Source organism: Melitaea cinxia, chromosome 13 (genome assembly GCF_905220565.1).
Source record: "Melitaea cinxia chromosome 13, ilMelCinx1.1, whole genome shotgun sequence".
Classification (NCBI taxonomy): Eukaryota; Metazoa; Arthropoda; class Insecta; order Lepidoptera; family Nymphalidae; genus Melitaea; species Melitaea cinxia.
Genome location: NC_059406.1, coordinates 8,776,022 through 8,920,200, shown reverse-complemented (window position 1 = coordinate 8,920,200; position 144,179 = coordinate 8,776,022). Strand labels below are relative to the sequence as shown.

Sequence of the window (144,179 nt, the reverse complement as noted above, 5' to 3'; positions counted from 1 at the left end):
ATAATAGGACACATATTGGTCATTGAGATCTACGCCAATTTTATAATGGTTATAGTCGAGGATGCAGTCTGGTTTCACCTTTTTGGTTACGCCCACACCTTTGACTTTTGCATCCACCTCTGTCCAGGTAGCTCCATGTTTCGTCGTGAGTATAAGTACATCACGCTTATCTCTCCATTTACAGGCAGTTAGATTTCCGCGGTGACAAAAAGCCATTTCATCTTTTTCCAAAGATTGTTGTCGCCAATCCTGTGGCAGACCACGACGATTTGCCATCACTGTGCCGACAGTGCGAGTTTTCTTCAGCCAAAGTAAGTCTGCAATTGTCGGACTCGTAAAAAAACGATCCATATAAATGGTGTGCCATTTACCAAAATATGGTTCACTCAATTCCGTGATAATAGTCTCGACAGATTTCGAGTCGCCGACATAGGGAACCATGCGTAGTATGTAGCCCGTTTCCGCGTCACAAAGCATGTACACTTTCATACCGTATTTATCGGGCTTATCTTTATTGTAAACTCTGAAGTGCACTCGACCCCTAAATCCACAAGTGCCCTCATCGATCGTCAAGTTTTCGTTGGGATAAAAACTGTTCTCACACAGAAAACACAGTTCATTGAAATACGGTCGGAGTTTGAAAAAAGCATCGTATTCGGGATCATTACGTGGTTTATAATTTGAGTTGTCGTTCAAATGAAGACAGCTGTAAATAGCTCTGAATCGGTTCCTATTCATGTGCTTTCTGGCAAATGAAGTTTCTATTATTTCACGAGTTGACCAGTAAGAATCGAAACTTTCTTTTTGAACGAGTGTCATATGAATCACTATGGAAAAAAAAGTTTTTAGTTCCTGTTTCGTGACAGGTTTCCATATATAAAGCATAGTGCCAGGTTTCAGGATACCTTGTCGCGTTTGTTTAGCCTTCATTTGAGCTGCATAACGATTTGTTTCAGTCTTGAGCAAGTTCCAAAAAGAATCAGGAAAAAAAATTGAGAAACAATCGAACAGTGACGAATTTTCATCAATCGGAGCTAATACGCGAGATATTTCTTGAAATACTGGATTTTCTGGCGGCTGCTCCGCTGCTTGGTATGACCATCCATTACCTTCATCCATTTCCCTGATAGAAGTTGTTGCATGTCTGCCGCCGCGACAGCGGGTGGTCGAGCGCGCTCCTGACCGAACGCGTCCGCCGCGCGATCTCGTTCTGCCACGAAGTGTAGGTCTCGAGCGACCCCGGCTCCGTCCCTGGTCTGGTTCAGATACGTTTTCTGACATGTCAGCATCATCATTTACTTCATCTTGGACCGATACCACCTCTTGTAAGTCTTGAATTACCTCTGGAGAGAGAAAACACTAATAAAAATCTATACGTCGCAAAAAGGGTATATTTGAATAAAAATACAATAATAAAATACAATAATTTACCTTCAATTTGAATTTCCGGGTCTTCCTCAATGTCTGAGTCAACATCATTTACCAAAGCATCAAGAATTTCTTTAGAATCGAGCCGGTAACTGCGCCGAGCGGAAGCCATTTCGCGCCAAAATGCAAGGACGTACTCTCACGTTAGTGGCGTGGGCGCACTGGCGACGCGCCGTGAAAGATCGCTTGTCCTGTCTCCACCCCGCACCTCCCGTCGGTGAATCATACATGTGTGCGTAGATAAAGAGTCATTCTACACCGGGGTTACACGCCATTCACGCACCGGGCACGTGGTATTTAAACAGACGATAGGAAAGTCAAAGCCGTACGGAGTACGTGATCGGCGTACCGAGTTGATCGACACTGCCCGTACACAGTACGTGATCGGCTGTTAAAGTGGTAATAACTGTAGCATATATGTTAGATGAGATCATTATGTTATGCAAGCTGAAAAGGAAAGAGCCTATAAAGAAGTAGACAGGTAAGGGTGAATAGAACAGTAGAGTTATTTAAGCTATCTGCCTGTTTTAGGAATAAATATTGAAATAGAAATGGTAAAGAAATAGTTATTATATAGTCTGTATATGAAAATTAATAATATTTTTCTTAATAGATGTTAAAATTGTCAGTCAGTCAGTTCAGTCGCTATCAGTCGGCTTCAGTAGTTCCAAGGTGGTAGTGGAACTGTATTATCCCTTAGTCGCCTCTTACGACACCCACAGGATGAGAGGTGTTGGCTAAATTCTAGACTGCCGTAGCCACACGGCAGAATTAAGAGTTAAAATTGTAGGCTCTTGAAAACCTAGTTTTATTTACACTAACTTACTAGATAGATCTCATTACTCTTTGTAAATATTCCAGTCTAGTTTACTAGATCATGCTATTTCTGACAATAATCCTAATTATGAGGCCTATATTATTTATTATCGTATACGATACTACAAAATAATAATAATAATAATAAAGGTAATTAGAAAAACATAATTCGCTTAAAATTAACTACAATGTATGGTTTAGGATCCCGTGGCGTGTTGTTTCAACATCATAAATTGCCGAAACCGAAATAACTAAGTGGGGAAGTACGCAGAAACTCTGTAAGATAAAAATAAATATTTATGAAAAATTTAACGAAATTGAATATTATGTCTATTAAATCGTCTTAGTCCAATAAACAGTTTTTGTTTTTAATCACACGATATGATTATTTGAACTGAGATTAATTACAACGAGTACTGTTCAAATTTTTAAATAATATATTATATCTATTGAACACTTCTTCTTTAATTAACATCTCAAGTATTAAGTTCTCGTTAGATGCTAGTTTGTTTTTGATACATATTTCTCTTTCTCTTCTTGTGTTTCTTGTTGTAGATCCATTTAATAAAAAAAGTGTATTGTCAGATTGGTATTAGATGTTTTTACATCTATTTTGCAAATAAATTTCTTACCTTCTCTCTAGTAGATCAAATCTAAGCATCGTTGATAATTCGTGTCTCTATATGTACGGGCGATGTTTATAAAAATAAAAATGATATTCCGCTCTCGTTACTATCGCTGTATGCTCTGATGCGTGATTACCCACATGGGTATTTCTTTTTTCATTTGCTTTTTCAATATAACTCCTATTTTCATCAGAATTTTTATGCTCGCAATCATGTAAACCTAGCAATTTTCACTTTTTATTCTTTTCAATCGTGCTGTGTGGCTACGGCACTAAAGAATTTAGCCACCCCCTCTCTTCCCGTGGGTGTCGTAAGAGGCGACTAAGGGTTAACAAGGTTCCACAACCACCTTGGAACTTAAGAAGCCGACCGATGGCGGGATAACCATCCAACTGCTGGCTTTGAAATACACAGGCCGAAGGCGGGCAGCAGCGTCTTCGGTGCGACAAAGCCAGTACTGCGGTCACCAACCCGCCTGCCCAGCGTGGTGACTATGGGCAAAACACATGAGTTCACGTTATTTTTGGCGTAAACTTGTGGAGGCCTATGTCCAGCAGTGGACTGTATAGGCTGTAATGATAATGATGATTCTTTTCAATCTCTTTCCACCAATTTAGGTTACGTGGGATCGAAATTTACCTATCTGAGCGTATTCTCTTGTACCTTAAAAAATATTTTCAATGGTATACCGGTTTTGTGTTTAAATATTTATTTTTCGGATGAATAAATTTTACAGAATGTATCGATCGTAATCGTCTAGAAAGTTCTAGTTGTTAATTTCAAAATAAACGTTCACAAATCACCAGTATTTTGCAGCAGTTTCAAATTAAACTACAAATTGCATCGTCTGAAAACAAATTACAGTACTTGCAAAACCGAGCTCGGATATACATCTATCTAAGTTTCCCCATCCAACTCCCGCGTCCGTTCTAAGTTATTCGGATTCTGAGTTGATCTCTCCTTTGGTTAAGTTCACAGCGTCGCCGGTTTCGGTTATAACTGAGTTCAAACTGTCTGAAGCTCGTGATATAGCTTCATTAACTACTCACATATCTACGCTAATATAGTAAGGGAGAAATATCTGTTTATATGTCTTTTTTTGGTAAACTTTCAATTGTGCTAAATTTTATTCCCTTAGAAGATATCTTATTTAGAAGTTACACAGATATAACAGCGTTCTCTATTTCACTTATCACAATAATGATATTTATGCGACATATTGGCATTTTCTTACTTATTATACATTTATTGTTTTTAGTAATTAAAATTTTACATAAAACCATATTAAAACTTCCTTAAAGCCATTGCTCATTTTTTTGAAACATCAGTCACAAACTCCATTAAAACACCGTCACCGTCCCTGCATATATATTATTTTACCGCCAGCGAGACGACTTCAACAAGTGCATCAACGTCAAAATTTTTATTTTATTTTCAACAGCGTCTGCATTCTATTACAGCATTTTTATTATCACTGAAAATGCAACTTTGTAATTTATTTTTGAATCTAATATATTAGTATCACAAAATAGCTGATACAACTGTGTTTATCTCTATTTTTTTGAATATAATACTTTTTAACGCTGTTCCATCATTTTATTGGTATACAATGAGTTTATAACTTAGATGTGTGTTCCTTCTTCACCATTACCACTACATTTGTTTAACATTAGTTTATTTTCAACTTAATTTCCTACTCGAAATATGTTGCAGCTCGACTGGGGTAGTAGCTCAACCTTACAGAAGATCACAACTAAAAAGCACTGTTTTCAAGTAGTGTTGTGTTCCTGTTGGTGAGAAAGGTGACCAGAGCTCTTGGGGGAACTGAGTATGGGGTCGGAAACGCACTTGCGATGTTTCTGGTATTGCAGACGTCTATAAGCTATGATAATCGCTTACCATCATGTGAGCCGTACGCTTGTTTGCCGAACTAGTTCCATGAAAAAAATACTATTATAGAATTCTATTTTAATAGTGTATGACGCTATTCATCTTTAATTATGTTTTTGATTCAGGATCATAGATTTTTATTTAGGATTCGATATTTATTTTTAGAATAAATTATGTCATGTTGCATTTGAAATTTTGTTAAGAATATTTGATTACTTAAACTATCTAAGCTGGCATAGTAACGTACTGCTTAGAATTATAGATGTTATACATTGAGTTAGATAATTATAATTAATCTATGTAAATATATATATATATATATATTTATATATTTAATTTTGATATGCTTTTAATAATTGTTATTTTAATTTACAGGTAAGACGGCTTCAGAGTATAATCACATGAAAGGTAACAGAAACTCTTTGATATACAAAAGGTAAAACTTTGTTGCAATGAATTCTAAATACAAAAAAAAAAAAAAAAAAATCGAAATCGAATATGAAAATCACTCAAATATTATTCAAGGGTTGGTCAAAGCAACGGCTGTGTTGCGACAGCGTTAGCGGACTCGATCACCGCTCATGAAAAAACGCATGAGGCGTACAGACAGATGTTTAATATTGTCGCATTTGTATGTTTATGAAATAGAAACAAAATTTTATAGTACCTAAAGCCATTAAGTATGAAGAAATCAAGTTATGTTTTTTTATTTGTGAACATTCATTTTTTTTGTTTTGTAACCTTTAAAAACACTTTTTTATAATACTTTCATAAACCCCGAAGAGGGAGCCGTCCGCTCGAACTGATATATAATGAACATTTTCAGCGGTACTTTAATATAATTATTTTAGAAACCTACACTCCTGTAACGATGTGCCTATAAAATATTCAGCGGACGTAATTTAAAAGCATCCGGGTCACTTATACTCCACTGTCATCTCGCACCATGTATGCCAAACGTATTCCGTAATGGCACATATTTATGGTTTTTCATTGCGTAATTATACATATTGTCATGAATTTTATGGAAATATTTTTATGATATCGATATGAAATTGATATCTACCATTACGAACATCTATTATCTTACGATCGGTACGTAAATATGAATGAATGAAAAAATGAACTGAATTCACGACAAAAAGTAAATGCGAATAATTCAGTTAGATGTCAATTCATTGTTTTGTCAATTTGCCGAGTAAATATAGGTTGTTGACTCGGTTTAATACAATAGAACGTATTGTAATGTGGGTATCATTGTAATTTCAATAAATATCAACACTCATTTTAAATGAAATGATCGTTAATGGGCCCGTTGAAAATATAATAAATGATCGCTGTATTCATCGCTCGAAGTGCGCGGAGTTATTACAATTACGATGATGACCCGTCGTTTAACTAGAGATAATGTTATCAGTTATTAATTACTTGGAAACGCTGCCAGCACTCGGTGATATCGCTAGGGTTGTCGCGCTTAATATTTTACACAGCTCATTGTTGTATAACACATAGACCCAGTGTGCAATTCGCTTTGATTAAATGGTTGTGGGTTCCTTAAAAGTAACCGATCAGACGGTTCCTTCAAATGGGTAAGTAATTGTATTTAAACGAATTTTGTTTCTGATCTGAGTATGTGTCTTCTTGACTGTGACGGAGCGAGTGCGTAAAGACCCAGTTGTGTTCATAAACATCTGATAGCGTAATCGTTACTTTTAGTAAAGAAATTAACCACAAACTCTAAAGGTAAGGTGTTGCAGTGAAACATTTAAAGGTTGAGAAACAATATTTACCTAATTAAGGTTAATATTCAGGTAACAGTTTTCAGGTTTAGCTTAATTTTGTAGGTTTTTGAAACCGTACGTTTTGCATCAAAAACCTAAGGAAATAAGTATAAATGAAATTGTGAAAATGATTTATTTATGTAAAACTAGCTGACCCGGCGAACTTCGTATCGCCTAACAGTCGATTCTTTAATTTTATTATTTTTTTTTTTTTAGAATTTTTCTCTCCGTAAGAACCATCCTCGTACTTAAGGAATATTTTAAAAAAAGAATTAGCGAAATCGGTCCAACCGTTCTCGAGTTTTGCGCTTAGCAACACATTCAGCGACTCATTTTTATATTATAGATAATAATAATGTATTGCTAACAAAACAAATATATACATATATATGATATAGAATCTATGAACTTTTTCTTTAAAGGGGCAGTCCGTTTATTGTTTAAAATATCTAATAGTATAAGTTTTCGAATAATATACAATCCAATACTATAATAGCCGCTCGCTATTATTATTCTCGTATCAAGAGTAAATGCTACGCCATTGACAATGCGTTGGCACAGCGGTCAAAGCACTGGCTTTTGCGCTGATGATCGCGAGTTCGATCGCGCTCAAGACAGACATTTGTGTTGGCCATATAGATATTTGTCGTGGTCTAGGCGTTTGTGCTTGTGTATTATGTGTATTATATTGGGTACATAAAGTGTTAAAATTATAGTTTTCAAATTGAGAAATACCAGTAAATCAAGTTTTTAAGCAATTTTTTATTATTATATAAGAACACAATATATAAAGTTAAGGAATTAACAGTTCAGTGAGCATCCTTAGCTAATATTTTTAATAATATTATGTTCCAAGACTATCTTGATTGAACCATAATCTGTCGGCATTCTCAGTTTCATTAAAATTAGTTCAAGGTTCTTTAGTTGTATACATTGGTATAAGAGATTCAGAATTACTTATGCGTAAATAATGTAAAACTATACTAATATTATAAAAGCTAAAGAGATTGTTGTATTGAACGAGCTAATTTCAGAAACAAACGATTCGAATGGAAAATTCTTTTAGTCAGTCAGTGGTTAGTCAGTTCAGCTTATTGCAGTTCACTGCAGGACATAGGCCTCCCTAAGTTCGCGCCACATATCCTAGGTTTTCTTAATCGTCATCCAGCCTACACCAGCAATCTTACGTAGATCGTTGGTCCATCGGGCCGGAGCACGTCCCACACTGCGTTTGCTAAGACGCCGCTCCACTCCAGAACACGTCTGCACCAATGGCCATCGGTCCTGCGACACAGGTGACCAGCCCACTGCCACTTGAACTTGCTAATTCTGTGGGCTATGTCGGTTACTTTCGTTCTCTTGAGGATAGTCTCATTTCTAATCCTATCTTTAAGAGAAAAACTAAGCATAGCCCGTTACATTGTACGTTGAGCGACTTTAAGCTTGTGGACCAGTCCCTTCGTCAGTGTCCATGTCTCGTCTTCGTATGTTAACACAGCAGGACGCATTGCGCGAAGACTTTTGTTTTCAAGAATAGCGAAATCCTCGAAGTGAAGACTTGACGAAGCCTGCCGAACGCCTGTCGCCCAGCTCAACCAAATCCTCCTATCAGTCTCCTTCTTGAAGTTGTTGCGGCCCATTTAGATGCTATGGCATAGGTAAACATAAACAATAACAACCCTGCACAACTTCGAGATGGGTACCATCGATCTATACCGGTCTCGATATTACTTGGTTGTTAAACATAACTTTCGTGTATGAAGCTTAATATATCGAGAAAGACTTAGGCTTTATAACATTAAGCTACGATAAATAGGCGTATAATATCATTGAAATATGTAATGAAAGCAACGCCGGCCGGTAGCATTATAATGATACAAACTGCTTTCTCTTACGTGCGGACGAAACTACGGGTGGCAACTAGTGAATAATAAGTGTTTTTACTGTTTGATTTGTTAGACACATTTTTAGTGTCTTTACTTTATAGGTTCTTGTATAAGTTGAATATTATTGTACCAATCGTAAAGTAAAGAAAATATTATTATTATTATTATATAAATATTATTGTATTTTATGTACTAAATGTATGTGTGTGTTAAGCAATAGTTGAACTTTTGACACTTGAAAACACTATCGATGTTTTAACTTGAAAAAATATACGTAGTCATGCTTGTTTATGTATTATACTAGTAAATGTGTGATACTATAACTCATACCTTGTAAAAAGGGGATTTACAATTTTATGTTAATAAATATGCGTGGGAATCCTTCATTTAATTTTTTTTATGTTTAAACTTAAACTTAAATTTGTCGTATGTGTTTTATGTATATCTCAACCAAATATATCTGAAGTAAAAACTTCTGTAAAATTTAACAATTTCGGTGCAGTTGTTTGTTACTTAGTTTTATTGCAAGCCCCGTATAGTAAATATTATAAGTAAAATTACACTATCAATAGTTACTTAACTTAATAGTTATATTTGCACTTGAATTGATCTGTTACATCATTAATATGCAGTAACTATGTTCGGTAAAATAATATCCGCTATCCAACATATTAGAGCGCTCCAGATTATCCGACACGATGTTAATATCGGGCGCCGAATAATTATATAAGATTACTAGCTATGATACTGATATTGAGTTGATATGAGATTACGTGGTAGTTGAAATGAAAAATAAACTATGACGTAAAAAGTAAAAAAAAATATCGTTCGACGTTGAATCGATCGATGCCTTTACTTTTGGCCGTAAACAAAATATCGCGCGACCGCTTGAAGGTTAAGGAAATTACAACTAAAAGAAAAGAAAAAAAAAAGGATTAATTAAACACACTATTAAAAAATACTCACACGTGATATTTCAAAATAAAGGCTCACAGATAACTTCTTTCCTTTTCGTTTCGAAATCGCTTGTTTCGCTGTTCAAATCGAACAAACTCTGGCGGACGACACTGGGCTCTTATATATTCAGAGAGCTAGGCTCTAGGATATTCGAGAAAGATTGAGAATATTTTCATTTTCACACCTTTTAGAATGTTCTCGATATTATCGTTCGCCGTAACAATAGGTTCTGCAGCTGTAGCATACGTAGTAAAGGAGGTTGGAAAAGCCCTTATACCTTTAAAAACACGCCCTTTAGGTTGAAACGGGAACTTTCTTGTTCGAGGGGGGATAATGGGCTATGACACTATATAAGTCCCTTTATCGTGCCGGGACTCCTTTTTAAGTTTTATCAGCACGCACACTTTATCAACTTAGTTTTATTATATAATAATGATAATGATAATGATTTATCGGATAGCCGATTAATAAAATATTATAACCAAGATATATGACTCATATGGAACAAGCATTTCATATCAAAGTTTAACTTATAAATATATATTTGCAAACCTGTAGCGGAGCGGCTTGGTTGATTCAGATGTCCTATCTAGAAACTATTCATTTTTAGGGATCCGTACCCAAAAGCGTAAAAACGGAACCCTATTACTGAGACTTCGCTGTCTGTTCGTCCATCCGTCCGTCCGTGCGTCCGTCCGTCCTGTCTGTCACCAGGCTGTATTTCAGAACGGCAATAGCTAGACAGTTGAAATTTTCACAAATAATGTGTTTCTGTTGCCACTATTACAAAAAATAATAAAACCAAAACAAAATAAATATTTAACAGGAATACAACAAACGCGATTTTTTTGCTCTTTTTTGCTTGATATTAATAATGGTAACAGGTAGGGACTCGAAATATTTACAAAATACTGTTGTACTTTTTACTTTAATAATCAATAATAAAATTAAAAAAAAAAATGAATATTTAAGGGGGGCTCCTGTAAAAAAAAATACCTATTTTTGCTCGATATCAATGAATGGTACTGTTGTTTATCTAGTCAACGGCACGGAACACTTCGTGCGCGAGTCCAACTTGCACTTGGCCGATTTATTATATGTAGTAAGTAAGGCTTCTTCGCCCTAAATTAGGATGTTTACACGCTGATTCAGATTAGTTCGTAAATGTATATTTGCATATTTTACCTATACATTCAACGTAGGCGACATGATATGTAGAAGTCTAAAAATCATACAAAGTCATACAGAAACTAACGTCCGATAGTTCACATGGACCTCACATATTGGTAGATAAAGATAATTTTCAGACCTCTTATCTGACAAGGATGGAACGATGTGAAAGGAAGGTAAACATTTCACGAAATTTATTGGACGTTATCAATTCCTCGGTCGTAATGATCATCGTAATCGTGTCGTGTCTTGTAAAAACAGATATGTTATCAAAAACGATTTACCACTAACGTTTTACTCGCTACAAAATTAATATTATACAATACAAATTATACACAAGTTCACTGTTCATTCCTGTGTCTAATTACGTCGAGATAATATCTGCTGTATACGGCACAGCGGTCGATATGGACTTGGAAGCCAGCCAGCCCGAAGACCAGAGGAGCCAAATGAAAACCAGCCTGACATTTGTGTCAAGGTCCCTAAGTTGCTTAAATCGTCAATCAATTAATTATATTCCGACACTTAACCTAACACCTCTCTATATAAATAAAAATGAATCACTAAAATCTATGTACGCGCATAACTTCCGAGCGACTGCAGCAAAAATAACTTTTGTTGTTGTTATTGTCTGAACAAGGTTTGAAAAAAGAATATGGAGATATTCACGAAAAAGCTGGTGTTGCGAAGTTCGCCGGGCTTAGATTATTATATTGTACAGTATAGGACAGACTATTATTATTTATATTGTACAGTATAGACAGCTAATTTTTGAAACAAAAAATAAAAAAATATTTTTTATCAGAAATACTAAAATGTAATTACTATTAATTAAGGTATGATATATTCACCAACATAAAAGAAGCTTTAAATTAATAATTAGATCATTTAAGACACTGTACTAATCAAATTCTGTCTTTTCATCTGTTTTCATCACCTATTCCGTTCCAATTTTTTTATCTCTAAATAAATACGACAGTATCTATTGGCAACTCGTCGCATGCGGGCGATTGCTGCGGTAACGACCGTTAAGAGACAAATTCGAATAAATATCACCAGTACTTATTGTACAAGGAATTTACTTTTGTTGCTGAGAATAAAAGTCTTATCACTTTTCAAAGTACCCGAGGGAAGCTTACAGTTTAACCACTTATTTTTTTACCCTTTTAATTTTTTTGTGCCACATGGTACGAGTATTAAATTAATATGTACCTTTGTATCTAAAATTAAAAAGAATGTGTATTTATTATAATGAAACAACTGTTTCGGATTATATCGCGATAAAATCCGACAAAGTGTTTCATTATAATGAGTGAAATTAGCGTAAACATTAGAAAACAATGTATATTTATTTTAATGTGCTATAATGTTCACTAATCGACTTCAAAAAAGAAGGAGGTTGTTATTTTGACAGTATTTTTTGTGTTACTTCAAAACTTTATACAGATTGCATAACGTTTTTGATGATTCTGTCTTTATTTGAAAGCTGGTGCATGATTTATAGTTCCATTTATTTGAAGAAGGTCTGATGAATATTATTTGAATCATAATTAATAATGCGTATTTACTTGATTATTTTTCGACTACCTACGTTGTATTAATTGCCGTACAACGATATTAAAATTGTGATCCGTTTTTTTAAAACTATAGTTTATTAATAAAGTTCTGTCGAAATTAGTACTATTTGTATCCAAGAGGCAATAGGTTTTTTATAAAAAATACGTATATATTTAGAAATAATAACAACGTTGTTAAAGTTTTCGTTGAAGTAAGCACCACGTAGTTGCAAAGGTTCGTCGACGATCTGGAAAGCGGCCAGTACGAAACGCGCTGTATCTATTATAAGGTAAAAAGAATAAATTTCGTCTAATGGCGTAATTTTAATTTTAATGCCAGTTTTATGTTTGAACCTTCGCTTAATTTTCACGAAAATGTACATAACTAGATTGATAATAATCTTTACGTGGAAGTAATTACTTATCATAATAGATTTATCTCTAAATTTTGCTGATAACATTCAAACTTATATAGTAAAAGTATCATAAACGTTTTCATACTTCCGTATAATATAACTTAAGAAAGAATTAAAAATATATAGAAGTAATAGTAGAAGTACCTAAAAAATAATATTTTAATACTACAAGGATTGCCCTAGGTGCGCCTACTAGGAAGCGGATACCCGTGGCCTTTGGACACCTGTAATATCAGAAGCATTGCACGCGGGTTTCCGACCCTACCTCTCGAACCTGTTCAGAAGCTCTGGCTACATTACTCCCCACAGGAATACAACACTACTTGATAGTCGTACCTGTATACGACGCTCTTCGTTTTGCATATTTTACCCACGACGGATTGCATTGTTTATCTGGCATACGGTAGCTCCCTGTGAACTTTAAAGCAATTGCTATGTCGTAATAAAAATAACGTTTTTAAAGTATTATTTAACCTGCTGTATAAAGATATATACTGTAAATTAATTACACCGAATGAGTAAAACGACGGCCAGAAACATGGAAGATCATATTTCGTTTTATCGCTGGCGCATGTGCACTGGATGACCATAAGTAATGTGGCCAGAATTTAATCGGAAAAACTAGGGACGTAACTTCAATCGATTGTAACGAATAATAGTTTTTTATTTTATGTCACTAGGTCGGTAAACAAGCGTACGGCTCACCTGATGGTAAGCGATTACCGTAGCTTATGTGTAGACACCTGCAACACCAGAAGCATCGCAAGCGCGTTGCCGACCCAATCCCCAATCCCCCCAGGAGCTCTGGTCACCTTACTCACCAACAGGAACACAATACTGCTTGAAAACAGTATTATTTTGCTGTGATCTTCTGTAAGGTCGAGGTATTACCCCAGTCGGGCTGCTCCATAGTTTGAGCAGGAAATTCCTGCTGTGCCCTACCTCAGTGAGAGTTTAAAGTACAGAACGAAAGTTTTAAAATATATACAATTTTTGTATTTTACGATTTGTGTGAGTCAAAAAATAGTAGTAATAGTAGTAAAAATCATCAAAATCGGTACGCCCAGGGAAGGTTTATGCGGTAGAATACAACGTAAGTCGACGAAAAAATAGTCAAGTAAATACGCATTATTAGATATGACTCGAAAAGTACATGTCAGATCCCAATTAAATTTAAATGACACTACATGACAAACACTACTTTTCGATGTAAAAAAAACCATCGAAATCGGTCTACCGAGTTCTCTCAAGCTCTGAGGTAGTATACATAAAAATATAATTGAATTGAGAACCAAAAAAGGAGAACCTTTTTTGGAGTCGTTTAAAAAGTAAAAATGATGCACATCGGACACCCTCATAATCTATACACACATTAAATACAGGTGTAGATATTTCTATACGTTATTCATTTCTGTGAGTTAGTATTATAATAATATAATGCTAATAAATTAAGATAAAAACGACAGACTTTCGAAGATGTCAATAACTCTTTGATTCTTTTATTTGAGATTCTAATCCTGGAGCTCGCCAGGGATGAAGCATGGAACTTTATAGATGTTCCTCAATAGGAAAGTAGGTATTGAATATTACATTTATTCTTTACACGTGTTTCAGTGATACGATTTTTTGTTGAATGATGAGATTATATTTTTCTGTTGTAGTTAATAACACTATTAAGAGATGTTTTATTGAATGTACCTCGTATAGATAATGAACGTAATTCTTACCATTTTTCTGAGTTTTTTTTCTTAATAAAACTAGGACGGTAAACAAGCGTTCGCCTCACTTGATCGTAAGCGATTACTGTGGCTTATAGACGCCTATAACAACAGAAGCGTCGTAAGCGCGTAGTCGACCCTATCCACAATCCCAGCTCAAGGAGGAGGAGCTCTCTCAATTTACTACAGGAGCTTTGGAGCTCTGGTCAATTTACTACAGGAACACAACATTGCTTCAGAAAAGTATTATTTAGCTGTGATTTTCTGTAAGGCAGAGGTACTTTATCAGTCGAGCTGCTCCAGATTTTGAGCAGGATATTCCCTGCTGTGCCTTATCGAGTTTTCCTATATACAGTAAAAAAATACGAGTAAAATTATAGGACCAAAATTAATGTAAATCTATTCCCTACAAGTAAAATGTCGGGAAATTCCTATAATGTCCCGATCATTTGGCGACCCTATAACGAAAGCTTCCGAGTCATTAGCTAAACGTGTTGGTCACTTGTTATACGACTACCATTATCTGTCATGTACCAGCAGACTAATGCGGGAGTTCATTATGGACGAGATTTTTCCTTCAGCACATAAAAAATTGTTCAATAATACGCTTCATTTATAATAAAATACTCATTATCCAAAAGGCTTTGAGATAGTCATAAAATTACTAAAATTTCATTTAAAAAAATAAAACGTCGGTTACACGACTGTAGTCTTGAGATTAGTTAGTTGCTCGGTTTTTATAAAACTTTGTGTTCGAATCGAGCATTCCAACAGTCCATTAATTAAATATATTTTCTTATCAAATCGAACTAGATTAGATAACTCCTTAAACATCAGACATCAGACAAATTCCAATTTCAATGTTATGTTGGTAAAGAATAAATTTTCAATATTAACTTATATTTTAAAGGATATGTCCGACTTTCAGTGACCCTTCTAATTAAATTATGAAGGTATAAATTAGGTTCGTAATTCCAAGTGAATTATGCTTTTCAAAATATATAATTAATACAAAATGTAAATTTTACTAGTATACGAGTAATATTGACGATGTGGCTATAAAAAATAATTACGTAATTGAATCGTGAAGTTGTAAGGTGATAGTATTAAAGTAAATTAAAAATATATATATTTATGTTTTTCCATACAGTTAAATGAAAAAAAAAATATTAGGTAATTTACTTATTTTTCGTTTTGATTGACGCGAGTTACATACTTGAGACATTATAATAAAAACGCTCGAAATAAACGAGCTTATTTTACAACAATTGATTTCAATTTTTTTGTAAAAGTAGGTCATTCGTAATCGATCTAGACTTGGAGTTAATAGAGGGATCAGAGGGTATTAGTAAATAAACAGGAATCCACAATCAATGAATATTTATAGCAAGCGTCGAAGGAATCGATAGCCATTAGTAGGCGAGACAATATCTAAAGGCTTTGTAAGCTTAGTTGCTGTTAAAACACCACTGATGAGTTAATTAATATCAGCTCAGCATATAAAATATACATATATACATGTTAAGTTTACAAAACAACATTTATACAGGCTGTTATAGTTTTTTCAAGAAATATATCTTAAGTTTGTATTTAAAATTTGTTTGAGTTATATTATTTCTTAATTCTAGATCGAGATCCTTGACTAAAACGGGCATCAGGTAGGCGTTGGAACGTTCGTCGTATATATTTTTGATTTTAGGTATATTTAATTTTTTGTTTGTGACTTGACATGTGGTAATTTTGTGTTCCTTTAACTTTTGAATATCTAAATTGAAAAATTGTTTTTCTAGTAAATTGTATTTGACAAGGTCGTGAATGGGAAGTGTTTTACAGATTTTGAATAACAGATTAGGTATCATTATTAGCGCAGTCCAATTTAATTTTAGGTCTTACAGTATTTTTAATTATTCTTATTTGCAATCGATGAATACTATTTAGATAAGTGCGATCAGTACGTCCATAACTACTGAATCCGTAGGATAAGACAGAGGTTATAAGGGCATTATATATATATATATATATATATATAGTTTATGAACCGATTTTGATAATTCTTTTTCTGTTGGGAAGAAGGTATCCCCAGTGTGTACCATGATAAGGAAACCGGGATCTGATGAAGGGATCACAGAGACATCGAGGGGAAATCTCGAAAGTCTGCATAATTTTTTACTAGGTGTACTGATTTTACGCTTAGCTGCAGCTTATAATATCCCACTACTGGGCATAGGCCTCTTTCCCCGTGAAAGGATCAGAGCTTAATCCACCACGCTACTCCAATGCGTAATCTTTGATAATGCGTATTTACTTGACAATAATTGAAGTCGGTTTTTTTCGTGCAAACACAATTTTATGTAATATGAGGGATTAGATCAGATTTAAAGTGAACTCTAGTATGTAGTATTTTTTATTTATTTATTTATATACCTGAGCATTTAATACCATTTATAAAAACTAAAATAAAAACATAAATATTATCTGTTATATGTTTAGTATTTAAGTCAAACTGACAAGTATTCTTGAATATTTCTATTGACTAATTTTTGATGAATTCAATATACAGTATTTTTCTTAGAATTTAATCAAACGTTTTGTTCTAAATTCTTATTTCCGAAACTGGTTCACGTAATCTTCAAAGAATCTTATTACTAGCCCGTAGCGAAATATAAATTTAAAACGATTTACTTGTCAAAAAGTTTTACCATTTACGGTCGCTTGCGCAAAGCTAAGTTAAAAAATTAATCTCAACGTAAAATTGCGATATTTCAAATTCAAATTCTTAAAAAGAAAGTTCGGTAACAGACAATTGCGCTTCCGTTGCCTAAAACGGAATTGGTTTTGAAGTGGATGAAGTAAACAGGTTTTGGGAAAGTAATATTTTCTTCGTGTAATGGTCGAGATGAGATGTGATTATGGTGTTTCGTAAGATTACAATTTTTCAAACCAATTCGTTAAGATATTATAAGATGAAAATCTCAGGAGCTTTTTTTTCGATGAAATTTTGTATGAAATGATTCCAAATTTTCATAATGGAATGTTTTGCGTCTTATTTATGTTGTGATAACGTATTAATTTAATTTTTTTACTCAAACGACTGTTGTTAAAATAGGCAATTTAGTGTTTGTTTTAGATAATAGCCAACTAATATTCCTATATACCTCTATAATATACAAAATATCACACCAAGACATAGATTGAGAATCGCACACACAATCATAGAGCGCAAAACAGGATCGATTTTAAACTGCTTTAACGGTTCGGTTATATTCAATTTAACCTATATTGAGTGACCTCGTGAACCAGTCCTGTGTAATCAAGACTGCCTGCTGTCATTTATTCTCTTCAGGATTAAATAAATAGCCACTTCTTTTCGACAAATCTGCCGAGTGAGTCTCGAACAGATTTCTAAACGCAATTGACTTCATATTAAAACAATCGTTATTTTTATGTATTAAAAGAGTATAATCGAGTGAATTTTCTTTATAAACTACTTGCTTCAAATGGGATAATGAATTGCGCTTATTTTGTTAGAGCAGTGTCGCTGTTTAACTGGTAGTATTTGTAATTTTTTGCATTGTAAAATCAAAGTGACCGTTTTTTTTACTGCCAAACCATATAACTACACACGCCACATGAAATGAAAAAAGATTATTCATTCTCTCAAATCTTATATCGAGTACCTCACTTCTGGACGTTGATTGATTGGAGAACCCAAACATCCTCGACTGGCTATTCTAGTCGTTATTTCAGTGATCATGACAGGTGATGAGTCGACGTAATTTATGTTCGAAATAAACAGCGCAGAAAATTAAACAATGTTGTTATTCATAGAGTTTGGTTCAATCGCTCTCGATATCATAATCCAGAACTAATCTATCTTATTATATAAACCAGTTTACTGTTTGTTTTGTGCCTGTTTCGTAGTTATCCATTAGATGGCTGCTAGCGGTTTTGCCCTTGTTGTTTGTTAGTATATTACTCTTGTGAGTTGAACTCTTAGATCTGAATAGTTTAGCAGTAATTTAATATATAAACGTTTCTAAAAAAACATACACAATATCGCATTGAAGCTTTTTCAATAGTTGACTGGTTCGTTAACCAGTCCCCGGTACCAAGTCCAGTGATTAAGATTAATGTTAACTATGCCATGAACCTAGGGAGGAACTCATGGAAAGCACGTTTTTCTTCCACTCACAGAAAGCAGGTTTTTATTTGTTAAATGATGGTTCAAACCTGAACCAACTAGTCAAGTTTAATATGAATAGTCAGTGTACCTATTTTTATTTTGTAATATCTATATAATCTAGTAATTGTTAAATCGTCTTTTAAATAAAAAAAATCACAATAGAGAAAAGGTGTGGATAGGAAGAAATGCTTGTATTTTAGATGATTTTCAAGTTAATGTAATCAAAGCGTTAGGAGTGAACAAATTTATTTGTCTACCTGTTATTATTATCAAAATAATAAATTTCTTGGTGGTTTTATTTAAAAAAAAAATACTATTTCTAAAACCCTAACAAAAGATCATCTTGTACTTCCCGGTTTCTAAGATGATCCCTAGGGTATGGGAAAGACGATCGCCAGGATCAACTTGCCCCTAAGTTGTAAAAATTATACACTTCACCTTAAGGTGAAGTAAATAAAAACACCAATCTATTGGAGTTGACACTGTCTTTTTTACTATATAATCGTAATCTATATAGCTTAAAGAATTACGGCTGGGTAGTGGTAACTTTGTAAACTAAATGTAATTTTTAGATAGATATACATATATTTATTTGATCAAGTTGAACTTTCTTACATTGTAATGAAAAGAAAACATTATATCTCGTACCTCATATATTAATCAACGTGTATTGGAATCTATACAAATAAATGAAATTGGAGTGTCTGTTTGTAAAATTAAAATAACCGCTTTTTACTAAATGCATATGGATATTATATACGGTACATATAAATAACATTTTTTACAATTTTTGTCTGTCTGTCTCTCTGTCTGTCCGTGTGTTTGATCCGGCTAATTTCTGAAACGGCTGGACTCATTTTAACGGAACTTTCACTGGCAGATAGCTGATAGATGATAAAGAGTAACTAAGACTAATTTTATTTTAGAAATTTATTTATTTTATAACTCTGCGAACTTAAAAATAGCTTTTTTGTTAAATCCCACGCGGACGAAGTCGCGGACACAGCTAGTAATTAATAAATTTGATGATTTCATTAATTAATAGAAGCTGCAGATATGAAATGATAAACTTAGATGGTGCAATAGATTATATCTAATATAATTATATATAATAGATTATACCTGCCCAAATTGGAACTAATATGAAATCACAACATTTTGTACTGAAAATAAAACGACACATAACACCTTGTTTTATATGAAGAAAAAGATAAAACCCTTAAACGCTTTTAAACGATATAAAAATTCAAACTGCTAGAAGTTTGTTTCAGAATTTATTTTCCATCAAGTTGTTCTGTGTAATTTGTCTATTTTTTAATTTAAAAGATTGCCTACTAAAACAAAATCAACATTTTTGTTTACATTTTGACAATAACCAAGCATGGATGCTCGGTAAAACCTCTTCCTTCTTCGAAGACTAATAATGATAGCAATCGAAGATATGATTAAAAAAATATGTAAATATAATAAAGACTCAGTAACCCCTACGGTTATATCCCAGAGAGAATCAGACGCAAGTAACAATTAGTTTTAACTGTCGAAAGTGTCACATAAAGCGCCCTCTCGGTTATTCATTGGCATATAATTCTAGAATCTCTTGACTAAACTCGATTGCAAAACCGGATTTTTGTTTCAACGGTAGTTCAAAGGTTAAATACTAAATATTTGTTTATTAAATTGCGGTTTTCCTACATAAAGGATTTTAGCATTGAGGAAATAATAAAATAATTTTATTAGTATTAACAAATGACTTTCGACGCTTATCTTATATGCATTTGTTATTATATAATGAATTTATATAAATAACTATATATGCATTTGTTATAACACTAAATTTACTACCCGAAAGCTAATTGAATGAAAATAATTTGTATAAAATATTATATTTAGTTTACGCTAACGTTATAGCTTCAGTCTGAAAAAAAAAACACATAAATACACACACACACACACACACACACACACACACACATATATATATATATATATATATATATTATATGCATATTTATAACAAAAGAAATAGTATTTATTAAAAAACGATCGTGTGTGTATGTTAGACATAATATTTAATACGCTACTTGAACATTAATTCTACATAATTTTATCACAAAACTATCTTTACGGTGTCAATTTTACTGTCTCTTAATGACTTTTTAATGTAAGATTTGAACTTAGTAAGTGGTTCAGGTAAAATTGTTTGAACGACTTTATTATAGACGTAAAATGTCATGCATATGCATATGTATGTTAGTAAAATCTAAAAGATTTTACTGACTAAACGCTAACGCGTATCTTGAAACATGTAATACAAATATAAAACAACATTCAAATAATAGTTCTCATAATGTTTACAACTCCTGGAAATACCTCGCAATCAGAATTAGGAATTTATAGTATTTAAGGGAAAACTACTTAAAAAAATGAAATTAATATTATGTTTCTATTATTAATCTGAGCTTAAAAAATTGGTTGTCTGTAAAGTCGGTTTACGGACGATAGCTTAACGTGACAACGTTATAACAAAACATCTCTTCGGACGCATAGGTCAATCGAGTCGCAAGCGTACAATGAGCGTAACGGAACAATGAGTCATCCTTTTTCGTGCGTGCAGCCGGCGTTCATCGGTTTATTCACAGGTTTTTAGACGTTGTCACGTCAAAAACCTGTAATTTTATTAAAATTGTTTTAGTAATTTAGAATACTTCTATATATAACCAAGATAAATCGTAGATTAGTAGAGTATAGCGTTGGCGTATTCCTTAGATCGTGTACTAGACCGCAAAACCCGTAGATGGATTTAATTTATCTGAAAGAGCGTTTCAAAATGAATTTCAAATAACTGGGTATTCATATAATCTCGATGAAGCGGTACAAAGAAAATCCTGTGAAACTCAATATAATACTGAAATCGTGCTCAACAGTCACTTCTAAAATTTTGCGATTTTCATAGATTAATCTTAATCCGGTGATTTACAATTTTCTCCTATAGAAGAATACGTTTCTTTTCAGACGAAACGCTTTAGCCTAATGAGTTATAAATTCAAATTCTAAATATCATTAATGAATTTATTTTAGAACAAAAACGAATTGGTATAGTAAATTGACGGTATTTGACTTAGTTTTATAATATTAAACGGTTTTTATTAAAAGTTCAGGTATATTTCAAATTGTGAACAGTTTTAACAGTATAAAAATCGGGATAATATAGCGTTGTGTACTAAATAATTTATTTCATTCTGAATCATATTCTAATTATACTATACATAATAAATATACATAGAAATATAAAAATAAAGTAAAAATGCAGATTACATAATAATTATAATAAATAATTGACACAGTATCTGAATTAAACATCTCTATTAATATGATTATATAATCTGAAAATCTATTTTTAGAGTTTGGTTGTTTTCATTTTTAATTTTTGCAATTAAATAAATAAATATTTAAAAAATATGACGTAGTTATCCCAACAAAATCCTTGAAATTATTTTATTTCAATAATTTCATCTTTCAATAAGAGAATCACTTCAGCCTGATACAGTCCACTGCTGGACATAGACCTTCACAAGTTCGTACCAAAATGGGGCGTGAACTCATGTGTTTTGCCCATATTCACCACGCTGTGCAGGCGGGTTGGTGACAGCAGAGCTGGCTTTGGTGCACCGAAGACGCTGCTGTCCGTCTTCGGCCTGTGTATTTCAAAGCCAGCGGTTGGATGGTTATCCCGCCACCGGTCGGCTTTTCAAGTTCCAAGGTTGTAGTGAAACTGTGTTATCCCTTAGTCGCCTTTTACGACATTCACGGGAAAAGAGAGGGTGTGGCTATATTCTTACTGCCAGCACCAAACAGCATAACATCACAATAAGAGAATAAGAAGGTTAAATAGATAATACTAACCCTAGTTTCACAGTCACCATCAGATTGTTTCATATTTCATCGTATAAATCAACCGTTAAAATTTTTATTAGTATAACTTGATTTAAAAAAAAACACATACACCTAACTTAACCGGGACTAATGTGTCTAACAGAAGATTGAAGACCAGGAAATATTACCATAAAAGCATAAAGAAATATATTTGTCGCTTTCAGACCCACATAAACTTAAAACTCGCGAACTATAAACTGAACGAGGTCGAAGATCGTAAACGACTGACTTAGTTTTCCTAATTCCAAATTGCTACAACTTACTATGTTAAAATATAAACCTAATAATATAATTTAAGTACCGCGACGTCCGTGTTGCAATTATTGATTGTATTTTTTCTTATTTCTTGCGAAGGAATTATTTAATATTCTGAATACAGTTTATTCATCATTTCTTATATAATATAAAAGCAAGTGATTACCGTTTCGTTCTTAAATTCGTTTATTATAATACAATTATTTCGATATATGGATAGCTTTTGATAACAGGCTATGTTTTAGGATAGAGGGATACTAATAGGATAGGATAGTTTTGGTGACGGAACATTAAAAAACTTATATGTATCTTGTATCGTATCCACTTGAGTTTTTCTAGATTTTATGCAAGATGTTTCCTGCTGATTTCTATTAATAAAAGTAGGATAGAAGTTAGTCAGTTCAGACGTAGGATAGAAGTAGTCAAGAGAATTTAGGATGACGAAAATCATAATTTGTCCGAAGTGATTTTTTAATTTTGTAATAAAATTAAAGTCTATGTTTCGTTTCTTCGTAATTAACTACGAGAGTTAAGAAGTACTGCATACGTTTCATATAATTTTGACTTGCTATAAAGTACGACGCTAACTGAAGTTTATATGAAGAAAGAGGTGTGCGACAAAATATTCCACTTTCATTTTAAAAAAAGTTAACGTTATATTGTGTAACAGCGACTACGGTATAGAACCGTAACCGATAGCTTTCATAAAATGACAAGCTTTACTCCGTGGTCTCGTCTGTGTGGGCTGCACGATTTTGGTCGATCTATTTTTAGGACAAAATATAGTCTATGTAAATCGGTGATGGGTAAACATAGAATGCTCTTGGTAAATGATTTTTAAATTACACCAACTTACAACAGTAATTTTTAAGTTTATCCATTAAGCATATCCAAAAAAACCGAATGTACTTTAGTAGACCACACGACCGAAGTAAAACTTCTTTAGTAATAGGCCAGTACTATTTTGCCTCTATAGTGTTTTAGATATACGAAACGTAACTGGCTATGAGAGAGAGAAAGAAAATGTGTGCTCGCACCTCTCTTTCTTGCTCCATTCGCCTCGTCCGGTCACACTTTTCGTAACGCTCTCGTCACTCATTCACTAGCTTACTCCTCAATCAAGCGTAAAGAAGTGTTACTTCAAAAATTAATGCGTCCTCTTTATAACATTACTTTAGGCAAAAAAAAAAATATTTTGCATTAGAAATTATAGAAATATGTCTAATAAATGTTTATATATTTCACTGTATGAATAACTAAGTATTAAATTTTACGTTTTGTAACGAAAATCCTTTGATGTTTAATAGTCTATTTGCTTCTTGGTAATGCGTATTCAAACGCTGCTTCGCGGCTTGTTTTAAGCAATATCAGTGTAAGGTATAAGACGCTTCATGATTTAATATTTGTTACCTCGTTTTCACTATAAACGTTGTTGTTTTGTTTAAATATGAAAATAGTTTTATAAAATATATAGCATATAATACAATGATATATTAATTTACCAAAAAAAAGGTTAGATAATAGACTCTCACATTCCCATTGAAAGTAGTATCAATAGTATTAACCGCCTGCCCAGCGTGATTACTATGGGCAACACACATGACTTCGTGCCATTTTTGGCACGAACTTGTGGAGGCCTATGTCCAGCTGGCATATGGCTGAAATAATGACGATGATGACCCATAAAAAAGCATACTAAGTGTATATACATACATTGTAATTAACTATTAATATAGTTATTATGTAATCTACTATTGGTACTTACATTGAAAATTACAAGACTCTTGTCAGCTTAATATAAAATTTTTACCTAACTTAACTAAAACTTAGGACCCAGCCTAGAAATCGTAAGCACAACGAATTGTTTTTAGAATATAGAAACCAAAAAATAAACAGAAACACTGCTCGACGAGTAACTTCGGGATATTTTATAATATTCATCATCATCATTTCAGCCTATTCCAGTCCACTGCTGGACATAGGCCTCCACAAGTTCGCGCCAAAAATCTCGTGAACTCATGTGTGTTGCCAATAGTCACCACGCTAATTTTATAATCTATAATCTATAATATATATAAACGCGAAAGGTCATTCATCACGAAATCTCCGAAACTATAACACCTACAAACTTGAAATTTGGCAGGTAGGCTCCTTATAGGATGTAGACATCCGCTAAGAACGGATTTTACGAAACTCAACCCCTAAGGGGGTAAAATAGGGGTTGGAAGTTTGTATGAGAGCCATGTTTTTGAAGTAAGAAATTTGAAATTTAAAATGTATGCTCTATAGATGGTGAGGAGGCGTTCAAATAATGTATCGTTAGAAATCAACCCCCTTTTGGGGTTAAAACGGGGGATGGTAGGTTGACTTACTCATCACGAAATCTCCGAAACTATAACACCTACAAACTTAAAATTTGGCAGGTAGGTTCCTTATAGGACGTAGACATCCGCTAAGAACGGATGTTACGAAATTCGACCCCTAAGGGGATAAAACGGGGGTTGGAAGTTTGTATGAAAGTCCTATGTTTTTGAAGTAAGAGACTTGAAATTTAAAATGTATGCTCTATAGATGGTGAGAAGGTGTCTAAATTATGTGCCTTTAGAAACCAACCCCTTCTTGGGGTTAAAACGGGGGATGGTAGGTTGACTCACTAATCACGAAATCTTCGAAACTGAAACAGATACAAACTTGAAATTTGACAGATAGTTTCTTTATAGGGTGTAGACATCTGTAAAGAACGGATTTTACGAAACTCGACCCCTAAGGGGGTAAAACGGGGGTTGGTAGTTTGTATGAAAGTCCTATGTTTTTGAAGTAAGATACTTGAAATTTAAAATGTATGCTCTACAGATGGTGAGAAGGTGTCTAAATAATGTATCTTTAGAAATCAACTCCCTTTTGGGGTTAAAACGGGGGATGGTAAGTTAACCCACTCATCACGAAATCTCCGAAACTATAATAGCCACAAACTTGAAATCTGGCAGGTAGGTTCCTTATAGGACGTAGACATCCGCTAAGAACGGATGTTACGAAATTCGACCCCTAAGGGGATAAAACGGGGGTTGGAAGTTTGTATGAAAGTCCTATGTTTTTGAAGTAAGATACTTGAAATTTAAAATGTATGCTCTATAGATGGTGAGAAGGTGTCTAAATTATGTGCCTTTAGAAACCAACCCCTTCTTGGGGTTAAAACGGGGGATGGTAGGTTGACTCACTAATCACGAAATCTTCGAAACTGAAACAGATACAAACTTGAAATTTGACAGATAGTTTCTTTATAGGGTGTAGACATCTGTAAAGAACGGATTTTACGAAACTCGACCCCTAAGGGGGTAAAACGGGGGTTGGTAGTTTGTATGAAAGTCCTATGTTTTTGAAGTAAGATACTTGAAATTTAAAATGTATGCTCTACAGATGGTGAGAAGGTGTCTAAATAATGTATCTTTAGAAATCAACTCCCTTTTGGGGTTAAAACGGGGGATGGTAAGTTAACCCACTCATCACGAAATCTCCGAAACTATAACAGCCACAAACTTGAAATCTGGCAGGTAGGTTCCTTATAGGGCGTAGACATCCGTTAATACCGAGTTTTATGAAACTCGGCCCCTAAGGGGGTAAAACGGGAGTTGGAATTTTGTATCAAAATCCTATGTTTTGAAGTAAGAGACTTGAAATTTAAAATGTATGCTCTATAGATGGTGAGGAGGGGTCCAAATAATGCATCGTAATCTATATATATATAAAAAAGCAAGGTCACTGACTCACTCATCACAAGAACTCAAAAACCGCTGGATGGTCCATCCATCTAGGATGGACAAAGATTAAATTTGAAATTAGATTATAGTTAGTAGACGTCCGCTAAGAACGGATTTTGCGATATTCCACCGCTAAGGGGCTTTGATTGGGGTTGATAGTTTGTAAGAAACATATACAGCCGCTATAAGTTCGCCTGATTGGTTATTTAAAAAAATAATTTGCGTTAAAAATCTTAATAGTACATATCTTCATAACTATGCGAACGTAGTCGCGGGTAACAGTTGTAGTAACAGGTATTATAAAACAAAGTCCCCAAAAGTGTATGTGATCGATTCCCTCAAAATCTACTGAACGGATTTTTATGCGGTTTCACCAATGGAGAGAGGGCTTCAAGAGGAAGGGTTACGGAACGGCTAAGCCGATTTTGATGATAGTTTCACTGGAGGTTTACCGGGAAAACTTTGTGACACACTGATTTCAACGCGAGCGAAGCCGCGGGCACAGCTAGTATTGTTATAAGGGAATCAACTTTCATACGAACGGCGTCACGGTTAATCAATTTCTATTGTATGAAATAATTATATATTGGGTAGCTCAAAGAATATATTATTTTTAATATTGCACTTAAATTAGTTCTCTTTCTTACATATTATATTAAATTCTAAGCGTCTATTACGTAACTCTTTACTCGAACTGAGGCTTTAATTTACCTCATTACATAGGCTTTTCCATCATGAAAGCGTTAAAAATTCTATTAAGCGTCGTATCTCATACATAGTCACTTAAGTTGCTCGGATGCCGCTTGAATTAGAATTTCTCAAGAGTTGACTGCAAATACTGGGAGGTAATATAGATGAGGTTAAATATTAATATACATTCTCGATTTAATTAAAAAAGGTGCACTAATAACTACGCACACTATTCAACATATGAATTTTGGGTGATGTCGATATACAGTACACCTACATATGTAAATCACTTCGAACTAGCAAGGATCAAAGAGCCGAGAAAACTTTTTGAATTAGGTTTTCATTAACTTGTTTGAACCCTTTTATCTCATTAATTTATTATTGTTCTCGTAATATTAGAAACTGCCTTTAATAGGTTTTAATTAGTTCGAATTTAACTCCTGTCTATAAAACAGACGATTTTATTTATAATATCGTAAATATTACTAAAATTAATTTGTTTTATAATTAGAATTAGACACACACCTTCATTACACATACATTAAATATCTGACTTGTAATTAAAAGTTTTACTGATATGCGTAATGTGAAAAAATTAGCAACATGCTAATAATTACATTTTTTGAGTAAATAAGTTTTAAAATTTTACCAATAAATATGACTTTTTAACCGTCTTCCTAAAAAGAAGGAGGTTCTCAATTCGATTGTATTTTTTTTATTGATAGAGATCTGATGAACTACTTTTTGAGTAAACTTTGATAATGCGGATTTAAAGTCGGTTTTTTTCGTTTGCGAGCAAACACATTTCCATCTACCTATATTTTGTATTAACTAAAGAAGCTATAGGTAAAAGTTTTATTTTCGAAAAATAATATCTATTACTATACTTGAAGACTTTGTAGGCTTAACTTGTATTGTATTTAATAATCTCCGACGTGTAGCGGTGTATTATTTAACAGCCTTGTTAAACAGGTTTTTGAAATGAAAGTAATAAAAGCGAAAGATTCTTAGATTAGTGAGTCCAAATATAAAACAAAAACTTTAGCGCTAAATTATTCGCAAAGAGAGTACCGATTATTTTTCATACTACTTTACAGTTCCAGTAAAGTATTGCCTTTTTCTTGCCTTTTAACATTAAGTCCTGTGAATTTAACGATGGCTCCAAATGTCCATCTCGAAGGGCCTTAGCTGGGCCGTAAAAAGGCTATCACTTTTTATACCAGGCATTTTCTTTTGATAATCTACCTTCACAATTTCGCATCAGTATTAATGTTGATCCCATTTCCGAACTACGTTATATGTATTTTACTACGTGATGTTTTTCCAAGAAGTATGTTATTTTAAAACGTTTTACAAAAAAAAAAAATATTCTACGAAATAAATGATCGCGATTGGTTTTGCTAAAAAGTAGGGCTGGCAATTTAACCGCTAGAGCTAGTTAAAAAAGTTAGCTAAGTTAATTATTATTATTTTAGGTTATAACTTAACTTAGTTTTACTTTATTAGCTCAGCTAATTAGCCAACGGCTAACTGGTTAATTTGTACAGCCCCACTAAGAAGTAAAATGTTCAAAGTTCAGCATATTAAAAGTTATTTAAAACGAAAGTTATTTTTATAACTTCTTTCCTATGTGTGTCTCCGTCGCTCTAATGTTTGTTTCCACATCATGCAAAATCTGCTGCACGAAATAGAAGGCTTCACAGTAATGATCCCTGGACGTCTAGTCATTAATCTCATATACCTACTTGTATTTTTAACCGACTTCAAAAAAGGAGGAGGTTACTCAATTCGACCGTATATATTAATGTATGTTCAGGGATAACTCTAGTCGTTTATGTACCGATTTTGATCATTCTTTTTTTGTTGCAAAGGAGATATCCCTATTTTAGTACCATGATAAAGAAACTAGGAACTGATGATGGAATCCCACAAAAATCGAGGGAAACTCGAAAATCCGTATAACTTTTTACTGGATGTACCGATTTTGATAATTTTTAATTTAATCGAAAGCCGATGTTTATCATGTGGTCACATGTAAATTTCATCGAGTAATCTTTGATAATGCGTATTTACTTGAATATTTTTTCGTCTATTTACGTTGTATTACTTGTCGATATAATTGAAGTCGGTTTTTCTTCGTTTGCCTGCAAACACAATTATTCCGTATAAACTTAACATCATATTATTATGTGTAGTTTATCTTGAGCTGTGAAACCGCGGAGCACAACTAGTATTTTTACTTAAGTATAGAATGTTGTATGATAATGTATTATAAAAATACACTTTTTCAGAATATTTCACCTAGCCTATTGGCTTTTTAATAAACCGCCGCAGTTCAGCTAAAAATAAATTGACTTTAAAATACTGCGAAGTGCTTTTGTTTTAAATTAATTGATTAAATTTATATTGATATAAGCTATAAAGATACAAAGTGGTTATCGATAACATGGATTACATTTATTCACTCGTATTAAATGCTAGAATACACGTACCTTCATGTACCGTACCTAACTGTTATACCAACAACTTGTAACGATATATCTTGATTCTTTTATTATTAAGACTGATTAGTAATTAGGTAAAGCTGAAATGTGTAGTACCTCCTTCTATCTGTATAAATAAAAATGAATGTTGCTAAGCGCTAAACTCGAGAATGGCTCGACCAATTCGGGTAATTTATTTTTTGTATGTTCCTTAAGGCCCACGGAAGGTTTTAATTTAAAAAAATATTAAATTTTGACAGAACGAAGTCTATCCGGGCAGCTAGTATTCAATAAAAGTCAAGGCAAAGATTTCTTTAAATGGACCTTAGTTACTTTGATTGAAATATAAATGTCGCTGTTACGTAAAATTAAGTGACTGTTTAAATGAAACTTGTACCAAAATAATTAGTTTTAAAATAGTTTACTCTCTTTTGAAGTGATTTTGCGAGGATTTTAATCTAAAATAGGATTTACTGTCTAAGCAAATTAATACTTTAATATGCGAAATCAAATTTCATTGAACTAATCAATTGTTAGCGAATCAGTGATTCAGAAACAAATTCTAGATTTAATCAATGATTAAATTGTCGATTTATTCATTTTTACGTTCATCGGTTTTTAAGAATCCTACCGTAGATTTGATGATTATCTGCGATATTTGCATCTTAATCTATTTAATTGAAAAAAAATACATAAACGAATTTTTGATTAATGGTTATGATGACTGTTTTATCTAATGGTAAATATTTTTTCTAAAGTGTCAAATTAGCTAACCCAAATAATCCGTGCAGCTATTTTTTTATCAATGTAGGTAAGTAGTAGTTCCATCTTGATCACGTGGAATTGACGATAAAAGAGAAGAAGGTAGGTTCTTCTAATCATAAGTGTTCTTTTAGTTTTTAATGAAAGTTTTAAAGAGAAAAAAGTTTTAAAAGACAATTTGTTAGTAACGTTGGAATAATGGAAAGTAGTAAAACGAAATAACACATACATGGAATAAAATTGCAAAGTTATATACAACAGAAAGTAGACGTGAACATTTTATCGCTTAGTATACTTCCGCGACATCTGAATATGAAAGGGCAATTGCAGGCTTTCTGTCATCTCGCCCTTCTATTCAGAACCGGCTTGAACGAGCTAGTTTTACGCGATTTCAATGCGTACACGTTAAGCAGAGTCACACTTACACATTTTGTGCACCTGAACGCTATTTCCATAAAAGACCAATATAAAACCTTTTTTACATAAAAACCTTACAGTAGCAGTTTTAAAATAGTGTTAAAATAAAATCTTTATGGATTTTATTCGCCTTTCGTGAGAATTTCGCAGATTCGATCGTAATATTGTAAGTATTTTATGTTAAACGAACGCGTTCGAGTTTGAAATATTCTTCTATTTTAAGAACGACTTGGATAATTTCGTTGGAATTTCTTTATTTTTCAGATATGTAAGGATTGAGAGTATATTAAAGAAGCAAATTTTTAATGGAATCAAATGACGTTAGAACAGTTTGAGGTTTTGTTACAGATAAACTTTTCAATTTATTAAATGTTTTTAAGCTGGTGATTTTATATTTTCAATAAAGTGACGATAATAACTGCTTAATTTACTTACGTAAAGCCTCCTAAAACTTTAAAGGTAAATTCGTCTACTTAGCCTCGGCTTACGGCCGAACCCAATATTCAATCTATCTCTGGTTATGTCCTACTAGAGACAGAAATATCTATCTATCATTCATTTTACTGACCCAATAAACTTGTCGACGATAGGCAATCTTATCCTTCAAAGCTATCTATCGACGAGAGGGAGGATAGCTTACGAGAGATAACAGTTCTTATGAAAATGACAGTTTAAGCGTCCCAATAATAATAGAGTTCTATCTGTCGGTAACGTTGGTTATCTTTAGTAACAACAATATCCGATCTATAGTTTTCGGGGGATAACTAAGATTTATTAGTTGCAAAAGTATTTTCTTTGTTTAAAATAAAATTAATTTCGAGTGAAAAATAATGGCAGACTCAAGTTAAAGTAGCAGTTCAAGTGATATTGCTCTTTTGCAACAATTAATTGAATAAAAATAATAAGTTTCTTGTGAAATAATACTTACTTTACTCATCTTGTGAATAAAACAAACAATTTGGTGAATGATTGTATAATTTGCAATGATTTGTATAATTTGAATTTAGATTTGTAAAAAAATTATACAAATTCAAACGAAACAACGATTCAATAAAGCGTAATGGCGTCGTAGCGTCTTTTCGTGTCATGTTAAAACGTTCCGTTACTAGATTTACCATGGGTTCCATATTAAAATAATGTCATTTATTATAAATTAAAAAGTCTGTGTAAAAATTAATTTGTCCATATTTTTATAAAACGAGATTACTTTAATATGAATAAAATTTGTATGACAAATTTAAATACTACAAAACATCTGTGTAACATAACTGAGGCCGTCTGTGACGCTGCGTATACTGAAATGTAAGGAAGAGCTCAGGTAGCCGGTCTATCTACAGCTAACTGGAGATAGTAGTCCCCTATGCGAATTATTGGGACAACTACAAAGGATAGATAGTTAGTTATTAGCAGTCGATGATAACTACCTATCTCTATCTTTAGATTGAATATTGGATTCGGCCGTATGCGAATTATTGGGACAACTACAAAGGATAGATAGTTAGTTATTAGCAGTCGATGATAACTACCTATCTCTATCTTTAGATTGAATATTGGGTTCGGCCGTTAGTGTTCTTGAAAATGTTAATGGCCACTGACCGTCATGATTGGACCTTAACCAAAGTTTATTTCTCTAAGTATTTGTGGTGGCTTAACCCCTAAGAAAATTAATGGATCAAACCGCACGGGTTCTGTATCCGTTTATTAGTGCCTGTTAAGAAAGGCCAGCTTAAGCCGACTCATTAAATAGTCTATGGTCTTTCTATATGGTTAAACTGATTTGAATGTTGTTAATAAAAGCAAATTAATTCGGTATTAATTAAGTTTATGTAACTATTTTAGCTCTCAGTAAATATTTTTTTATCAGGAAACCGGTTTTCTTTATTTTGAACCTGCAGAGAAATACAGAAATACGTATGGTTAGTTAAAAATTCATCAATATCAATATATTTTTCAGATAATAAGTAAAATTGTAATATAATTTGTTTTTAAGCTTAATTAAAGTAAAAGTCATACTTTTAACTAGAATGAAGGTGCTGAAATACTTGATAATTTTTGTTTTTTGGAAAATAGTTTAAAAACATATAATTAATATTAAAGGCACTATTAATTTTGTTTTAAAAGTTATATGTAATTAACTAAATTACAACTAAAGTACTTGGGTGAAATGAACTAGATGTGTGTATAGCTTCTGATTAGATTTATGCGACCCTTTTAAATTTAAAAAGTGCTATCTCTTTTCACATTCATTTGTGTCTAAAAATTATGTATAATTTTTACTCAGAGTGGGAAGTGCGAGCTTGATATTTAGGATGCTTTTTAGTGTCTAGTTCTGGAATCATATTATTTTGGCTGGCGTTTTTTTAACGTGCTTTCAGATATGTATTGAAATAAAAGTGACTTTTAAATAAATCGTACTCTAACCCTCGGTTGTTTGTAGTTTAGTTTTATTGATATTTAATATAAACGCTACCATTCGAAATCATTGCAAAAAAACCGTGCTTCAATGTGACTCTCATTGTTTGTTAACTGTGTGCATTTATACTTTCTACTATGTGAACCATTTCCGTGAACAATAATCGTTATTCACTACTAACTTTTATGATAAATATCAAATGTACGTTGTAAACTTTTATAGCAAATAAAATTTAAAATCAATTGTTCACTCAATTCCCCTCAGTATATTCTGCAAATAGTAAAAAAAGTACTTCATCGAAAACCAACGCTTTGTAATTATCTTATCCTAAAAATACTTCTCTTTGAATACATTCAGATGCAGAGGCATCTACTTTATTTGAGCAACAAATATGAGCTTCGCTGGACTTGTATTTTTATCCAATTAAAAATGCAAAAAAAGACAAAAGGGGACCTTCAGTCACTTTTATTCAACTTTTATGTAAATTGATGCCCTTGCGTGCTATTTGTAATGGAAGGTAGTTTGTTTTTTATGCTGTATAACTTGAAAGCACAAGACATTATTGAATTATTTGTTTACTGCTGAAATAGCTTTTACGAGTTTGTTTCCCCAGATTTGTTTGAAATGATTTTAGTTTGTTTTTGAAGAAAATGTTGTGCAAAAATTAAATATAAAAGTTAAATTGAGATTGTTGTTTGAGTGTAAGAATGGTTTTTTCATAAAATTTTAAATTTGTCATTTTATTTAAGCAAATAGGTGAAATTGTAAGATAGCAGCTTAGGACATTTTAATCTAGAAAATAATGATACTTCTACGCAAGAAAATTGCAAAAGCTCAGAATTTTATGCTTAAACTTTAATTACCATCATTTAATACCATTCCTTATTTTTGTTCAATTTTGAATACCTATTTGTTGCTTATACAAATTATTAATAAGAAAATGATACAAAGAAAACTGCCTCTATTAAAATTTAAAATTCTGATTTTGAGATAAAACGTAATTAAGGTACGTATTAAGGGATATAATACTCGAATAAATAAATACGCGTTATCAAAATTACTCCTCAGATCGCGTTTATTTAAATGGGACGGAAGTCGGTTAAAAATATAATTTTTCTCAATGAGGAACATGCCTTTAGTCCACGTTGCAGAAATACAAAAAAAAAAGATGAAATCACATACATTTTTGCTTTAAAATTATTATTATTGTTATTATATTAAAAATGCAAACACAGACATATGATGTCTTTGAGCGAGTATATGCAGAGAAGTATACATACTCGTAGGTAGACTATAGAGAGGAATAGAAATATAGAGGTTTTAATGGAACTTTGTTCTCTGTCTCATTGTTCTGTGACATGCGAGGTGTAAATGCACGTACAAACGCTTGTGTATTTATATAAACGTAGACAACAGTTTGAGCTGAAAATGAAATTAATTACGGTAAATTTTATGCATGCAAATACATATTTTTTTGTTATGCTTATAGAAACGAGCCATTTCCCAAACGAGTATCTAAGCTAGTTAATGGGAAGACTCAACCACAATGTATTGTATAACATTTTGATATATTAAAAGTTTTTCATTTATTTATTTTTTATTTTTATAGAAAATGATTATTGCTAACTATTGCGCTCGGTAAACTATTTTTAGTTTTTGTTGTGTGTGTGTGTGTAGTGTGTGTATGTGTGTGTGTGTGTGTATTTGTTTGTTTTTAATTTTTACTGCTTTTAATGTCATCATTTTTCACGGGTTCATGTAGTACATTTTTATCACATTAGGTGCTAAAAAAAGTACATTAATTAAAGCGAAATTTCAACTACTATGAAGTCCTAAATACAAATTCACATTTCATTCAGTTCGAGACTTTGTTAGGGACTTTACTGAAACTAAATTGTACTGTGTTTGACGCTTTAAATCTATCTTACTCGTAAACTTTCGTAATTAACAGCGTCCTACGGCTACGTAGAATATTTCCAACTTTATTTATGTTAGGATATCGCGTGCTATGTTTGTTATTAATAAGTTGAAATAAATTTTTATCTAGGTATTTGAAATGCAAATATTTTTATTATATTTACATATCGTAGTTGTTTTTTTTTTCCTATGCAATAATTACGATATATGTTGTCTGAATATTAAATCCGTCAAAAATTATATAAATATAATTTTCTCTAAGTTTGCCAATGGAATCTTATTATTGTGAATCTTCTTTTAGTCTACTTGCTTGCTACACAGCGATATCTTTGCAAAACACTTGACACTTGAAATGTTCACAGAATCTTACACGGATAAAAATATAAATAATAGTAGTCCTCCCGTGACCATGGTTGCTGTAAAGTATCCGAAACGTCGGGCATTTAAAAAACTTAATAAACCGCCATAAAATCAGAAAAAATTGTTTCATTATAATAAGTGAAATCCACGTAAACATTTGAAAACAATATAAATAATAGTAGGTAAAAATTACATAATAAGCACCCTCTAATAAGTATTGTCTTAAATATTTTTGATCTCAAGAATCCCTTCATACGCGAACCGCACTCGGATTCTTACGGTACTTTTTACCAAGTTACTTCAGATCATATTAAAGATTTCTGCAGGACTGGAATGACGTAGATTTTACCAAGTCCTTTAATTTAAATTTCAAAGTAAGCTGGAATAAATTGTAAAACCAAGAATAAATCTGAAGGAGGCACCTTTCAGCTCGACGCATGTAGATTTATCTCATACGAGCCTGAAAGCCCCCATTACCATATGCTAACATACATCGGCCATTCACTAACACTTCGACAATTCAAACTGAACAAATCCATAGTTATTGAGAATCGTTATGTTAAGTATATTAAACATAATTGTGTTGACTTATACATACATATATCAGATATCCATAGCGGGTGGATGATGTGATTAACATAAGCAATTTAATTTAATATAATTTATATGACGAATTATCACGATTAATTAATGAAGTTAAACAAAGTATTGAATATTGCATCAGATATTATTTAGTGTGTACATCATTCAACGTGCCTCCATAATGTTTGATTGTATAAACCCGCTTAGTAGACAAAATTAAAACATACAAAACTTACATTTTACACACATTTTAGAAATAGGAGAATTTTCAATAATTGAAACAAATGTGCAATAACGGAAATTTTGTCTAAAAGCGATTTCGCCCAGGAAACAAAAGTAGAGTCTATTTTACGTGTATGAATACTCTAGAACGAATTTTAATAAAACTTGGCATCCAGATGAATACGGGTCAGCATGGAGGATACTTTTTGTTCCGGAAACGAAATGATTCTCTTGGGATAGCACAAGTATTTGCATAATAAACACCCGTGTAAACGAGGTCCGGGCACAGATTGAAGAAAATATATCGATTATTCGTTGAGCATAAATTTGGTTACCACGTGTACCTCGATCTCGTCGGGATTCCGAAATAAAAAATAGCCAGTGTTAATGTAGTTTTAACATGAAATACCTATGAGCATAGATCCATTTCTCCATTCGCACAAACTTTTTCGCTTATTACATTTAGACCAATATATTTTTAATATAATTGTCAAAACCCTAATAATCAAAAATTTTATATTTTGCGTGAATGTAGCCATTTAAACTAGAATTTTTAAATTATAGTTGAAAATAACATAAAACAAATGGAAATTATATATAAAATTTTAATATATTATATTTTATATATATATAATATAAAATATAATATATTAAAATTTTATAATCAATTTAAGTAAGACTTTTATGTTTAATTTGACAATAAATAATGTTCACACTTTATGCCAAATCTTCCACTTGAAATTATTTTATGTGCGTGTGAATAGTTCTCTACTTGCTTTAGACATTTCTCGGTACTCTGACAGTGAAAATTTATGAGAATCAGTTCTTAATTTACTGTCCACGTCGAGCTGAAGCGCTAAATATCATAACACCTACAAGAGTACAATAGGTGTTACACATATCCATGTTAAATGAAATCTTATTAACATAGTGAGTTACGTCCAACTTTAAATAGTAAATATACAAACACAGGTACATCCAGGTGACGTCGAGGTACTCTGATAGTGAATAAGCAATATTTGAAAAAAATCCAACAGTTGTGATACAAACCAGCCATATTGTAATATATTTTAATTAAAAAAAATATAGAAGTAACTTCACTATTTTTAGAAATCACAGATGACAAAAAGTATTCGTAAAATTATAAAATCAATTAATATGCAACGTGATACATATAATAATGATGTTCCGTAATTATTTCGAAAGCGGTACCGGTAAAATTTACCACATCGCACCTTTAGAATTGAAGTGGCTTAACTAAAAATTTTAAGAAAATGACTTTTATACATTAAATGACTTATAAAGATGTATTCTATCAGTTTATTAAATAAACACAGAGTGTTTTAGCCCAGAAAAGGACAAACGTATTATTTCGGTCTCTTTTAAATCACGCGTCTACAGCGCGTCCCTCGTTATTAAAGGACCCCGTTCAATGTTGCGTCGATAGTGCTAAACGATGGGTGCCGCGCGGTTGCTCCGTAAGCGACGTAAACTGTAATTCGCTGTTTTAATACTAAATGTAAGGTAAGTTATTCATTCGACATCTGTTTTTGTAATGACTCTTTTTGGTTTTGGGTGTTTCAATACTAAATAATAATAATATTGTGGTGTCGTATTTGTAGTGCCGTCATTTTATTACTAAATATTGCTTGTTGGATGGAGACATATTGTATACTATGGCTTTATTTTACTAACAGATTTTGTAACTACGAAGACACATACGTAAATATGTTTTTTCTTTACTGAATGCTGTGTGACTTAGAGAGCTTTATTGTAATTGAGCCGAATTATGTTTGTTTCAGTTGAAGTTTAAAATTAATATTGAAAAGAAAAGTAGATCTTATTTTATGATCTTCTATTATGCCGGAATGAAAATAAAATCGAAGAACAGTGTGTAGCGATGAGAACAGCAAGTTCCGAAGGTTATACTAGTGTTCAAAATAAATCCAAAGAGTGTGATAAGGAAAACTTTTCGAAACTACCTTTGGATAATGCGATAGATGGAAGTTCTAGTATGAATCCTAAAATTTTACCGCAAGTGGAAACTGAACAACGGATTCTAAAAAATGTTAACAATACGTCGAAAATCAGTTGTGGGTATAACGTTGTTTCAACTATCGAAGAACAATCATTACAAAACATAAGAGATAGGTCCAATAGTACATCATCATCCAGTTCTTCTACGTCATCATCTTCAAGTTCCAGCATATTGTCGTCATCATCAAAGTCTTCTTCATCAGCAGAAAAAAACGGAGGCGAAATGAACATTAACAGCTCACCTTCAACCATACCAGGCACTTCAACAGATTGCTCAAATATAATTTATGCCAGGCCTTTAATTCGCAAAAGACGTTCAAATAAAGACATTAACTACCGTCAATAGCAGTGCAATCAGAATGCATAGGTATACACGAGGAATCAGACGTTGATTTGTGTGACGCTGATTCGACTTATAACGATTCATCACTACGACGCTCTTTAAGTTGATCAACCACCACGTCTGACATTGAATTATTTTCACAGAATAAAAAATCTAGGAAGCGCGTGCGCAATTCATCTCAACGGAAACAAATCGCTTCGGAATTACGGAAAAGCTTACCAATCATTTTCAAAATCTAATAAGGAGGCACCTGCAAAAAAACTAAGAGGAAGTTGCGCTTGTAGTCTTCGTTGTTCTGATAATATAACCCCTGAGAAGAGATTCGAAATATTCAACTCTTATTGGCAGTTAAGTAATTTGGACTTGAAGCGATCGTTTATCAAGGCATGCATGATGGAGTTGAAACCAAAACATAAGTACACAAATGCTGCTAATCCTCTTATACCAAACACAGCCTTTTATTTTACAGCCGATTGCCAAAGAATTTGCGTATATAAAACCTTTTTTATTAATACATTAGATATAACAGAGAGATAAATAAGAACTATGAAAATGAAAACAAATTCCAATGGTTTCGTAGAAGAAGATCTTAGAGGGCGTTACAAGATATTAAAAACCATATTAATAGTATATACTGCGCATAGAGTCCCACTATCTAAGATCTTCTACTACAAGGGAATATATTGATAATAGCAAGAGTATACAAGAACTATGTAGGGATTTTAATAATAATCAAACCAAAGAAAAAACCTCACGCCCCACAGGGTTAGTGAAAAAAATGCAGGCAAAACATTAAATGTCATATTTTATTCAGATATTTTAATGGTCAAAACAAAAATAAATGGCAATAGCCTGTTTATACTCTTATGCAGTGACGCATTTTGAAAAAATTCAATCAATAATGATAAACATTTGATTAAGGGACATAAACAGAACGAGGGGGACAATGCTCATACTCGTAGTTTAATAGAAAAAGAAATAAAGAGAAACCTAAGATACCCTATATATATAACCTAAGAGTTGCTAGAAAAATTAGCACTCAATTTAGAGTAAAAGAGTTAGATTACAATTTTTATAGACTTCAAAGTGTTGCAGAATGAATAGGGGTATAACTTTAGACAAGATGTTGATAAAAATGCAGTGGGTTGGAGGGACTATGATAGCGAGATAAAAGTGTTAAAATTTGTTAAGAGCGATTTTTTTTTACTATAAAAATTCATACACTGAAAAAGATTTTAAGGAAGTAAATATGCGCAATAAAAGAAACAAAATGAAAGAAGTTACACTACCGAAGGCTTATAGTAACAAAGTAGAGATTGCAGAAAAAAAAATAAAGGTCTGAGTTATCTTATAAGAACTAAAGCAATCCCTAGTACATACGAATTGTTTTATGACACGGTTTTGTAATTATTGACTACGTTAGTCATAATTTTGATCTCGTTTTAGTTTTGAATCAATTTATGTTTTTTGCCACTGTTTTGATTTCATAAATGTGTTTTTATTTTGTTAATTCTTACTTAGATATGTTTATAAACATTTTATAGCTAGTTATTCAAATTTAACTAAATAACTTTTGGTTTATTAGTGTTTAATAAGTGTTTTAATTGTTTTATATTCTTTTATAAAAAGTTTACTATTTGCAGATTATTTAAAACTATTGATTGTTTTATAAATTGAAACTAATGTATAACAAATATTGCGTTAAACTATGTGTTGGGAAATAATACTCAGTTGGGTATACTCCACGTGTGATATGACTGATCCCAGTATTAAATATTATAAACATCTATTAAGGCATTTTCATGTCTTCTTTTCTTATAGGTATTCATAAAACCAATATATATTTTGCTAAGTGACCTGATAATGTAATGGTGGTAGCACTACCGAAGCGTTGATTAGTGTTTAAGGATGATTAGTTAGGCAAAATTTCAAAATAAACAATTATGAAAGCAGACTCTGTGTTTCATTTTCCTTTAATTTAGCGAGTCATTTATAATTAAACTAGCATATTCCAAAATTAGTCGCCAAACAAAAATATATCATCAGAAATTAATCGCCTCTTTTTTAAATAGTCACAATTATTTTTTATGTTGTAAAGTAAATAAAAGACACAAAGTCAAATAAGCCAATAATATTAAATTGTTTTTCGGAAAATAAGTAACTTCTTTTTTTCAATAATTAATTAATTAATGTTCTAATTAGTTATACCTATAGTTTTAGTATACAATCATTAAAATAATTCCTAGTCTACGGTTAATGACTAAAATTGTGACATAAACCACTTAACTTAAAGTATTATGATCAAAAAACTAAAAAATAGTCAATTCTTCAGGTACATTTTTGGCGTTTACCAAAAAACAAGAATTTTGGATTAAGCCACTTCAATTCTAAAGGTGCGACATAGTGCATAAATTTGAGAAAATTTAGGGTTTCTGCTTAATTTTGTGTCGCGCTGCTTTGAGTACCTTTAGAGAAAAGAAACAGCGTTCCACCAATTTAAATGGCTGATAACTGTTTGTGCAGTATTCCTGTTATTGTGCTGTAAACTATCAATATGTCTAATTTTCCTTTTGATTAAGAACAAATATAAGATTAACTGCTTTTAGAAAATAGAGACTAAAAATATTTCCAAAATTGAAAAAGAAATGCGAATATAGTTGGCATTAAAATAATACAGAGTAACAAGGAAGACATACCACTGTCTTCGTACATTTCGATACCTTATAAAGAGTATATATTATCTCAGCATAAATATACAACATTTGCAGTATGCAGGTTACTTGGCTTTACTTTACATAAGACCTGGGAAATTTACCTAAGGTGATAAAACTACTCATTGGAAAGTTATATTTTTTTTATATATTTAGATTCAAATTTATGTTTCATCAAAGTATTCATTTATAGGCTGTGATTTCATTACAAAAATAATACATTACATTAGCAATTAAATACATACATTATTTCAATAAATATATAATTAAATTTGATAACAAAAAAATGTTTTATCAAATACCTATTAGAAGCCTCAATTTTTACAATAAACCCACTGTGGTATTTTTGACCCGGTAGCGACAGTCCTTGTTACATTATAGGGCGCGTCGTCTGCCGAGTTAAATGACGCGACTTACTACTACAACTACTAATATTTTTCTTATGAACGAATACCGGAAAGTAATTAGGGCTCTATAATAATAATAATTTTTATTGTATACCATTAAAAGATACAAACAAAATTTGTACAATTAGAGGAACATGTACAAAGGCGGTCTTATCGCTAAAAGAGCGATTTCTTCCAGATAACCTTTGGGTAGTACAAGGCATACAAAAGCGTTTAGGTAGTAATCAAATAATCGTTATAAATCATAAAGCATTACATTTCAAATTAAGCGAAATGTTTTTGTAATATTGCTTAAGATCTTTAGTACATATTTTTATTTATTAATAAATTAAATAGATAAAAAAGGAAAGTAATAAAAATTATATTACCTATACAATTGAAGTATGATAATCGCTTTTGGTTAAAACCGTTTTTTATTTACATTCGTTTTGTATTTTTCTCTATCAAAATATTTAAAAAAAAAACTTTTCTTCATCATATAAACCCTCAACCTCTTGATGAATATAAAACGTTCCGCTTTTGCATAAAATATACTTATGTTATTGTGGCAGGAACGTTCGTGTAGTGAAAAAGAAGTACTTGTATGTATTTTCATATAATTTCCATTTCTAGGACGCATTATTTGTTCTCTCGAAAATAGGGGAAATGCGTATTGACATTTTCGAGGACTTGAATGTTATTTGTTTTTAAATATTTATTAAAGTTATTTCAAAAATTACCAGTTATAAAATAGTCAGTTGGGTTATTACAACTAAGATTACTCCAGAGTAATTGATTACTTAAAACGGAAATTGCTTTACATCAATCAATTTTAAAGTGAGCTTCATATGAGATGTATTTTAACGCTGAATCATGGAATTTTTTATTCAAGAACCGTGACTGTAAACTACTTCAAGCTTAAAACCAACTTATAAATATTTCATTTTATAAGTTTATTTAGATTTTATGTTTTGAAACTTTTCACATTAAATACATTAATTTTTAAAACAGATTGTCTGAAGCGATCTTTTTAGAATCATGATTCTATTATAAAATTTCTACTTATAAAATACAAGAAATATGTTTTTTATTAAATTTACAATTAAACTTAGTAGTTTGGTTGGATTGTTTTTATTAATAAATGAGTATTCGTTAGATATTGGTCTAACGCATACTAAACACACACACACACACACACACACACACACACACACACACACACACTACGAGTATACTTTAATATACGACTGGAACAGAGTCCCGCCAGTAGGTACAACCGCAGGTGCTTATATGTATGTCTAATACGAGTAGGAATGGCGCATTTACTTATGTACGTATTTTTTATCTTTGCTCAGAGGTTGGTAAGCGATTACCGTAAATAATACACAATTGCAACTCCAGAAGCATCGCAAGCGCGTTGCCGACCCTACCTCCAATCTTTGCCAGGAGCTCTGGTCACCTTAGTCACCACAGGATCACAACACTGCTTGAAAGCAGTATTATTTAGCTGTTGATCTTCTGTAAGGTCGAGGCACTTCTCCGGTCGGGCTGCTCAGATTTTGAGCACGATACTTGCTGCTGTGCACTTAGCACAGTAAGGTAATGAAATAAAGCTATAAAGTTCCATATTTCTGCTGATACAACTCATCTGACTTTCATTCAAACTTTTATTCGCCATTTTAGCTTTTTAAAGGTGATTGACTGATATACATGTATCATAATTTTTGCTGAACCGTGAATGTTTCACGATGTTTTTCTTTTACACAGAGATGAATTTTAAATAAACACACGAAAGCTCAGTACTAAACCTGATTTAAACCTTCTATATAGACGAATGTTAAACATACATACACTGTCAACTGTTCCTGAGATGGGTAACTAAATGCCTTTTTTAGTTACCAACCAATTGATATACTGGCGAACACCCGCATCGGAAAGGAATGTCACTGAAAAATGTGACAACAGGCTAGTTTAATCTAGAAGATATATAAATGTAATGTTCCAGTAAAACATTAAAATATGTTTTGATAAATTCGAAGAAACCGAAGAATTTCATTACCTTCATAATGAAAATCTGGCGCGCCTGCGACCGTTATGCGCTAACTTTGTTATCGCGCTGCCAAGTACTAACTACAATGTACACAAGTCGTCATTTTGCCGGTTCACTGATCTTTACATATCCTCGAATCCTGTGAGATAATATCGTAAAACTTTGTTTGCATTAGGTTTTTGGTTATATAATGAGTGTGTATGTGGGAAGAGTTAAAATTCCGGAAACCGTCTTGGTGCTTTAATATGTTTTTGTTTTTTTCATATTTCATATTTTTCATTTCATATATATTTTTTTTGTTTGTTTCATATGTTGTTGTAACTTAGTTATGATAACGATCATTTGGCGCAGTGATTAAGTTGTCTGTTTAAATAGTGGCCACAAAAATTGATGTTTGTTTATGATAAGCGTTTGGCGTGGTCAGTGTTGTGCGTTTGTGCTATGTCCCGACACAGGTTTATATCCTGCAGGCTAATTATGTATGTGCAAGCCATTAATTTATATACTTTTTCTGGTTAACAGGAAAGTTTTAGGTCGTTGGACTGATGGTATTTACGTTTGAGACTCAAGAATGACAATACATTTTATTTTACAAATATTACTAGCTATACGAATGTACTAAGGTTTTTTATATACTTATATTTTCCACTAAATAAGATCACAACACCCCAAATGTCTCGTTTAGTTTACGTGATCTATCTATGTACAAGAGCTGTTTTTCAACATTTTTGCGTGCGTAAAAAGATATTCCTTTGTGTATCGCTTTATAAATTCAAATAAATTTTTGTTGTAATACAATTCCTTAATTTCATACTTCAATAATAAATAAAACTAGCACATAGCTTAAGATCAGAACTCCAGAGCTAGTAAAACATCAATCTCTCACAGGTATATAGATTAATATGTCAGCACCATACGGCACGGCAGTGTTAACGATACGCCAGCATGGCGTCCGATATTTGACTAACCTGTTTGGCTTAGGGCCCGTTTTGAATACAGTTTATTCTGTAAATAAGTTACCAATAGGCTTTAACAGTAGGAGGTAGAATAGGAATTGCTTCTCCTCAATTAATCAGCTTCAACTTTTAGATTCACATTTGCGAACAGAAATATCTCATTAATATAGTGGGATTCGATTGTAAGAACGAATAATGTAACAAAAAGTTTTATTTGTTGGATACCGTTATCCGTCAAATAGCGTCTATCTCGCAACCTAACCTAACCTACCCGATGAAATAAGCCCTTAGTCTATCAATATGCACGGATATTGCAATCACATTCGCTTCTCCAATGTGTTGCTGTTCCTTCGTAGTAAACCGTTTATTAAGAACTAACGAACCTAAAGTGATAAACACCAGTTAGTTAACATTGTGGATGATAAATAAACAAAACGTCAACATTTTAGATAGTGATGTCGATTCCATCTTTTACGGTTGATAAAATAGTAAAATGTGTAAGAAAATTGATAAATATTTAAGTATTAAATAATATCAAAATATAGGAAGGAGCAAAAGACTTGTTGCTATTTAACATTGAATGCGGAACTGAGTTACCCTCATTAAACATAATAATTTAATACAAACATATTTCATAGTACCCGCACCAGTCGGTACTAACATATATATCAAAAAGTCTGAGTATTATAGCAAATTTATATTAAATAGTTTATAAATATTTATGCCCCATTCACTTACTTAAAATAACTTATTCATGATTAACGGACGAAAACATAAAAAAAAACTGAAATGAATATGTGTAACGATAGAAAAAATAAATAAATAGAAAATAAATTAATCGCTGTAGCATTCGTTGAATTATTTGAATTGCATTTCAGGTGAGTTTTCAGCACAAAACTAATGGAAAGATAATAGTCGAAGTCCCTTCCACCTCAATTATTTAGCGATGCGGAACCACTATTGAATATTGAAAATACATTAACGTTACATCCGTTGAAAAATGGAGCTCGTTTTAATTATAAACTACAACGGAATCAAGAACTATAATAAGCCTAAATGCAATGCGAATATTTGCTGTCTATTGTTAATATCTCTTGCACTCTGTTACAATTGTCTTTTCATTTCTATCTTTGTAATTAAAATACAGATGTTTTCGTGTATTCAGATTGAAGTAATGTAAAATTATTATTTTTTTGTTATTTGGTTTAATTGGTACAACGAAACGCTATATTCTTTGTTTACTTTCGTGAAACAATTTTGTTTTTCTTTTTTTTTTCGGATAAAATAACTGGGTATGTTATTAAGTTATTTATTATTATTATTGCATGGAGATATTCTTAAAAATATACTCATATCCTTAATATATATTAAATTCTGTAAGTACTTATACATATCATTAATCATACTTACAGAAATACTCGTATTATTGTTTTCGAAACAGTGAGATTATTTGCATTGATAAACTACAAAACTAATATATATGTTTTTGATAAGTATGAGATTAAATATGAACAAAACATTACCTAATATTGTAATCGATTCCATTTGGAGTTGAATATTAATTTGAATTTCGTCCTGAAATTTATGGGTAATTTTAGTTATAATCGAATGAAATTAAGGTATGAAACCTAAATTAATTTGAAAGAGAGGACTGTCTAAAAGCATTGAAACTTTTTCTGTGTAAAAAAGATGCAGCCGAAATAAAGTGTATCAAAGCGGCGCGGCGCCACGCTGTCTGCGGAATGGCCAGATGGGAGGAACGAGGGTTAGGGAGAGGAGTGGAAAAGGCATTGCCGTAAAAGCTTCGCCTTTTACAATAGTCCACGTTTTCACTACATTGCATTCGTTCCGATCTTATTTCCAATGAATTTCAGTTACCATAGAAATGATTTCAGCATCCATCTTCGAAGTCTGCGACGATAAGTTATCTCCTAGGAAACGTCGTCGAAATGAAACGCTATCTTTGACTTCCCGTTTTATTAAATGTCGATTTCGATCGAAGTAAATGCAGTACTGTAGTCTCGATCGTAAAAAAATGTTGAGATGAATCAATGGAAACGGTTTTCAAAGTAACTATTGTGCCGTAAAGAGTTTTATTTCGTTTTTCTAGTGCTTCGTTTTTTAAAGATTAACATTTTTATTCTTTATCAAAAAAATAAGACTGTTATAAAATACATCAAACTTAAATTCATTTCCTAATACTTTTTTTGTATAAGATAAAACACTATATTATTCAAACAAAAATGTCTAAAGTTATTAACTTAATTTAAAATACCTATACACTTTTAATAATTGCATGTGAAAAAGAAACTTTGTCAAAAAATTAAATACCATTGTTGCACCTTTTTATGCAAGCAGTGGCAAACTAAAAAATAAAAAGTAGTAATTTTCGGTAAAAAATAGAATGCCCCAGAAATTGCCTGAGGTTACGTACATAGACAGAGAGAGCAACATATTTCAGGCGAGTATTGTTTACAGGATGCCCTCATTGCTAAGTTCTACATTACACCATAGCTGTCAATTTTCTTTATGATGACCGCTTTAATGATATAACCACAATTTGATGAAAGGATAGTTAATTTATTGACGTTAAATAATTCAATAGTATGTTAGAATAGATACACACGACAAATGGAAGGGCACTTTTGTTTGGTTCTGTATCGTATACGTTGCTGATTGAGTGCGTTGTGCGACATTTTCAATGCAAAATAGAGTGAAAAAAAGTGTAAAAAGTTTACGTTTTTTTTTTTTCATATTTGTATTAGATAATTGGGTTTGCTTACAAACGAAAAAAACAACTTTAATTATATCGACAAGTAATACAACGGAGACGAAAAAATAGTCAAGTAAATATGCGTTATCAAAGATTAATCAAAAAGTATTCATTAGCTCTCAATCCAATTCAATTGGGACCACAAGACAAGTATTTGCTTTAGATTAAAACAAGAATGTGAGTGAAAAGTTATTTGATATAATACAACGTAAGTCAATAAAAAATAGTCAATAAATACGCATTATTAGATACAACTCGAAAAGGGATTGTCAGATCTCAATTTAATTCAAATGAGACCACATGACACGCACCACCTTTTGATAAAAAAATAAAAAATTAAAACATAGATAAAAAAAAATTCAATCGAATTGAGAACTCCTTTTTAGGAAGTCGGCTTAAAATAATGTAAGATGGAGTAAGCAACCATATAAATAATGAAAAATATATGTATTTTATTTCGAAATCAGATGTTCATTACAAAAATGGCGATCAATTCCATAGAAGAGGTCATCCTATGGTTGTCATAGCAACGCTCTACGTTCCCCTCGTACTATGAGGCGTGTAATGTTGAGATATTGTACTTTTCATGCAATTTTAACCCTTATCGTTATGAGAATTTATTGTAAATATACCTATGTGAATTTTATGCCTAAAACGGTTGTGGTGAACATTTCATGTTAGGAACGGAGTTTCAACCCGTGATCGAGGATAATTGTAATATATATGGCAAAGCGAATTGTGGTTAATGGAATTTATGGTTTGTGTAGTAATTTAGGATCAGAGTTTTCGAACAGATAACGTACTTTAGTCATGTTGCGGAATTTCAATAATGAGACAGGATCAACCTTCGCCTTAGGCAAGAAGTAAATGAAAAGGTCGTCGTTTAGAAACCTTACTCGAAATCAGAGGAACACGAAATTACGGGAAAAATAGGCTAAACAATACTCACATTCACAGAAAACTAAACTGAGAAATTGTGTAGTATTATTACTTCACTATCTAATACAATTATCGTAACAAATATTGATATTCAAATGCTGACGGTAATTCTATGTTGTTTTTTTTTAAATAAAAATATTTCCTATAATTTACATAAGAAAATTCTGTTTTTAAGAAATACAGTCTGGAATTTCGCTTTTCCCTTTTAAATTTTATAAAATTTTATCTTTTTAAAATTAAAATAAAACGACTTTTTGACGAAGTGATTTAATTACACCTTGCTACTGTGACAATCATTCATTTTCGTCGGAAATACTGCGTGTGACAGTTAACCTTTAATTATTCCGTCTTCTTTTATTCAAGTGAAAGTTTTAATGAAAAATGAAGACACTTTGAAATTATGTAAAAATATAAAAATTATTAATTGTTCTTTATGTACATCTTTATTTTCAATTTTAATCTAGAACATAGAGTTAGTGTGTAATTCAAAAAGTTGCAATTAAATTATTTTCGATAACTAAACAATAATTGTGTTAACAATGAAATTTTTGATAACTTCTAACTATATTACTAGTAAACTACAAAATCAATATTCAGGTCTAAATTAAACAAAGGCTAGTTTTGAAACAAGTTAGTACGAATATTTTTTCCGTGTAGGGATGTAATATGTGAATACCCAATATGGCGCGTATTCTGGGACGTGGCTAACTTAAATGCATGTGTAGCGTTCCAAAAAGCAATTTTGAAATAATAAGCTTGTTTAAACTTGTGCCTTGGCTTGCTTTATGCTATTTAGTTTATATTGGTGTTATTTTGTTTAATATATTTTGAAATGCCTTCTTGCACTCTTGTCAATGCTTTTCAGTCCGTTAAACGTCTGTATAGAGCGCCCTTTGTCGACTTCATAGTTTCTAAAGTAGAATGAATATTTTATTAATTATTATTATTATAAATAATATATATTAATTAATTGATTAAGTAAACTGCTTATTATAATTACCAAATCGTTAGTATATAGTATAACACAGCTTTTAACACGCTTTTTACTACTTATATTATTATTTTTTATCATACTTTTACTGTTTAGTAACCCAATTGTTAGTATTTAAATTTTTAATTCTGGCCATTATTAAAATATGTATTGGATTGTGTTGATATTACTCTTGTTATTTATTCGCTTAATACAGGAACAGTACAAAGATGGTAACGCCATCTACCGAATGGTTTTATACCTATTAATTTACGATTAGTCAGTCACTATCTTTGTTATCTGTTTTGCAGGGTAGTTAAACAATAAATACTGTTATCATTTAAATGTTCTTATTCTAATTTTTATTTGTTGAAGTACCGGAAGAGCATAAAGATGGAGACACCATCATCCGAATACTAAATTTCTGATTGATCAGTCGCCATCTGTGTCATGTATTGGCGGGATTGTTATCCTGTAAATTTGGATTATTTGTAAGTGAAGAAGCAGTTATTGTTTAATTATTGTGCGGTTATCGTTGCTGCTCGATAAGTGGCGTATAAGTGATTAGTGTGATAACGTATTCAATGTTACTAAAAGTGTGTATTTTGAATGAATAACTATAGATTTAAAGTGAGAAATATGTGTTTCGTTGAGTGTTTTCAGTCGTGTTCTACACAATATACACGAACTGTGTATTGGGTTATATTTACTTTATTTTTTATTTTTCCTAAAAGTAAATTTTAATTACAGTAAGGCGTCCGTAAATTGAAATAGTATGACAGTCCGCCATTTTCCACCGTTTAAAAATAAAAACATTCAGTTTGAAAAAGAACGACGACGCGCAAGGATTACCAGATCCTAAAAGCGAAACTCGGTACTTTTTAACGGTGAAAGAGTGTACTTAAGTCCTTATAATCTTTTATTCTGTCGCATTATCAACCTACCTCCTTTTTGACTTGGTTCTGTAAAAGCTACAAAATCCTTTATGTATACTGTCTACGTATAGTAGTAGCGGATAAATTTTGTTCATTAAAGTTTATGGTAAATATAGTCGAAGCAAAAATGGTGGAAAAGTATTTTCTACATATGTACGGCTTTTAAAATAGAATATTATTCTGATTATATGTTACAATAGATTATTCTGTATAGGTATAGAATGTGTCAAGTTTTAGCTATGAATTGTTGTAATAGCGATCAAAGTCACAGATGATAGAAACTTGAGTAATTAGCTCTTTTGTATGAATGTTCCATATGTCACCGAGCGTTGTTGAAAGGGAGTTCTTAGCGCTACGATTAGGGCCAGGTCACACCTTGCCCTCTGGCTTACTACCGCTGGTGCGAACTATCCTCTTAACATCTTTTCACGTTTCTTTCAAAACATTACGAGTCTAATGGCCCCCTACTTGGCTTCTAGTCTACGTGTTTGAGAATTGCAAAATGTTAGATCTTTTTCGTTCCTGCTGTTCTCTTTTACATGTGTTCTATTTTTCACTTTGTAACCGTGTTTCGTCTGAGAATAAGGCCAATTTTCCCGGTTACGTGTCTTCTTTTAAGTAATCGACAACGGTTACTGTAGCTGTAGTATGTAGCTGTTGCTCTGACAGTTGCGGGTTCGATCCCCGCACATGACATACATTTGTATTGGCCACACAGATGTTTGACGTGGTCTGGGTGTTTGCGCAGTCCTTGTGAGTCTTCCCACCGTGCGTTACGTCGGTCCCGGTTCTTATCATGCACACCTGATAGCTATCGTTACTCATAGTAGGGAATATATCTGCTAACCCGCATTGGAACAGCGTGGTGGATTGAGCTCTGATCCTTCTCCTACACGGGAAAAGAAGCCTATGCCTAGCATTATATATAGATATTCATCATTGACCTTAGTCCGTCTATTGCAGACGATTTAGACAGTGTCAGACAGACACTCTGTCGCCTAGGACAAACTTCAGGAATACGCAGAGTTGCCTAAGCTCTGTACCACCCTCTCGAGTTCACTGGCTAGGCCCACAGGAACGACCAGTCGATACGTGTGGAACCAGTTCGGCTGCTGGAGTTTTTCGCATTTTAGAGCTATCCCACAAATGCTTGACGGAGACCCCATTCCGGGTTTCAAATGAAGTTTTCCTTCTCCAGGACCCTGATGAGTTTGAGCCAGGTTTATCCCTTGGTCGCCCTTTACGACCCCACGGGAAGAAAGGGGGTGGTGCTATTCTACTCGGCCGACGTCACGCGGCAAATATAGAGAGTCCGTTTCTACACAGGAAGGCATTTCTACGGGTAGCTGCATTGTTATAGATATTACAGGCCCAGATATTATAGGCGGAAGCGTTATAACTAATCTATATGTGGTGTCAGTAAAAATATTTCATAAATCAGTTCTCCTATTTCTAGGTAGATAATATCACCATTAACCAAAGATAGTGTACAATTAATATAGAATGTCAAAATTCTATTTAACTGTTGCTCAACCTTGCTCTCAACAATATTCAAATGGATTAAATCCTAAGTGTTAAGTCCAGAAACATACACAATTCACAAGCATAAACGCCCAGACCACGGCAAACATGATTTGGGGATTGAACCCGAGACCGCTAACGCATCGTCGTGTCAGCTTAAATGTATCTACGAAGTACATACATGAACATTCATGTACATGGTACATACATGAACTAAAAGCTGAATCAATAATTCATTATCAAAGTAGTGTTAGCATTTAAATTTGTAATTCTAACAATTATTAAAATATTGGCTTTTGTATTGGATATTACCCTTATTGTTTATTCGTTTAAAACCGGAACAGTACAAAGACGTCGACACCGTCTTCCGAATGGTTAATATTTATTTATGAATAGTCGGTCGCTATTTTTGTTATCTGTTTTGCATCTTTGCCATGTATTGGCGGGATTGTAGTCCTATAAATATGATAATTTGTATATGAAGAAGCAGTTTTATTATCGTGCGACTTACGTTGCTACTCGATAAGTGGCGTATACGTGATTAGCGTGATAAATTATTCAATGTAGGTAAAAGTGGGTATTATGAAAGAATAACTATAGATTGTGAGAAATAAGAGTTGCATTGAGTAGTTTCATCATCGAAAATCTTTGAAAGTATAAATGAAACCGTGTAGTATTATAAAATATTAAACAGATTTTATATACTTTTTTTTAAGAATTTTAGTTTATAAAAATTCAAATATTTTTTAAATAAATTACACCAATTTAAATGAAAAATTATAAAAACTGATGCTCTTTCTCGATTACGTCCATAGCAATAATGAATATACGAGTATATTTCACGTGTCACATTTTTTATCACATTTTCATTCATTTTAACAGACTACAATAAAGCAGGTTTCTCAATTCGACCTACATATATATTTTTTTCGCGGATTTTCCTCGTTTATGAACCGATTTTGCTGATACCATGATAAAGAAACCAGGTTCTGATGATGGCATCCCAGAGAAATCGAGGGAAACTTCGAATTGGCCACTAGTGCGTTTGTTAATTTTTTTGTCTAATTACGTTGTATTTCTTGTCTATAGAATTGACGGTTTTTTTTCGTTTGATAGCAAGCAATTATTTAAAAAATAAATAACTTATAAATATACTGAATTTGATAAATGCCGTACACCAAATGTTAGAAAATGGACTTGGTATAGATATAAGTACTGCAAGTTTTTCTACATGTATAAAGGATCCCATTTGTAAACACGGGGATGCAAGGCTTTTGAGTTAAAAACAGGTCGCGGGGTCCCTTCGGGCTATAAAGAAAAGGGTAGGCTATATACATGTATACATATGTGACAGTTTTGTTTTTTTGACAGTTTTTTCTTCGTAGTAGTGCTACAAAGGAGACACACGTGTATAGGGTACATAATGAAATTGTATAAGAAACGTTTAATTTAATGAACACTCACATTTTTATATGAAACTTATTATGTGAGTACACTTTGGTGATTTTGCACGCATGAAATAAAAAATATTATTAGTATTTGCTTCATTACACAAATATGTATTTTCACGTATCAGTCGTAATCTGTAATTTGTTGATGTTTATACTGAATTAAATGATTTGAACACTTTTTAAACGTTTTTATAAAGAAATGATTTTGAAAAGATTAAATTAAAAATATTAACACACATCGTAATCAAATTTAACACAAATGTATTTATGAACTTCCAAACTACATGAAACCATAATATTAATAACATTCTTACAAAAATTGTCATAACGTTAGGTAGACGTAACTTTTACGTACAATATGCTTATTTCAGAAAATAAAAAAATCTAGATCTAAAACCTATATACACGACTACAGATAAGATCAAAGTCGCATCTTCATCTAGCTTATGTAGTGCGAGTCTCTGATACGGTATCTCAAACTTTGTACGTAAACCTTGTTATACTATTCAACTTCCGATATTCCTTGGGTAATAGAAGTGATCCCTAATAGTTTATATAAATATTTGATTTTATTATATAAAATATCTTGGTTCTTTCAGAAAATTCTTTTATAAAAATTAAGTATGAAAAAATTGCTATAGACACAATTTGGATATACAAGATCGCATATTAATAACCTAAAGGTAATTAATAAGTATTATAATTTATAATTAAATATAAATTTTTGTATTTTATTACATTACGATAGCAATTTACAGATTAAATAGATTCGGATATAATAATGACAATATTGTATTTATTAAATTCCGAAATGAATTTCCACCGACTGACAATAGAAGAATTTGATAAATTAATCTTCGAACTATTTTTAGAAAACCTTTTGTTCAACGACGGAATTTATTTCGGATGTTATATTTTATTATATTATTACAAAATTGTAATAGCTCTCGTTTTATTATTTTGACTAGCTTCCAACAATAAATATATTTACCACAATTCTATAAATGAAAGGAATTCTATAACAAAGCTTCCATATCTCATTCAACTGTCTCTAGGAATTAATTTTACGAGTGCTCTTCGAAATCAAATATTAGTAGCTGTATACTTCAATAAGACTTGATTATTTTTTGATTCTTCCAGGTTTATCGTTACTGTGGCAGAACGAAGCATGTAATTCACTACAGTTTGTGCTTGATGGCACCACATTGTTAGGCTAACCTATTAAGGATATCTACTGCTACATGCTTAATCATGCTACTATCCTACTGTACCTTTATCACTTTTTATGTTTACGAGTATAAGTGTCTATTAAAAATAGAAAAAGAAAAATAACCACAATAGGCGACTGATCTCCTGAACTAATACGAATTGTTTAGTTTAGGAATAATAATTGTAAATTACCTCTTTCATTTGTTACTATTTTTTATAGGTTTGAAAAAGGAAAAAGAGGATTTAATATAGTGAAATATCTCAAATGCTCCGTATTTTCTTTGAATTTATGTATCTCGAGAGAGAGGGGAGCTATACACTCACTGAAGCAGGAGGGTGTGCAGTTCAGAAGTGTCCGAAGTGAATAATAAATGAAAGGACAGGTAAAATCGGATAAGGGCTTTAGTGGAATGTATATAATTATATATTCACAATATTAAAATGTACGTAATACATTTATGTATAGATAAACGATTCCTATTTCTCTCGGTCCCGCCATAACTTGAGAACGACTGAACTGATTTAATTTATCTTTTTTTTTTATAAAGTTTTAACAGTTTTGAAAAGGTTCTGCTGAGTAAAAAAATAATACAACTGTGCCAAAATTGGTAAATTTCAGATAATTTAAAGACACACTTTTGATAGCTGGTGTGAAAAGACAATAACTTCTCATACCATCAATAGGTGGGTAATAAATCACGTGTTTAAGAAGTCAAATAAACTATCTACACTTATGAATTAGCAAGTTGAAGCGCAGTGGGCTGGTCACCTGTGTCGCAGGACCGATGACCGTTGGAGCAGACGTGTCCTGGAGTGGACACCGCGTGTTGGCAAACGTAGTGTGGGACGTACTCCGACCCGATAGACCGCAGATATATGCAAAATTGCCGGTGTAGGCTGGATGAGAATTGGGGAAAACCGGGATGGTGGCGCGAACATGGGGAGGCCTATGTCCAGCAGTGGATTGCTATAGGCTGAATTGACTCACTGACTACACCAATGTCTTTAGATTTATATTTTAGTGTTTTTGGGGAAAATAGCACGACGATTAGCACGTATATAGGTTTTTACGTCAGCGTACGAACTCACGTTATAACACATGTCATCATAATAATTTTTAGTTATATATCTGACCGTCTGTTTCTGAAAATTAAATTAAAACTTCTCTCTTGTGATGAATTCTAAAATTACATTTAATAAGCAAGCTGCCTCTGATAATGACATCCTTTTGGATTGTTGTTTCTACCCGCCTCGGTTATTAAGCTTCGAACTTGAGATTACTCGAAAATAAATGGGAACATGTTTGATTAAACACAATGTAATACAGATTAAAAATAAGTTCATTGATTTAAAAAGAAGTTAAAGAGATGTTTCACAGTAACAATTGTCGTATAGGGTATAGAATATACATAATATATAGGTATAGAATGAACATAGGGTAGACAAAGTTAATCTATGTCTATTTAACTTAATAAGCTATTTCATATTTACCAACTATACACAAAAAAAAAAATCATAATATTTGTTAATATTATAAAGAGATTGATTGTTTGTTTGTTTATATTGAATAGGCTCCGAAACTACTGAACTAGACTGAAGCTAGACTATCCCCAGGTGTGTCCATATATGTAGGTATTATATTTTCAAAAAAATTAATGATCTTTCCTAAAACTCCAACAAAGTAACCCAAAATGAAAAAAAAAAACATTAATATAATAATATTCAAACTTTCTTCTATTATTTCAAGGAACTTTTTAAATTTGACAAAGTCATTTAACAAAAACATGCGGCCTATGTTCAACTCTATTTCTATGGGGGAGTGCACTCATTGTTCCGATGGTACAGAATAACTTGCATTTCAATTCAGACAGCGCCATTCAATATCGCAAATCTTTAATTTATTTATTGTATAGCTTTAAACTAACGAGTGTGCATATAAATATTCATATGTTTATTTAGGGCTTGTTTTACTGGCTGTCGTTAAGCTATCTGTCGTATGACGCTGCCCAACCGATAAAAATTTATGGTATACATACTATAATTTTTCACCATCAAATACCATTTTACTTATGACATATTTCTATTCGCAATTGAGAATCTAAAAGTTGTTGGTTTTTTTGATTGAGGTAAAACAGGTCCTAGGGGTTAAACTATTTTACCTCCTGCTGTTAAAGTGTATTCGTAATTTATGTCCGGGATATACTTTATACAGACTGGTGAAGAGAATAGGGATGATATATGTATATATAATAAAAGCTCCGTCGTGTGGTTCCACCTGCGTGACTTCTGAACCTTCGGGGATATCGGGATAACATTAGTCTATTTGTTACTATGGATTTACAGTTATTTACGTACCAAGTTTCATTACGATCAGTTTAATAATTTTTGCGAAAAACAGTAACAAACATTAACCGAAGTAGGGCACAGCAGGAAATTTCCTGCTCAAAATATGGAGCAGCCCGACTGGGGTAGTACCTCGACCTTACAGAAGACCACAGCTAAATAATACCGTTTTCAAGTAGTGTTGTGTTCCTGTTGGTGAGTAAGGCGACCAGAGTTCTGGGGGGAATAGGGGAAAGGCTCGGCAACCTGATTGCGATGCTTCTCTAGTATTGCAGACGTTTATAAGCTACGATAATCGCTTACCATCAGGTGAGCCAGCCGTACGCTTGTTTGTTGACCTAGTTATATATTTAAAAAAAAAACATCCATGAAGCCATCATCTTCAATAAATTACTTTGCATTTAAGTAGTAGAATGTAAAAAATATCTCATTGGTAAATAAGAATAAAAAACACGCAAGCGACTAACTTCGACTTCGTAGTGCTCCGTAACTGTAAATTTAACAACTGTGTATCTGTCAAGAGCTGTTACAACTTACAACTACTGAGTTTTTGATGAGATTAAAGGTCAACATTGTGTTAAAAAGATCAAGTGTCTCAATTGTGGCTCTGTTATATTGTTGTATCACTACTATATGTCAATGCTGTGTGCTGTTTATTTTATCCTATTTTTAAATTATTTCTAAAGCATAAAAATTATTTAATTAAGTTCATTTGTTTTAGAGTAACTAGCTATAATTTTGTTTTAATTTAATTCGTGTTGACATTAAATGTTTTTATTCTGTTAATATATCTTGATATAACAACACCATGCACATACGGCCAGTGGCAAAATGTTGCACATCTATAACTCAAATGTTCGATGCTCTGTAAAACCGAATCTACCAGATCATTGTGGAAATGAGAGGCATAATTTAACAATATAATTAGATATCTAATTCTAATACATTTGTCAAACTTCTTTCTAAACGCGTTCGTAATAAATAATATATTGTTGACTTATTAAAACGTGAGAAAAGCCTTAATGAATTTTGGTACACTTGCTATTCAAGTAATTATGTTTTGTTGTATTTTTTTTTTATAAATGCTTATAATCGTTTAACGTATTTCAGTTAAAAACCAGAATAACAGACCAAAGTTTCTTTTATCAAAATAAACATTGTTGCTCACAACAATCCGTATTGTCTATTAAGTAAACCTTAAAGTTAGAATGTGCCAATTGTAAAATTGTTTCGCTAAGAGAAAATCGGAGATAGGAAGCTAAAAAATAGTACTGGGAATTTATTTAAGCGTTAAATCACATTTGTTTCGCGAGAGGGTAACCGCGTTCGAATTAAAGCGGTCACAATGCGGTAGTTTTGGGAGCTGCCACCGGCGAAGTTTAATATCGCGCTATACTTGAATTTCAGTACTAAATTAACTTCATTTACACTACATTTAGATATTTTGTTCGGCTAAACTTAAATTATTAAACAGAAGGTAAATTGTAGTTTGTTTCAAAATTAAACGTTTGCAAACGTTTTCACTCGTATTTTTTTTTACTAATTTCAAAATAGATCGAGGTTTTAATCATCTAAACTTAATAATGTATTTTAAAGTGTACCTAATATTCAATATAATTTTATTTTCGATTTTTTAATTCAATGTTGGGGAGTCAATAATTTTTAATAATAATCAGCATTTTAATATTCTCAATAGTAATTTTACACAAAATAATAATTAAGTTAAAATTGTTTTTTATACATATCGCCATTTTATTTTTTTTATAAGTGTAGATTATATGCTAAATTTGAATGATAAATATTATAGGTACAATACAACAAAAACTGTATCAATATTTGAATAAATTCAAAATATAAAGTGACATCCTACATGTTACGTTACTCGTTATAGGTTTTCACAATGACTAAGGCTGTATACGGTGCTCCATCATTAATTAGTTTGATCCGCTCCCTTTAAGGTAGGGCACAGAAGGAACTGAGATCGGGCACAGCAGGAAATTTCCTTCTCAAAATAAAAATCTTCGTTCGACCTTACAGAAGACCACAGCTAAATACTCGTAATACTGTTTTCAAGCAGTATTGTGTTCCTGTTGGTGAGTAAGGTGACCAGAGCTCCTGGGAGCATTGGAGATAGGGTCGGCAATGCGCTTGCGATGCTTCTCGTGCTGCAATCGTCTATAAGCTACGATAATCGTTTACCATCAGGTGAGCCGTACGCTTGTTTGCCAACCTAATTATATTTAAAAAGAAATGAGAGTAGTTTTGCTGCGTTCATAATATTTACAGCTTTTTTACTTTTGATTTTAAAATAAATTTTCTCTTTTGATCAATCAATGTTTCTGTATTTTTAGAGATAATCATAATTTTCGTGTCATTACTGTACGTATTTAAAGAACAATTGTAAAATGTACGAATATTATTATTATTAGTACCCATGAATAATTATTTATATTCATATACCCTGCGATATGAATTTGTATTTGAATGTTTTATTTTTGTTTGTATATTGTAACTCGAATAAGATATAAGACGGATTATATTTATAGATGTACATATGTTAATTAAAGCAACTTATCACTATTAATGAATTCATTTACAAAGTAAATGTTTTATATTGAAATATAATTTTATGTCAAGGAGTTCTTAATTAAGAGTGTCATTGGAAAATTAATTGCTCACTTGGGTCTCACTTTATTCACTTACATTCCTGTTTAATTTATCCTTATTAACATTCCTATCAATGTGGCGCGGCTGGAATAAAATTTTCGTCGAATTTCCCTCCACATACCTTATTTCATTTATCCTGGTTAGGTATTTTTTATTACACTTTTTATGGTCTAAGATCCAGACTAGTCTACTTTAGTATGTCAAAAATAAATCACGAAAGGGTTGGAGAGAGTAAAAATCGTCTCTAGTTCGGATTTCGTAAAGTTAAGATGATTTATAGATAAAATGTAGGTTTTTCTTTTATAAATTTAAAATTAACTTCCACAGGCACAGGCAATTTAAAATTAACATCACGCATTACGCTTATCCTACAGGCTATTTGTTACATAAGACTGCAGATCGACAGTCCTGTGACTGCCCGTAAAAGCTAGGACGTAGTCCGACGCTTACGGTATTTCCTATTAAAATATCTATAATTTATTTATTTATTTGTATGTTTTTTTTTTCGTATATGGTAAAACCGGGAGAGATGCCGCAGTGGGATAGATGCCTCATGTTCTAAAAACCTAACATCCCGAACTCACAAATAAAAATTAATCGCATAAGTAGGAGTCGAAGTCACCCCGTACCTCAGATATCCACAGATGATATCAGTGACAAGGACGCGTTTGGATCGTGTGTGTAATTTTCTCCGTGGCGAAATTTACAAACACGTCAAAGTTTTAAACGTTAGTATTTAAGGTTGTATAATTTTATAAATAGTAATTAATTCCGTTATATTTTTTATCACGTCTATATACTGGGTCATTGAGTCTTCATATAGTTGTAAATAGATGCTATTTTGTTTATAATTTATTTAAAAAATACGTGGGCATCTATCCCAATCACAAAGGATAGTTGCCCTGATTTTTTGAGGTATAGGTTAGGGGCATCTATCCCTTCATTCACCATATACAGAGTAAGTTTATATGTATAATTTTTTTGTGTCTGTTATATTTTTTATGTATTTACGTATATTTATGTTTGGATGTTTTACTGATTCTAGCAGAACTATGCCACGAAAATATAAAAAAAAAGGAAGAAATGCGAGCTCGAGTATGTTCTTGGACTATAGAAAACCTACAGTCAGCTTTCGATGAGAAAGTATGATTGTGCAATGTGCATGTTGACACTTGATATGAATATTTTAGACCAACAATTAAGAATTTATACTTTTGTTGAATAAATGCTTGTAAAATTTAATCAAATATATATATATATATATATATATATATATATATATATATATATATATATATACTTTAATATATATATATATATATATATCATGTTGAAACTTAAGATTTTATATTTTAGTTAAACAAAAGCTCTAAAAATTTAATTAGGTATAGTAATCTGTGTGATATAAAAATTATATTCTAATTATAACAATTAAAAGATATAAAAAAAACCCAAAAATTTTTCATTGCTATGGCCCATGTTTCTTGGAGACAATCGATGTTTTAGGAGTAGAACTAACCTAACCTAACCTAACATTTGGTTTGGGTTTTTCGTTTACACGGTTTAAAGGGCATCTATCCCACTGACTATTTTCATGGTGGGGCAACTATCCATATAGGTAGGCATCTATCCTCAAAAAAAAAGGGTTCACGAAAAGCTAATTTCTGCTTAATCTGCATTGGCTAGGTTGAAAAAAAAACAGTCATAATTCAACATAAAGGATTGAACTAGCTACATTAATAAAAATTATTCGTATAAAAATCATATTTTTAAAATTAGGTCGCTATTTCAAAAAGTGAGGCATCTATCCCGGTTTTACCCTATCTATAGCCTAAGAAATATGGGCATATACTGTATTTAGAGTTTTATTTTATTTTTTTGAAATATAGGTTTGTCATACTCTTTAAAAAAAGTATACGTTATAATCTCGTGCTTATTCCTTATTAAAGTTTATAGTTATTGGCGGTTAGTTGTAGACACAATAATAATAATAATAAATAACTTTATTGCACACAGTAACGTATAACAATTACATAAGTGTAAAGCTTAAAAGGAAAAAAAAAATAATTACGTCACATGCAACGGGCGGTCTTATCACTAGATAGTGATCTCTTCCAGACAACCCACACAAGTTGACTGATGATGATGATGATGAGGAGTGTGACATCTAGTGTCATAATTACTTATAGTTTTTTTTATTGAAGTGAATTCATATTTTTTTGCACACTAAAAGATTCTGTTAAAACAAACTTTAAATTTTTATATAATAATATAGTTTCCTGTTGTAGTCGTCGTAGTTCCACGGAATTTCAAACAGATTGGTCGCGTGTACGGTTCCAGTCATAGATTATACACTTATATGTTCCAGTTGTATCGACCACAATAGAGCTTTGTTAATTATTATTATCACAGAACACGACACGACACGCTCGGCGAATTCTCCGTAACTGTTTCGAAGCGCTAATTCATCGCTCCGTGATATCTACTACTGTACCACATTTGCAATATATTTTTACTGTTATTAAGTTGCTAAAGTTAACTAGTAAGAGGTTTAGTCATTGTATTGTCATAACTATAATTTGTAGTATAAATAATTAATGTTCACACTTTGAAGTAAAACTTTTTTACACGCATGCTTGACGTGGACAGCTTAACAGCTGGTGAATGCGAGAGGAGCACGTTACGAAACGTGTGATCGGGCGAAGCAAACGGAATTTGAGAGGTTGTGTATATTACTGAAGGGGCAAATCATGAAGTTTTACTTCAGTCGTTTGATCAAAACACACTCTTTTTTTATTTACCAACATTTTCCCTATTTTTGGAGGCATGTAAGAGATTACTTTAAGTGATAAGGTAGGCTGGCCTTTATAATTTTTTTAAAGTTGTACACTATTATTATTTTCTTTATTTAAATTCAAATGTGTTATAAAGTGTTAAATAAAATAGATCGGATAGACAACTATCCGACTTATTCAACTTACTCGACTTAGCAAGGATATAGGTATGCTTTGGTGTACACTTATTAGATTCTATTCAGATATTTTTGAAGACGTAAAATAACTACGATTTGACTTGTAATGTTATTCTCTATTTATTACTTAAAATTCTACTTCCTTACGGATTTTCATTCTTCTTAGACGTGTAACTAATTTTTCCATCGATTTCTCGGCATAGGCCTCTTTCTCCGTGTTAGAGAGTGTTGGAGATCCACCTACTACTATAAATAACGATAGCTATCAGGTGTATAATTATAATAACAACCGGGAGCTTAAAGTGCTCTCCGAGGCACGGTGGCGAGACCCAAATAACCAGACCAGAAACGAACATTTGTACAAATATAATACGGGATGGATATCCCGAGCGGGAGTCGAACCCGCTGTTGTCGGCTCATACACGGTGAATGCACCACCACACATGACCCAGAGCAATGTCTTTATCAATAGTCGTTACTAAAATACAAGATAATACTTTTTTGAAATTAACTTCAGTTTTGACGTTGTTGTTACATTTATAATTTTTTTAAATGGTAAAGTTTAATAAAATAACAATAAATGGCTGCAGTAAGGTATTGAAGTCAAAATGCTTTTCATATTAATAATACTGGTCCTAAAGAGTGTTCTGTATGGGTTTTACTCTACTGTTATCCACAGCCTGCACTGCACACGTACGAATTTAATAGATTCATAAATATTACGATTTTACCAGCGCCACTTCAAATTTTCAGAAACATGCTCTTTTATTGGTACGTTATTCGTGAACGCATTTGTTTATTGTACTTGTTAAATAATAATATAGATGAAGAGTTTGATCGTTCTTTTTTTGTTTTTTTTTTGTAATTTTTATCCTTCAGAACATAATTTTAAGTCTTAAGCTTACAGAAGTGTGATTGGAAAAGCGAAGTATGAACTGTAATACTTTACCTCGTTAAATACTATCAGCAATGTACTAACATTGTCTCTCAATATTAAAATCTATCTAATCTCTCTATTTAGCAATATTAAAAGTTTTACAGAAGAATCATTCGTTTTTTCGTTTTTTTTTTACGAAAATACACCATACTTAAGCGATGTTATTATCTACAAGTTCATTTGATTGTTATTTATCTAACTTATCTTAACAGTATTTCTTTTATTGTTTCAGATATTCGACAATCATTTCCACTTCCATCACAATTTGTTGGCGAAGCGTTCGTTGACGGCTGCGCATGCGCACCACAGCCGGCTAGAAGCGGACGAGCGGGTACAATGGGCGAAACAACAGAAGGTCCTATCACGGAAGAAAAGGGATTTTCAGCCCTTACCAGATAGCACAAGTACAGGCAAGTTTATTTTGATGTTAGTTATACCCTACAGTGAACTAAGTTAACTATCTATTATAGCTTATGAGAAATATTTATACCTATGCTCTGTTTAGTGAGTGATAACGTAGATAACTCTTACATTTTTGCATAAATAATCCATTATATGTAAGTCTGTTCTATCGCATATGAAGGTAGCTTGAGGTAACATTATTATATTCGTCATTCAAAAATAATATCCAATTAATTAAGTACAATTGTACTTGTACGTATGCTGTGTGGTTACGGCAGTAAAGAATATAGCCACCCCCTATCTTCCCGTGGGTGTCGTAAGAGGCGACTAAGGGATAACCATATAACTGCTGGCGTTGAAATACAAGGCCTAAGACGGGCAGCAGCGTCTTCGGTGCGACAAAGCCAGCCCTGAGGTCACCAACACGCCTGCCCAGTGTGGTGACTGTGGGTAAAACACATGAGTTCACGCCATTTTGTCTCGAACTTGTGGAGGCCTATGTCCAGTAGTGGACTGCGATAGGCTGATGTGATGATGATGTGATGTACTTGTACGCTTAGTAGCTGTAATGCATTTTGATTTGTCACCTTTATGCTACTATACTGATATAAATAGTAATATTAAGCGTATTGTGTACATTTTATATAAAAAAAAATCATGTACGTTATGATAAATAAGCCATGGATAATTTTTAATAATAAAGTGATATTGGTTAATATTACAAGTACGAGTGTAATACGAGTGTACTAATTCCTGTTTACTAATTTGTTTAATTTAAACAACAGTAAATATGTCACATGAATTGAATTAAAGCTTTAACATTCTTCATACAATTGAGTAAATTTATACCAAGATCGCCTATAAATGAATTTCCTTGACCTTTTCACCTGCTCTATAAAAGCTTTTAAACTTTTTTCAATGTCATTTTTCTAATTAAGTAACATAGCTTTTAATTTTCACTTTCAATAACTCATTCAGTTAAAAATATTACAAAAAATTTTAAACGAAGAAATTTTAGAAATTAGTATTTAAATACAGCTATTATTATGAATTTTTCAAATATTCGTCCTCAATTTAAATACAATGAAAATGAAAATTAAGAAAAAGTTTTTATTTAATAACCTTTTATAAACTAACCTATTTACTTATTTCAAAGTAGCGCAGGCACGCAAATTAACAATATAGAGCTTAAGTTCATTAGAGTACAATTTGTTATAGCTGAAACAAAAGCATCGGGGGCGCCGTCCCTGAAGAGAGAAGTCGGTACGAAACGTGAAATGCACTCGAGAGTGAAAGGGAGACCGCGCTCTGCCGATTCTAAATTCCAATTAAACGATCCCAAGTGGCCTCACATGTGGTACCTGGTATGTAGCTTTGTATAATTCAATTTTCACGTGTTTCCATTCATTAAAATATTTTATTTTCTTAATGTGTACCTATGGTTGTAATTTTGTTTCTATATTGTTTTATTTTCTGTTTACTTTCTATTTTAATTTACTTCTTGCGAATATTGTTAAAATATGTAGAGTATGTATTACTTAATTATTTTGGAATAATGTGTCTTGTCTTAGAATGGTTTTGGAAGTAAAATAATGGTCCTTATTATGAAGGTACCACTAGGTGTTTCACTCTCTTTTAATTATTACCGCATTGTCTATATTATTGCTAGCGACATTTTTTTTTGTACAATCTTCCTCAATAAAAAGGTTTTAAACATCAAAATAATTTTTGAAATCTGATCGATATGACCAAAGACCAATACGATCAAACAAACAGTTTAATTCCATAATATAAACTGAGGTAGGGCACAGCAGGAATTTCCTGCTCAAAATATGGAGCAGCCCGACTGGAGCAGCCCGACAGTACCTCGACCTTACAGAAGAGTAGAACACAGCAATATAATACTGTTTTCAAGCAGTATTGTGTTCCTGTTGGTGAGTAAGGTGACCAGAGCTCCCGGGGGGATTGGGGATTGGGTCGGCAACGCGCTTGCGATGCCTCTGGTGTTGCAGGTGTCTATAAGCTACGGTAATCGCTTACCATCAGGTGAGCCGTACGCTTGTTTGCCGACCTAGTGACATAAAAAAAACTTACGTTATTTTACGTAAACGATAGAAAACTAATATGTAACACTTTTACGCAACAACTGTAGTCAATTTTTTACTAGTTTCAATTTTGATAGAAGAATGGAATTTTTAAACTCATGCCAAATTCTAATTATTTCAAAAAGTCAAGCGCTGTACGTACGATTATTAAAACCTAAACGCAAAAATTTTCTACCGCTTTTTCTGTTTTAAATTGTGGCGAAAATAATTAATCCATTCGTACTGCTTGACTTCTTTAGTCAAGAGTAACAGAATTATGATTAACGAGTCATACTCTCAGTGTTCTTGCCACCACCTATCGTTTAAAATTATGTTTATTTTAAATTCTGTATTGTGTATCAATAAAATTATTATTAAATAATGAAACTGTATATATTTATCCTTTAAGTCCCACTTTCGTACAATTCAACAGTGTATTGTGCGATAAAGTATTGATAAGTGAATGAATAAAATATGATTCTGTATCTGTCGACTTCTACCTTAAATACAGACACCAATAATAAGTTACTTACCTTTATAACAGATGACTTAAACTTATTAATAAAAAAAAAAAAAAAAAAAAAAACATATCAAATAACTGTAAATTATTCTTCTAAAATTATTTTCATTTGAAAAAATATATGTTGACAATCATGCATAAGCAAACACCAGTGACTTGGTTGTAAAGATGTAGATTACAAACGAGGTATGATGCTATCTTTGCCATTGGAATAGATTCAAAAATATAAAAGCTATATCTTCTAGAGTCATAAATCATAATATATCCAGAGATAATCGACTTTCATATCATCCTATACCGTACGATCATTACATCTTAATTTTCCCTTTGCCTTGTCTCGGCTAATAGCTAATTTTCTGCCTTATTATCTTCTCTTGACGGGCGGGTCGTACTCTGCGCTCTAAGGCGTATTTGAGTATCGTTACAATGTTTAAAATTTCTGTTTAATAAATTGTTAATTAGATTTCATCGTCAGCTATGAGTAACGCCTTGAAACATCTGTTATATAAAATTCTCGTGTCGCGGTGTTTGTAGTTAAACTCCTCCGAAACGGCTTGACCGATTCTGATGAAATTTTGTGTGGATATTGGGTAGGTCTGAGAATCGAACAACATCTATTTTTCATCCCCCTAAATGTTAATGTTACTGTGTTTTATGTCCGGCCCTAATTTTTTTTTAATTTTTAGATAAATTATTTATTTTTTATTTTATTACGATTTGGCGTTGAAAAATACATACAACCCTAAATTTTCATCTTTTTACCACCAACCCTTATTTTTAAATAGCGTTTAGCGGCAAGACAACGTTTGCCGAGTCAGCTAGTCTTTATATAAAAATGTGTTAACTTGTGTAGACCTATAAACTTGTGTCTTGTTTTTTATGTAGATTTCAGGAAATAACTTTAAAGTATTTGGTTGTTTGGAAACATAAAAATAAATATTTGCTTAACTAAGAAACTCTATAAATAAACCAAAACTTTAAAAATTCATCAATTTTTTGGTGTTATCCAACTGTCTACCATAAGTGGCAAATGCTCAAAGCCCTCTTGTTGTATAAAACAATTTGATTTTTTATATGCTTTACCAATTTTAATACGACAGAAAATTAAAATTGGCTTCCTGTCCGCTTGAGTTCGACAATTCATTCTATGTATTTTTCTAATAAAAATGTAATAATTAAGAAGGACATCGTTCTTTTAGGAGTCACCGGATGTTACAAGTTTTTATTATTCTGTAAAACATGCGAATGTTATTGAATCACCAGTTCAGCATTTTTTTTGGTCGTAAAATATGACCGTCTTTTAGAAAATATGTAACTATCCTTAAAATATTCTGTTGCTGTTTGCTGTTGCTGTATATTCTGCGTACATTTGTCATGATTCGATATGTAAGTTGTATTATTTTTTATGGTAAAACGATAGAAAATTTTGGCCTGAATGCTAAGAAATAGATATAACCAAAAAATGAAAATCTTGATCGACCCTTGTAGAGTATAGGGGGATATAGTGATACTGCACACTTAAGACAATGTTATAATGATTTAAATTAAAATAAGAATTTAAACTGTTGGCTGGCTGGCTTCACATTATTATTAAAATTAAAAAATACTTCAAGGCTTGCTTAAATTTATTTAATACTTCAATTGAACTTTGTTTATGAGATGTTTATATTATGTTGTTTATGTCTGATAGAATCTTAAACAAATCTCTCTTCGCTAAACCGAAAAGTTATCATCATTAAATTTCATACTCAATAAAGCCTGATGTTCGCATATAAAAGTAATCGGTCGTTAAACTTTTTGTCCGCTGAATTATCGAAGATCTCCTACTCTTGTTGCAGTAAAAACTTGAGTATGACTTAAAAATACGTAACATGTATTAAAAAGATTATAAAGATAATTTTAAGTATTTTTTTTCATAAATTAATGTTTGTGTTAAAGTTCTGTATATAATTATCAATTAGGTATACCAAGCACTAGCAATTCATAAACACAACTTTATGCTCGTATCTACTAGACATTAAAAAATCACATTACATTACACACAATTGGAATCGTTAATTATAAAATAAAGATTAAAAAAATATAATAATTACAATCACAATAAAGACTATCACAATAAAGTGTGGCGCGAACTTGGGGAGGCCTATGTCCAGCAGTGGACTGCGATAGGCTGAAGTGATAAAGACTATTTTGAAATATAAATAAAATTGAGATCATTAAATTAAAATGGAAGAATTCTCGTGTTCTATCTTTAACATGACAATCTTTTATTTGTAAGACTGAAGATTTGTACTGCAATTTCTGTTCACGATATAATGTTCTTTTAGTTTATTGAGTTCTACGCTATTGCTTTAATATTTGGAGAAACAATATTTTTCAGTAAGTCTGAAAAGTTCTGAATGGTTTCTTTGAATTGAAGTATTTTGATCCGGTATTGAATGATATTTTGTGATTGCTTTCTCTTTCGTCTAAAAAACGACTACTTTGTGAGAAATTTTTTTCAGTCAAATCTAAAGTTTATATTTATAAAAAAACTGCAATAAAAAGCTAGTATCTGATTCGCAAATTTTATGATATATTACATATCTTCAGTTTTTATTAAATAGACTTCAAAAATACATCAACCTAATATAATTTTTTTAGTTGACTAAATAAAACATTTAATAAATCATTATGAATTACTAAAAGGATGAAATGGCGGTTACAAGTCATTAGTAAATTTTGTATTCGATACGAGAGATAGGTAAAGATAGGCTAGTGAGCCAAGTTGTGAGTAGAACTCGATTAACTGAAAAAAAAAAATACTGTATTTCTATCGTCAGTTTATGTTCTCATTTACATTTTTAATTCATCATTTCAATTAAAAATTAATCAACATCTTTGGCACCTACCTAGTCTGTGGAAGAAGCTTACGTATACAGCGCCACTATTTACAGACTTCGTTCAAGGTACAATATAGCGAAATGGCCCCTATTATTAAATATAATCTAAATAATCAGCTTTATTATTTATATTTGTGTAGTTGTACCTCATCTAGAAAGTGTGTTTATAATTACCAAAACAGTAATTTCGACAAAACTAATTATCAACAATTGGTATTTTTTCACAGAATCGAGGTGGTGGTTTAGACATGAACGTGATACCAGCGTGGCGGGAAGGTGTGACAGGACGAGGCGTGGTGGTCACCATTCTTGATGACGGATTGGAAACTGACCACCCGGACTTAGTTGCTAACTATGTAAGTACATATAAAGATTATGACGAAATATTCTTTTAAAGTGATCGAAAATGTAAGATAAAAGACGATGTAACAAAGAACTTCTTACATTTATTGAATTATGAACACAAAGCGTCACAGATTAAGTTTCAATCCTTCTTCTTGGAAGTTTCACGGTACAGTATTTCTATTGTAATGTGTCATTTAAATTATCTACAAACCAGTGGAGGAGCGTGGTGGATTAAGCTCCAATACATATCCTATATGGAGATAGAGGCCCTAGCCCAGCAACGGGACGTTAAAATATGCAATTATATTAATTAATACTGCTACATAAAATTGATGTGACAAATTAGCGTCTTACTTTATGTCATGCTAATGAATTATTAATGAAATTTAAAATATATTATCTTTAAATCAAATTCTAACTAAATGATCTCATTTCGCTTTAAGAACTCGGCTTTATGAATAATATTAGAATGTTATAAAGCCCTTAATATGTGTTAAAAAGTGTTAATCTATATTGAGGATGAGAAAGAAAAATAATAAATAATATAAATATAATAATATTATGTAATAATAATATAATATTAATTATAATAATGTGTTACTAAGGGCTATTTAATGTTATACAGATGTGAAATGTATATGTTCTAAAAAATCTACACTAAAAATTATTGCCAGCCGCGTTGGCGCAACAGTCACAGCGCTGGTTTGTGGCTGTTGCGCTGGCGGTTGCGGATTCGATGACACATGACAAATATTTGTATTGGCCATACAGATGTTTGCCATGGTGTGGGTGTTTGTGCAGTCTTTGTGGGTTTCTCCACCGTGCCTCGGAGAACACGTTAAGCCGTCGTTTCCGGTTGCTATTATGTACACCTGATAGCGATCGGGACTCATAGCAGGAAATATATCCGCCAACCGTTATTGGAGTAGCGTGGTGGATTAAGCTCTAATCCTTCTCCTACATGAAAAAAGAAGCCTTTGCCCAGAAGTGGGATGTTACAGACTGAAACGTAAAATTATTGAAGCTAATTCTAATTAAGTTATAATCATTAACCGCGCGGGTCTTCTTACTTGCAATAGCAATCATAATTTATTCGCAAATTAACGCTATATACTTTATTATAATTCAAAGGGATAAACAATGCAACGGTATTGCCTGATGGTAAACGGAAACCGTTGCTTTATGGACGCCTACAATAGGAGCTCTGACTACCTTACACAGACGTGACGTGATTTTACAGGAACACGACACTATTACACTTGAAAACAGTCTTATTTAGGCTCTGATCTTTTTTGACGTACTTTCCCAGTCAGGCGGTTTCAAATTAGAAAATTCCTGCTTAAAATTTAAAAACGCCTTTTATCTCAATAAAGAATTTACATTCATATAAAACTGTATTTCGTTTTTGAAATTATTTTTTCATTTAGGAACCAGGTATATAATAAAATGTTCAATATATATTAATCAATTCTCAATAGTTCAGCCGAATAGCATCGCATGTTTCTCATGCTCCGCGGTCGTGAATAGATTCCCCGCGCGCTTCAGTCGCTGGCATGCTTTCAAGCTATTATGCCGATAACTAATTGGAGCCTCACTCACGTTATTAGCAATAGCAATTTCTGATTGACCGCTGAGGGGTCATTTGGTAATGGTAATTAATTATTACTTCTTTGACTTTTGTTTTCGTCTCTTGTTACATTTAATAATAATTTCATAATTGTAAAATAATTTCGAACAGCACATTTGTATCTGTTGAAATAACTTATTGCTGTAGCAAGACAATTTTTTTATATTTCATCAAAAACATGAGTAGATATTAATATATTTTCATTACAAATTTCTGATCTCCCATGTTACACGCATCAACTTATATTTTCCTTGTAAGCTCCTACGTATTTTCCTGAAACTTTCTGCTACAATTGAACAGAACTAAAATAGCCAAAAATTTATTTATAATACTATATACTGTATAAGTAGTAAATGTCACGTCCCCAATTAGCAGAAAAATTCTTCTAAATTTATTCTACAATTTTTCTTCCTCATTTACAATTTTACGATGTCTTTGACGTTGTCTTTATACGAAAACCGACAAGAGCTGAGTGTATAAAGATTTGAAATAATTAATTGTGCTTTTGCCGTCGCAAGACTGCTGAGTACATTCGTGGCATGAAGTCAAAGGCGGTTGTTTGTATAAATCGTTCTTCGAGCAAGTACTAGTGTTAAATAAATAGGTTGGTGTTCTCACAAGTGACATTCATGAGCAAAGTAGCTGCAGTTTGAAATTGCAGTTTTCGTACTGTTAGTGTAGTTCACATTTACGCCCCGGGAAATTAAATGTCGGTATTTGTTTTGAAACGTATGTACTTCCAATACATTCGGACAGGATTCAAACCGAGTGGCTAAAAACAATTTACGTATTCTTTTCGATATTCTATTTAAATAATAATAACGACTATTTATAAAAAGAGATTCTTAAATATCGTATACGATACTCGTACTTGTATTCATGTTTCTAACTACAAAAAAAGATGGTCTTTCTGTACAAACTTTGAACTTCTAATTCACACTCTTAGAACAAACTCAACGAAGTACTTACTAAAACTCAAGTGCCTTACTTCAATAAATATACTACATAAAATTGTAAAAAATGTTATATTGGTATATGTACCGTGTATACACATCCATATACATCTAGTAAAAACCGGTTATTTTAATATTACAGACACTCCAATTTTGTTTATTTGTATATATATAGATATAAAATATTCTGATACACTAATATATTTCATCTAGATACAAAAATTGGACTCGTTAGAGAATTTTCTAGGCGAGCAGCCGTTCAGCTAAACTAACTACAACCGTTTTATTTAATGTAAAAACGACGTGTAATAAATAGTAATGAAATTTATTCATCTTTCTTATTATAGTAGCGTCTTTAAAGATTATTCTTTAAAAGTTGAAAGTTGAATAGAATCTATAGAAAACTCTAACGATCGTACAGTCGTTTCCTGATAATTGTGTTTGCAGGCAAACGAATATAAAAATTTCAATTTTTGATATGATATTCAAAAATGTTGTGAAGAAAAACTGACTTCAAGTAAATCGAAAAGAAATACAACGTAGGTAGACGAAAAAATAGTCAAGTAAATACGCATTATCAAAGATTCAGTAAAAAGTTATGCGGATTTTCGTGAGTTTCCTTCGATTTCTCTGGAATCCCATTATCAGATCATCTCTATCAGAACTATGAGATATCTCCTTTCCAACAAAAAAAGAATTATCAAAATTGGTTCATAAACGACGGAGTTATCCCCGAACATATATAAAAAAAATATATGTACAGTCGAATTGACTAACTTCCTCCTTTTTTTGAAGTCGGTTAAAAAATAAGGAATCGACAAAATAACCAATGATTAAAAAAAAAAAAACTTTCTAAAATATTGATACGATATCAATTGATTATTGAATTCAGTTTCGAAAAGTAGGATTAAAGTATACTAAAGCAAAAAAACTATAATTACTTCGTTAAAAACTTTGCGGTGAAACCTTCATACAGTATCTTTTTATCTATTATTTTGTCCCCGTTTATAAACAATTACTAATTGTTTCACGCTGATACTTTGACCTTATGAGACGTAGACGTGCGAAGTTATTGCAGTAATTAACTAACGACCGAAGTTATTCAACGATCTGTTTATCGCAAATGATTGTAGATTACCATAATTTAAAATTTGTGTCATCTGTATCCACGTTACATTAGCGAAATTAATTATTTATCCATGCTAATTTTACACCAAAGAAAGTCATTAAGGTTTAATAATAAAGAATGATTAAGATTTGTGAAATAATAACTGTTGGTCGATGATAGTGTCGTTAGATTTTCGACAATTTGATCGGCTTAGAAATCTGGTATATCTTTTTGCTTAGGCTTATTTCAGCTACCTACATGCAACGCTAACTTTCGCTGAACATTATTGCATACTATCCGCATCTTTTCAAGCGGGCCGGTAATAATGAGTTATTGTTGTGTTAGCTCGCGTTGCACGTGATTATAGCAAAAGCTATGAGGTATGTGTTTCACCGCTTTCAGCAAGACTCATGTACAAAGGCGGTTGAGTTTGAAATTACACGATTCATCTCGCGAAAGCTTTAATCTCAATGTTGGTTTGGAAAAACGGGTAATTAGGTCAGTGCTATTACCGCTTTATGTGCTGTGTTTCGAATCGGCGCATAAGCGTTTCATCTCTCGTATAACCAGCCGAAAATTATTCATTGATTATATGAATAATTTGTGATGAAATATGTTTTTGGTTTTATCGCGATGAGTTTACGATGTTTTCCTTTTAAAGCTTTAATGGTCGACAGAATTTCGCTTTTTACGCTACTTGGCTTTTATACTTCCCTTATTTTTTTTTTTCGTATTTCGATGTTTTGAAAGTGAATAAGAATTATTTATTAAATTTGATAAACGAGTAAAAAATAAGTTTACATTATTGTAATGTTTTGTTGTAACCTTTAATATTTCAGCAAGATTCCTTAATATGTTTTCATGATAGTTATATCATTAAACTGAGGTTATATCATTAACTGAGGTAAAATTAATCCTTGGATTTACATCTATTATAAATTTTTAAAACAAATAAAAACTATATTTTTTAATACGAATTATTTAAAAGGCCAAAAAAACTTTGATCGTTGTTTAATTATTTTTTTTAATATTTAAATATTTTGAAATAAAATTGAGTGTAATAAATAAGTTTTTTATAACTATTGCACTTTATTTTACTTAGATCTATTTGCTACTATTTAGACACTGAACTATTAAGATAATATAATGACATACCATTAAATTTTTATTACATTGAACAAATATGTAAATACCAAGTAGGTACTCAAAGTGTCTCATTCCACAGATGTAGGCACAATCTACTTATCTGATAATTTTCCGTAATCACTTTATAAATTACGGACCAATTACTTTAATATTTTGATAGTATACATATTATATGTATCGACATTGTTAACTTTGATCAGTATAATATCCTAGGCGAAGTTTCTAAGTGTATTAGGTGCAGTCTGCTGGACCCGTAGCTATACTTTAGGTTTTTTTTTTTTTTTTAATTTTAACATCCATAGGCTCTTGAGTGCCCATGCCTTTTTTATTTAAATTTTAATTTTCAAGCGTTGAGGCGTATTATTTTCAACATTGCATTCGAATTACGAACTAAAGCTTATTTTCTCTATTTCGATGGTGAGTCCAAAACTGACCGTGAGAGATATATATACCTATATATACATATATATTTATGTAGGTTAATAATTAGAACGGCCACCTTCGCTTGTAGAGCGCTCTCGGGCACCGAGAGCGCCCTATTGCCTCGAAAAGAGGACGCTACGGCGACATGGCCGCAGCTTCCTTAGCGCCTCGTTGGTTACTGGGGGCGTTTGTACTAAGCCCCATAATTTTCCCTATCTTTGGGGGACGGCAATCTCGCCCCCCCCATGATGTGCGCTGCCGGTTTTCCGGCGCTGGAACAGACTGCGCAGCACGGCGTAGCATTGCAGGTGCGGGCAATGTGTCCTTCCTTCCCGCACCGGAAGCACAGCCTGCTTCGGTCGACCGCGAATGGGCACGTCGGGCGGGTGTGGCCGACGCCCATACACTTAAAGCACCGTAGTGGGCGCTGTTCCAGAACTTTGACTCTGGCGGAGCTCCAGCCGACAAGAAGTTTGCCAGCCTCTGCCAGAGTCTTCGCAGCGGGGAACGGGCAACGCAGGACTACGGATCCCATCCCCCCCGAACCAACGAAAATCTCGCCTGTCTTCATGAACTCGGTGGCGCAACCAGTGGTCCTGGCCACCGCTTCTGCTACCATCTCCTTAGAGACGGAGTCATCCAGCCCAGAAAGTCGGAGACTCGCGAGCTTCATGGGCTGGACGACCCTCGCCGTGCCCTCAAGGACGCGGTCCAGCTCTTTTGCCAGACGCTGCGCTGCTTCTGGTGTTTGTCCCTTCGCCAATTCCAGTAACCTGGCCCCGGTTGCGGCACACCGGATACTGAGACCTTCCTCGATGCCAAGGTCAGCTAGGTTAATTGTGTCGGCAGCCCGCTTCATAATGTGGCTGTAGGTAACACCCTCCTCCTCTGCGAATGCCTCCAGTGTGACCATCACTGCGGGGGCTGCCAAACTAGGCTTTTTGGGCCTCTTCTTGCTTCGGCTCCGCTTTCGCTGCCCTGCGACTGGCGCAGCAGTGACGGCATCTGGGGCAGGGGTCCTCTTCTTTTTCGCTCTCTTTGGCTTCTTGGCGACGGTGACCCATTCGCCGTCGCCAGACTTCGGAGCCGTCGGAACGGCCTCCGCCGTGGTCTCAGACACCGCGGTAGGCTGAGTAATGCGCGCCTTATTCCGTTTGCCGCGTGAGAGAGCGGGGGGCGTCGGCCGCACCGTCTCATCCGTCCTGTCTACTGTCACCGGTGGACTGGGTTTCCCAGGTGGCGGCAGACGTTCCTCTATTTTTGTGAGGCGGGTGTCCATCATGCGCTCCACTCTCACCATGACGGCCGCCAACAAACGCTCCTCCGTGTCATCCCCACTGGGAGGAATCGGTACAGGCGCCGTGACCGCCCGCGCCAGGTTCTCCCTCTAGAGTTCCACCACTTGAAACTTCAAGTCGTCAACATCTCTCCTCAGACGAGTGTTCTCCGCTTGGAGTTTGCGGACCTCATCTGAAGAAGAGCGCTCTTTCAGTGCATCGAATGCCACCTTGATAGAAGCCGCCGCGTCCTTCAGGGCCTTCACGAAGGTGCCCTTTAGGTTTGAGGACTTAGTCGCCACGTGCAAGATTACATTAACGTCACTCGACACTTGCTGACATAGGGCGTCCACAGTGCGAGCGTCGCCGATGTTTATGCCCGATGCCCGGCGGCTCTCCTCCACCTCCAATACGCGGTTCTCCAGCGGCTTCTCTTTCTCACGCGAGGCCTCAGTTCTCCTTTCTTTGCGCTTTCGCGCTAAATCCGCTAGCGTCATACGGCCCTCGCCGTCCGAAGATGACGGGGCCGAATTCAGGCGCGGCCGCTTCGATTCACTCCTGTTTCTCGGAAGGCTGTCGTCCGAGTCTAAAAAGCTCTCCTCCTCCATCGTCGAATTGTGTTTGTGTAAGTCTTTGTCCGCCCGAGGTAGTGCCCCCTGTACCTGGGTAAGCCTGACGTGACCCGACTCGGGCCTCGGCCGGTGCTACCGAGCCGGGGATCGCAGTAGAGACTGAACTTCCCATCAGCCATGCATCCCCTCGCGCTGCGTCGCCGCTTGGGATTCGGGGTAATTTTTTATAGAGGTTTTCTTCCTCGCGGTCCGGCCGGTTAAGGCAAGACCGTCGGTCCCATACGTGGCCGCGAGACATGACCACGACACCACAAAACGGGAATACGAGAAAAGGACGGTGAGTGAACAGGACTCCTGCCCACTCTGTCCGACGGCGGGGTAAGCGCACGCCGAACCCATCCATCCCCCGTGGTGACACAGTGCGCGAGCGCTGAGCCATCGGAGAATTCCCCCCTGATGCGCTCACGGGACAACTCTGATATAGAGCGCCGGAATGCATTCCCCGCGAGGCGGTCGTTAGCCGCGACAAGCAGCAGTGCCACGAGTGTGATACTGCTGCCCGCCCCGTTGCCCAGGGTGCACCACGAGGAGGTCACCGACAAGCACCCCTACTCAATTGACTAACCTAAGCCAAATTGAGCTTACTTCATGTATGTACTTATGTAGTGCTTTTCAAATATACACTATGATATATGATTTCTACCATTATTATAACTTACAAATCTGTTTTTTTTTACAAATATTAGGTATATAATGTTTGTATACATAAGTTAACTATTTTACATAAAAATAAATAATCATTTCACATTCAATAACAGTCAGACAAATCAGACTTCTGTGACAATTTCCTGACCATGACAAAGATGATATGATGTTTAGCATAAGCAACTGGCTGAAGCGCTAGCTATCCTAGCGCATGAGCCAGTTGCTCCGACTAATGTGTCGAAACAACACGCCTCCTCAAAACATGTCTAAAATATGTCCCTGTGATTTAACTTGTTAAATTAAGACTCTTATATTTTGAAAGTTTATTGTTAATCTTTTAAATGTACTAAGCGTATTAAAAGTTATTTTCAGTTAATCCCTTTACAAGCTCAAAGTTGACGTTACATTTTCATTTTATTTTTTAATATTAACTCAAGTTTTCCTACGCTTCGGTTGCAAAAGCCATTAACAGTAAAAGTTTCAAAGACGTTTTATTGGATCGTATTATATCTCTTTGTAGTTAGAACTAGCGACCCGTCCCGGCTTGGTAGGAGTGTAATGCTGATACTAAATATAAAATATAAAATAAATATTTGGAATGTAAGCGCAAAACAATATGTTTATTTACGACATCACATTAGAACCCTCTCAAACTATCAGTGTTCCTCTACTATATTATGAATGTGTTATACATATTAACATTTCTCCGGAATCACTCTGTTTACTAAAGAAAACCGCATCAAAATCCGTTACGTAGTTTTAAATATCTAAGCATACAGACAGCGAGAAGTGACATTGTTTGATACTATGTAATGATGCTTTTCAAATATTTTAAGTTTAAATAAATTTTACGGCATCATAAATATTAAGTAAATTTACTAAAGTAAAGTTTTTAATTTTTTTTTTGTCGCAAATTATATAAACAAGATGTAACCGGCTTAACGGAAAAGTTTCCGTCGGGCGAATTAAGTCTGATATATTTACTCAGTTTTTCAACCGTCGCATTATCCGGGCGCTACTTCGAGTCGCGTATAAAAATGTGTCACTTGAAAACTTACTTAGTAAACACTTATTTCGGTACTCAAACGTTATTTTTTTTTTTTTTTGAATATTTATATTAAATTACTGTTGTTAATCAAATTCAAATCATTAAAACTACACACCTGATACACACCTGATAGCGATCGTTACTCATAGTAGGAATATATCCGCCAACCCGCATTGGAGCAGCGTGATGGATTAAGCTCTGATCCTTCTCCTACACGAGAAAAGAGGCCTATGCCCAGTAGTGGGATATTACAGGCTGAAGCGTAAGCGTAAATTAAAACTAGCTTCCCGTTCGCGTTTTCGCCCGGGTGGAATACAGGCTTTTTGCCAATTTTATTCATTTTTAAAATTGATTTTAATATAATTGTAGTTTATCCATTAAAAAGACGATGAACAAACTTGTAGCTTTATACTCGTAGTATTAGATAGATATATACATTATTGTGAATATTAAATTTCACTCAAAATATAGGCTATTGACTGATTGAGTTTTATGTAGGTTTATTTTCCGTAACTCTTAGAGAGAATAGTGGCTTCCCGGCTCGTTCAGCACCTGGAGGAGGGCTCGGGACCCGGACTGTCGGAATCCCAATTCGGGTTTCGAGCGCGCCGGTCGACCATCGACGCCCTCAAACGCCTGCGGGCGGTGACGGGTGAGGCGGAACAAGGGAGGGAGGTGGTGGTCGCGGTGTCGTTGGACATCGCGAACGCCTTCAACAGCCTCCCGCACGCAGTGATACGGGAGGCACTGAAATTCTTCGGAGTGCCCCCGTATCTAGGGAGGCTGTTGGAGGCGTACCTCTCCGATCGGAAAGTAGGCCTCGAGAATCGGTCGGGGTCCGTGGAGTGGCGGCGAGTCGGCTGTGGTGTCCCGCAAGGATCGGTGCTGGGCCCGATCTTGTGGGACATTGGTTACGACTGGGTCCTGCGAGGCCGTCTCCTCCCCGGGATGGGTGTCATCTGCTACGCGGATGACACCCTCGTTTACTCTCGGGGACGAGACTACAAGGAGGCGGCGCGGCTGGCCGAGGTCGGACTCGACCTCGTGATCAGCCGCATAAAGAGTTTGGGGCTTCGGGTCAGAATTGACAAGACCGAAGCCCTCCTCTTCCGCGGGACCGGACGTAAGGGACCCCCACCGGGGGCTACCCTACAGATCGGAGAGGGGAGGGTCAGGATGAGCTCCCAAATCAAATATCTGGGGCTCATCCTTGACGGAGGGTGGACCTTCGGCCCACACTTCGCTGTGGTGGGACCGAAGGTCGTGAAGGTGGCGAGTGCACTGGGCAGACTCCTCCCGAACCTCGGAGGACCCAGCGCCGCCTGCAGGCAGCTATATTCCGGAGTCTGCCGGAGTATGGCGACGTACGGTGCCCCGGTTTGGGCGGATCGCCTCACTGCGAGGAATAAGGCCGCGCTGCGGTCTGCGCAGAGGATCATCGCGGTGAGGGTGATCCGGGGGTACCGTACGGTATCGTGGGCTGCAGCTACTGCTCTAGCCGGCGATCCCCCGTGGGAACTCGTGGCGGAGGTCCTTGCCGAGACCTACTCATACGTCTCGGGTAGGAGGGCTCTCGGTGAGAACCCCACGTTGGACGGGATCCTACGGGTGCGCCAGGTGGGGCAAGAAGCACTAATGCGGAGGTGGGGGGAGGACCTGGCGGAGCAGCCGTATGGCACACGCGTAACGGCTGCCTTGCGCCCGGTCCTTGAGCGGTGGATGCGCCGCAAGCGCAAACCCCTCACCTTCCGTCTGACGCAGGTTCTCACCGGGCACGGTTGCTTTGGTGAATACTTGTGTCGGACGGCCCAAAGGGAGCCGACGACTGAATGTCACGATTGTGGCGCGGCGGTGGACTCTGCCCAGCACACCCTCGAGGTGTGCCCGAGATGGGCGGCGCTACGTCGCGATCTGACGACAGTCCTCGGAGGGGACTTGTCACTGCCGAGCGTTATCACCGCGATGCTCGGCGACGACGAGTCCTGGAAGGCGATGGTCTCCTTCTGCGAGACAGTAATGTCCCAGAAGGAGAACGACGAGCGGATGAGAGAGGGGGCCACCGACGAGGCCTCCGTCCGCAGGCGACGAACGGGGGTGCGTAGGAGGCGCTACTTAATGCGTTTCCAGTAACGCCCCTGTGCCCGTGTCGGGCCGGGATGGGAACCCGGTCCTGCTAGACATGGCGTCGTCGGGATTGTTCAGAGGTGAGCCGGACAGTCCCATGGAGGAGAAGTCTGGTCTTTTCGCCGAGGCCAGCCTGTCGCTGGAGGGATCCTGTTGCCTGCAGATCCGGGACCCTCCAATTAAAGCGGCTGAAGGCTCCCGCAGGGGTTTTGGTCGGTAGTGCACCCCCAAGTGCTAAGCCGACATACGGTCTAGGACTGCCTACCCGGGCATTCTGGATATCACCCGTAAATGGGTTACCCTGCGATATCAAAAAAAAAAAAAAAAAAAAAAAAAAAAAAAAAAAAAGGTTTATTTTCCGTGACTATAGACGTAATACTTTTATTATTCTCAGTAGAGCTTGTATGTTTCAGATTTTATAACTCTAACTAGCTTATACCTGCAACTTCATACACTTATCTTCATAGCAAAAAAAAAAAAAAAAACAGTGGTCGACATTAAAAAAAACCTTACACTACGATTTCACTAAAATTGTTTATAGAGTAATGATTTTACTTGTAGATGTACTAAAAATTAAACCTGGAAATTTTTCAAGGATCAGACGAGTGAAATCACATCTAATTTAATCATAAATTTGAAAAATAAAAATTTTGAAAATAATCGTTTTGGCTTCTATTGATACCCTAATTCGTATACCTAACTCGTTTTGAATAAATCTCGTATTATATAATAATATAAAATATATAAATTCCATCTTGTAAAAGCCACTGAGCAAAGCGCTCTTCTAAAATGGTTGAAGCTTAATTACTGCCGCACTGATATATGTATGCTTTCTTGTTAATCTTTGTTAATTTGTATCACAATTATATTTTTATATCACCAATTTACATATTTTAACAATAATAATTATACAATTTTCACGTTTTCCTTCAACACTAAGCACACGAAATGAATGTAAAGACACGTTTCAATATTCAATGGCGTAATGGAATAATCCGGAATAATTAAATTTCTGAAAAGTAATTGATTTAATTACTTTTGCATTTTTGAAATAGGAAATATAGTGACGTCACCGGTACACAGACGATGGAGAACATAGTAATTTCTGTCTGCTGTTACAAATCAGTTGCATTAAAATATTTTTTTTATTACGCAGGATCCGATGGCGTCATACGACGTTAACTCCCAAGATTCGGACCCGCAGCCCAGATATGACATGATCGACTCCAATCGCCATGGTACTCGCTGTGCGGGTGAGGTAGCAGCCACTGCTAATAATTCGCTGTGTGCTGTTGGAGTCGCATTTGAGGCTAGCGTAGGAGGTAAGCTTATTTGTTATGTTTTAATGCACAAATTTAAAGTTAATATAGTGTAAGGACGAGAAAGGCGATGTGAATTCATATCATAGCAGTTATAAGTTTAGCCACCACGCATCAATTTTGAAGTGTGGTATTAATTTATCAGTCATTGATTCAAATATTCATCATCATCATTTCAGCCTATTACAGTCCACTGTTAGACATAGGCCCCCACAAGTTCGCGTCAAAAATGGCGCAAAATCATGTGTGTTGCCCATAGTCACCGCGCTGGGCAGGCAGATTGGTGACCGCAGGGCTGGCTTGTAAGTCACTGCTGCCCGTCTTCCGCCCTTGTATTTTAAAGCCAGCAGTTGGATGGTTATCACGCCATCGGTAAGCTTTATAAGTTTCAAGGTGGTAGTGGAACTGTGTTATCCCCTAGTCGCCTCTTAGGACGCCCACGGGCAGAGAGGAAGTGGCTAAATTCTTTAAGCCGTAGCCACATAGCTAATTTAAATATGAGAATGAGCATTATGGGCTACGGACGGAGCACTGTGAAATATCAATATTAATCAGAATACATTTTTCCCGGGTCGAACGGTACCTGGAATATACCTACATAATCAAATATCAAGATTAGTGAATATACACTATTATAGTTTCGGGCCGACTTACCTAATAATACTTAAAAGTATTAAACTACCAATATATTTGATACACTTACTTATATAGAAAACAACAGACATATAATCTAACATACTGTATAATGTAATGGAAACGAACCAAAATTGTAATATATATCGTGTACCAGATTAAAAACAAAGCATTCGAACAAAGATATTCTAATCCAATACGAGGTTACGATTTGCTAAAGTATATACAGTACACAGTGTATAGACCTTCATCAACTGCTCTCTGTGAACCCGGCTAGCATATTCACATTACAGCCAGCTGGAGTCTCGTCCGAGGTGAGATGTAATATATGTTTTACACCATTATACTCGTATTAATAAAATGTAGAAGGCCTTAAATAAACTATCTGAAAAAATACTCAGAGATTATAAGACAATTTTGTGTATTACATAATTATCTATTGGTATGATTTCAGTTTTATTTGTTATTTTGCCGAATGAATTCACAACTTATATTTTAGTTTAATGTTTGTAAAATTAGGAATATAATGTAAATATTAAGCATTATTTAAAAATATTTTTCATATATTTCGTAATTGTTTTTGTGTAGCTATTGTGAAAAGCAAAAATACCTAATGAAATAGGCAAAGAAAACTAGAACAAAATCAATATAAAATGATTTTGATCCTTATAACTAGGTTATATTTATTGTTAATAAATTTGTAGTAATTTCCAGTTCTGCAATAACAATAATAGATTAATAAAAGCTAGTAATCACAATAACACCGTGTGTGGATTAAAAATTAAGTCTCTCTCAATCACCTCTACCTAGTGAAAGGTTAATTCAACAAATGCACAATGTACCTCATATCTCTCGTACCTCTCCTGTTTTTGGCCTGGGAATTGTTGTTACCGGTTATAACTCGTTCTATCTTGTCGAAGTGAGTATATGCCCGTCCATCCTATTGAGCGCGGGCTTAACTTTGAACTCTCTGATTGAGCTTTGTGGGACGCAATATAATTTTCGTAAATTGAAAAGCAAATATGCTTCTCTTATACGACATTCGTGGTTGAATTATTCGTCCTAGATAAAAACCTAACTACAGTCTATCAAAATTTTTATTTCAAGTAATTCATGACTCTTAGATATCTTTTATAGAACAATATTTATAGTTTACTAGCCGACCCCGTAAACGTTGTTTTGCCATATATTAAACACCTTTAACATCCCCCCCGCCCCCCCTTATAACTTAGGGCTATGAAAAATAGATGTTGGTCGATTCTCAGACCTACCCGATAAGCACACAAAATTTAATAAAAATCGGTTCAGCCGTTTCGGAGGAGTATTGTAACAACATTTTGACACGAGAATTTTATATATAGTTTATGGAATGTCACAATAAAAAATACATACGATTAAACTAGCTTTAAAATAGTTGCTTTACTTTCTATAAGTACGTGATTAATTAAATAACAAGTAAATGCTTGTTATATCTATTTATTTTTTAATGAATACAAGTTTTAATAATACCTATCAGATAGAGGATTATATCTGACAGAGTTGTAGAAGTCGATTCGATCTACACGATTGTCTGAAATAACGACTATGTCTACTGTTATCGATACTAATTAATCTTAATTGGTCCACTTCATTTAACTTTCTAGGAAATTCACTATAACAATTGTATTGTAGCAGTTTTACTTTACTGAGAGTTTAAGTAGCAATTACTGCATCTTACCAACTGATGATGACTGATGACTGTCTTAGACTTTATGTATCAAATAACTAATGTGACCTACGCGTTTGTTCCTGTACTAGGCGTGTTTTTGTAGTCTCGTGTTTTAATCTTAAATCTCAATAGCCAACCCTTATTAGATGAAAAAAAAAATTGATTAAGTTTAACTTGTCATACAATTGTGTCAGCTCTAATGTATAGATTGTAACAGAGTTTCCTAAAATAGTCCTGTATTAATTTATGTTACGATAATTCCTGTTACGATACTGACTTGAGATGATATATATATATACTTAATAATCACACGCGGTCGTCGTTCCTACGGTAAGCAACTTAACGTTTGTGTTAAAGGTAACAGTCGGCTAATATAGCTACATATTCTTTTTCGATAAATACATATATCACAGCCAGACTCGGTCGGGAATTATTCACACTACCACTGGAGCAGAAAGCAAGGTCACTGCAAACTGCGCCAACGAGCTAGTCATTTATACAAAAAATGATTATTGTTTATATTTTCGTGCTATTTTAAAATACATTTTAAATTTGAAAGCTACATTCAGTTACATATTTATCGCTACCACTATCTCAAATGTCAACGAATGAAAAGTTCCGAAATCGTGGACACAATTACAAAAGAAAAACACTGAACTATTGTAACATTTCAAATCATTTAATTAATTGTTTCGTTTAAAGTGGTATAAATTTTATTGTCAATTTTTTTTAAAGTTTGTTTTTACAAATGGAATAATGTTTTAGTTTATTGTATAACACACAAGCAATCAACTGATTTCACTCACAAAAAAAATTCAAAAAATTATAAAATTTTATTATTTACCGCGCGTCAACTTACTGATAACTATATTTTATTAGTGTTTTTTTTTAATTACGATAACAACAACTTAATGTATATGTAATATAAAATGAATGCACCCAAAAAGGTGAAAATAATTTAATTTTTAAGAACTCATCAAAATATATCACAGTAAGACCGAAAATAAAAACCTACAGTGAAATATCCCCTCGCAGTAAAATCTGTCCAACAATTTAGATACAAAAAACAACGTACATATATCTTCATATATCGTATCATATTACCCTATCCACGGAATTGGATACAAAAAGAGGAAAATCGAAAATACATAAACTTTTACCTGAACAGTATTATATTTAGAATACAGGATATGAGATAATAAGATTGTGTTGCGAAATACGCAGTGTATTATATTTATCCCAAACACGAAGTTCATGTCGAACATGGAATACAAAGTAAAATGAGTTGGGAATCTAAGCAAATATATTGAGTTTTTTATATGTGTTTTTAGTGTAGAAATCCTGCTGTTTTTTATCATATATTTTTTATTTAAATTTCATTTTTATTCTGAAACGCATTTGTATTAGTTTTTTTAGATAAATAACTATTGTTATAAAGAGGAAAGATTAGATTTAACGTTTTTTTTTTGCAATGTATAAACTCAAAAACTGCTTTAGCGATTGTAAACAAAAAACGAACAGCCAAAATCGTTTAATCCACGCGGGTGCGGCTACAAGTCGTAAGCTTGTCTAGACTACTTAATTTTATACTAGTATTTGTTTTGAATAAAATATTATAGTTTATAGTAAATACTTTTATATAGTTTATACACAAAGGTAAATACTTAAAAGTTCTGAAGTAATGTAATTAAAAACTATATAGGTATAAAAACGGGTTGACATGACAAATACCATTTAGAAAACATTTTTGCCACTCATTCAACTAAATAATTATAAAAGATATTGTCTTCCTTAATTAAACTTTTTTTTAAACTGAATCAGTTTCCTTAAAATATTTTCCTTAAATAAGAGAGCGTAGATTTTCGTAATAAGACGTTTTTAGGTCAAAATGGAGACAACGCTCATTGCCAACTTGCTTGCACATGTGAATAAGTAATTAGTACTGGAATTGCTACTCTCGCGTCGAATTATGAAATAATAAATGAAATATCTATTTTTCCCTTTATAAAATTCTTAAATAAATTTTTAAATGATGCACATGGAAACTGATATATACCGCGAAATATTATGAACTTGAAGTCACTCGAACGGTTCGATTTATTTTGACATTTCGCAAGATTTATTACATTCTTTTTTAACCGACTTCAAAAAAGGAGGAGGTTATTCAATGCGACCATTTTTTTACGTATGTTCGGGGATAACTTCTTCGTTTATGAACCGACTTTGATAATTCTTTTTTTGTTGAAAAGGATATCCCAAGGGTGGTACCATGATGAGGGAATCAGGATCTTATGATGGAATCCTAGAGAAATCGAGGGGAACCCTCGAAAATCGTAGTGAAGACTAGTGTATTTGTTAATTTTTTCGTCTACTTATGTTGTATTACTTTTTCAATGTAATTGAAGTCGGTTTTTTTTCGTTTGCTAGCAAAAATCAATATTTCTTTTTATTTTATTTTCTTATTTTTTACATTTACTTAAATTTCACAAGGCTTAATAGTTTCCTCGTTGAGCCTTCTAACACGGAAAATGGTTTTAGTCGGAATATTGGAATAAATTTAAATCATCATACGAAATAAAACTTCTGTACGCACGCTTCACTTGGGAAGTAAGCTGGTGAATGCGTGACGAGAGCGTTACGAAAAGTATGATCGGGCGAGGCGAACGGAGCAAGAGAGAAAGGCGCGAGCACACATTTTCTTTCTCTTTTTCTCTCATTGCCATTAACGTTTCGTATATGTGACACAGTGCAGGCTTATTGTGCAGACCTATTGCTAAAGAAGTATAACTTCAGTTGTGGGTAGTCTAAAGAATTCGTTTTTTTTATATTAAATCGAAATAAGGAGATACAAAATAAATTAAGTTACAAACTAAAACCCGAATACGACGAAAAAAATTGTACGTGACTTTATGTCCTTTAGATATAGCCAATATAATATGTCTAAATATGACAAGTAGTTTGGGGATATAAGGGAACAGATGAACACATACATAGTCTGTTAAAATTATAACCCACCTTTTGACATAGCCCTAGTCGGGTGATTAATATTTTAAATAAAAAAAAAATACAGTGTATTTAGCACATAAAAAGGCAAATTTCCACCAAATTTCGTGAATAAAATCTATTTTCTGTGGAAGAAAAAATAAAAAACCAACAAGTCAGCTTTTTTAATTTATCGCATAAATTTTGAGATTATGTGAAAAAGTGCCAATATAATAATCTCTTTATTACCTACAACTTAACTTCTTTTTGATAGAACTCGTAGTTTTGCCGGAAATGGTAATAAACTTATTCCACCTTAAAATCCACCACTTTAAATTGTCGATAAATATTTCTTTTTAATTATTTTATATTTGGTTACTTTTCCAATAGGTTTCATTCTATTCTATTTTCTTTCTCATTTTAAAAGTGATCGACCCTGGTTTATATCGGAAATCACGTTCCATTTCAACGTTCCGCTAAGATTCCAAAATAGCCATATTTCCGACTGTCGACGGTGACAAAATTTGTGGCCATCTTGACGATTTCCTTGGTTGTTACAAAATTGTCTGTTTCAAGTATAATTTAATGACTACTCGTCATTTCTTTTATCTAGCGATGTGAGCCATTTTCATAAAAAAAAAACTTAAGTTTTAAAAATTATCAGTCAGGTGCTGAAATATCGATTTAAATTTATAAATCGAATATTAATTATTACACTGGTATGATTAATTGACTACACTGATAACCAAACTAGCTTTTATCCCTGCCCTGCGTGAACGATAATCATTTACATCAAAGATTTTTACGATATATTTTAGTAAATAACTATAATCTAATATATAAAATTTTCGTGTCGCGGTATTTGTAGTTAAACTCCTCCGAAACGGCTTGACCGATTGTCATAAAATTTTGTTGCATATTGGGTAGGTCTGAGAATCGAACAACATCTATTTTTTATCCCCCTAAATGTTAAGGGTAGTCCACTCCTAATTTTTCTTAATTTTTAGATAAATTATTTATTTTTTATTTTATTATGATTTGGCATTGAAAAATACATAAAACCCTAAATTTTCACCCTTCTACCACAAATCCCTACTTAGCGGCAAGACAACGTTTGCCGAGTCAGCTAGTAATAATATGTTTTTAACATTTTTTATTTTTCTATAAAAAATAGGCTCTAATATTTGGTTTTAACAAGTTAAGTTAAAATTAACTATCAGTAAAATTTACATTCGCTGTGTGGCTACAGTAGTAAAGAATATAGCTACCTCCTCTCTTCCCGTGGGTGTCGTAACAAGGCGACTAAGGGATAACACAGTTCTACTACTTAAAAAGCCGACCGATGGCGGGATAATCATCCAACTGCTGGATTTGAAATACACAGGCCGAAGACGGACAGAAGCGTTTTCGGTGCAACAAAGCCCGCCCTGCGGTCACCAAACCTCCTGCCCTGTGTGGTGACAAAATCAAAATCAAAACCAAAAATAGCTTTATTCAATGACTATGGGTAAAACACACGAGTTCAAGCCATTTTTATGTGTACACTGTGATAGGCTGAAATGACGATGATGAAAATTTACTTATTTTAATCTATCCATATTACGAGTGTTTTATTTTTGTATATCTTTTCAATTATTCACGTACTGTATCGCAAACGACACATTAGTACATCGGCGCGAATTACGAGTACGTAAGTATATTTACGATAGCGTAGGTATCCCACACGGTGTACCCACGGATTGTTGACAGCCCTCTGAATTATTGGCCTCCAGAGTACCAGCGGTTGGTAGAGATCTATTGTACGCAAATACATCGAATAATAGAGACCCAATGTTACCTTGTGAAAATGATTACACAATGGCGAGTTACGAAGATGAAAGAAGGAGCATGATATAGATTTAAGGAAGGGGAAACGGTGATCAATCTGAGAGCGGGACTTACGACCTTTTGATTAGTGGATACTGTTGTTGACATGCAAATAAATATATGATTTAACACATAGATTAAAAGCGACGACTTTATATATGTTCGTTACAAGGGTAACAACCTCCCAACCCAGAATACCCACTAAAAGGGTAACCTCCCCAACTCCCACCATTTAGGAGTACCAAGATTCGTAACTGTTTGCATTTCGATCAAAGTTAATAGTCGTTACAATTAATAAAGAATACAATAGTACGATTGATGACTAACTAAGTAATCATTCAGAAATTGACGATTTGAATTTCATCCCGCTATAAAAATAAAAATAAAAACTCAAATGTTATGTCAAAGCCAAAAATATCGAAATCATATTTTTGTCCCATAATCGGAGTTGACAGTGATCCTGCTTATCGCATTTCTCTTGAGGGTTCGATTTTTATATATTACGATTATACAGTATATATTTTTAAAAGAAACATCTATAAATATATGTCAGCTATTATTTTAAAGCGTTAAGTTTCTTACCTTAGGAACAGTCGACCGTCTGTATTAAACGTTAAGTTTTTTTTTCGTGTAGGTGTGCGTATGCTGGATGGTGACGTTACCGATGCAGTCGAAGCGCGGTCTTTGAGCCTCAACCCTCAACACGTTGACATCTACAGTGCATCATGGGGTCCAGACGATGACGGGAAGACTGTGGATGGCCCTGGCGAGCTGGCTACTCGAGCATTTATTGAAGGCGTCACTAAGGTATTTTTTTTTGACCCCCATACCTTTAACAACATTGACACAATAAACATATATCACCCATCGATGTCCTATATAACTATAACACTAGGTATATTACCTTAGTTTGTAATGTATTTCATGTTTAGATGTAATTTATTTATTGATTGATTTTTGCTACCTTAAGTTTTTTATTTTTGTTGTTTTTTTTGTGAATGTAATTTTTTTTGACGTCCGTTAAGTGTTCGTAAATAGATCCAATGGCAAAATAAATATTTTCATTTCATTTTATTTCATATACCAAATAAGACTGAATAATTCCTGCTAATAGTACGTCGTTATGGTTAAGGATTATATTGTGAAGTTAAAGAAATGGTTATGTAAAGTAGTTCAATTTTCAAAAAAAAAAAAAATTAATGAAATGTACGTAGAAAATATATTATAATATTTCTGTTTATTTGCGGTTACTAGTAATTAGTTTAAAGGCAATATTTGTACCGCGAAAAAAATAAATAATTAATCATTTCAGCTATTTATATAGGGTCACTATAAAATAAAATTCCCAACTAAGTGAACGGAAGTGAGCAGCTTGGTGAAGTAATTTTGTAATGATGCAATTATTTTCTCTCCGCCATCCATGTCAAGTGTTTCTGGTATAAAATTAACATAATATGTTCCGTCCTCCCTACTAAGCACCGTTTCCTCTCAGTATGTTCTCAAGAAAAGGTAAGCGCTCGTCTCGTCTAAGCTTTTCATTAGTTTCAATTTTCTTATCCTGTGAATGTAACACATTTTGCGTGAAGTACTCTAATAAAATCTAGTTCTTTTATAAGAGACGGAATAAGGTGCCCATTAAACCGGAGTTTTATCGACAAAAAACATATTAACATGGCGATTACGTTACGCTGAACTTAAAGTGAAAGAAATCTGAACAGATTTTTCCCTATTTTTTACACGACAAAGGTGGAAAACAAGCACACGGGCAGCTTAATGTTAAACGATTACCGTAGCTTATAGACGCCCTCAATACTATGGCCAGAGCAAGCACGATTCGAACCTTTACCTTCACCCTCCCCAGGAGTGAGGGCTATATTACTCTACTTGAGATAGTATTATTTAGCTGTCTATCGTATGTATTTTTTGTAAGGTTTGTACTTTCACAGGCTACTCTAAACTTTAAACAAAGTACTTCCTGCTGCGCTCTGCCTCACCAAATCAATAGGATTCTAAATCACTCACTTGTAAACAAATATAAAACGAAACTCTTCTCTAAGAGGACTAATGTACATCTTAGCACAGTTTAGTTTGAGTTAGCAGTTATTCGATATTGATTGTGTATATTAAATTTTGTTGCCATTTTAAGTTTCAATTCTTAATTAACTCTCGGAATTCAGACACCATTCGGACACCATTCCGGCTTATACGTAAATAAATATTTATTTATCACTACAAACAATGGTGGTTATACCTTTATTTAATTACGTAGGCCAATTAATTAAAATATTTCATTACACCTTTTATACTTTTTTTTTTGTATTATTTAAAAACTTTTCAGTGAAGATATCAATATAACATTTTTATGCTTGTTTATTGGTACTTATCGTCAAAGTTGTAGATTTATTTTCTTTAACCTACATAAAGGTTTAACTGGATTATTTTTATTTTTACTAATTTTTTTAAAATCATATTTGTATCGAAAATTGATACAATAAATTTTAGTTGAATAAGTATTTTTAATAAATACAACATAATGAGGAATATAATATCGAGTCATGCAGGAATATTCAGGTTATGTGTGTATTCATTGAAATCATATTATCTACAGATTTTAGACAGTTATGTAATGCTTCCTATATATACATTATATTATTAGCAAATTTCTTGATAAAAATAAAAGTAAGATTTTGTACGCTTTGATTATTTCCCTTTGATCGTTCGTCTATATATACACATATAAAAGCAACTTCAAACGTTCATAAACGATAAGCTGGTTTTTGTGTACCACTCTAATAAGATTTTTAATAATTACATTCCTTTTTATACACTTAATACCCATATTGAATATTAAAATGATTTATGTACATTTACTTCTATAAATACATAATTATTATATATATACATAACTATTATTCAGTTTATTAATGTAGGTTTATAACTTGGAAGATTCTGGTATAAGCTAGAATTAATTTAATGACACAACTTTTTCGGATTTTATCACGGTTTATTAAGTTTTTTGAATACTTTACAGCAGCCATGGTCACGGGAAGTCCTTCCTTAAAAAATGTGTTATGCAGAAACAAACCTAAAACTTAAATACCAACTGTTTCTACGCTCTCTGATACACAAATTCATCTTTTTTTTTTAATACAATGATAGGCTTGCGTTTGACCACTATTTTACCTGATGATTAGTAAAAATGCGGTTTAAGATGGAGCACGCTTACCTAGAAGTAACCTGTTCACTCGCTACTTAAAGATCCTCAAGTTATAGTTTTCTGGAAACACAGACGCTGGTAGAGAGTTCCATTCTTTGGCCGTACGGATCAAGAATGTACTAGCGAATCGCTTAGTGCGTATAGGGGAAATGTCAACCATATAAGGGTGACGTAACGCAGAGTGTCTGGTTGTACGAAGATGGAAGTGGGAGGGGGGAATTAGGTCATGGAGTTCCTGCGCACTCTCCGAAGTGTATCCGATAAAAAACCGACAGGCTGGCCACCTTACGCCGATGACGCAATCTCAATCTATCAATCTGTAAATCTGTATATATGAATATTACTTTACCGTTCAGTATAATTCAAAAGCTTAATTCATTACAGGGTCGTAACGGAAAAGGATCAATTTTCGTATGGGCATCAGGAAATGGAGGCCGTGAACACGACAATTGTAACTGTGACGGCTACACCAACTCTATCTGGACTCTTTCTATTTCTTCCGCGACGGAAAGGGGAGAGGTGCCTTGGTACTCCGAAATGTGCAGTTCAACCCTCGCTGCTACTTACAGCTCGGGGGCTGTTAATGAGAAACAGGTATGCCATTAAATGGGTTTTAAATGTTACTCTAAACGTATTATGACTGGTAAGCATTATAGGTACCTCGTAGTGTACCAGGAAATGAAACTAACGGCGCACCAACAGTCACCCGATAGCCCTCCGGATGGGTGGTCAGCGGAAGATCCAGCAGTGAAGGAGTATGATCTTCTCTATCAGGGTTTCTGGTAATATATCAATACCTGATACCCTTTGAGAGAAACTATACGCGTGGGCAAAGTTGTATCTGGTTCTTCCTGCGCAGTCTGTGGTTCGTGAAACTAGCCAGTCAACGTGGTGGGCGTTAAAATTACCTAGGATCCTCCGCGCAGGGGTACTGATGAAATACATATTCTGCAGTTTTCTTGACGTGGCCGAAGAGACAATTGAGTTCAGCATCATCGCTATGAGACCTGTACAAGAACGCGTAGATACATGGACGCCATCAAAGTCTACGCCCATCCATAAAATAGTTTGGTCTCTAACCACATAAAGCAACATAGGGGATGATCCAACTTTCTTTTCGTAGAAGCAGCTTTTGTGGTAGTGACGTGTCCTTATAGTAAAGTATTTTAGTCGGAACTATTTTTTTACTTCAATTTTTTTTATTGTAAAACATGTACTCGTATAAGGTTAAGTTTTTCTTCAATAATATTATTTTAAATCAATATTTAGTTATTAATTCCGCTATTGTTTGTTTAATTAGGTTGTAACCACTGATCTCCATCACTCGTGTACAACGGGTCACACGGGGACGTCTGCATCTGCACCTCTAGCGGCCGGTATATGTGCACTCGCGTTACAAGCGAACAGAGACCTTACTTGGAGAGATATGCAGCATATCGGTAAGTTTTTAACTTTGTACCGCCATATTTTTTTGTGAATTTATCGATTTTTCATATCTTATACAAACTACATCAATACATGATCTCATACGATCATGAACACATATAAAATTTACAAGGAGTTTGGAAGTTTCTGCTATCATATATTTATACTAGCTGACCCCGCAAACGTTGTTTCGCCATATATGTTATAAACCTCCTTAATCCCCCTTTTAACTTAGGGGTATGAAAAATAGATGTTGTTCGATTCTCAGACCTACCCGATATGCACACAAAATTTCATGAGAATCGATCAAGCCGTTTCGGAGGAATTTAACTACAAACACCGCGACACGAGAATTTTATATATAAGAAAGATATGTACAAATTCCTTGTTGAGGTAATTGTATGATTATAATAATTAGTTATTTGAATGATGTTGAGTTGTAAAATATACTCCTATATTAATTACGTAACTAATTTACATAAATTTGTGAATTAGTAACTTCAATAGTTATCTGTCTCGGAAGACCAAATTATAGTCGTCCTAATTATAAGTTACTGTTAACAGTATATTCAGTAAAATAATTTTTGAGAGCTATAAAATACAATCAAACGATAATTTTATGAATTTTCTGAGTATTTAATTCAAAGAAAATTATTAATATAGGCGATATTCATAGACTTTTTACTTTATTAGGAATTTTACTCCTTTCTGGCTTATTCGCGGCCGTAATTGTATGAATCTATTAACGTCAGCTTTGAGTACATAAATAATATTAAAAATGGTTAATATATTTTTTAAATTAAAAATTGAAATTATTGAATGGGAAGGGCTTGTTATTTTTTTATTGTGAATTTATCTTTCATGTTACTAATTTACGCTCATAGTTTTTACTATTTACTGTACATAGCTACGTAGTACAAATTAACAATTATTTTTTTACAAATTTTGCTAGGAATAGTTAAATATAGCGTTCATTATTATTCATATACTTTGCAAAGTAAATTAAATAGGCACGAATATTTTCAGTTTTCAAACTATTGAATAAAATATGAGACCCATTAATCGCAAATCTAAAAGACGAAAACGTCCAGGGTTTGTTTTAATAAATTGACACTATCAAATGCTTCGTCGTGTCTCATTTATTTTAATAGGGAAAAATATATTTTCTTTTTATTATTTAAACAAGTATATTTTAATGATCCCTTCATAATAATACAAACAAGTTTATTTTATAACTTAACTATATTTATACTATTATTTTATTTTATCACTTATTAGTAGTAATCAACCTATTGCATATAACATTGAATTAATTTATCTGAGATATAAAGCACCATCATCGAAAGTTTTGTTTTAGTAAATAAACACTGAAGTTCTCGTGTTTTATTTATTCTCGCAAAATTTTCCATTGTATCGAAGTAATTTAGAAACGGAATTACAGGGGATTATTGATAATACCGAAGCCGTGATATATGGTGCCAATAATGTTAATGTATTGACCCGTTGTGGACAAGAGTAAACTGCGTACTAATGGGCTTGAAAAAAAGTATAACGTTAGGAATATAAAAGAATTTATTTACTGAATGATAGATGATAAAATACTATAGTTTCTTTTATTTGTTCAATTAATCTTTTCACGAAATTGTACTTAAATTTACATTGATTTACAGTACACTAGAAATGTATTAAATAATCCTATGCCAGTTTTAAGTTCATTATGAGTGAAAGTAAGTGTAAAAATGTAATCTCAATAGATTTTCTTTTTTTAAGCAACTCCTATAGGGTTGGCACTCCAGTTTATTTGGTAAACATAGTCGTAATGAGTGGAAATTAAAAAAGTAGGAATAGACATAATTTTGTTAATTAAGTGTAAGTGTGTATGTAATTATTTAGATTTAAAATTATTTTGCAGTTGTTCGAACTGCAAGACCAGAACGTTTAAGTATTGGAGGAGAATGGAGGGTCAATGGTGTGGGAAGAAACGTGTCTCATTCATTTGGTTACGGATTATTGGATGCTGCTGGAATGGTTCGTCTTGCAAGGACGTGGAAGTCAGTCCCAGCCCAACGACGATGTGAACTAGCAGCTCCGAGACCACAAAGGGCAGTTCCTCCTAGATCTTCGATTACTTTGCAGGTAATAATAATATATTCTTTATTTAAGTAACCAGTGACTCATTTTGGTAAGTAAACAATATTTCTTTCATACTATGTTAGTAAAATTATTACATTTTTTTTAAATAAATTAATGTTTTTGTATTTTAAACAACTTTTTTATCCACTATTTCATGCCGCTGTTTAAAAAATTGAAGTTTCATGAGAAGTAATTATGTTTAAAAAAATTATTTAGGTCATCGTTACTTATTTTTTCTCAAAATATTTTGTTAGTCTTCCAAGTTTAAATAGTAATCGTGTATTTATTTTTGATATAAATATTTAGAAGGGTTCATTTTACGTCATAAAAATAAGTTTAAGCTTAAACTTATGAGTTTTCTTATCAAAGGGTTATTCAAATATAAATCCAATAAAGGTTGAAACTAGCGAGTTTGTAATAACTGCCGTAGTTTTGTCTGCATATTGAGGCTTGAAATTTTCAGCGAGGTTTTTCGATTTTTTCTATTATTATTTTTTGCATATCTTTTTGATGTTATTGGCGTGGTGAAAATGTATAATAGGTTAGGTTTTGTTTTCAATTATATTCTTCTCAGGCCTTTTACAAGTCTCTGTAATTGCATATATGGGTAAACACTTCCTGAAACCCATTCTAAAAACACTATGCCAAGCAAATTTCTACTGCCCAAAATTATATGTAATTTTCTCTGCATCTACAAAATATCTCGTTTTTTTTGGAAATTATATAAATTGCATCGTATATGATTAAATATTAATGCAATAAAGATTAAAAAATAATATTTATTGCTATAAAAGAATTCTCACAAGCTCACATATGAACGGAATTGTATCAGTGGCTCATAATTGAACCCGCGGTAATTATTGTTCATTCTGGAATCTAGTGAAATCGAATTGTAATCTGGAAAACATATCAGTGCATATCGTCTATAAAGTTTACGAGTGTAATTTAGTTTAAATTGTTTATTTCAAACTCTATATCAAACAAAACTTGATTACTTTAAACTTTAGACTATTATACCTGGTTAAGGTCAAAAAAAAAACTAAGGTAATCAAACTAAGGTAATCAAACCTGATCACTAAAAATATCACATATGTGCAGACCAGGTCTGTGATTATTTTCTAGTGTTACCGATTTTCTTTTCCTTCTTAAAAATATATATTATATACATTTTTGTCTTAAAAATATATATTATATACATTTTTGTCTTAAAAATGCTAACGTCTGCCGCAAACTGCCTAAGAGTAAAGTTATGTAATTGTATGTAATCTGAAACATTACTGACTAAATTGATAAGCCCTAATGAAATTTGGGAAAAAAGAAGATTATAGAAAATTTTACAGCATCTCATAGAAACTTGTATTCCCTAGCTGGACGTAGGTGCATGTCCCGGTGTGAACTATTTGGAGCACGTGCAGGCACGCGTGTCGCTGTCAGCGGCGAGACGCGGTGACCTGCGCATCGCGCTCACCTCGCCCGCCGGCACCCGAGTCACGTTACTGGCGCCCAGGTAATTACCCTTTTCATATTACCTATCGGGTCAAAAAACTGGCGAGAGCCTGGCACATGGCTTACACATGTCTAATATACGTGTAACGAATAACAGGTTCATCTATCATGAATTCAGGGAAATTGATATTGATTTATTATTGACTAGCGATCCGCCCCGGCTTCGCACGGGCAATGCTGATACTAAATATACTACAGAATGTCTTTACGTTCACTCGTAACTTATTGACATATTATTATTAGATGTTAACTCAATTATCGTACCAGATAAAAACGGAAAACTCACGTTAAGAAAATAAAAAAATATATATTTAATTTATATTTTTCTAAGGACGCTAGTAAGCCTTAGTAACCTTTTGAACTTACGAATGCGTTCCTTTTATAGAACAGGAAAAAGGTTTATTTGTGTTATTCTGTTCATATTTTTATTGCGTAGGTATCATGTAGTACCAACATTAGAAGTAGAAAAAAAAAGTTATACTATATACACATGGTATCTCTAAATATAACAGAATCTACTATTACACTCCACATAGGCCCTTATGATATAACTGTTATGACTATGATCACATAAAACACATTTATGATTTTACACAGCTAAGATTTTACGACACTGCGTAACACTGAGGCGTGATATCGCAACGATACATCTTACTCAATACCATTCAACTAACTTACAGCGCAATTGCTGAACTTCGAGGCAGTCAGTGGCGCACTTTATCACTCTGAAACAGCATACGTAGCAATAAAACCTCATTCCATTCGGTCTCTGCACAATGTTCTTTACTATGTTAAATTATACGATTTTAGCTCTTATTGCTATCGACATACATGTTACAATCACGTAACGATAATATAAAAAGAACATCAATGTAGATCTCCAACGGATGTACATTAGACATTTATTTTACTTTTGAGCTGTAATTGTGATATTCTTGCGGTGTGGGCGCGTTTGTGGGGATGGCAAAATTTTATATGAATTAGGTTAGTGATTTCGTAATTCGAAATTAATAATTGAACAATATTCTTATTGCAAAGGTATTCTATGATGAATATATTTATAAAAGAACATTGTGATACCTATAATACCAATTAATATATATTTTTTTAATCAGTAGTATAATTACAAAATGTCACTTTATAACACATTCGACATTCTACACAGATAAAACCGCATTAACTTTTATAGATAGTACTTGCCACATATAAAAAACCCTATAGAAACATGCTTCTAACGCAGAAAGGTTTTTATAAACATATTTTTTATACAATATAATATATTATAGAGGCTGGAATTAAATTTATGACATTTTATTCATTTTATTTATAAAATTATACTAACTAATAACTAACTACTAACTAATTTTAAACTTAAATGTCAGAGTCAAACAGCCAAAAGTGCACTAACAAATGGCACTATTTCAGAGTTATGTGGCTAATTAGGGAAGTACTTTAACGTAGCATTTAACGTTCGCTCCTCAGGGGGTAATGTAATTAGTCGGTTAATTTTCTGACAGACCGCATGACTCTTCGAGAGCGGGGTTCAACTCCTGGCCGTTCATGTCGGTGCACATGTGGGGGGAGTCACCCCTCGGTGTCTGGCAGCTTGAGGTTTCGAACGAAGGACGATATTTGGGTAAGTTGAATGTTTTATACTTAAACATACAGACTACTGTTTCTCTAACAACACTTATGAACTAAAGAACAACAGTCAATTTAATTTAGATTGACTAATATTCATACTTTTTCAGTAATCGGAAAAGAATTGCATTGTATAGAATGCTAAGTTAGTAACTGTGATGTAACTTGCCATACTAAAGCTATGGTAGTTATAAGATATGCTGGAAGCGATCCTCTTGAATTTGAAGACGCAAATATGGTTCTAATATGTTAAATAGTGGAGATTGTTGTATTAGTACTGTAATAATAATTATAATAACAATCATACATGCCACTGAGATCATCATGGCACTGCATAGTTACTATCTGTACCGTTAGTATAATTTTTATTATGACTTACGTAAACCTCTGTGAGTGACGTAAAATTTACAATGGAGTTCTCAAAACATATAAACATTCAAAAGAATTTCCTAAAGCGAACAATATTTCTCTCTACGTGATATTTTATTCATTGCGTTATTCAGTGCATGTGATAGCATACGACGCCTTTGACGTTCGCCATACTTTCTCATGAAAGTTTACATACTCATACATAGAGTGGCGACCGTCATTGAGTGCACTCTACGAGCGGTTTCTGATGTCAGTGATAGAATGTGCAATTTGTCTTTAGATTCAAAAAATTATTCAGATTAAATAAAAAAAAATCTTGATTTAACTTATAATATAAATTTCAAAAATTACTTTGGTTTAATCGTGAAATTGGCAACATCTCAAAAGTCTTCTGTTGTATTTTTATACTTATTCTAAATGAAAAATAGAATTGATAAAAATTATTTTATTAAAAGTAAAAGTACTTATCATAAATCGCAATAACATTTGTTTTTAACAAGAAAAGTTTTACTTTGGTCACGAGAGATTCTCAACTTTACTAATATCAAAGACTAGAAAGAGAGCCATAAATCAGAACCGACTGAAAACTAAATGTTTGCTCTCTCCAGAGAAGTTTGTAAAAGTTTTCATTTAATATTTGTCGAAACCTAAAGGACTTTAAAGAATTTACACTTTCGATACCTTAGGTCGAGCTACATTACAAGACTGGTCATTAACCTTATACGGAACAAGCACGCCGGCCGCAAAAAACGATCCTATACCATTTAGAAGTCCAATAATAAGAAATAGAAGCAACGCTACTCGTCCCGTGGTAGTGCAGGCTGGACGAAAAAACAACAGAGGAAAAGCCGTCCATATCGTACCTACGCAGTACACGGTGGGCTTAGTAAAAAGAAAAAAGAATAAAAATTCAAAGAACCCGAACAGAAATTCGCAGAAAAAACAGAGTCGGCCAGCGACGCGTTCGCCCATAGAAAGCACGACCGCACGGATTACGACATCCACCACGCCAGATTTGAGCCTTAATTTGCGAGGAGATCTAGCTGATCCTCTATCTGACGTCCGAGGCCGTAAGATGACCAATCTGTTCGACAAGTACCCGAAAATTCAACGCATTTATCCGGCTCCGCTGCAAGCCAACGGTACCTTGCATGTTGTCCGTTGATTCGTTTTGCGCGTGTTTTATTTGGTCGCCGCCTAGTTTGAGCTTGCACGTCAATTACCTTTGTTCCAGACCTGCTATTTGCATGTCGTGTGTTTGAGTTGTTTATATTTTATTTTGTAGCAAATGGCAATATAATAGAAATGTTGCGCTGGAATTAAATTTTTCACTTGCGATTTATGACAGATCTGACAGTGACTTTAAGTTGTTTCATTTTTATTATTACTTTGTTTTCTTGTATGTATTTCTATATATATTTTTTTCTATACTGGGCTTACTATTAAAATAACACAATAATTTTCGAACCCACAATAACAAAATAACTGCTTGTAATGAAAAGCTTAATTTTTTTAATATAATATTTTAATAGTAATACCAACAGTAGGCAGATGTCACACCGACCGATTTTAAAAAGTGTCTTAACTCCAGTAGAGCATTTAGAGTGTTTTATTTCAAATTATATGCTGCATTGTTATTTAAGAAAAATTAAAAACTTTAGGTGGTTCTATATTTTTTTACGCAGTTGATAAAAAGCTTTGAAAATATACAGCCACCATTCATCCTTTATAATTATGGAAGTATAAAGATATACCTTCAGAATTTGTACACGTACACGCTTTTTATTAAAAATCGCTATAACATTTATACAGCGTGCGACACAAAAAGAGAATTCGAGAATATCAACAACAGATCTCATTAGAGCATTAACAAACTAGTCGTTTGTTTGTGTAGCGGGGCCGCTGACGCAGTGGGAGTTGATATTCTACGGCACGGAGACACCGGCTCAGGAGTACGACGCGTCGCCGGAGAGCAACTCAGCGGGGACGAGTGTGACGTCATGGAATGCCAACGTGCCTGAAATACCCGAAGAGAGGCAGAACACGATCGACGATGATCTCGCACTGGTCTGGCACGATTCGCATGCGGTGAGCAATATTCTTTTTTCTTTTCAAAGTTATCCAATCTTCAAATAGGACCAACCTTCTTTGTTATTTTGTCCTAAATTAATTTCTTGTGCAACAAAGGTACTGATACTCAATCATACCCTCGTTTCTAGTAATAATCATTTATCATCTTAGTATTATATTTAAATTATTATACAATCTATCAGAATATCTTTAGCTTATCTTGACCAAGACTCTATAGTGTAGACCATTGTTCCAACTGCTAAGTTCTCGCATGCTAAAGATTGAAATTTAGGCAAGCTTGTGCTGATTTGCTAATAAACGTAACTAAAGAAGCGATTTAAATTGACTTGGAATGTTATTGAATAAAACGAGCTTGAAAAAAAAGACAAACGAAATCGCCATATCTTCTAAGAAAAAAAAAAATCATAAAAAATATACAGAATCTGAAACAATCTTACCATAAAGATAATTGTGTCGTACTATTGACGATTTATGTTTTACCGATGTCAGACACACGGCCCGTTGAAGTCACCAATCACGAGTTAAGTACTGTGTGATTTTCTGATCGTATGGATGAGACACCTAACACTGAACGGTGTGGCCAATTGACAACTATAATGGAAAAGTTAATTATCTTTCCGGCCCCGTAAAATTGTATAGAAATAATGCATCCGAGTTATATTTCCTGGTTCGTCTTGTATAAATTATTTTTTTTTTTTACGATTGTTATTAATTCAGTTTGTCAGATTCATATGTTAATATTAATCCATTTTGACTTAGATATTTCGATTGTGCTGAAACAAAATTGCAGATTTGTGAATGCGGTATGATGTTCAGAGTTCTTAAAATTAATTAATGTGGTAACACATAATAATATTCTATTTAATTTAGTAGTGATGTGTATAATTTTAACACTACTTTTTGACAATGTTATATTTGAATAGTATCTTGAAAAATTTTGTAATTTTAATCATATTTTCCTTGAAACTAACATTACGGAAGGTCCGAAGTAGTCTGACGATAAATAAAATTTGTGAAAGTAAAAAATAATATAATGCAGAAACGCGAGTCTTGGTAAAAACATCGGTAAGGATAATAATGTTTGTAGCAATTTTTTTTTGCGATAATCACTTAATTCTTATGTCTTACCTCTTTGGCGTATGAGTGGGTACTTTCCATTATACTACAAACTAAGGGACTACAACGGATCTTTTGTGATTATTAAATATTCATCAGTTTTTGTTTTGAATTTGGTTTAATTTGCCGTGTCTTAGATTCGAGAAGAAGGTCCAGCAGTGGAGCCCGGGTACTCGACGAGCGGGTGCGCGACGCACGCAGCGCAACCGCCGCACCGTTGTTTAGGTTTGTGTCTCTTACTCCTCCTACTCTCGTGTCGTGCTATCTCGCTCACACTGCCGAGCAGACACCCACGTAGAAGTAAGACAACACTATATGCTATCGTTAATTCGAAACTACCCGACGGGACGTCTGATAGGCCGCCGCGAGCACCTTGCTTATATTCAGCAGAAAGCTCTATGGAGGTACTGGTGACCTAGTACTTGAGGCTCGTGATTTTAGTTGAATTCATAAGAATAAGTACAAAGGTACAAGTTTATTATTTATATATAATAAGTCTAAACACACGAAAGCAGAATCTGAAAAAGCACTAAAAGTATTGTAAAATTACTTAGTGCAATAAAAAATAAAATAAAAGTTAAGAAAAATCTTAGTATGCTATAATCTTAATCACTGTTACAACCACAGTAGTGTAATCTCAAATTGACACTTAAAACATTATCATGTTACACCCATTTGTTCAATGTCTAATATATTTTTTTCTTTTTGAAAACTGGTAATTTTAAATAAAACCGTTAATATCATCGGACTAACAATGTATCTTTTAAAAACTGATACGATCAGCTATCAAAATTGTTGTTATATATTATTATATAAGACATATAACATTATAGTAGCGACGGTTAGTGGTGTTAGTTTCATACTTAATGAGCGTAGTAGTACCTATATTTGTGGTTTAATTACATTTGTAAAACTATTTTAATGTTTGACATTAAACTTATGTAAGTAACTCAGATTCAGTTTACGTGTGTAATACAATAATAATATTATTTAAGTTTTTTTTTAAATATTTAATAATGTCCGATCACAGTTTTATAATGAAATAATTTTATTAATTGTTCTTACTTCGTTATACTGCCATAATGCAACCTATATTTCCATCGTACTTAATCGAGTACTTGTATACATTAGTTAAAGCATAGGTATAGTTTATTTGCAACAGTTTGCCGCATAATAGTCTAATTCTAATATGGTTTATGTATCTAGTATGTTAACTAAAATATTGAATACGTAAAATAATGGTACCTGTTTTTATATCGCAGCGGTTTAAAATATAAACTAGAGGTAATCAAACTTCGACCGTGTTCAATACTATTACAAACTAATAATATCCTTTAACAATACTTTTATAAATGGCTGCGATGTAAAACTTGATATTGTAACAATAATGTGATGTCCAATAAAATCTTAGGTATTTTTAATATCAACCTATAATTCGGCAAAATTAAAGAGCTAGAAAACAAGTGCAATTACATAAATTAATATTATGTATTCAAAATCGAAGACGTCCATTTTGCTCGGGTAATTGCATTGAGAATTTGAGAAATGATTTCAAATTAAAGTGGACAATTAGAGTTTTAAAATTTCTATAGGGGTATAAAAATGTAGCTAGAAAATGCTGGTGGTACTTAAAACTAACGTTGCAAGTTGCTTTGGTTTGTCGAATCAAACTATCAGGTACGATTTCTTCATAAAATAATGTCTTGGTTAAACATAATGTCTATTTACTGACGTCAAAGCGTTTTCGCGTTGCGAATTTACGCTGCGTTAAACTTCGGTACAACGTTATCAAACAGAGACGTGCAAAGCGTTTGGTGTTTAAACGCAATGATTATTGAGTACGCATTATGTTTGACAAAGACATAGACGCTTTAATACACCACGTAGTTAACGAGGAGTTGATAAAATATAATAATGTTTTTAAAGTTTATGTTTTCCTAATACTTTTTTTAATCTACACAGGTTTTCACGTATTAAAAATATATAAATATATTATTTTACAAAACAATTTCATCAGATTAGTGTGAAATTTATTTAACAAAGTTTTTAAAATGTCTCCGACATACAGCTTTTAAAAATAAAATAATAGTTTTTAAATTGTTTTATCAATATTTAGTTTAATAGAGTCGTAATTGGCGGCCTTTGGTTAATTTTATAATGTAATAATAAAAGTAATATTGAAGTAGTATCCTTTAATTGGAACACTTTTCAACATCCAATGATGCAATAGAAGTATATTTTACAATTGTTACTCTGTTAATAGCAATAAATATTTATTTGTTGTCATAAACCAAATATGCTCATATTTGGTTTACACACTTATTTTAACACGATACCAAATGTTATGCATTTAATTTCTCGTGTTTCATATAATAATAATTTTATTTATTCAAAAGAGTTAGATATATTATAATTGTTTAGCTTATAATTGAATTTTGTTAAATGGAGTGTTCTGGCGATATTTTTCCTATAAAATATAAAAATTTGCATAATGTAAACCATGTAGTGGGTAAATGTGAAAAATTCGCCATAACCTGTGTTGAAAACGAACATATCCTGTACAATAAGTTTGGAAAACAATAAATAACGCCTTCTAACATCTTTAAGTGTATTTATAGTGGTATTATCTCTGTGACAGGTCTAAAGCTTTGAAATCGTGCGGACTTCAAGATTGAACGATTTAAAGTAAACCTCGGTACTTAGTGGGACTTCGGTACATATATCTTGTTTAGGACTCTTATTTGCACAAGTCGTTAGTTGTTATCTTAGTTAGGTATAAAGTATTTAAAAGATAAAATGATTTTTAAAATAATTTTATAATTATTTCTTAATATCTTTATGCATCAAAAAACTTGGTAAAATTTTTGTATATTAACCAATCTTTTAAATAAATAAAAAAATGCTCCTGCTTAAAATATAATTGAACCCAAATCCTTTGTATACAACACACATTTGTATACAACACACATTTGTATACAATAAATGTATGTTACGTAAAACTGTGGCGATTATCGACAAAATTCGTGAATGTTTTTATCCGTTTAAAAATGACTAGAGAAATACATTATAATGTATATGCAAATTGTAGGAAATCGCTGACCGTTACAAATAAATTTTTATATTGGTTGGAGTCATGAGAAATACGGAAATCAAATAGCGTCGCTACGACAGAATGCTTTAGATTAAATTACGGTCTGGCTTTATTTCACACTAGCGACGAAATACGAGAACAATGTAAAGTTATTAGATTAACGTATTCTGTTAAAATGGAATGAATATAAATGTCTAGCTAAAAATTAAAGAAAACCAACAAATCGTTGATTTCCAATTTTATATCGATCAATAAGCATAAATAATTTATTTATACAGTTTGCAGGCTTCTTTATATTTATGACATTTAAAAACAAATAAAAATCTCGTCATAAATAAATACATAATTATATGGCTTTGCTTTGTAAAATATCTAAATATCTATATATCTACTATACTTTGTTACCGTGAAATCAGCCTTACTGTATTGACTTTAGTACATGAATTCCTACCAAGTTAAAAATTCTTTTGTTAAATTAAATTTTTCTTTCGAAATTCAAGCTGCAAAATACAATGAAAGTTGTTTTATTCGTTTCACGTGCCGTCTTTTTTTTATTTAGATCTACGAGCACATTTTTAATAATAATATAGCTGTCGCAAAGATAATGCCTTAAATATAAAACAGTACGTAGTCCCTTGTGAATACAACATAATAATTAGATTAAAATCGAATAGCGTATTGTGGTTGTGATCATAGAAGTGATTGCCAATCCATATAATATAGATCATATAACGTTTGTAAATAAGTAGTTATATTCGTATAATGAATTTGGAGACTTGTACAAATTGCTCACATACGTGTAAATTTTAAAACGACTGAAACAATCAAGATTTCTCATCGACTGTTAGCTAGAAATAATTATGTAAAGTTACTTCCTAAATTAAACTTTAGTCGTATTAAATTTAAGATTCATTTTCGATCGATAAGAAGTAAAAACAGCTGTCGTAAACTATAATATCGATGTTCGAAATCGATAAAAAGCTCATTTTTATAACAGTTTTGGTGTATACATGTAAAATTCATAGATCGGCATTAAGTAGGAAACCGATAACTGTATTTATAAATAAATGTAAATGCTGAATAATTTGTATATATGGAATCCGATGTGAATGAAACGTAATAATAAATAATCTTTTATTACAAAATTTTAATAGATTTTTATTTGATATTGTAATGACGAGTCTTGTCTCTGATCATTATTGTTTACAATTGTACGAGGCGGCAGTTTTCTTTACCGTTATATCATAAACTGTGATAAATCAAACTGACGTTAAATAATAGGCATAAGCATAGTTCTTTAGGCTTTTTTTGTTTGTTAAGTTCTGTGAACTGCATGTATCGCTTTGCTTTATATGTGCCAATAACAATTTATTAACACTCGCTCCAAGATTTAACATGTCTCCTAAAAAGTGTTTAACTGTTCTAATTTATTACTAACTTCTTTTAAGTTTTGTTTAACCTTAATGAATAAATTATTTCTCCTGATTTCATTTAATTTTGAATGTGTCTTATGTGCATGCATCGAGCACCAAAGTTAACGTCTGTTTGTTTTATGTAATTATATCGAAATTGGTCGACAAAATTATTTGAGATCAGTGACGAGATTCTACTTACTATCCCCTATACCCTATTTTCATAATCTTCTCGAACTTCGAGCTTCGTGCGAATGGATCTTCTGCATCATTTGGTCCGCTGGCAAGAAGCGCTGCATGGACGCTGGTACGGTGCTGGGTGGTGTTGGTCGGTCCTTTTTTGACAATATATTCACAATATCTTTGTCTCTTTCTCACTAGAATGCGCGAAGGGTATGCACTTATACGACGGTCGATGCTATCGACGTTGTCCGGTCGGGACTTATGCCAGCGAAATTTTAACGGAACGCAGCTCAAGAAGACGTAACCTCACTTACTTGGAGTCCGGTGACTCATCGGCCGTGATAAAACGACAGGGTGTTCTCAAACCTACTGCCACTGAGGCTCTCGATATGGAACCAACATCGAATTACTCCAAATCTCCTTTAATTTGTCTCCCATGCCATTACACGTGTGCAACTTGTACAGGACCCCACAACAGCCAGTGCTCTTCTTGCTTAGATGATGCACAGCTTTTCAACATGACAGACGTTGAGCCGAAACTTTACTGCTATCCTAATACAGTTTTACCGCAAATAGATAAAGCTAATTGGCACTCCAAAGTCAATCTGATACTCACTATATTATTAATTTTAGTTAGTTGCATCTGTTTCTATATCTTGGTAGTTTGTTCACTCAAACGAATGGGCTACTGTTGGGGTAATAATTACGACTCTAATATAAAGATAGCATATAACAAGTTGGCCGTGGATGATAAACAACAGAGTGCTATAGAGATCGAGGAAGAGATTACTAAGGCTCTAAATAAGTATTCAAGCGAAAGCGAGTCTGAGGATGATATAAATTTATAGCGCCTCCTTGCTTTTCGCCAAGAGTATTACGCATTAATGCATTAAATTAGTATTAAGTTTACAACATATGCAGGGCTTTTATTGTGATAACACGATTTACTGTCACAATTTTTTACGCTACCTAGTATAGTGCACTTATGGATTACTCCAATCAAATTTATAAAAAATATTTGGTACAAAGATTTTTCGTAGATTGTATTAATTAGTCCAAAGACTTCACCGAATTTCATGTTTCAGCTCTCGTTTCTTGGAACTACTTTGTCTCTTAAATTTATCTTTATTGACTGCACCTAACATTATATTGAATTTAAAATGCTAATTTATTAAAATACATCACATTTTATGTTTGATAACTTTATAGGATTTTGTATACAATTGTAATGTGCTAAATAACTGTAAGGGAATATATGAGCTAAGAACAAATAGGTACTCTCAAGATTATATCGAATGTTGCAAAGCGCAAATATTTGACGTAATTGAATCGATATACCTTAGGAGCTCGTGGAGCCGCAGTATCTTATACTCTAACAATAACTGTCTTAAAATTATTATAAATATAGACCAAAATCGCTTAATGGAAAGTAAGTATCGCTTGTTTTTTTTCTGGACAATCTATTATAAACGCTTAGGTTTGAACAATACAGTATCTTTTTGTTTTCTTTGATTCAATCATGTGCTCATTTATAATTTAGGCTATTTTTTTTACTTTAATATAATTATGCTTTCAATTTTACTGCTTGCTGTTGGAAACGTTTGTAGGAAGGATCTATCCACTTTAAATAATAATAAAAATTAATGTAATTAAGTTTACGTTAACGCCTAACTCTCCTTTCTAGAATCTTATACAAAATATGTACTTTGCTTGTGAGTTTTTTACTGCTTCTTTTGTTGACATTAAATATAATAAAAGATAATTTCCATTGTTTCTATACTTGAATTTTTCTTTCTGTCTTTTCTCTCGTTTTAATAATTTCATTTATTATCATGTTTTCAAACTATGAACGTTTTCAGCGGCAACTATTGTTTCGAAGGAACCGAAATATTTTTATTTTTCGTACTTTTCTAATATTCTTAATTTTAAAATTATATTTGAATAAAATACGTGATGCATAAATATTTGACTTAAGTATACTTTTGCTCAAGTTGCCATTTCGTTAGGTAAGTAAAGAGCTTCAATGTAAATATAATATGAATGTATGTAAATAAATGAGTTCCTATTTTTCATTTGGTGTTTCATTCAATATAAAATATTTTGTATATTTTTACTTCATTCATAGCAAGTTCGGAGTTGAACTGCACGCATTTTTTATATTTGAATACATCTGGTGGAAGAGTACTTTTTAAATGAATAAAGAAATGTATTATTAAAACGATCATATTTCAAGCAAATATGTATTTACAAATAACACATCTCATTTTGTAAAACGCTAGTGTATGTGTGATACTAAAGTTGTATCAAAGCTACATTTTCTTGTAGCTTTGACACAAAAGTCTTCGCCCGAGAGAAGTGTGATTTCAACGAATGGTTCTGGAAATACAGTTAAGAAAAATGTTATTTACATTTATAGATGTCTCATAAAAAATACATATAGAACTACTACTTTCTAGAACGAAATGCAATTGACTTACGCTTACACTTCAGCCTGCAATATCCCACTGCTGGGAATAGGCATTTTTCCCCGTGTGAGAAGGATCAGAGCTTTATCCACCACGCTGCTCCAATGCGGGTTGGCGGATATATTTCCTACTATGACTAACGATCTCTATCAGGTATACATGATAACAATCGGAGCGACGGCTTGACACGACGGCAATCTAGGAATATCAAGAAGATGAAGCACTATAGTAAGTAACTAAATCTAGAGCCGAGGTCAACATATCCTAATAAAATAAATCAAGTAATATTTAGGATGCTTACTGTAAGTAATTTAGGTTGAAATCATTTTTAACATTTTCATTATGAAGTAAAGAATAAGAAATAATAATGACAAAACTGCAACGAAACCACATTCAATAGATCGGTACCGTCGTCGAAAGCAGAAAAGCAGCGTAATTTTTATATAAAACAACGTTTTAATACTATAATTCACGAACTTACAGTATAAAGTACTTATACAAAAAAGACCAAGAAGCGTAAGATTATTTATACATGCCTTACATCAAAATATCCATATTTGTATGATAAATGTTCAATAAACTCCAAAAGAAACCTACGAGGAAATTGTCTTGCAGTCAGCAACCTTCGCCTTAAGCAAGGTAATGTAATGTTTATATGTTGTTAAAATAGAGAGTGCCCATTTATAAACGTGAAAGATTTACTAAAACATTTTAAATTATGTTAAGATTAACTATTTGTGTAATTCTAAAAAGATTCGTTCACCATTTTGTATCTACAGCATCAAAATTATTAATTCAAACTGATGTATAAAGAACCTAGTACCTATATGTACATTAATTCCAAACATATACAGTAGAGCAATTACATTCTAGACAAGCTCAGAATGTTGCCATAGAAAACTGCTAATGTGTATTCATAATGATTTATTTTTTCATTTAGATAATGTGATACCACTTCCTGATTTCACAATTCTAAGGGCCTATTATTCATAAAAAGAGAATAAAACTATTCAGTATTCTATACTCAAAACAGAAAATCACTAAGTTCAAAATTGGACAAACAACAATATGTAGTATTACAAACACTCATAGAGGAAATTTCCTCTAGACAATTTGATAAACCTGAGCAAAGACGCGATGTACCGAAACTCAAGGTACCGTGGCATTCAGTAGCTGCAACTAATGAAATTTTATTGCACTTTGAAAATGCACTGTACTTCATATATATGATATTTAATATTAACCGTAGCATGAACATAATTGTAATTGTAAAATGTCTATTTCATCATTACAGCCTATACAGTCCACTGCTGGACATAGGCCTCCACAAGTTTACGCCAAAAATAGCGTGAACTCATGCTGGGCAGGCGGGTTGGTGACCGCAGTACTGGCTTTGTCGCACCGAAGACGCTGCTGCCCGTCTTCGGTCTGTGTGTTTCAAAGCCAGCAGTTGGATGGTTATCCCGCCATCGGTCGGCTTCTTAAGTTCCAAGATGGTTGTGGAACCTTGTTATCCCTTAGTCGCCTCTTACGACACCCACGGGAAGAGAGGGTGTGGCTAAATTCTTTAGTGCCGTAGCCACACAGCACAAGCAAAATGTCTATTTAGTTCCCTGTAATTTTGTTCCCTGATTGTTTACATACCGATAGCAGCGCCACCTATCGGGTCCAATTATGATAAAAAACTACCCTATATATCTCCCATTACAGATAAAATAAAAATTCGTTCAGTACTTTCGGAGTTTATCGCCCACATACATCGTTACACGAAATTTTTATCTATAAGAGAGAGTTCTTTTGGTTGATATTTATCTATACATATAATAAAATGGTAGGAAAGTCAAAACTGTACATTGAATATTTTTTTAAAAGAACATTTGGGGTGGGTCTATAATCGATACCGAAGCCAAAAATATAGTTTTTAGAATTTTTGTCTGTTTGTCTGTATGTATGTCCGGGACAGTTTTGACTTTCTTACCATTTTATTATATGTAATAGGTAATAGGTACCTGTCAAACGACCACAAGTCGAATACAGAAATAAAATAAACATATTTTACCTCATAACCGCATTTGCGATCCCAGCGGGTTCGGTAATTATCGGTCGAAGCCAAGCTAGTGAATTAATATTTGTACAATAATAATAGATACATATAATGATAGAATAATGTAAATTAGTTTTATGGGGATTAATTTGTCCTTTATTGAGTTGATTACAATCACTGAGGCAATATCTGGCGAGCTTTGAGCTGTGATAATCGTATTACTCTGATTAAATTCGTTTATTATATTTCGTGTACACGTATTATTAATATGAGAGCTGTGTATTTCAGCTCATTGTTTACTGTGGGTTTACAACGTATAAAAACAAACTTATTTCAGCATTTCGTAAATACTTAACGCAATAATCTAATCGTTAAAATGTTGGGTATATCTATCCCTCGTGATATTCAATCGATATTTATAGCCATTTTGATTTTCTTGTTTGAGCTTGCTGTAATTTATAATAAAGACAAGTATGTGATTATTTTACTTTTAGTTGTGTCGTGGGCACACATCACGTGCAAATCATTACTTAACGAATACAAATGAAGCTTAACAAGGATTTAAGTTCATACTGCTATCCATAATACTGGTAACATTTTATCTCAAAATTCAACGCTGTATCATCTGGCATATGTTATATTTGAAAAAAGATGATACTAATTATATTTTTTTCGCGTAAAGAAAATGTATTTAATGTGTAAGCGAAACAGCATTTACAAAAGTCCTACGTATTCTTTCTTCTGCCAGCGGGACTTGAATGAAAAATACTTACTACAGGAACACAATACTATTAAGAAGCATATTAGAAAGCAGTATTATTTAGCTGTGATCTTCTGTAAGCTCGAGGTACTTCTCCAGTTGGGCTGCCGATTTTGAGCAGGTTTAGTTAAGCCAAGTGATACTTACCTAGATAAATAAAAACAAAAGTTTGTTTCTACACACTTATCAAAAAATGGAATAGGGAATTTAATTACCATAATCACCGCACAACAAACAAATTTATTTGTGATTGAAATCACAAATAAATCTGTTTGTATATTGTAAAAAGTCCATAGAGATACCAATTATTTTCGTGAGTCGTTCCGGCTTAACGTATCCTTAACTCTCTAGTGATATTTTCTTCTCTTTTTACTTATGGTATCAATATTTTTAGCAATTAGGAAAAGCGGAGGTTTTTCTATTGAAAGTTCCTGAACTACTTTAATATGTGTACTTAGGAATTTATTGTCAAATATCGGCTTGAGACTGTAGATCCAACTGAGAGGTAATGAGGCAAGGGACTGAAACGGTCTAAGTTTCGTAAAGTAAAACCGTAAAGCTTGTAATATCCTCCCAGCCGATCTGTTTTTGCCTAAACTGTTTGCCTTTACTGGATACATTTTGGAAACTGCGTAATGCACAGTATAATATTCACATTTTCTTTCCAGTACCCATCGAGGCAACTGCCTGTTTTATAAAATCGTTTTTAAAGGCGAAATTTCAAACGGACGCACAAAACACTGTCGTTGCATGATCCGCGAATGAGCTTTCTATCCGATTATCTTTCAAGAAATATAAAATATTTAAGTAAATAACTCTTTTATTGATAACGATTCTCTATAGATCATTGCTTTACTTGATGTAAACTGGCGTTAAATTCAAATAACTGAATTGCGAAAATTGCACATAGCTTACACTGAATAATATTCTCCAATTTGTACTAATATTATTAACGTAAAATTTTAATCGAATTGTGTGTTTGATGCGTGTGTCTGCGAAGCGAAAACTAATAAGCGATTTTTGTAGTTTATACTACATAGGCTATGTTTTATTAAAATCATATCATGAACGTATCATTAATAAACAACGAAAAAAAAAAAACTACTAGCTAACAACTACTACTCTAAACTACTCTTGAGAAGTTTTACACCTTCCGCGCTCTCTCCATCGCCCATTTTTTTATATTTATATATCTAAACCTCCAATATAGTGGTCGGAGCACGTTTTCTGCTATTTACTCTTTAATTCCAGTTCTCGCTTTCATGCCTCTCGTACTTTCATGCCGCATACTTGTTCTTTCTTTCACTCATCTCTTTCCTACTCCTATTCGGGATGGGTTCCCAACTACCTTTTTTTTGGCCTACTTTTGCTTGGCTACTTACTATTTTATTTCTTTAAACACGGGTAAAATAATTGTACGCAATTTGTTTTAAAAAATGATTTTGGTTTTACAGGCCTATTATTTTATGTTGTTGTTTTTGTACAATGTAAATTTTATCTTGGTGATGTTTATCATTCCCATTTCAAATTATTTTAATTTTGGCTAGTTTTAATTTATAAATTTTTTATTCTATCTTATACACTATAGGGTCTTAAACTATGCTTAATCTAAGTTAACAAGTTTTATTACTTATTATATACGTATACTTATTTACTAACAGATTATTTATTTGTATAAATCTTTTAAACTAACTAATTTTTATTACTATGTTTAAACTCTATACTAAATACTAAGACTGATTTACAAAATCTGACGGCTTATTCTAATCCTTATATACTTATTATATAATAATAGCATAATTGCCTGCCTCATTAATGTAGAGTGACTAATTTACAAGCCGCCGTGTTTTCCTAAGATCAGGACTCGCCACCAAATTCGCAGACCCCTGCGATTTAAGGCTGCGCTGTCTAACCAGATGCAGAAGTCCCGTTCGGTTGTCAGTGGCCGCATGCTCCCCTCTTGCTCTGCGCGGGTCTTGTTCCGCAACAAACGTATATGTTTCCTCCGAAGCCAGGACCCACGCAGACCGTCCCGCGCGTATCTCGCCAGGGGTCTTGAGACTTCTCTCCATCGGCCATTGAGAAATCCTGAGCCTTTTTATGTAGCCCATAGTTAGCGACCATATCTCTGCTCCATATGTCATCACTGGCAAAACGCACTGGGCAAAAATCTTGGTCTTCAGGCACTGAAGAAGACTGGACGAAGATCCCGGAGTTTTCCGAACGCTCAACGAGCCAGTTGGATTCGGCGGCTAATCTCTTTATCGAAATTAGAACTACGTGTATAGTGTGTACTAGGTAAAGATACTCGTCTACAATTTCGGGCGCGGGGTGCTAATAATTACTACTCATTATTTATTTTGTAAATCATGATTAGTGATGATTAGTGATGATATGTTAGATTAATCATTTGAAATTAGTTGTCTAAAACACCGACGGTTTGCGGGTTCGATTCCCGCTCGGGATGGATATTTGTACAAATATTTCTTACCAGTTTCGATGTCTGTCCTTGTGGGTCTCCCCACCGTGCCTCTTAGAACACGCTAAGCCGACAGTCCCGGTTGTTATCATAAATACCCAATAGCGATTGTTACTCATATTAGGGAACATGCGCCAACCCGCATTGGACCGGAGTGGTGGATTAAGTTCCAATCCTTCTCCTACATGGAAAAAGAGGCCTGTTACGGGGTTGAATGCGTTGCTTATCATATTAGCGATAAATTTTGTAACACAATTTAGAAGAAATTTGTATATTTTTTAACTGTATAGATGAAATATTTGATAAATATAGTTTTTCGACAGTTGGAAGTAGTTTTGTAAATAATTTTATCTAATACGCCAGTTCAAGTTCGTAAAGACGCCTTTGAGCCGTCCCTACTTATCGACACCCCTCACCTACACCAACATGTACGACATTCACAACTTTCGATCAATATAATATATCGAGTAATACTAAGCGTTATTATAAAAAGACTGGAAGTGAAATCGTTGCTATGATATGAAATGATAAAGAGGTTAGCGTGAAAACATTTTTACTAAAGTATTATACTCATTCTCTCTCGGCAATAGTTGTGTATGTATAAGAAGCCCTTTTACATGTTTTGAAATCGACGAACTCAATATCTACATTCTATAAACTATTAAAAAAATATATAATAATACATGAGTCATATAATTGTGTTGGCTCGCAAACGAAAAAAACCGACTTTAATGACACTGATAAGTAAAACAATGTCACAAAAAAAATTAACAAACAGTCGTCACTAGAATTTTCGAGGGTTTTCCTCGATTTCTCTGGAATCCCATCACCAGATCTTGGTTTTCTTATCATGTTACCACACTTGGGATATCTCCTTTCCAACATCGGTTCATAAACGACGAAGTTATCCCCGAACATACATAATATATATATATATATATATATATATATATATATATATATATATATATATATATATACACAGTCGAATTGAGTAACATCCTCCTTTCTTAAAGTCGGTTAAATAAAATAATAATACACGAGTGCCAAATTCTCAAACGTAGCCTTGAATTTTACGTATACAAATTAAAATTCGAAGTTATCGAAAATATGAAACCACTAAACAAAGAGAATAATGACCAGAGTTAAAAACTTCAGATGAGTTTCATTCCTATTATTATTTTTCTTTTATTTCTAACAATGCTAGTACTTCATACTGCATACATAATGCTTTCAATGCCGTGTCCTATCTAGTAAAGTAAATAGTGTGTTATTTTTCTTTATCCCCTATCTCAATTTTACCTTAGAAACACGAGATTCTTCCTAAAAATGCCAATAATTACGTAGGGGAGAAGAAATGTTGCGCTCACCCCCTAATTTGATCCTATCCCTTTGCGTCATCACATCGCACATGTGTTCTGATATTACCCTTAAATTTTACATAAAAGACCAATATAGGCGTTAAAATATTTTTGATATTATTGGTTTATTTTGTTTTCGATTTTGTAATTCTATTTCATGTCTTCATGTCTCATTCATAGGGATTAATATTTAAAAAAAAATCTACTCATAAAAATATATTATACTACAGTATGCAGCATTCATGAATAAACATCATATTCACACCGTTATCACCTTTTTGGGATTCATTTCGATATAACACTGTAACATATATAATGTTACTAATTTGTTATGGTTGGGTATTGCTCTTTTTTTCTGCTAGGCGGTTGTCGTTTATTAGCGCGGTCCGCTTGACGTGGTTTGCCTCTTGCGTATGTAGTTGCATAGATGGGGATCTCGTGAGTAGGGTTTTGTTCGCCACTATATAAGGTAGTAAGAGAAAAAGTTTCCGAATCCCAAGGGTGTGCGGAGCCACGTGGTGCATCGGTGACCCAAACCAGCTAAGTGTTTGATTTAACCCCCAACCATGTGCCAGGAATAGTACGAATCCACGTTCCCGCTAGGACATATATTATATATTTTTTTCCTTATTATTTCCTTATAGTTATGTATGTTCATATTTTTTTTTAATTTATATCAATTATATTGTATCTTTTAATTTAATTTAACAAAGTGATTCTTAAGATTTTCGGTTATAAATTAATTTAAATCTGTTATTTTTATTTAAACATCCTTCAATTTGAATTTTATAGTTTCTTTTAGTTTGCCGTTTTAAAAGATTACTCTCTCTAAAATTATTATTTTAATGCGTGACAACACTTTTAGACAGAAAAAAATCGCAAATTTGCTCAAAGCATTAAATAATTCAATGTGTGTGTACAAATACGTAAATCACGTTCGCATTATTTTATTCCAACCATATCTGTTTTTCAATATATATAAATTTATATTTCGAATAAGTGTATCGACCAATATATGCTCCGCAGTCTTTTTTTTAAATCTCTCAATAATAATAGTAAATTAGATGCAAATTTTGAAGTTCTTATTTCAGAGGTTTATATGATATATAGATATAGTAATATAATCTGAAGCGATAAGAGAAGAATATTGATTCTATTACATATGAAACTACTACTTGAAAAGGTTAATCAAACCATTTTTTGAAAATATGCATTAGTTCCATAGAATAATAAAACTATGTCGAGTCCCAGAGGTAATTTATTAGAATACGTTTCGTTCAGCGGGACAATCCATTATAGTACGTTTCATGTTTCATTTAAAATTCAGTGTAGTGTTTCTGTGGGTATACTTTTTGACTTTGAATGCTCAAGGCCATATTTTATATTTTAGTTTGTGTAACTTTTAGCGAATAAATCTTTTAAGATATAATAATACTTTGAGTACACTCATACACTTCCAATATAAATATCTTAGTATTTTTGAGGGAAACTTTGAAAATGGAACTAGAATTTTTAAATTACTTAAATTTTCATTAATAAAAACAGAATATTTGGTTTCAGTATAAGTGCCGAGACTACAGATGATTGTAGTATAAGTAATTGGCTAAAGTAACATGCAATCTCACTTTAACATGATGATGAAAGCGAGAGTTTAGACTTTGTGTTAATTAAGTTTGTTTTACTATATTTTTGTATTCATGCAACAAATATCTATCACTATTTAGTAAATTAATAATTTAGTAAATTATTGTTTTTATTTTAATCTTTCATGTTTATATAATAATGTTGAATTTGCGATTGTGTTCTAGTTTTCAAATTATTTTTCAAAGAGAGCCAAAATACTGTTTTCATGTCGTTGGGTATTCTAAGTATGTGAGTGTAGTGAGTAATGTAGCTAGAATTTCTGGAAATTCGCTGTGGTGCCAGCGGGGCTATTGTCGATAACGCGCTTATGATGCTGCAAGCGACCATGGGCTACGGTAACAGCTTACAAGTAACTGAGAGTGGCATACCACGCTTTTCTTTGTATTTTGTGTCTTTCTAAAGTTTTTACACCTTAATTACTTAGCTAGTAAATTTTAATGGTACTAGATTTAATTAAAAGCTACTTAACACTTACAAAGTAACTTATTTCTACTTACAATACTTAATTTAAAATAATTGATCCTATTTTAAACTTTCTACTTTAATGCAAATTAATAAACAATATAATTTGAGTGTTAGAAATGCTGTTACATATTTTAACCGATTTCCAAAAAAGGTAGGTTAGGTTTTTTTAATGTATCATACCTAAGAAATTTTTGACTGGGGAAGATTTCAGTGATTTTTATTTTAATCGAAAGGCGGTGCCATGTGGTCCCATTTAAATTTAATTGAGATCTACAAGTACTTTTTAATACAGTTGCTCAAAAAGTGGCGTATTGCAGGGACGTATAGCGTTCGGGATGTGGGCTAGATTGTAAAATATATAGTTGTTTGTTACAGACTGTACTCTTATTATCTGTACTTATTTCCTACAGGAATAAGGTACAACAATAAGTTCAATTTTGATACTTCGGTATAGCCATTAATCTCACACAATGTAATCCAGTTTCTGACCGAATTCTGATAAAGGTTTTGAATGTCAGATGGCAATCGATCTGTGTACAGAAATAGAATTCATCAAAATGAATATTTATGTATTACTGTGACTTGTTTGGTACCTATGTTATATTGGTTATTAGACATTTTAAGCTTGTATATCTGATATAAAATGTAGTAAATCTTAATAGACGATAAAATCAATTCTCAATAGTTTACTAGTTCTTCTTTTCTAATACTTTTGTAACTCAAACACAAAAGTAACTTTTTACTCTATACTATTTTGCTGATGATGTTGTATAGTTAACATTCTATCGCTAGCAAAAAAACCTTAAACAGCATATTTATAGCCTAAGAGCTCTTAAAAATTTTGAGTGCATAAAACGGACATCCTTAATGACGTAGATAGGCAAAGTCTAAAGAATAAAAACAATGATCTCACAATTACCCCTTTTTAACACAGACGCTAATAGTTAAAAAGATAAAAATAAAAAATGACTCATTTTTTTAATTTCAATAAGTAACATGGTTCAGTTATTAAAAATAATTGGCGTAAAGAATACGCCAATAGTAATAACAATAGGTTTCGATACATCAAAGACGCGAAGTTAAATAATGTGATACACATGTATATGAGAAGTAATGAGTGCTTATTAATGTATCTATATGAAATTACGCGAGTCGATCTACGGCCGAACCCAATATTCAATCTAAAGATTTGTATATCATCGACTGCTAATAACTAGCTATCTATCCTTTGTAGTTGTCCCAATAATTCGCATAGGGGACTACTATCTCCAGTTAGCTGTAGATAGACCGGCTACCTGAGCTCTTCCTTACATTCCAGTATACGCAGCGTCACAGACGGCCTCAGTTATGTTACACAGATGTTTTGTAGTATTTAAATTTGTCATACAAATTTTATTCATGTTAAAGTAATCTTGTTTTATAAAAATATGGACAAATTAATTTTTACACAGACTTTTTAATTTATAATAAATGATATTATTTTAATATGGAATGCATGGTAAATCTAGTAACGGAACGTTTTAACACGACACGAAAAGACGCTACGACGCCATTACGCTTTATTGAATCGTTGTTTCGTTTGAATTTGTATAATTTTTTTACAAATCAAAATTCAAATTATACAAATCATTGCAAATTATAGGTACAATCATTCACCAAATTGTTTGTTTTATTCACAAGATGAGTAAAGTAAGTATTATTTCACAAGAAACATATTATTTTTATTCAATTAATTGTTGCAAAAGAGCAATATCACTTGAACTGCTACTTGAACTTGAGTCTGCCATTATTTTTCACTCGAAATTAATTTTATTTTAAACAAAGAAAATACTTTTTCAATTAATAAATCTTAGTTATTTCCCGAAAACTATAGATCGGATATTGTTGTTACTAAAGATAACCAACGTTACTGACAGATAGAACTCTATTATTATTGGGACGCTTACACTGTCATTTTCATACGAACTGTTATCTCTAGTAAGCTATCCTCCCTCTCGTCATAAGATTGCCTATCGTCGACAAGTTTATTGGGTCAGTAAAATGAATGATAGATAGATATTTATGTCTCTAGTAGGACATAACCAGAGATAGATTGAATATTGGGTTCGGCCGCTAGAGATCTAGTTTATGATAAAAAAAAAATATTTTACTTGAAAAAGGGGGTAATTGGTTTTACATACACATTACATAAATAAATAATCAAATAAATAAATACCCTTAACATACACTAAGATAGGCAACTTATTGCCTGTGTTATCGATAAAAAACGATCGATACAGTAACATATAGTTTTTTTTTTGCACAAATATAATTGAGGAAGGAATCGAACGCACAACCCCCGGAGTAGAAATCTGACTCGTTGAAATCTGTGCCAACGGGCTAAAACAGTAAAATTTTAGAAAATTATTATATATATTATATATTCCACCTATATATTGACTCATCACTATATCTCTGGTACCATAAGGCGTAGCGACTTGAAATTTGGTAGGAATATTCCTTTCGCCGAGTAGAGGTCAGCTAAGAACGGATTTTAAGAAATTCCACCCACAAGAGGGGATTCCGGAGTCGTTAACAATGGAAAATTCCAGTTTTTAAAATATTGCTCTTATCGACTCCAAATTTGGTAGGCATATCCTATAGTGATGTAAAAATGATCAATGAGCGGAATTTATGATAACTCATCCCCAATAAGGATTACCGGGGTGGGCGTTAACAATGAAAATTTTAAATGTATGTAGCTCCAAAACTTCTGTACCAATTTTTATCAAATTTGAAATTACAGATAATTTGGTCTAACTTTGGAGATAAGGTAGTTTTTATCTGAATTGAACGCGTAGGTGGCGCTGCTATCGGTATACATATAACTCCGAAACTACTGAACAAATTTTTATAAATTTTTTTAAGCATCAGTAATTTGGTCCAACTTGGGAGATAGGGTAGTTTTATCTCAATTGGACCCGGTAGGTGGCGCTGCTATCTGTATGTACTTCCGAAACTATTGAACCAATTTTTATCAAATTTTGTGAGCATCTATAATTTGGTCCAACTTGGAAGATAGGGTAGTTTTTATCTCAATCAGACTCAGTAAGTAGCACTGCTATCGGTATGTTACTCCGAAACTACTTATAGAACTAATTTTTATCAAGTTTTTAAGCATGTGTAATTTGTCTATACCAATATTATAAAGAGGTAACGTTTAACTTTTTTTTTAGGGGGTAATCTTCGGAAGTACTGATCCGATCATAAAAATTCTTTCACTAACAGAAAGCTACAATATTCAGGAGTAATATCAGCTATATTTGATTGTTATTGAATAAAAAATTCAGCGATAAATAATAGTATATTTAAATCAAGTCGGATATATGCGAGCGAGATGAATACTATACTATATATTTGCACCACAAAAACAATTAACGTCCAACGAAGTGGGCACAGGTCGGCTAGTATATAATAAAATTTTCGTTACAATTTTGCATTATTCACAATGGGCGTCTAACACATAAATTTGTGCCTTTCTTCAAGCAAAAGGCAGTAAATAAGTGCATATACCGTTGCACTTTGATGTCGCAATAAACAAGATCTATTGTACATTCTATTATTACCATTAACTGCATCTATTGCCTTGAATACACTGACGCTAAACCGAGTTGACACTTTTACTGGAGTGCTTTTAGAATATACGGTTTACGCTTCAGGCCTAATGTGGAGTAACCGTTCTCGCTATTTGGAACAACAATAATATAACGTCCAATATTTTAAAGAAAATTTGTAGTAAAGTACCACAGACGAAAATTACAACGTTAGACAAACGGACGAAGTTACACCGTTAAAATATTTTATTTTTAAATTAAAGCGTTTAGCAGAATTATTATTATTATTATTTTTTTTGAAAAATATATTCAAGTTATGAACGGGAAAACATTAAAATAGAACTAGGTCGCACTAAAACAAAAGTTCAGTTCTCATATGTGATATGTGACAAAGTAAATAAATCGACAGTACGACAAAAACTGTCACCAACTTGGAACGCTGTGTGGATATTTATATCCCCATAGACGAAATTTCTCTATTACAATGACAAATCGCATAACGTCGAAAAATATTGCTAGCAGTTTTGCAACTTTTAACAAACTGGTTTTTCACATTAAAAATTGTATAAATAAAAAGACAAAATATTCCGTTTTGTTTTGACACCGCCTATACTAATATTAAAAAGCTGAAAAGTTTGTTTAAATTTTTGTTTCAACACGTTAATCTCAGGAACTACGGGTTCGAATTGGAAAAATGTTTTTGTGTTGGATAGTATATTTACCGAGGAAGACTAAAGGCTCTTATTCCTTTAAATTAAGGCGTGTGAAAGCATGGGTAGTATTTAGATAAAGATAAGTTGATATCATCATATTATTTACCCTGCTGAAAGTTCCAGATAGATCCAAATAGAAAACGATGATTGATGGAAGTTATTCTAAACTATTATGTGTTTGAAACAGGGATTCCAAATACTTTATTCAAATGTTATACGTTGAAATACAATTTTAATGTGGGTATTTTTCGATTCAGATAGACCTATCAGGATCCCCAATGGAACTTAACATTTTATATTAGAGTTTTTCCACGGGGTATACTTATTAAACAGAACTGAAAAAGTATTTCTTTATCATTAGCAGTTATGATAAGGGTTGACGTGTTAATATGTAATTAACATATTTATTATTCTGAGAATAAAAAAAATTCATTAGTACGTATAAACAAGACTTCAGCGCATACAGCGTCATATTTCCGAACCCTGATTTTTTTTTTGCTTTATGATATTAGTAAAATAAGTTTTAAAATCGTATCGCAGTTTCATGCTGGCACGGAAGGGTGGGGGGGGGGTTATAACGTAGCACAAATTTTATATTTCGTAAAACAAGTAATACTTTCAATTTTTGTGAAAAACGAACTTAAATTAACACGAACTTAGTAATTATCATCTAGTACTAGTAAGCATTAGAATATGAACCACGTGCTAGAATTAGTCGTAAGGTCACTTCAGAATTGTTATTGAGAGCACTCAACTAGATCGGTCAATTACGAAGTTGACGGAGCTACAAGCAGTCGCTCAATAATTCGGGACGTGCTGATCTGTGCTCGAATGTAAAATACCAATAACATGAACTTTGATGTGCAAGTTTGCCAGTTTCATGACTGAAAATAATTTGTTACTTATTAAGCGTTTCGTTACTTATTGGAATCTACAATTCTGTCTTTCTTTTTCTTCTAAGTCGGGATTTATTCACAAAATTTTAACATTATTTTAATGCATAAGATAAAGTTATATTAAAAGTATACGTACTTGGAGATAATTTTTTTAGATAGGGGATTAATTTTATACATGAGGATATGTCCCCCTATAAATCTGGGGCAGTCTGTCTGGGGAGGTACCTCTCGCTAATAAAAGATACCAGCTAAATAGTTTTGTGTTCCTGTGGTGAGAGGCTTGGAAATGCGGTTGAGATACATCTGGTATTACAGGCGTCTAAGGTAATCGTTAATAATCAGTGGTGGCGTTCACTATATTGTGGAACTAATTTCTTAAGCGAAAGGAAAATGCAAATAATGATATTAATATACTTACCCTATCGTAGTTATAATGTTAAAATTATAAGATTGTTGAAAAACAAAAGTCAACTTATCAACTCGATAAAAAAATGTATTTAATATTTTTCATAATAATTATAATAACTTTATTGTAGATATAAAAAGCTAAACATTTTTTGATTTCGTAGTTTTTTTAACAGAGAAAAACGAAATTCGTCAAACGTTTTTTAAGTTAATAACTAAAGTTAGCGGTCCGTTAACATAGACAAAAAAGTTACAAGGCTACAAATTTTAACCGTAAACTATACTGATATTAAAAAACACGTTTCAAATTTATTACAGGCTTTAGCAATGCTAAACATTTTAGATATTTATGATAAAAGCCACATGAAATATTGTCAAAAATTTGAAACTTTTATAACAAATTTTTTTAATTCTATTTTTAAATTTTATTATTCTATTACATCATTCTATACTAATATTATAAAGAGGTAAAGTTTATAACTTTGTTTGTTTGTAGGGGGTAATCTTCGCAAATACTGATCCGATCATGAAAATTCTTTCACTAACAGAAAGCTACACTATTCAGGAGTGACGTAGGCTATATTTTATTGTAATTGAACAAAAAATTCAGTAAATAAGAAAAAGATTAAAATATAATATCAAAATGGTAAATAAACTAGCGCCATCTATCGCTATTAGAAAACAATTTATTAGTCTTTCGACGTTATTAATTTAGTCTTATTTTAGTATATCGACGACGTTTTCTCGATTTTTGATAGATGGCGTTGGAGCAACATAATATTATTTATTTAAGTGCTATAAAATTATTTCTTTAAAGTATGTTATTTGGTTTTGTAATTTAAAATAATAAATACACGGGAGCAACTTATTATTTTTTTTATATATATAAAAATATATATCCACAGGCTTATAATGCCCGTGCTTTTGTTATTCCAATTATTTGTTTGTTAATATCGATAACTTGGTACTTACACATGCAACTTTACATTTAGAGGACTAATTGACTTACTAAACTAAGCTTAGTATCTTTAAATCATACGTGAGTTCACCGACCAAAAATTTAAAGTTATACATATTATTTATTTAAGTGCCATACAATTTGTTTTTTAAAGTATGTTATTTGGTTAATATAATAATAATTAACGCCCAACGAAGTGGGCACGGGTCGGCTAGTTTTATATAAAACTTAAACAGTTATTAGCTGTTTACTACTGTTTACGCGAATTTTACTCATTATAATGAAACAATTTTTTATATATTTTTTGCAATTTATTAAGTTTTCAGTCCTCCCGTGATGCTGTAAAGTATCCGAAAAGTCTGTCATTTTTCATTAGTTTTACTATAATAAAAATATTAGTTGTATTATATCTAGTGAAATCTATATAACCGTATTAAAAGTTTCAGGGTTGCGATTGCGAAGCTTCAATAAAGATAAACGACTAGCGGAAGGAAAGGACTACCGGATAGTAACCACCACTATACCATCGCTCACGGATACCTGAAACGTGCGAATCATTGCTTGGCCGAGTTTGTAACCACGTTTAGTTACACTTAATTTTATAGAAAAAACTGATGAAGTCCTTATTCCGCATACAAGAGGTCTCTATACAGTATAAGGAGTTGTTATGGATATATTGGTAAATGGGGGTGTGATTAGAAGCACATAAGCAGATCATAAGCAGGAAAAAGTAAGTATTTGTAATCGAATTGTCTAAGTATTAGCCGTAAATAATTATAGATTTGGAATAATGCATAAAGGAAATAATTACGATTCTTTCACTTTACGGAAATTTCAATTCTAAAAGAGCACGAAGCAACAACATTAATAAATAACAATCCATAGGCTCATCAACTGGATACGATATGCTTTAGACTTTCGAAGAGTCAGCGGAAGGAACTCAGCGAAATTTGTTTTTCCTCTTCGTCATCAATCATACTTATTATAAGAGTTTTCTGGATTTGCCCTGGCTAAAGAATGTAAAAATTATAATAAAATAAAGGTAAAAAAACTACATTTTTTTCGGACAATACAAATACATCAATATATAATAGTTACATAAATATAGTAACAACTTGGTTAAGAAAAAACGAGTGTGCTTTAGAGCACACGACTTAAACAAAACTTCGTAAAAATGTAGCTCTCTCTCTTTCTATCTACACCCTTTTAAGTTCCTGTCACCCTTTTAAGTTCCGGTCGCCACCCGATCACACTTTTCATATCCGCTACAAACCTAACAATTCAATGACAAATAGTCTAAACTAATTTAACTAAGCAACATAGATGAATTTAAAAATAAAATTAAGAAAAGAAAACTTGTATAAAATTACTACAAAATATTGCGTTTCGGATACGATCGTCCAAGAAGTCTGCCCAAATAATAAGGCTCGGGTAAAAGACTTATTTAGATAGGCATGTGATACTAATGAAAAAATAAATAGTAGGTAATAAATAAGTAGGTGCGGTCCCCCAACGCGATGTATTTTTTTCAGAATTATTAATACTCGTTCATACTTAGGTACTTTAAGATTGAGTTTCTTTAATTATTTTTTACTTTTTAAAGGCAACTCAGATTAGTGTCGGTTTTTTTTTAATTTAATTTTTTAGTATATTAGAAAAATAATGACGTCATTTTTGACAAAAACAATTCCTGGCTAGGTTATAATTATTATATTTGGAAACCGCCAGTCAAACAAGACTTAGTAGGCAATCCTATGCCATCATATTCGCAATGAAAAAGCGCTCATTCTGATGTAAGGATCTTTAACGATTTATTTTTAACACACTAAAGAAGATAATTATTTAATTTTTATCCACTAAGCCTATGTGTCAAGATCATGTCTAAGTCGGATTTTAGGCTATTAGTATTTATAATTTTGCTTAAATCGTTAAATATACTAAAATTGCTCAATAAATGGAACAATATTGTTACACAAAAGATGCAACTGAAAGCCATTGTTTGTAGGTATACTCGTAATTAAGCTGAACAACCCTAATTTCTTTATCTCGGAGCTTAAATGAAGCAAATTTTCACTTCAACGTTTCATTAGGGTTAATGTTATTGTTTTGAATAATTTCGTGTCATTTATTTGATTATTTTTAATATTTCAATCATAACACATCCATAACTTAAGAATACAGTAACATAGCAGAGCTATTTAAGAGTCCAATAATTTAACAAAGAGTGTTTCTTTGAATAACAAGTACATAAAATTTGTATTTTTAACAAAAGAAAATATTTTGATTATAATTATTTAAGAAGTACCTAATATATTTATTTGAAGCGGTAAAGGTGACAAGGCTGTATACGCGTTTACATAGCCTTATCATAAATTATTTTTTAAATAGGAAAATAAAAAGAAAAATGATAAAAACAACTTAAACATCAACATTAATTTTCCTGGGGCGAGGCGAGGTCTGCAAAAATATGTAAAACGTTTGTTTTTTGCCTTAGAGTGTTGCGGTCTTGAGAACGAGTAATATGAAATATTATTATGTTGAATTCTAAAGGACATAAAATAATATAGCCTACATAATAGTAATTTTAAGTTATCGTTATAGAAAAAAAAAAAAAACACTTTTTTTAAGCCAAATAACCCGCTCACTAAACATAGCATATCACAAAATATGCAAGGGTACTCAATCTGTCATTCTACATTTTCTTTATTAAGAGTTAAGTTTGTTTTATATTTTTTATATGAGTTAATTTAACGTTAGATTTATATCACATAGCATAATTATCGAGGCTGTTCGCCACAGAGGCCTTAAACAAGGGCCTGTGTGTGTGTACACACACACTTCAGCCTATTGCAGTCCACTGCTGGACATAGGCCTCACAAGTTCGCGGCGAAAATGGCGTAAACTCATGTGTTTTCTCCATAGTCACCACGCTGGGTGACCGGTTTGGTGACCGCAGGGCTGGGTTTATGCATCGAAGATGCTGGCGAGGGAGGCGATGTGGAAAAGGTTGATATGACTAGACTGCACAAATATTCGCCACTTATTCCAAATTTTATTTTGAGACGTTTTCAATAAAACACTTGAACCTTAGAATATCAGTACAAAAATCGTTTAAAAGGATTGACTCCACGTCACGTAAGCCCCTCTCCATTGCTGGCTGGCAATGTTGTGCATTTTTTTGACCAGAGAATCGGTGGTGCAATTCAAAGGGGAATTATTCTTGACGCATTCCATACAGACATGATTATCTGTCAGTAAATATTTTTTAACCGAATTCAAAAAAGGGGAAACTCAATTCGACTGTTATTTATGCATGTTACCACAAAACTTTTTACTGGGTGGGCCGATTTCGATCATACTTTCTTTTATTGAAAAGCGGTGCTTGTCCTCTAGTTCTATTTCAATTTAACAGAGATCTGAAATAATTATAATGATGCGTATTTACTTTTTTATTTTTTTCGTTGACCTACATTGTATTAATAATAGCTTATAATTTTTTTGCTGTGTGTACCGATTAAAATTATTTAATCTAAAGCTGATACTCATTTTGTAGTATCATTTAAATTTGATTGAGATCTCATAGCTATTCTTTTACTAATAGTGGATAACGCGTATTTACTTTTTTATTTTTTTCGTTTAAATACATTGTATTACCTGTCGATTTAATTAAATCCGCGTTGGCACAACGGTCACTAAAATATTGTAAATTTAATTTTGACTTGATTTTGTGTTGTGTGGCTATGGCATCAAAGAATATAGCCACTCCCACTCTTCCCGTGGGTGTCGTAAGAGGCGACTAAGGGATAACACAGTTCTACTACCACCTTGGAACTTAAAAAGCCGACCGATGACGGGATAACCATCCAACTGCTGCCTTTGAAATACACAGGCCGAAGACGGGCAGCAGCGTCTTGGTGCGACAAAACCAGACCTGCGGTCACCAACCCGTCTGCCCAGCGTGGTGACTATGGGCAACACACGTGAGTTCGCGCCATTTTTGGCGCGAACTTGTGGAGGCCTATGTCCAGCAGTGGACTGCTATAGGCTGAATGATGATGATGATGAATTTTGACTTTTACCTAGTACGTAATATATTAAGAAAATATGTTCATATCCATTTCGAGGGACATTTCATTTCTGATAGAAACTTTCTTATATAAATTTAAATACGAAGTAACTCGTATACTTTTTACGGTCTAAAAACTGATATGAAAAAGTCAACAAAGTAGACCTTTGAATGGAACAACTTTTCTTTCCATTTTTAAATTAATTTTTAATAAATAAATTTCAAGAAAAAACTTTTTTGTTAGAAATGAAAAATGTTTTACTTTGTTATACGAAACCAACTTCACGTCTTGCCTAATCACGGCTAAAATTAAAGAATTTGCTGATTACAATTTTTTTGTCAACATCTCAAGATGTTCTCAACATTCCATGAGTAATTGATATAAATTTAATGTCAGCTATGAAAGTCGACGTGAAGTCTTTTTGTTTTAAGATGAGATTTCCTTTTGAAGAAAAACGAAGAGAATTCGATGTTTTAACATAAGTGTGTTATGTTCGTTTAGTGAAAAAATATTGACAATATTAAAAATTATCTATTAGACTACTATACATATGTGTAAAATAAAATAGTTTTATCTAAAAGTTCAACTTTCTGCTGTTATTTACTCTATTATTATAAGTTTCAACCAGAACTTTGTTTAGTTTCATTTGTTAGCCATACCTACCTTCAACCCTATAGTCAGTTGTAAAAGTTTCAATGCATGTTGGCATTTCCAGTCTCTATGTTAATTATCTGGAGTTTAATAAAGGCTATTTACGAATGGAGTTTGTTTGCAGATGTCCACTCCCGACTATTAACTGTCTGACCCTTGTTAATTTATAATGGCTGAAATGCATAATATAGACGTGGCACGTGTAGAATAAAACTGTATCACGTGCAGAATTTATATGATGAAATCATGGAAATTAACTAGGGTATTCTAAAGAATGCGCTTAATTATTCAAACATGTTTGAACTTCTATAAGATAATACTTTTTTAGTGATCGCTTCACTTTAACGATAATTTTATTACATAAATTTCAATTTAAAATAGTAGTGTTAACCGAAACCCTTACAAAAAATAAAAAATAAAACAATAAGACTTAAAACAGCGTTACAGCGTAGCTTAAAAAGACTGTTATTAAAAAATAAAATTTTCATCTACTTTGCTTGTGTTTTCGTTAAATTACTGCTCCGATGTAAAATTATATTACTAATTAACTGCTGTGAATATTTAATTCATCGTTATTTTTAATCTATGACTGCGAATGGTATAAGTTTTATTTAAAAAAAGTATTAACAAATCCTTCATTTTTGAAGTCGATTATTCTTTTTTTTAACTTTAATGTATCAGTATTATATTAATACTGCTTATAATAACAATTATTGATGTTGATTTCTAATTCAGTTATTGACTGATTTGGAACAAAATATTTATGGGTTGAACACGGTAGGAAATAACTTGCTCAAAATCTGGAACACAACTAGGAAACAACGGCCTTAGCTGGGAAAGTACCACACAAGGTCGCTATATAATACTGTACTCAAGAAGAGTTGCGTTCCTATGACGAGTAATGTAGACAGAGTTCCCGAGGACGCACGGTAACAGTAGCGCTAAGGTCTGCTAAACTGTTGCAATCAAACTTCCACAGATTACAGTAACCCCTTACTATCAGAGGGACTGTTCGTTTCTTTGTCACCATGGTAGTAGTATCAATAAAACACCCGACTAGAAAACAAGTCAGGCTCAACCAGATCATGTATCTGGACCAGATCACGATGAAATGAGTCATGCCAGATCCGGGGAGCTCTGGCCCAGACAAGGATAGCCTGATGTAAAATATAATCAAGTATGGTAAGGCATATTGGATCAGTACCTGGTCCGGTCCAGATAAGGACACCCTGATGTAAAATATGATATAAATGGAAATAAATATCATAATTATCATGTTAAGTCACATATATATAATATCAATTCACTTTTTCTTATTAAACAATTTTTTCAAGAATATACATTCGTGTTTCTTAAAAGAACCGGACTGGACCGGCTGATCAGGATGAGATGAGATTTCCTGATCTGGACCCGATTAGGAAATCTCATCTCATCCTGATTAGGTCCAGACAAATCTTCTGCATTACATACCTTATCCGGTCCAGATCGGGCATACCTGGTCCGGTCCTTCTAAGGAACACGAAAAAATTTCTACTCGAGCATTTATTTAAAATATTATCTCAGATGGAGGTCATTAATTTTGATCCTTAAGGTAATTCTAGAAAACTTTTTCGTCTTATTATTAATTATAAGCTACTTTCAAATAATGTAAAATCATCTCTTTTCAATTCTAGATAATATTTTGGCCTCAATAATGAAAACAATGTATGTAAGTGGATTGCACAAAATGTCATTATATCGATTAAATTAAGCAAATTAATTGAAGTTTTAGATAATGTAGATAATGTAGTTGTTATTTAATTTATTACAAACTATTAATTATTTAGGAAATAGCTTTCACTATTAATTTAAATAATATGTTTTCAATAGCGTATTATCCCTTATTATCTGCTAATTAAACCATTTTAGTTTACCATTAGTGTAATTGATAAATTGGAGGGTCTGATAGCTAAATCATCAATCAAGTAGTCTAGAAATTAAGTGATATTCATTCATTCTTCACTCATGATCATTACTTCAGCCTATCGCAGTCCACTGCTGGACATAAGCCTCCACAAGTTCGAGCCGAAAATGGCGTGAAATCATGTGTTTTGCCCATAGTCACCACGCTGGGCAGGCGGGTTGATCACTGCAGAGCTGGCTTTGTCGCACTGAATACGCTGCTGTCCGTCTTCGGCCTGTGTATTTCAAAGTCAGCAGTTGGATGGTTATCCCGCCATCGGTCGGCTTTTTAAGCTCCAAGATGGTAGTAGAACTGCGTAATCCCTTACCCGACTAGAAAAAAGGTCAGGCTCAACCAGATCATGTATCTGGACCAAATCAGGATAGAATGAGGCATACCAGATCCGGCAAGCTCTATCAGGACCACGTCTGGTCCAGACAAGGATAGCCTGATGTAAGATATATTCATGTATGGTAAGGCATACTGGATCAGGACCCGGTCCGATCCAGATCAGGATAGCCTGATATAAAATATAATCAAGTATGGTAAGGCATACTGGGTCAGGACCCGGCCCGGTCCAGATCAGGATACCCTGAAAGAAATTACGCGAACTGAGCCTGAATCGCGCTATCAATGTTTTTAAGTGCACTTAGTATATATGTTGCAGTCAAAACTCTTAACCAGTCAAAAGCACTATTGACTAGCAAAATCAGTCAAAAGTACTTTTGACCGTTTGCTTTAGTCAATAATAATTTTGACTAAAATAACAGTTAACAGTACTTTTGCCCAATGGAGCTGGGTAAAAATACTTTTGACTAAATGATTCCGTCAAAAGTGGTTTTGACTGGTTGTATCAGTCAAAACTCTTAAAAAGTTAAGGTGGTCGATAAAAATAACGACAAATGCACATATAAACTTTTATATTACTCATTATTAGTGGAGAACGTGCTGATATTAGAACAAAAATGAGTGACTACGAAAAGAAAGAAGGCTTTTTGCAAAGAATTTTAGCGATGGAAGATATGAAAGATAGTCATTTCAATGCGATGACAAAAGAAACATTTGAAAAGTTAGCAATGGATGTGGAAGACGCGAAATTTAATGAAAAGAAAACACCATTACAGTACAGTAGACTACAACGCTTTAACATCATTGAAGTTTGTGGTATAAAAAAATTACTTACAAACACAGAACCTGTCAAATATTTTTTGCCGGCTGAGGAAATCTACGACATTATTGATGCTGCTCATATTTATATAGGGCATGGTGGTCGCGATAGACTTAAGAATGAAACGGCAAAAAAGTACGCTAATGTTACAAAAGAAATGATTATTATATATTTATCAATGTGCGAAGTATGCCAAAGGAAGAAAAGCAAGAAAAGGAGGGGTCTGGTTTCGAAATCGATCCTGCACACTGAAATGAACAGCCGCTGCCAAGTCGATCTGATTTACATGCAGTCGCAAGAAGATCGCGGGCATAAATTTATTATGGTTTATCAGGATCATTTGACTAAATTTGTAATTTTGCGACCACTGACATCAATCGGCTACTGAAGTTGCATATCAATTAATGGATATTTTTTTGATCTTTGGGCCACCATGTATTTTGCACTCAGATAATGATAGAGAGTTTGTTAACTCAGTTATAAAATAATTAACATCATATTGGCCGGAACTAAAACTAGTAACTGGGAAACCACGTCATAGCCAAAGTCAAGGTTCCGTGAAAAGGGCTAATCAAATGTTGAAAATATGCTAGCTTCTTGGATGGAAGATAATAAAACCACTAACTGGTCGAATGGACTTAAATTTGTTCAATTCACGAAGAACAGTCTCCGTATCAAGCAATCTTTGGAACGGAACCTAAAGTGGGGCTAACAACATCTAATCTACCTTTGGAAATTATAAGCGGATTACATAATGAAGAAGACTTGAAAGTTGCAATCCCAGAAATGAATCAAAACTTCGATGATAATGAAGAGAACCAAGACAAAAAAGAAAAAATTGAAACAAAAAAAAAACAGGTAAAGAACAAGAAGAAATCAAAAAACAAGGAGAAAACAAAGAACAAGAAGAAATATTTGAACATAACAGAAACGAATCAATGATATTGGAAGCAAGAGAAAAAGCTCATTTGAATTTAGTAAAACAAGCAAAGAGAACGAAAACAGCAAGCGATCAATTTCATCCACCACTGAAAGTTGGAGACAATGTGACCATACCAATCCCAGATGTAGACAAAGGAAAGGCAGACCTTCGTAATTTTTTTTTCGATTTCAAATTTAATAAATATCTTTTTTATTCACATCTAACGAGTTAGTAGTGCTTTTGACTGACGCTTTTTTGCATTTAAAACTACTTTTGACGGAGAGCGTTAGTCAAAAGTATTTTTAACCTTTTGACCAACTTGTTCAGTCAAAAGTACTTTTGACTGATTTCGCTAGTCAATAGTACTTTTGACTGGTTAAGAGTTGTGACTGCAACATATATACAACTAGCTGTGCCCGCGGCTTCGCCCGCGTTGAAATTAGTGTGTCACAAGGTTTTCCCGGCAAACTGCCAGTGAAACTCTCATCAAAATCGGCTTAGCCGTTCCGTAGACCTTCCTCTTGCCAATGGTGGTACCCTCTTTCCAATGGTGAAACCGCATGAAAATCCGTTCAGTAAATTTTGAGCGAATCGATCACATACACTTTTGGTGACTTTGTTTTATAATACACTAACTGTTGCCCGCAACTACGTCCGCGGGGTTATGAAGATATGCATTACTATTAAGATGTTTAACGCAAATTATTTTTTTATTTCAGTCACTTGAAATGCTTATCAAACTGAGTAGCTTTTTAAAAGGCACAATTTAAAATAATTTAACTTTTAAAAAGGCACAATTTAGTATAATTTAATAGTTATTTTTATAAAACCTCTCTATACACCACATTTTTGGTTTTATTTTCAGGCTGTATATGTTTCATACAAACTATCAACCCCAATTAGACCCCCTTAGCAGTGGAATATGTAAAATCCATTCTTAGCGGACGTCTGCTAACTATAATCTACCTCCCTGCCAAATTTTATCTTTTTCCAACCTAGATGGATAGACCATCCAGCGGTTTTTGAGTTCTCGTGATGAGTGAGTCAGTGACCTACTTTCTCTTTTATATATATATATTACGATGCACTATTTGAACACCTTCTCACCATCTATAGAGCATACATTTTAAATTTCAAGTCTCTTCCTTCTAAAACATAGGACTTTCACACAAACTTCCAACCCCCGTTTTATCCCCTTAGGGGTTGAATCTCGGAAAATCCATTCTCAGCGGATGTTTACCCTCTATAAGAAACTTATCTGCAAAATTTCAAGTTTGAAGCTGTTATAGTTTCCTAGATTTCGTGATTAGTGAGTCAACCTACCATCCCCCGTTTTAACCCCATAAGTGAGTTGATTTCTAAAGATACATTATTCGGACACCTTCTCACTATCTATAGAGCATAAATTTTAAATTTCGAGTCTCGTACTTCAAAAACATAGGACTTTCATACAAACTTCCAACCCTCGTTTTACCCCTTTAGAGGTCGAATTTCGTAAAATCCGTTCTTAGCAAATGTTTACACCCTGTAAGGAGCCTCCCTGTCAAATTTCAAGTTTGTAAGTGTTATGGTTTCGGAGATTTCGTGATGAGTGAGTCAACCTACCATCCCCCGATTCAACCCCAAAAGGGAGTTGATTTCTAAAGATATATTATTTGGACACCTTATCATCATCTATAGAGTATACATTTTAAATTTCAAGTCTCTTACTTCAAAAACATAGGACTTTCATACAAACTTGCAACCCCCGTTTCACCCCCTTAGGGGTCGAGTTTCGTAAAATCCGTTCTTAGCGGATATCTACGTCCTATAAGGAGCCTATCTACTAAATTTCAAGTTTGTAAGTGTTATAGTTTCGGAGATTTCGTGATGAGTGAGTGACCTTTCGCTTTTATATATATTATAGAAGATTACCTGGACAGTCTAGCAGGGAGTCCATTTCTATAGAGTGGAGCCGTCGTAAGTAGTAGGTACTTCCTAAGTTAATTAGTAGTTAATTATTAGAAGTTAATAAATAAAATTTCATTAATAATAATTAATTAATAATATAAAAATAAATAAAAATAATTGATATTTAAAGTAAAAACCTAAATTAATAATACTGGAAAAAATAAACGGAAATAAATATCATAGTAATTATGTGTAGTAACATATTTATAATACCAATTCGCTTTTTTTTTTGTTAAACAATTTTTTCAAAAATATCATTTGTATTTTTTAAAAGGACCGGACCGAACCGGCTGATCAGGTCCAGACAAATCTTCTGTATTACATACCTTATCCGGTTCAGATCAGGCATGCCCGGTCCGGTCCTTCTAAGAAACACGAAAAAATTTCTACTCGGGTAGTCGCCTCTTACGACACCCACGAGAAGAGAGGGGGTGGCTTTATTCTTTACAGCCATAACCACACAGCAGATTCATTCATTCATTTAGCCAAAATCATGTCACGACTGAGCGTATACCTCTTTCTCCACGTAGGAGAAGGATTGGAGCTTAATCAACCACGCTGCCCCACTGCGGTTTGCAAAGTTATATACATAAATTCACATGAAACTATTAGTACAATAGTATAATAACTATAATGTTTCTGTTGTTCTTCGTGAAAAAAACTTTTACTTATTGTGAATTTCATTTTAATTTTATTCTTTTTAATTTTACGTCAAATTATAGTAAGCTAAATCTCGAATGAATAGATTATGTTATAGATATCTAATTCCATATATCTAATATAGATTATATTAGATATATGGAAACCGACTGTAAGTCAAGTGGTATTGATATTTGTTAGTTGAGCGTGACCTAATGTGTCTGTAGGCATAAAAATCCATATTCTGCATAAAGTCAATCTACTGTATAAATGGATAAATGTGATTATGTAAAATAGGAAAAAACTTTGCTTATTTAAAGTATAATCGAATAATAAGAGAATACTTTGATGCTCTGCGTATTACGTTTCCTCTATAGTTATAAGCTTAACTAATCATATATATTCATTTATTAATAGGTCTAAATTCTTATTCTACGTACAGTTTGTAAAGTATATAAAATCGTTACATAATTTTGATCTCACCAAAAATAATAGCTAAGTAAAACCGACCACAATTAATCAGAGAACGCGATGAAGATAAATTATAAAGTAGACAAAGACAAATGAAAGCGGATGACACATTTTCATTAGAAGGAATCATCAGATTGGGTCAACTACAATGGTCAACTACAATCGCTGTCACCGGAAGACTTACTAAACGTTTTTATTTCGTGACGTTTACGGACAGAATAATATTATATCTTGTTTTATAATTTCCGTCTTTATTTTCTACATTAAAATTGGTTTTTCTATCAAATTCACCTCCGGTTTTGAAAAGGCAAACGTCTCAAAAATTGCATGCTTTGAAAAATAGTGATCAAAATATGCATCTTCGAGTAAAATTGTGTAGCATATAAAATAATAAATAGTAAATATATACTTCACACTGGGCTAATTAGGCTCAGTAGGACGTGATTTTGCTAGTTGGTCCACTCATAACTTAATCACAAATGCCTAGATGGATCTATATAGGTATAGATCCATCTAGGCATATCGCGTAGGAGCATACCGTCAAAAATAAGGTTAAAAAAAATTGCCTACCTACGAAGATACTACCGATTTTATCCATTTTTAATATTTATTTACTTATATATTTTTTTATTTACACATATATTATAGGAAAATATAAAAAGAAAAGGCATTGAATCATACATTAAAGGCTATATATAAACCTGTTCTCTTCCTGTCGATTTATTTTATAGGGCTTCATAGTGTAATTTTTAAACGAACTCATTAGCTACTCATCAGTAAATTGAATGTTTTTTTAATGGACTTCCTTGTTTCAGGAGATATCATAAAATTTGCCTTTTAAGGGATGGTTATTGCAAAGTTTGTAATTCACTGAAATAAAATGCACAATAGCAGGGCGGAGAAAATGAGAAGGTCGTTTAGGGAAAGATTTATTTATACGGTACATTACGATTTGAACATGACATGTGTTACATAATGTTACATTACAACATATTAAATAATAATATCCATATATTCATCTTAATTTGAATTTTACATTCGAATAGTAATAAATAAGTGAAAATTTGTAAAAAAAAAAAAACTCGGAACTTATACGTACGGAATCTTGATACGGTAGTTAGCTGGAGAGTCAGAATAAGATATGGAACACTTTTTACTTGGACATTTTCTTAAATTCTGCTGTGTGGTTATGGCAGTAAAGAATATAGCCACCTCCTCTCTTTCCGTTGGTGTCGTAAGAGGTGACTAAGGGATAACTCAATTCCACTACCACCTTGGAACTCAAAAAGCCGACCGATGGCGGAATAGCCATCCAACTGCTGGCTTTGAAATTCACAGGCCGAAGATACGTAGCAGCGTCTTCAGTGGAACAAAGCCAGCTCTGCGGTCACCAACCCGCCTGCTCAGCGTGGTGACTATGGACAAAACACATTAGTTCGCGCCATTTTTCGCGCGAATTTGTAGAGGCCTGTGTCCAGCAGTGGACTACGATAGGCTGAAGTGTGTTTCTTAAATTTTAACTTTCTTTATAACTTACTTTATTTATTACGCTACTGATATAAGCTATGCCCATAACTTTCGAACGTCTATACCAATTGATTTTTTTTGTGTGGTCGCTACTGCAACTACACGGTTTATGTAAAAGAAAGTTAAAAAATTATAATTATATTTGCAGGCAAACGAAGAAAAAACGACTTCAACTATATCGACAAGTATTACAAATTACAAGTATACAATTAAATGTGACCTATGATAAACATCTGCTTTTGATTAAATTAAAAATCATCAAAATCGGTATACCCAGTAAAAAGTTATGCGGATTTTCGAGAGTTTTCTTCGATTTCTCTGGGATCCTATCATCAGATCTTCGTTTCGTTATCATGGTACCAAACTAGGGATATCTCCTTTCCAACAAAAAAATAATTATAAAAATCGGTTCATAAACGACGGAGTCATATATATATATATATATATATATATATATATATATATATCGATAAGAAATTAGCCTAGTCAGCTATTTTATAATGTTAGTAGGATAACGAACTTTAACTAAAACGTACCTTTTCAAATTAAGCTTTCTTGGAATGGCTGTTATAGATCGTCTAGACATTTTATTTGTGTACAAAATATTCAAAATATATCAACATATTGATAGTTTATTTGATTCTCAGTATCAGAAAAGTGTAAAGATGTATTAATTATTAGTTGTAATCACACCCTACCCCCACACATTCTCACATAAAAAACCATGCCGTTTGCCGTTGTATTAGAAACACCTTGTAGTAGCAGCACAAGAAATTTCTTAATCAGTTAGGTACAAGATTCAGCAGATAACGTGACATCTGGCTATTTTATCTGGTTACAAAAAAATATCAATTAAAAATAATATAATAATATTAATAAAAATAATAATTTAATAAACAAATGATTATTAAGACAAAAGATATTACTATATCGAGGTCGTCACTCAGCTAGTTGTGACCTTTTCAATGGAGTATCAGGTTTTTCATTAGGCGCTATCTATTTTTAATTAGTCTCATTCTTTTCAGTTGCTTATAAGACGGGGAAAGGTAGTGGAAAATCATTAAGCAGATTCTTTCCATTTTCCGAAGTGAAATAGTTTTTTCATTTATAACAAAAAGTTTTATTTAATGGTTTTGAAATTTATTAAATGTTATTACTGTAGAATATTCAAAAATCTCTTTTCTTTGCCAATTTCTTTTAAACGAGTGTGTAGTAGTAAATTAAGATATTTAAAAATTTTACTATAAGTTAAGCTATGATAAAAACATTGTCACCAAAATTGACTGTTTATTTTAAAACTTTAGGATTCTTTTCAAATATATTTCCGTATAACGAACAATAAGGCGTATTAAAATAGATACTAATTTGATAATACTTTATTTATCACTTATCGTTTAAATGGACAAAAATTCTGACAATCAATCAGCTGACGTATGCTACGAACGCATTCTTGACCACACTCGAAAAATACAATAAAATTTACATTGTAATAATACATTATTAACTAATTCTATCGATCACCATTCACGTCATTGATATTGTACAAAATTGACACTTATTGTTAAGTACAACTGAAAATATCGAGTAAATGTTTAAGCGACAAATTGACAATAATCGAAAGGTAAAAAAAAATAAAGAAACTATAACAACAATTTGCAATAAAAGTATTGATGCAATGACTGTTCACAATCACGATTCTGCCTATAACATCCAACTGCTTGACATGTGCCACTTTCTCCGTGTCGGAGAAGGATTGGAGCTTAATCCACCAAGCTGCTGTACAGCGTGTTGGCGGATATGTTTACAACTATGAGTAACAATTGCTATCATAGTACATACTAGAGAGTATCTAAAAAATCAATTTTAGTCTTTGAATATACATACATTACTATAATTTATCCTATATAACCCCCCGTTTGTAACTTCACATATTTAAAATACATATATCAGAATATTAGTGTTAAATTAAACACCATCTCTATTTGACTGTATAACCAAATAGATTCAAATTAACAACCAACAGAACAGTATTACTTGCTGAGTTTACACTGTACAAAGCTTTGTATAAATACACATAGATATGTACTTAGTAATTAGAATAACATCATTCAAATGAAACTCGTTTTAATAATCTGTACAGAAAATATTTAAATTATTAAAGACTGTGAATATTAATAATTAATTTAAAAAGGTTAGCTATCAACATCAAAGTAGATCCATCGGATCTCCAGAGGAATCTAGTAGATCGTATACCACTATTGAAATAGCAGAATTTAAACATAGACGAAAAAAGCATTGTAGATGACCCTCTTTCCGACCGGCCGGGCCTACTGCGTCTAAGACCGAAGAAAACATCAAAAAGTGTGTGATATCATATTGGAAAACCGCATATTGACTATAAGGGAGATTGCAGAACTATAGGCATTAGTGGTCGGCACGTGGTCGAAATTCACCCATAATTAGAAATGTAAATTAAATAAAAACCAAACAAAAGTGAAAATAAAGAACCTTTTTTTAATTTTGCAATTTGACTACAGACTTTGACAATCAACAAAAGAGTATAATATGCATGTGTGTTAAATACATGGTAGTGTGTGTACTGTTCTTTTTATTAATTTAATATATTTTTATACATAATTAAAAAAAAAATATTAGCATTTAGCTTCTCTGTATTAACTATAAGTATGCGAAATATCATACTCCTCCGTCCGCGCAATTTTTGTAAAAAAGGGTACGAAGTTTTTGCTTTGCGTATTAATATATATCATTAACCATAATGAATTCAGACTTTCTAAGGTATACGCTATATATGGAGATGTTTGATGCTGATCCGCAGAACACTTTGAATCGTTTTGTGACTACAGATGAAACCTGGGTTCATTACTATATACCAGAGTCCAAACAACAGTCCAATCAACACCAAAAAAGCCTTTTGCTTTTGCAATTTTATCAGCAGCAAGTTACGGGTAGTTGACATCTTTTAAAAGGCCAAACAATCAGCTCAACTCAGCATACTATTACACCGTACTGCGTCGTATGAATGAAGTTAAAGAAAAACGTCCAGGATTACTTACAAAGAAAGTGTTTTTTCACCAGGATAAGACACGTGTTCACAGGTCTGGCGAAAGTATGGCTTAAATTCGTGATTGTGGTTTTGAACAGTTGCCCCCCACACAGATTTTTTTGCCTCATTTGACGTATTCCACATTCATCTGTTTTCTAATTAAAAAAAAATACCTTGGTAGCCAGAGTTTTTCGTCAAATTAAGAGGTTGACGCAGTGAACCAGTATTTTGCAGATTTTCAAGAATCATTTTTTAAACCGGTATAGACTCCCCACCTAACTCAATGCATTTGTTCCATCTGCTTTGCTTTTGAAAATGCATTGATTTAGGTGAAGATTATGTTGGAAAATAAAAATATTTTTTATTTGTATGTATTTTTTTTTTTTGTTGAGGCCGAGAATTTTCCACCCTCGTATTTATTCGATTCAACCGAACTCAATTAAACTTGTGACGTAAGTGCGTTCTTAAAATATCGAAAGAAAACCTCATCGAATTTCTTTGGTTATTACCATATCTTTTGTAGTAAATAAGGAAAGTTTACTCTGAGTCAATTAGCGTGGTCTGCTCCGAGAGAGAGATGAAAATTTTTAACGAGATATTTACTCAAAATTTCTGTCAATAATAACGTACTTTGAGCAATTTTAGACATTTTTCTTTCAAACCGTTTAAGCCCGTTCCACACAAAGTAGAATAAAGGCTATAATCATCTCTTTGCTCCACCGTATTTAGCAAATAGTTTTTCTACCGATACACATTATTTGCTTACGTTTGTGACCATGAGAGAGACGAGTATGAACGACAATGATTTAAGGGTTAGTAGTAAGGAAATTCATAAGAACGAAGACTTGGATCAGGATCCAATACTTTTGTGTACAAACATTCGCTCAGAGCGGAAATTTAACACGTGACCGTTTCTAATGGAACTTTCTTCCGCACTGCTAGAACGGTCATCTCTTTTACAGATAACATTTTTTCTTGTATAATTTTTTGCACTTAAGACAAAACATAATATAGAACGCAGAAAATTTTATGAAACAACATATTAATTAGTAATTGAGATTAAAAAAATCCGCGATTGTTTGTCTATTAGCGACTAGATTATGCCTGTTTAGACTTAGTACGTGTCTTATTAAACTCCTTTGACGTTGAAGTACCATCATTAACAAGTCATATTTTAAATTAATATCAATGTATTATAATAAATCAAAAGTACCCTGAAAATTGCAGTGCATATAATTTCTACAGACCAATTTTTGTATCATCCAGCGAACAAGCAGACACACTTATAGACAAAAGTTTTGAAAGTATTTATTTGTAAGAGCTCTTTTATGAAAACAATGAAATAACAAAATTTTGCATCTTTAGAGGCAAATCTTATTATATAGACATAACATTCTTAGGTTTAAATATATTAACAGTACATACAACGAGGAAACAAGAAATAATCAAAATCAAAAACGGCTTAATTCAAATAGGCCCCAAGAGCACTCTCGAATCGTCATTTTACAAATTAAAACTTTAAAAATAAATGATTATTTTTGTAAAAGTAAATCTACCACCGATTCCGAATGTAGATTCTGCAGAGAAGAATCGCAAGAAACTCCGCAGTTACTCTTTTGAAAATAATATATAAACTGTGTTTTAGTACAAACACTGCATCACTAAGTCCAGTCCACACATCTTTATCAACTAATGTAATAATAATATAGTCATATAAATAATGTTCAATTTTTTTCTCTTTTTTCTTTGTTTCAATATCAATCATCGTGTCATATATTCAAATAATTCGGAGTAACTCACAAACCCAGTCTTTGTTATTTTCCTTTTTCAAACGACAAATAACAATTTGCGAGGCAGATCACATGTCACCCTTATCCTATGCTCGGATATTTCCAATTTCGGCGTAAAAATAGATCCAGTGACGAAGTGTGGATCACGTACACATGTTTTATGTTACCCTGGTACCTTCGAAGCGATCATTTACGGCATTCTCATAAATTATTCTGAATTTTTGTACCATCCGCTATTGTAATAAAAATCGTAAAAAATACTTGAAGTTCTTATAAAATTTTATTGGATCTTTTCTATAAGATTAGGTGCGAGATTTTACTTGCATCGCGCATAAACCTTTTTGAATCTTAGCGTTTTATTTTTGAGATTTAATTAAATATTTTTAGAAAAAAAAATCTAAGAGATAAAAAGAAAAGACTTCAAATTTTATATCACTAATGATTTTTATAATGAGAATTAAATGTTCAATTGTTTGAATTGATTTTGTTGTTGATAAGCAATAAAATTGAATTTTAACTAAGCATGTATTTATAAGACATCTTAGATATTTCTTTGTGTTTAGCTGTAATACTTAGACAAGATTATATTTAACTTAATTAATCACTTCTCAGCATTTATGAGCCTCAGTGTAACGCAATAAACAGGATTTTTAAGTCTAATTTAATTTTAAAAGATCACTTAACTTTAAGTGATCTTTTAAAATATATGTACAAGATACGCTCAATAAACAGTATAGGTATACCTACATAAAATTTGAAGAAGACTATAGAAAACAACCATTTTTTCCTTTTTACGATAAAATAACTAAGTTAAACCACTAAAACAATTTTAAAATACTGTTTGAAAATATATCTTTATATATATATATATATATATAT

At 33.0% G+C, this 144,179-nt stretch overlaps 2 protein-coding genes across 2 annotated transcripts in view; one reads left to right on the top strand and one right to left on the bottom strand.

The window, feature by feature from the left end:
* LOC123658881 (piggyBac transposable element-derived protein 4-like) overlaps positions 1-1,540 on the bottom strand; it is a 1,978-nt gene extending 438 nt beyond the window's left edge. Inside the window, exons 1-2 of the mRNA XM_045594172.1 lie at positions 1,432-1,540; positions 1-1,343 (exon numbers count right to left, since the gene is read on the bottom strand). The exon at positions 1-1,343 is cut by the window's left edge and continues 438 nt beyond it. Coding sequence (XP_045450128.1) covers positions 1-1,343; positions 1,432-1,540 — 1,452 coding nt within the window. The remainder of the gene's footprint in view (positions 1,344-1,431) is intronic.
* Positions 1,541-38,119: 36,579 nt separating this feature from the next.
* LOC123658880 (furin-like protease 1) lies at positions 38,120-108,174 on the top strand. Its single transcript, XM_045594170.1, has 15 exons — positions 38,120-38,594; positions 63,631-63,828; positions 65,039-65,184; positions 69,534-69,662; positions 81,791-81,956; positions 89,777-89,949; positions 92,744-92,953; positions 93,660-93,798; positions 95,697-95,920; positions 97,285-97,424; positions 98,941-99,059; positions 100,120-100,575; positions 101,328-101,521; positions 102,778-102,865; positions 107,525-108,174. Exons 1-15 carry the CDS (start codon positions 38,120-38,122, stop codon positions 108,172-108,174), a joined length of 3,507 nt encoding a protein of 1,168 aa, XP_045450126.1.
* The last annotated feature ends 36,005 nt before the right edge of the window (positions 108,175-144,179 follow it).

What these genes read in the sequence shown, in the direction of transcription:
- LOC123658880 (XM_045594170.1), top strand. Translation starts at nt 38,120, where the DNA reads ATGAGAACAGCAAGTTCCGAAGGTTATACTAGTGTTCAAAATAAATCC. An exon ending in GGCCTCACATGTGGTACCTG is followed by an intron (nt 65,185 to 69,533) that starts GTATGTAGCTTT and finishes ATTTTTTCACAG; the next exon opens with AATCGAGGTGGTGGTTTAGA. An exon ending in GTCACGTTACTGGCGCCCAG is followed by an intron (nt 97,425 to 98,940) that starts GTAATTACCCTT and finishes ATTTTCTGACAG; the next exon opens with ACCGCATGACTCTTCGAGAG.